At 44.7% G+C, this 118,700-nt stretch overlaps 2 protein-coding genes across 2 annotated transcripts; one reads left to right on the top strand and one right to left on the bottom strand.

The window, feature by feature from the left end:
- Nucleotides 1–28,019: 28,019 nt before the first annotated feature.
- TRAPPC3L (trafficking protein particle complex subunit 3L) lies at nucleotides 28,020–110,244 on the bottom strand. The gene is made up of 6 exons (XM_083174699.1): nucleotides 110,038–110,244; nucleotides 89,123–89,170; nucleotides 86,480–86,577; nucleotides 81,373–81,472; nucleotides 51,549–51,734; nucleotides 28,020–28,453 (listed from the first exon to the last, which is right to left on the bottom strand). The coding sequence occupies exons 1-6, from the start codon at nucleotides 110,077–110,079 to the stop codon at nucleotides 28,334–28,336; spliced, it is 594 nt and encodes a 197-aa protein (XP_083030825.1). The 5' UTR covers nucleotides 110,080–110,244; the 3' UTR covers nucleotides 28,020–28,333.
- On the top strand, nucleotides 53,785–57,419 carry CALHM5 (calcium homeostasis modulator family member 5). The gene is made up of 2 exons (XM_083174558.1): nucleotides 53,785–54,327; nucleotides 57,042–57,419. The coding sequence occupies exons 1-2, from the start codon at nucleotides 53,785–53,787 to the stop codon at nucleotides 57,417–57,419; spliced, it is 921 nt and encodes a 306-aa protein (XP_083030684.1).
- Nucleotides 110,245–118,700: the final 8,456 nt, after the last annotated feature.

Below are 118,700 nucleotides of genomic sequence, written 5' to 3'. Positions count from 1 at the left end.
AGTGTTCTAGGTGTCAGGGTTTGATTGTTCTGATCACCCAGTTCACCCGGGGGTTTGTTTAAATACTGTTTATTGAACAGGGTTCAGGTAATGCTCAGTACCCCAGAAGTCTGAGATTGGGCTCATTAACCCAGATGTCTGAGATTATCATCAAGGAAAATAATTATAGTGGTGCAGGACACGCCCCCTTGTGGTTAGTGGTGGGGGATGGTAAGATTAGTGTCAAAATTAAGACCTAAGGAAAAAGAGGAGACAGGATATAGAAATCAAGTATCGCTCCCACAGCGTGTTGGCTTCTGCTGTTATGATGTACTACAGCACCGGCTATTCCCTGTTAGTTCCCCAGACAGGTACTGGGCCGGCCCTTCACTGTTTAGCTTCTGGGTTCGGATGGTACCAGGCGGTTCATTGAGGTATGGCTGTAAATTGATAATGAGAGAGCACACGGTTGGTCCGAAATGAGCTAAAGTGTGCTTCTGCTGTTGGCCCAGCCACAAAGAATCCCTCCCTGTTACCACGTGGGCATAGCAAGGAGACAGATTGTGGCGGTGCCAATGAGAGAGTCACCGAAAATTCGATTGGAGGGAATAGTGAGGAGGGTGAATGTGATGTCTAGTCCCCACTTCTGCTGTCCGCAATCTTACGATGTATAGGATTGCGGATGAGAGAGAGGGGGCAAGGTGATCCTCCCTTGAATGAGGAAAAGAAAGTGATTATGGCACGTTGCCTGAATGTAAATGCGAATGTACCCTCAGTCCAATTTATGGCTAGTGTTCTAGGTGTCAGGGTTTGATTGTTCTGATCACCCAGTTCACCCGGGGGTTTGTTTAAATACTGTTTATTGAACAGGGTTCAGGTAATGCTCAGTACCCCAGAAGTCTGAGATTGGGCTCATTAACCCAGATGTCTGAGATTATCATCAAGGAAAATAATTATAGTGGTGCAGGACACGCCCCCTTGTGGTTAGTGGTGGGAGATGGTAAGATTAGTGTCAAAATTAAGACCTAAGGAAAAAGAGGAGACAGGATATAGAAATCAAGTATCGCTCCCACAGCGTGTTGGCTTCTGCTGTTATGATGTACTACAGCACCGGCTATTCCCTGTTAGTTCCCCAGACAGGTACTGGGCCGGCCCTTCACTGTTTAGCTTCTGGGTTCGGATGGTACCAGGCGGTTCATTGAGGTATGGCTGTAAATTGATAATGAGAGAGCACACGGTTGGTCCGAAATGAGCTAAAGTGTGCTTCTGCTGTTGGCCCAGCCACAAAGAATCCCTCCCTGTTACCACGTGGGCATAGCAAGGAGACAGATTGTGGCGGTGCCAATGAGAGAGTCACCGAAAATTCGATTGGAGGGAATAGTGAGGAGGGTGAATGTGATGTCTAGTCCCCACTTCTGCTGTCCGCAATCTTACGATGTATAGGATTGCGGATGAGAGAGAGGGGGCAAGGCGATCCTCCCTTGAATGAGGAAAAGAAAGTGATTATGGCACGTTGCCTGAATGTAAATGCGAATGTACCCTCAGTCCAATTTATGGCTAGTGTTCTAGGTGTCAGGGTTTGATTGTTCTGATCACCCAGTTCACCCGGGGGTTTGTTTAAATACTGTTTATTGAACAGGGTTCAGGTAATGCTCAGTACCCCAGATGTCTGAGATTGGGCTCATTAACCCAGATGTCTGAGATTAGACTCACAGGAGGGGGTGGGATTTTGGTTGGTAATTAGGTCTCTTAAATCATATAGCGATAATGATACATAAGCATGTTATTCACAGTAAAGGAAACACAGTTTATACTTCGCTCCTAATGTATATAACGGTCGGCGCCGTGGTCTATCCGCATGATCTTTTTAGAATCAGATATCAAGCTGGAACCATATACACCCAGCTAATCAAATACACTGTCAGGTTGTCACTGATAGTAATATAAATAGAGATAATGTAAATTATGGTCACAGGCAGGATGCAGATGTCCAGCTGGTACCCAAGATATCCGTCTAATCAAAGAAGCACTCAGTTTGTCACAGTGTGTGGTGCCATAAGGTGCAGCAACAGAGATAACCATTTCAGTATCTACAATCAACTTATATCCACAGCGCTGGTTTTTCCTAAAAATTCCACTTTTCTACAAATGTCAAAACATTATATATTTATCAAATACAATAAAATCGAAAAACAATGTGCAAAACCATTTACAGTAAGTCTTAACTGCAAAAGGCCAATCAAAAAGTGTTATTACATCATGACATAGCATACTGTATGCTGTACCTAGAGATGTAGTACTGTATTTGTGAGTAACTATGACCTTGAATAACCTTTGCAAAAACGTTTAGTTGTTAAAACCTTTCTCATTGATACATTTTATGAATGAAATTCATTGTGTCAAGTAACCAGTCAGAGCAGCCTTTTTACACTGTAGCCATTTAGAGCAAAGCCACCCTCAGTGGTTGCTTGTGGCCAGGCCCACAACCAGTGTCCTGGCTCCAGTTAAGGATTTTTACTTATATCCAGTTTGTTTATGTGGTTTTCTTCTAGGTGCTCATTTCTTCCCACAATCCAAAAATGTACGGTTAGATTAATGTAGTCTAAGTGTGTTTGTATGGTAGACAATTTAACCTATAAGCTCCACTGGAGCAGTGACTGATGTGTAAAACTAAAACATTCCCTGTAAAATGCTGTGTAATACAGTATAAGACAAATAACAAGTTAATAATAATAATAATAATATATAAAATAATAAAGAGATTAATCACGTAACAGAAAAAAGCAAAATTGTCCTTTGGCAACCCCCCAATGATGGAACCCCCCCCCCCCCCCCCCCACACACACACACGCAAAAGTGCGGGGCTGTAACGTGTACTCATATACTTTGTATACATTGTTTATAGAGATTATTTGGCTATTCACATATTAGTCGCTCCCTTGATAGAACTTGCAATGTATATTCGGTACCACATAGACTGCTGACAAAAAATGACCAATAGTGTTTGTGCCAATTTACATTCCAGCCTATATTTTGATTATGGGATGCGGCTCAAGTCTGGGGCATGCTGGAGAGATGGCTGGGGGTGCCAGAGAATGAGATGCTGGAGACACGGCTGTATGTGTCAGAGCGGAGTAATGGAGACATGGCTGTAGGTATCAGAGAATGGAGTTCTGGAGAGATGTCTGGGGGTGTCAGAATGTGGTGCTGGTGGTGCCAAAATGCGGTGCTAGGAGATGGCCATGAGTGTTCCGATGGGTTGGCACAAGAAATCATGTGAAAAGTGGCCAAATTGCATGTGTTTGACATCTGATTTAATCCGATGCATGGTCCTGTGCTTATCAGATATCATACCTGCTGCACATCCAATCTCCGATTTAGATAGCCTCCTGGCAGCGGGGAATGTGAACGCTTATTATATATCATATGCAAAAGGTCCGCATATGATATATCGTATGTGATCCTGCATAGTATGAGACTTCTACCCTCTGAGAAGTTGCATAATGGGGGCCTTAAGAGTTACAACACCAATTGTTCATTTAGATCAGGCATGTCTAACGTTGGCCCTCCAGATGTTGTGAAACTACACATCCCAGCATGCTTTGCCAGTTTTGCTATTAGAGAATGCTAAAACTATTGCAAAGGATGCTGGGATGTGTAGTTTCACAACATCTGGAGGGCCAATGTTGGACATGCCTGATATAGATCAAGGGTTTAAAAATTGAAATCATAATTTCTGCTTGGAGATGGTAACAGCAAATACATTCAAAATTGCAAATCTGCTGGGCTCATCAATGCGATCTTAAAGTCATCAAGGATTACGGTAACGTGATGTGCTAAGAACAAACATAAGTAGAAACATTCTCAAAAGAGAAAAGAGAACTGCAATGTGATAATATCAAGCAAACACTGCCATCTGCTTTGTTGTATATAAAATGCTGAATTTATATGAGAGGCAAGTCATGATTTATTACACTAGCTGACCCGCCCGGCGTTGCCCAGGAAAAACGTACATTTTTTTTTTGTACCGCGCAGCAGTCTCTGACATCTGGCGTCTCTACCAAACAGTGGGGGAGCAGGTCTGCGGGCCTGGCCATGTGATGTCATGACGCGATGCACGCTACCTGGACCGCTGGGAATGGGTGCAATGGGCCCAATTCTTCCTTAGAGTGTGTACACACGGTTCGATGTTCTGTGCGATCCGATGTACGATTCGATGTTTTGTCCGATTTTTACTTTTCCCTTTTTTTTTTTTTTTTTCTCTACTCCTTAAGATATGCCTTAAGATATGCTTAAGATTTTGACTTTTTACCATACAATTTGCTATGCGATTTCCTATTTGATTTACTATGCGATTTCCTATGTGCCTTAAGATTTGCTTAAGATTTTGACTAAGCGATTTTGACTTAACAACAGGATCACTGACAGGGCCCTGGAAATCGTATAGCACATCGCATCTTAAGCATATCGCAAGGCACATACGATGCATGCGATATGCTTGCGATTTGTGCTAGATAGAGTGGGCAGCACACTCTATCTCCCCTCCGATCTCTCCTTAAACGGGAGCGCGCATCGGGCTAGGAAGCCCTTACAATGCATACAATCAGTATGCGATATGTATACGATATGGCTTCCGATGTTGACGATATCGTCAACATCGGAAGCCATATCGAACCGTGTGTACACACTCTTACACCCACCGGACCGATCCAGCTATTGCAAGCATCAATGAGTGCATTGATAATGGTTGGTCGATGGTCATGAGTGCTGCCTGTATTTGTTTGAATGTTATGAGTGTAAGAAGTTGAAAAATAAGACTGAGAAGATTTGCCTAGTTAAAGTGTACAATTTAATCAATAAATCGTGAAAAAAAAATCAAGGTGTACTTAGAAATAAAATCAAGAAATGAAAGTAGGATTAAAAATAAGTTTTGATTCAAATTGATCATTTTTTGGATGGGGTGGGTTTGTGAAACAAATCTATAGATCCCCATCTATAGATTTGTTTCACAAACCCAATATTGTGGGCTTAATTGGTGTTTGGTACACCTACAGGGGGTCCCCAATTGATGGGAAATTTACACTACAGTGTCATCAATTAAGCCCACAATATCCATACCCCCTCATTTGTTTTGCAACCCACCGCCATCCAAAGAATAATAATTTTGAATCAGAACTTATTTTTTAATCCTACTTTCATTTCTTGATTGTATTTCTATGTACACCTACTATATATACTCAAGTATAAGTCGACCCGAATATAAGCCGAGGCACCTAATTTTACCCCCCAAAAAATAGGAAAACTTATTGACCCGAGTATAAGCCGAGGGTGGGAAATGCAGCAGCTACTAAATTCCCCTGTATAATAATACAAGGACACCACAGGCTGCTCCCCCTACATATTAACAGGACACCACAGGCTGCTCCACCTACATAATACAAGGACACCACAGGCTTCTCCCCCTGCATGGGACACCACAGGCTTCTCCCCCTGCATGGGACACCACAGCACAGGCTTCTCCCCCTGCATAGGACACCACAGGCTTCTCACCCTGCATAGGACACCACAGGCTTCTCACCCTGCATGGGACACCACAAGTTTTTCCCCCTGCATGGGACACCACATGCTTCTCCCCCTGCATGGGACACCACAGGCTTCTCCCCCTGCATGGGACACCACAGGCTTCTCCCCCTGCATGGGACACCACAGCAGAAGCATCTCCCCCTGCATGGGACACCACAGCACAGGCTTCTCCCCCTGCATGGGACACCACAGGCTGTACTGGGGGGGTAGCAGCTGCCGTGCTGTCTGGCTCCACAGGGAGGCGGGGGAGGAGGGTGCACAGCCGCCGTGGTCCTCCTGGTGTGTCCACCGCTGCCCTGCTCGACGGTGGCAAACTGCAGTGCTCAAGGGAGGTAGAGGGTGCCGCTGACGGGCTCCACGGGGGGAGGGGGGTGCGCGGCGGCAGCCGCTGACTTCCTTCTGTGGCGCCGATGCCCTGCTCCTCTCTGTAATGGCCAGGCCTCCTACACCATACATGTCCTCAATGCAGGAGGCCGGCGGCAATGTTTCTGTAGCCGCAGCCATCCTCCCTAAGCCGCGGCTACAATATTAAAGCCACTGACTCGAGTATATGCCGAGTAGGGCGTTTTCAGCAAATAAAAAGGGCTGAAAAACTCTGCTTATACTCGAGTATATACGGTATATTTTTTTCATGATTAATTGAGAAAATTGTACACTTTATTGTGAAAAATCTTTATCTCGTCTTATTATTGAAATTCTTACACTCATAACATTCAAACAAATACAGGCAGTGCTCATGCTCATCGACCAAACATTATCTATGAACCAAAAGGGTCTGGGACACCCTTAAGACAGAGCAGCACCTAACATTCAACTAACAGGGTGAGTGCAGTGTACCCACTTTTTATTGATCAATGGGTGCATTGGCCGGGACAAAGATTGCTCAGTGCCACCGGCCAGGGAGCGCAGTGACAGACTGGAGAGACGGATATGGGGAAAAAAAGAAAAAACTGTATATTCGGTACATTTTTTATTTGCCGTACAGACTGTAAAAAAAATGGCAAATTTTGGGATTTATGATGCAATTATTTTTTATGTGTTCTGTGTGTTGTACTGTTTTTGTGTGTGTGTTGTAGTGTGTATCTGTCCAATGCGTAAGTGTGTGAGGTGATCTACGTATATATACAGTATGTGTGTGTTGTGTCATTGTGTATCTGTGAAATGTTTAAGTGTGTGTTTTGTGTGTGTTGTACTGTTTTTGGGGGTGTAGTGAATGTGGGTGTGTGTTGTACTGTTAGAGGTATGTTTTGTGTGTGTGTTGTGTGTATCTGTCCAATGTGCGTAAGGTGTGCTACCTACAGATGCAGCGCCTGTCAGCTTTGCTCAGCACCCGCCAGAACCTCCCCTCTGGCAAGCACCGGTGGACAGGGACTACATTGAACCGGGATGCATGTGCGTCTCACGCGCACGCGCATCCCAATCCTTCGGCGGCAGGGCAGCGACATCCTGCCTGTCTCCACTTCAGGGAGACGGGCAGGGTTAGGGGGTGGGGGCAGTGAGGGGGACCGGCGGCAGCGGGGACCCGGGGAGCTCCGTTGCCATGGGGCGTGCTAGCGTCTCATGCACATGCGCCCCCTGCTGGGAGCTGGCGGCTGGCGAATATTTTGCCAGCCCCTGCCTGGATGAGCCCGGCTCCATCTGTATGTATGTGTGTGTAGTGTGCTGTGTGTATCTGTGCAATGTTTAAGTGTGTGTGTTCTGTGTGTTGTACTGTTTGTTTGTGTGTGTATGTTGTAGTGAATGTGGGTGTGTGTTATACTGTGAGTGGTGTGTCATGTGTGTGTGTTGTGTTGTGTGTATCTGTCCAATGTGTAAGTGTGTGAGTTGTGCTACGTATATATGTATATGTATGTAGTGTGCTGTGTATATCCTGGCTATGTTTAAGTGTGTGTTGTACTGTTTTTGGGTGTTTGTTGTAGAGTGCATGTGGGTTTGTGTTGTACTTCATGTGGTGTGTTATGTGTGTGTGTGTGTGTGTGTGTGTGTGTGTGTTTTGTTGTGTGTATCTGTCCAATGTGTAAGTGTGTGAGGTGCATTGCATATATATGTTGCGTGCTATGTGTGTGTGTGTGTGTGTGTGTGTACAATGTGTGTGTGATGTGTGGTATATGTATATCCTCAATTGTTCCTAATTGTTTAAAGCATCCACCATAATGTTAGAATGTGTCATTCATACTCAATGACAGCAATGAAATCAGGTGTGGAGTTGTTCCTTATTCATCTGTTTCCCTGATCGTCAATCTTTTTACAATATCATCAATGAAGGCAAATTAAACCTTTTTTTTACATTTTTGGTACTTGTTTCCTAGCACGGCCACCACGATTTCTATTGTGGTGGTCGTGTTGGAAAAAATCGTGTCGGTCGCGTCGGGTGCATACCAAAACGCACACGACGCGACCGACGCGATGTACCCGATTTCTCCATAGGCTTCAATGTTAAATTATTTTAACATTGAAGCCTATGGAGAAATCGGGTCCATCGTGTCCATAGGCTTCAATGTTAAATTTTTTTAACATTGAAACTGAGTCCATTTAACATATAAAAAAATGGTAAAAGGGCCAATATGGCCCATTTCTCATTGGGTACGGCCCCGTCATGTCTGCAAAAAATAATGGCCCCCCATTGTGTCCGCCACCCCCACGATTGACGCGAACCCGAAGCGTGGCGAGCGCAGCGAGCCCACGAGGGGCGGCGGTGTGCGTCCTCCGACCTTTTCATTCCCCTACTATCCACGTCGGCGTGGAGTTGAGAATAGATTAGTGTGGCGAGCCACCGAGCCCGAAGCGTGGCGAGCGCACGCTGATACTTTCACAGATCCCTGCGTCCCGTCGCGGGCTTCACAGGTATCAGCTCGCCACGCTTCGGGCTCGGTGGCTCGCTGCGCTCGCCACACTAATCTATTCTCAACTCCACGCCGACGTGGATAGTAGGGGAATGAAAAGGTCGGAGGACGCGCACCGCCGCCCCTCGCGGGCTCGCTGCACTCGCCACGCTTCGGGTTCGCGTTAATCGTGGGGGTGGCGGACACAATGGAGGGCCATTATTTTTTACACACATGACGGGGCCATAGCCAATGAGAAATGGCCCTTATTCGGCCTTTTCCCATTTTTTACTATGTTAAATGGACTCAGTTTCAATGTTAAAATAATTTTACATTGAAGCCTATGGAGAAATCGGGTCCATCGCATAGGCTTCAATGTTAAAATATTTTAACATTGAAGCCTATGGGGAAATCGTGGGCATCGTGGACATCGTGTGCCTTAACTTTAAGGCACACGATGCGACGCGTTGCTCACGATTTCCCCATAGGCTTCAATGTTAAAATATTTTAACATTGAAGCCTATGGGGAAATCGTGGCCATCGCGTCGCATCGTGTGCCTTAAAGTTAAGGCACACGATGCCCGCGATTGTGGCCGTAATAAGAAACAAGTACCACATTTTTAAATGAAATTTTCCAAAAACGGCTTTGAGGTGCACACCACCGGGTCAAGAGGCACCTTGTTGCTAAATTTGGTGGCTCTGAGTGCTACGGTGTGTCCCCAATGTGACAGACACGCACACACAAACACACACACACTCTTCAACTTATTTTATAGATGCTCAATTAATATTAATATGCTTTATAAGGTGTCACAAGGGTTATGTAGCACCTACCAAAGTACATAAACAATTGAGCAAAACAAAAACCAGTATAAGATAATACAGGTCAAGTACATGGTATATATGGGGTAATAAGGTTGGGGGACTGCGCATGGGCATGGTCTTTTATGCGCTTGTGCAGGTCTCCTTTCCAAACGGCTTCGGCAACTTGCATAGCCAATGAGCAGTTCACAGAGAGCGGGCGGACAGCGGCAGGGTCATGTGTCGCCCATGGGAATGCCCAGTGTTTCATGAACATCACCATGAAAATTCTGGACCTTTCCCATGGGAATGCAGATGGGATGAAGTGTACCAGGGGCAGGGGATGAAGTCATATGACGTCAGCTGCCCGACCTGTCTTCATCCTGGCAGCTGCAAATAAAAGTCTGTCTCCACTGACTTATTTGTGAAGGTAGGTGAAATCATTCCATGGTTGGAAACCATGGAATGATTTCTCCTGCAGCGGCAGCATGCTATGGGATGTGTCCTCCTTATAGATCCCCTCACATCAGGGATGGGCAACACCGTCCCTCCAGATGTTGATGAACTACACATCCCAGCATGCCTTGCATCAGTTTCAGCATGGCCACATCGCAAAACTAATGCAAAGCATCCTGGGATGTGTAGTTCATTAACATCTGGAGGGCCGGTGTTGCCAAGCCCTGCCTCACATGGAAGTGACGGGACTCGGTGGGTATCCGCCGGGGTGATGGGGTGGGCTCTCTGGCACTCAGTAAACTGAGATCCTCACAGCTTACTGAGCCAACCAGAATCAGCCCCATAAACATTGCTGCATCAGTAGTTCTAACACTAAAATAAACATCACGGTGGCAGAAACAAGGGTTAGGTGATGGGGTAGGGTGCATGGTGTAGATAATCTAAGTAAGAGAAGGAAAAGCACATGAGGGGAGACGGCCCTCCTTGTGAGAGCTTGCACTATATTCTAAAGGGGAGTCAAAAATAATGAGCACTATTAGTACAGCTATGTGGTAATGTTAATGAATAGATATTTGGTGGCACCTGTGGGGAAAAAAAGAGTTGGTTAAAATAATAGCTCCTTTATATGACTTCTTATGTGATTAAATCAGGTCCTATGGATGTCCAACAATGGGACCTGTGCACGTTGAATTTGAATGGATCCGCAAGCCTACATTCAGATAAGGATAGTAATTTGTTCCATTATACAAACAGACTTATAAAGAAATAAAGTGGCAAATAAACCTTCTACACCCAGCCACATAATAATTCCAATAAGAAGCTATAACATGTATGCCACCATACATCTATAATAATAATAATTCATATTATTTTTTTCTGCAGCGATTTCTTATGCAGGACCTTAATTCGCATTACATATATAAAAAGCATGGTACATAGTCAGTTTAAGACTGGGGCATGAAGGGAATGCAGTAGTAGGGGACCTCTCTATGGGGTGCGGCCAGAGCCGGATTAAGCCTTTGAGGAGCCCAGTGCAGTTTAGACAGGGGGGCCCCCTCCAACTTGTAATTACTGGCTGCAAACTCACTGAAGAATATTAAACTGTCAAAACATAGAGTAAAGGCAGTATAAACTTGGTCAATGGGTAACTGCAGGGGTGGGGGTGGTAATATAAACATAAATAAATATATATATATATATAGAGAGAGAGAGCGCTACCTACTTATCTCTTTCATCTCCCGCTAACAGGGGAGATCTATAGAGTAGCTGCTCTTTGGTGGCGCACTGGGGGTCATTTTTTCCTTATATATATATATATATATATATATATATATATATATATATATATATATATATATATATATAAAAGACAATTGTGGTATGGCGCCTAGAATTGATAAATAAAGTCCATATGCATGGTGATCACAAAAAGCAGTGAAGCAGACCAGAAGATTTCATCCAATTTCTTGTTTATTTACGTCGATTTTGTCATCGGCAAAACCGTGAGAAGTATCCCAACGCGTTTCGTCTAGAGCGACTTCATCAGGGGTAACATCATAAAATTCTCTTCATTCCAAAGATAGGAGAAAAGTGTTTTTACTCCTCCAGTAAAATCGGGGAGAAGGGGCTGTTCTTCCAGACCAATTATTGCTTTATCTCTATAGAGTGGAATATAAGCTGGTGATACGCTTAACAGTATGCGTGTGTGTGAGCACCACTAAAATTCTGGAAAAAATACTTTTCTTCCCTGTGTAGTGTACCTTTCTCTAAAGGATCTATCTCCAACAGGGAAGAACAGCAGACTCTGCTGTTCTTCCCTGTTGGAGATAGATCCTTTAGAGAAAGGTACACTACACAGGGAAGAAAAGTATTTTTTCCAGAATTTTATTGGTGCTCACACACACGCATACTGTTAAGCGTATCACCAGCTTATATTCCACTCTATAGAGATAAAGCGATAATTGGTCTGGAAGAACAGCCCCTTCTCCCCGATTTTACTGGAGGAGTAAAAACACTTTTCTCCTATCTTTGGAATGAGGAGAATTTTATGATGTTACCCCTGATGAAGTCGCTCTAGACGAAACGCGTTGGTATACTTCTCACGGTTTTGCCGATGACAAAATCGACGTAAATAAACAAGAAATTGGATGAAATCTTCTGGTCTGCTTCACTGCTTTTTGTGATCACCATACATATGGACTTTATTTATCAATTCTAGGCGCCATACCACAATTGTCTTTTCTGTTGTTTTCATTGTCCCTGAACCCTCTAGGGATTTTTGTGGTTAGGCAGCCATTTATTACAGTATCTGATTTGCATATATAGCGCGGAGAGGATTATTGGTACTATATATATATATATATATATATATATATATATACAATGCTTGCAGGGTCCGGCACTCCCAAGTAAATAGTCAGCAACCGCGGTGCCCTCCAGGGGATAATATAGAAGTAGTGTGCCAGTCGACACAAACGGGCGGCACTCACACGGGTTTGTTTTAAAGCAATTAATTCAGACCCACAACTGGATAGTCTGACGTTTCGGTTTTATTAACCTTTTTCAAAGACAATAAAAATACAAAAACGAACTTACTTTATAGCTGAGAGCACCCGTGCGTCCTCCCTTCATTCCCACGTCTGCGCCCCGACCGCGCTGGAGAGTGACGTCATTGGCATCACGTCCTCGGCCGCGTCCCACAGCCAGCCGGCGGCGTTACCGTGGCAACCAAGGAAGCTGAAGAAAAAAATGTGAAAGGAAGCCATTTAAGCCCAGCATACTGACAGGAACAAAACAATTATAATTAAAGCTAATATGGCGATATGCGCTACACAAGACAGACATACAGTTAAGGAAAAAGGATTAGGGCATGGGAATGAGAAACATGAAAAGTATATATAAAGGCATTTCATTAAAAAAGTTGGTGATACTATAAACGCTAGCACAACAAGTCTGGTTAAAGATGTTAAATAATGAAAAAGAGCAGGAAAATAATCATGGAAGATATGACACCCTCAGATGTCATCCTAGAAAGCAATTCAGAGAGGAATACTCATTAAGTCCCGAAGGTGTAACCACATTGAGTTTAAAAATCCATTTTGCTTCCAATTGAAGCAATTTTTTGTCCCGGTCACCTCCTCGCACACTTTGCGGGACCTGGTCAATCATTTTATATTTCAATGTGGGGAGACTGTGCCTAAATTCTCTGAAGTGCCTTGCCACCGGTTGCTCGGAGGATTCCCCTTCAAGCGCTTGCTTTATTGAATGCCGGTGCATGGCCATGCGCTCTTTGAAGGTTCTTGTTGTTTTGCCCACATACATGAGACCGCACGGGCACCGGATGATATATACCACGTAACGGCTCATGCATGTGAACACCTTCTTGATTTTGTACCGGTAACCAGTGTGCGGGTGTGTGAATGTGTCACCTTGCTCCAGGTAACCACACGTCACACATCCCGTACAACGGTAATTCCCTGGTTTTCTCACCAAGAAGTGGGCTTTCCTCGGTTTGCCCATATTGGTAACATCATTCTTCACCAATTTGTCACGAAGATTACTGCCCCGTTTGTAACAAGGCATTATTTCTTTATTATGCAGGGCCGGTAAATCAGGATCTTGTTTGACCAATGGCCAGACTTGTTTGGCTGTACTCACCAACACGGAGCTACCCGTCGAATACGTGTTAATGAATGGTAGTTTGTTAGATTCCACATTTTTATCCTTGCTGAGCAGAGTATCTGATCTGCTTATTGATAGAGCCCGTCTCTTAGCACACTCCAAATCTTCGAGCTTGTAGCCTCTGCAAGCAAACTTCTGGACCATCTCATCCATGTGTACAACCGCCATTGATTCATCGCTGCAGATTCTCCTTGCTCTCAACATCTGAGAGAAGGGGAGACCTCTCTTGGCCGCTGGGAGGTGAAAGCTGGAAGCCTTGAGGAGTGTGTTGCGGTCTGTATCTTTGTGATACAGGGAAGTTGTCAGCTGGTTACCACATATTGTGATTTGTACATCAAGGTAACTTATGGTGGATGGACTTTGGGTGGAGGTGAATTTGATGTTGCTATCAGCTGTGTTGGCATATGTTAAGACCATGTCTAGGTCCTCCTTTCCCCCTGTCCAGATCATCAAAATGTCGTCGATGAATCGAACATATAAAGCAATGTTACCTTGAGCTGCAGGATGAGAAAGTATCAGCTTGTTCTCCATCTGGAACATATATGCGTTTGCATACGTCGGGGCTACGCAAGATCCCATTGCGCAGCCCCGACGCTGCAGGTAATACGCCCCATCGAAGTAGAAATAATTTCGCTTTAATGTCAGTTCCAGTAAATGTAGATAAAAATCGATGGCTGGACCTTTATATTCTGGGCAGTCCTGAATAAGATTAGCGGTTGCAGAGAGTCCATCTTGATGCGGGATATTGGTGTAAAGACTCACCACATCAAGAGAGCATAGGATGACCGAATCAGATAGCTTACCCAGGGCTTCCAATCTCAGGATGAGGTCAGTGGTGTCTTTAAGAAAAGACTGTTGCACTTGCACGACGGGTTGGAGATATGCATCGAGATATTGTGAGACCACATAATAGAGTGATCCTCTGGCTGAAATTATCGGCCTTCCAGGTGGACATGATGCATTTTTATGCAGTTTGGGTATGGTATAGAGCAGAGGGGTTTTAGGAAATTTGGTAAGCAAAGCTTCAGCACATTTTTTTGTGATGACATGATTGTCCATAGCTGTCTTCAGGATGTTATCGAGCTCCACTTTGAATTTATTGGTGGGGTCACTCCCAAGCCGTTCATACACCACTGGATCAGATAATTGGCCGTAAATGTCAGCTTTGTAGAAGTCCACATCCAAGACTACAACTGCTCCGCCTTTGTCGGCTGACCGCACGACTATGTCATCGTATGATTGCAGTTGTTTCAGAGCTGTTTGCTGTTTTGCAGTCATGTGTTTACGTGTAGGATCTTTAGTCGGATGAGTTGAATTGGCATGATCCAACCTCCTGTTCAGATATTTGATACTGGGGTTTGTGGAGTGAGGGTCATAATTAGAACTGCTTTTGATCGGCAATAGTTCAGTGGGTGCACTAGTGCTGGATACTCCAAAATGTTCTTTTAATCTCAGGGATCTTGCAAATTTATAGTTTTCAACTTTGGTGTCAAAGGCATTGTAGTAATTAGTAGGGACAAATGACAGCCCCAAATTCAGTACTGATACTTCCTCCGAAGTCAGTGTCCTTTTTGACAAGTTGAATACTACTGATTCCCCTTTGGTTTTGCTTTTCTCGCCTCTCTGCCATTGATGCCCTCGACGAGTTCGATGCCCAGGGCGCCTACTTTGGCCCTGGTATGTACCCCTAAAGGGGGCCTCTGAGCTTGTGATGAGGTAGATGGTAACATCCGTTCCATGTCGCTCGCTGAGGAATCACCTGCACTGGAAGTGCCTCTTGAGGTATTACCTCTATTCCTTTGCTGGTAACGTCTACGACCCCGCTGTGTCTGTGGCCTGCCAGTCGGATTATTGGCCCATTCATACACCTTATTCTCAAGGTAGTCTCTGTTGACTGTCACAACTTTGTCCCGTTTAAATTGTATCAGTTCTTTCCGATATTTTTCAACCTGAACTTTCAGTTTCGCCGACCAGTCTTCCTCCTTATCCTCAATCAATGTCTGCCAATGTGTAGCCTCAAACGCTTTTATCTTCTCTTTGGCCAATTCATTCTCTCTGTTAGCTTCTTGGATTACTAAAAGCATCAGATCGAATGAAGCTTTATTTAATATCGCTGCCCAATTATGGCAGAAATCCACATTATATCTCCCTATGGTGGGGGCATTTTTAATACGAAATCCCCTCGGAATTTTTTTGTCCCTATAATAATCCGATAGGGAGATACTGTGCAACAGAAAGTCCACCTCACGTTTCTTTAGACGCAATAATTGGGAGTATAGACGATCCACCGATTCCTCACCTCCCGCAGCAGCCATACTTTGCTGGTTGAGAATCTGCTCAGCATCGGAATCGGAAAAGGACAACATCTTCCCACACTGGAACGTGATTCTGGTCGTGCAAGTGCAACAGTCTTTTCTTAAAGACACCACTGACCTCATCCTGAGATTGGAAGCCCTGGGTAAGCTATCTGATTCGGTCATCCTATGCTCTCTTGATGTGGTGAGTCTTTACACCAATATCCCGCATCAAGATGGACTCTCTGCAACCGCTAATCTTATTCAGGACTGCCCAGAATATAAAGGTCCAGCCATCGATTTTTATCTACATTTACTGGAACTGACATTAAAGCGAAATTATTTCTACTTCGATGGGGCGTATTACCTGCAGCGTCGGGGCTGCGCAATGGGATCTTGCGTAGCCCCGACGTATGCAAACGCATATATGTTCCAGATGGAGAACAAGCTGATACTTTCTCATCCTGCAGCTCAAGGTAACATTGCTTTATATGTTCGATTCATCGACGACATTTTGATGATCTGGACAGGGGGAAAGGAGGACCTAGACATGGTCTTAACATATGCCAACACAGCTGATAGCAACATCAAATTCACCTCCACCCAAAGTCCATCCACCATAAGTTACCTTGATGTACAAATCACAATATGTGGTAACCAGCTGACAACTTCCCTGTATCACAAAGATACAGACCGCAACACACTCCTCAAGGCTTCCAGCTTTCACCCCCCGGCGGCCAAGAGAGGTCTCCCCTTCTCTCAGATGTTGAGAGCAAGGAGAATCTGCAGCGATGAATCAATGGCGGTTGTACACATGGATGAGATGGTCCAGAAGTTTGCTTGCAGAGGCTACAAGCTCGAAGATTTGGAGTGTGCTAAGAGACGGGCTCTATCAATAAGCAGATCAGATACTCTGCTCAGCAAGGATAAAAATGTGGAATCTAACAAACTACCATTCATTAACACGTATTCGACGGGTAGCTCCGTGTTGGTGAGTACAGCCAAACAAGTCTGGCCATTGGTCAAACAAGATCCTGATTTACCGGCCCTGCATAATAAAGAAATAATGCCTTGTTACAAACGGGGCAGTAATCTTCGTGACAAATTGGTGAAGAATGATGTTACCAATATGGGCAAACCGAGGAAAGCCCACTTCTTGGTGAGAAAACCAGGGAATTACCGTTGTACGGGATGTGTGACGTGTGGTTACCTGGAGCAAGGTGACACATTCACACACCCGCACACTGGTTACCGGTACAAAATCAAGAAGGTGTTCACATGCATGAGCCGTTACGTGGTATATATCATCCGGTGCCCGTGCGGTCTCATGTATGTGGGCAAAACAACAAGAACCTTCAAAGAGCGCATGGCCATGCACCGGCATTCAATAATGCAAGCGCTTGAAGGGGAATCCTCCGAGCAACCGGTGGCAAGGCACTTCAGAGAATTTAGGCACAGTCTCCCCACATTGAAATATAAAATGATTGACCAGGTCCCGCAAAGTGTGCGAGGAGGTGACCGGGACAAAAAATTGCTTCAATTGGAAGCAAAATGGATTTTTAAACTCAATGTGGTTACACCTTCGGGACTTAATGAGTATTCCTCTCTGAATTGCTTTCTAGGATGACATCTGAGGGTGTCATATCTTCCATGATTATTTTCCTGCTCTTTTTCATTATTTAACATCTTTAACCAGACTTGTTGTGCTAGCGTTTATAGTATCACCAACTTTTTTAATGAAATGCCTTTATATATACTTTTCATGTTTCTCATTCCCATGCCCTAATCCTTTTTCCTTAACTGTATGTCTGTCTTGTGTAGCGCATATCGCCATATTAGCTTTAATTATAATTGTTTTGTTCCTGTCAGTATGCTGGGCTTAAATGGCTTCCTTTCACATTTTTTTCTTCAGCTTCCTTGGTTGCCACGGTAACGCCGCCGGCTGGCTGTGGGACGCGGCCGAGGACGTGATGCCAATGACGTCACTCTCCAGCGCGGTCGGGGCGCAGACGTGGGAATGAAGGGAGGACGCACGGGTGCTCTCAGCTATAAAGTAAGTTCGTTTTTGTATTTTTATTGTCTTTGAAAAAGGTTAATAAAACCGAAACGTCAGACTATCCAGTTGTGGGTCTGAATTAATTGCTTTAAAACAAACCCGTGTGAGTGCCGCCCGTTTGTGTCGACTGGCACACTACTTCTATATATATATATATATATATTACCACATGAAAAGTCTGTGTTTGTTCCTCTGTACCTTACTCTGTAGTCTGTAGGAGCCCTGACAGGCTCAGCACTGCCTCTGTTTAAAAACCCTCCCATGACAAGCTTGCTGCTGCTGCTGCTGCTACCCTCAATGGGCCTGAGAAGCATATGATGAGCTCCATTAAGCAGAGCTCAGCACAAGCCTCTCAGTCCCATGCAAAGTGTCATGGGACTTAGTCAACTCCCAGTAATGCACTGCACACTTGTGCAGTCATTGTGCCTTGGCTCCCAATGCTCAGCACTATTAATCATTGTCACATTGGCAGATAGGTGAAGCTGCAGCACTACCCCACTCCCATGCACAAAACCATAGGGGGCCCCTAGATAGAGGGGGGCCCAGGTGTACTGACCACCTGTGCCCCCTCCCCCTTTAACCCGGCCCTGGGTGTGGCCAGCCTCCACAGAGATTTGACTTACCGGTACTTCTTTACTTTCACGGCGCCAGCATGGCGCCGCGCGTCAGAGTCCCCTTGCGGGGCTCGCTTCGCTCGCCCACGCTGCGGGCTCGGTGGCTCGCTACGCTCGCCACGCTAATTAAAATCAACTCAATGCCAACATGGATAGTGGAGGTATGAACTATCCATGTTGGCATGGCGTTAACTTAGTTTATTTTACTTAATTAGTGGCGAGCGTAACCCGGAAGTACGCGCGGCGCCATGCTGGCGCCGTGAAAGTAAAGAAGTACCGACTTACCTTTAGAGAGTGCATGGTATAAATATATATAGAATACAGACAGTGCATTCATGATAATGTACCGGATTAATAGTAGCAGTACCCAGTTTATTAAATATACCCATATTCATTACACATTTAAATGAAGTGTAAAAATACTATACCCATATAAAACATTTCATGCTAAGCAGACCGCAGGGAGGCAGTTGTGTATGATATATGAAGCTGTGTAGCTGCTGCTGGCTGCATGTAGGTGGTGCTAAAGCTCCTCTCTGTGCTGACTCTACAAGTGGGTGTCACTTGTGGGGAATGAGGGGATGAGGGTGGGAAAATGTGTGAGTCTTTAATAAATTACTGTGTGCTGGCCAGGTGATGTATTGATGGCTGCAGTGGGGGTGACATCTAGGATTACCGGTGGTGGCTTATTTGCTTTTGTGTTTGTACAAGTATACCGCATATGGAGCAATTTTCATTCATCCTGACAATGCTGTGTATTCCCTTCTCGGCACGCCATACATCGAGAATGAAATACATTTCACATTGTTGGGATAAATGAAAATGGCTCCATACAGTATGTTTGTATGTATTCTATATGAATGTACTGTATGTATGTATGTATACTATGTGTGTGTATGTATGAATTCATGTATGTACTGTATACATACCCAGCGGTGTAGCTAGGTGCCATGTTGCCCGGAGCAAGGGCATATTTCGCTCCTCCCCCCCCCCCCTGCTTGGAGACTGACTGACATGTTGGTAAAATAGTGTTGTTTTAATTCAACATGGTTATAGCAGTCTCCAGGAGGAGTCACCATGCTGAATTAAAACAACACTATTTTTGCCATGTACTTGATGTCATCACACACCCATTACATATTATACCGCATGCCATAATGCCCATTACACATTATGCCACGCACCATAATACCTATTACACCACATGTCGTAATGCCCATTACACGCTATACCAAACACCATAATGCCCATTACATGTTATGCCAAACACCGTAATGCCCAATACACGCTATACCAAACCCCGTAATGCCCAATACACGCTATACCAAACCCCGTAATGCCCAATACACGCTATACCAAACCCCGTTATGCCCAATACACGCTATACCAAACCCCGTAATGCCCAATACACGCTATACCAAACCCCGTAAAATGCCCAATACACGCTATACCAAACCCCGTAAAATGCCCAATACACATTATACCAAACCCTGTAAAATGCCTAATACACATTATACCAAACCCCGTAATGCCCATTACACATTATACCAAACCCTGTAATGCCCATTACACATTATACCAAACCCCGTAATGCCCATTACACATTATACCAAACCCCGTAATGCCCATTACACATTATACCAAACCCCGTAATGCCCATTACACAGTATACCAAACCCCGTAATGCCCATTACACAGTATACCAAACCCCGTAATGCCCATTACACAGTATACCAAACACCATAATGCCCATTACATGTTATACCAAACACTGTAATGCCCATTACACGCTATACCAAACACAGTAATGCCCATTACACCAAACACCGTAATGCCCATTATATAATAACACACAACGTACTGCCTGTTACATATTATGCCACATAAGTGCCACTTACCTGCATGCTCGTTGCTAAGGGTTTCATGCTCAATGCCAGGGGTTTCATGCTTTGTCTGGGGTCTCTGTGACAGGCAGCCAGTGACACCTGTGTGGTGTCAGTGTCACTCAGCCTTCCCGGTGGACAACAGGCCAAATAGGAGGGCCCAGCTAGGGCAGCAGGGGCCATGGGGGCAATTTAGGGCTTCTCAGAGACAGCCACATAGTGGCTGCCACAGGACTCAAGAGGGTGGGCCCACAATCAATGGGCTGGAGCCTGGCCGGGCTTTGCTAGGGCAGCCTGAGCCCTTGGCAGCAGCAGAGGCCAGGGAGGAAAAAACTCCTCAAAGCCTACCAGTGCCACATGGTGGCTTTCAATAGTAAGGGAACATCGGGCAGTCACACTCACACTGACTGGCAGCCCCATCACCCAATTCTCCGGCAGCGGCGCAGCCCCAGCGTCCGTGTTGTCCTTCTGCGCATGCGTCGCGGCCAGCCTGTGCTTTACGCTGCTGCTGAGACACATCAGACTCGGCAGAGCGCTGTGTGCGTGCGCACCCTAGAGCTGTAAATCAGCCTGTGCTTTTAAGCACAGGCTGGCAGCGGCGCAGAAGGACATCACGGACGCTGGGGCTGCACACAGCACTGTGCCGCTGCCAGAGAATCGGGTGATGGGGCTGCGGGCTGACAGTCAGTGTGAGTGTGACTGCCCGATGTTCCCTATTAAACGCCACCCGTCGGAACATGCTGCCCGCCGTTAGTACTATTTAGTATAGTACATTTGCGGAGGGGGGGCGGGCCGGCGGTGCCAGTCGTCCAATCAGCGCCCGGAGCGTGAGCTCCGGTGGCTCCGCCCTCCCTACGCCTCTGTACATACCTCCCGGCTGTCCTGATTTTTGCCGGACCATCCCGTTTTTTTGGGGGGATGCTCCCGTTTCCCACCCGGCGCTGGCAGTGTGTTGTAGTGTGGGGGGGCAGTTGGAAGTCCTCTCTGCCCGACACTGCTCTGCGGTTAATAGATGGCATCTATTCCCAGAGACAGAGTGGCTGGGGGCATGACCGGTGGCTCACAGAGCCAATGGCCATGCCCGCACAGCAGCGAAAAATGTGGACTTGCGGGTGGGCTGCGAGTATAGGACATGCCCCTTGCCAATATGTCATACCTCAATATTTCTATGACGTGCGCAGGGTCCCACTTCCCATCTCTCACAAGTTGGTAGGTATACTGTGTATATGGATATATGGATGTACCGTATGTATACTCTGTGTGTGTGTATATATGTATTATTTATGTATGCTTTGAGTGTATATGTGTGTGTGTGTGTCTATTGTTTGTGTGTATTTATAAATATGTTGTGTGTAAGCACCGGTATGCTCTGCATGTGTTTTTAAGTGTGCGCATGTATGATATGTGTGTGTGTTCCCAGTGAGATACATACTGATGCCAGCATCCCGAAGGTCCTGACAGGATTTAGGTATGTATACTTACCCTCCCTTCTAGCAGCCTAACACCCCCCCTCCCCCAATGTGTCAACCTTTTGACTGTAGACCTAGACATTGTGGATCTTACAACTCGTACCCTGGCTGCAGTAAATGACAACCAGATTGCACCAAGGGCCTGATTCAGAACCATTTGGATGACTGCGAATTCTCAGCCTGTTTGATTGTTGAAAGACTTTGCATGCATGCGGTATGCTGTGCGTATTAGCGGGGTCCCAGAAAACCCAGTTGTTACCCAGCTGTTGGGTGGGAGGCCTGCTGATGTCAGCAGTCTAGACTTACTCAGTGCCGCCAGCAGGGGGAGAATCATTTGATGGTGAATGATTTTCCCCTGTGTCCATGGCTCCCACAGGGGTGGGGGGAGCTCGACGGGATGGCATTTACCTGCTCGCTGGGCCCCAAACACTCACAGCCCAGGGAGCAGGTCTGGATCATGCAGGATAGTAATCACAAATGTAGGATTATAGGCACAATGTATCAGTGTCCTGTCTCGCCAGAGTTGGAGAATGTTTGTAGTAAAAATGTTGGGAGCAGCTGTTGACCTTAAACTCTAAACAGGAAACCTACAGAAACAAAACAAAGCCGTAATAATCTGCAGCAAGTCTGAGAAACTAGGACATTGCATTATATACGCTATGGGCCTGATTCAGTTGCCCTCCAGGCCAGTACACTGTAACTGTTTGGGGCCAAAGGTGCACTGTGCTTGCACATTCGTGTGGCCGGGAGGCATTGCAGCATGTGCTTCTTGCTGCACTGAGATCTCTGCCAGCAGCTCAGGCCTGGTGCCGTCGGTTCAGGGTCACAGCACAGCCAGGAGCCTACACAGCTGCAGTACTTGATTACTGGGGCCAGCTGCTCCCTTGGGACCAGCCACCAATGAGCTGAGCTCCCATATAGGCTGGCCCCACCCCTCCTGTATCATGACATCATACTCTTCTCTCCTCCCGGGCAGCAAATATTCTGCTCCCTTCCTTCTCCACCCTGTACAGGAGCTGCCCCCCCCCCCCCCCTATTATCGTGTGTGGACTATGGGGGTTATTCTGGTTTGTGCGCTCACCCTGTGCACGGGGAGCTATGTTTGTTATGTTTATGCGCATGTGCAGACGCTTGGTGTGAGTGGGCGCGGTGAACTGCATGTTCGCCGTCCTGCTCGCACCTAGCCAGACAGGGGGCGGAGCCACAGCCCATGGGAATGCCCAGCGTTTCATGGGCATTCCCATGAAAACGCTGGGCATCCCCATGGTAATAGCCCGATGACCCCGGTACGGAGATTACATTTGAGTGAGTTATTTTATTTCTGTGCAGGAAAAATACTGGCTGCGTAATTTTTACACTGCGATTTAGATTTCAATTTGAACATCTGCCCCACCTGCAGAGCACATAGTTGTGTCCATTAAATCAGTAGTTTGCTTTTGGAAACCAACCAGAATCAGGCCCAATGTGCAGTGAGGTAAGAAGGCGTCCACAGCTGGAAAGCAGTTATACTAATTGTACATAATGTGCTTGCACTATGATCTGTTGAATGCACAATATCGCACAAATTAGTTTTAAATTATGAAATACAATTAAGTATCTTATAATTTACAGCCGAACTTTACTGGTCACATCTAGATATCAGCACAAAGAAACAATACTTTTACAAGCAGGAAAGTACTTGTGTACCTGACACTAGTAGTCACTCTTTAGGGCAGTAAAAGCTATCCTGTCTAGTGGCATCCCACAGAACAGCCACTGTATCACAAAGTGGGGGAAAAGAAGATGCTGGCTATGAGATAATAGTGTTAGAACACACAGGGCATCACAACTGGCTGTGTATGGTGCTGTGTAACCTCAGACCAAAAGGGGTGCCTATGCTTGCCCCTGTCCACTGCCAAAAGTGCCTACAAAGGGCATGTGAGTTTCAGAATTTGACCATTGTGCAATGGGAGAAGGTGGCCTAATCTGATAAATTATGTTTTCTTTTACATTATGGCCCTTATTCAGATCTGATTGCAGTACAAACTTGTTCTCAAAATTCTGCAATTTGGTTCTGTGATTTAGATTTCTATTTCAACACACACCACCCAAACTTAATTATGTCTGCGCATGTTACATCTGCCCATGGTTTTGCCCATTTTGAGAACAAATTTGAACTGCCATCAAATCTGAATAAGGGCCCATATGGACTGAAAGTGCATCATTTCCCTGGAGAAGAGATGGCACCGAGATGTACTAAGGGAAGAAGGCAAGCCAGACAGATGCAGTGTGATGCTCTGGGCAATGTTCTGATGGGAACCGTTGGGTCCTGGCTTTCATGTATATCCTACCTTTTGACGTCCATAAATACCCTGTTTGTTGTATAACTGTCTCCTTTTGTAAAGCGAAACGGAATATGCTGCTATATAAGAAACTGTTAATAAATAAATAAATATTACCATTATTATTAATCCTTTATGTGAAAGTAAAGGATTAATTTATAAACACAATGTCTAGCTGGAAATTATACAGCAATTTTGTAGCCACATCTCTTCTAATAAGAGACTGAATAAAGCATCCTACACTGAATGAACATTTTACAAAATTAACTCAATGTGTATATTCTGCTTTCACAATTCATGTAAAAATCACTGTCACGCAACAAGCTCCATTTTGCTAAGAGTTACTGCCTCCTTGTGGATGATTGAGGAAGTTCTGTTACAGTATATACACAAGAATGATAACAACTATAGTATATTTTTGGCACATTCTACACATTCTAAACATACAAATTAAGAGGAAATTAAAAAAAATTAAATAAAAAGTGGTACTTATTTCCTAGCACGGCGCCCGCGATTTTGATTGTATTGATCGGGTCGGAAAAATCGCGTCGATCCCATCGCATGCCAACCAAATCGCATGTGATGCGATCGACGCGATCGACCCAATTTTTACATTGGAATCAATGTAAAATGGTCCCTGAGACCCGATTTTACATTGATTTCAATGTAAAAAGCCCCCAAACCCCCCATTTTAATAGAAAACCCCCCTCATGTTTTAAATGCCCCCCCAATGTTAACGCCACCCCACTATTGACGCCAACCCGAAGCGTGGCGAGCCCACCCCACTATCCACGTCGGCGTGGAGTTGATTTTATAAAGTGTGGCGAGTGCAGCGAACCACCGAGCCCGAAGCGTGACGAGCGGACGCGCATAACTTCACAGGTATATGCGTCCCCTCGCGGGGCTCGCTACGCTCGCCACGCTTCGGGCTTGGTGGCTCACTGCGCTCGGCAGACTTTATAAAATCAACTCCACGCCGACGTGGATAGTAGGGGAATGAAAAGGTCGGAGGACGCGTACCGCCACCCCTCGCTGGCTCGCAGTGCTCGCCACGCTTCGGGTTGACGTCAATAGTGGGGTGGCGTTAACAATGGGGGGGCATTAACCATACTTTATAACCATACTCAATGAGAAATGGGCCATATTGGCCCATTTCCCATTGGCCCCTATGTAAAATCGCGCAATTTCTCTTTCACCGGCAAATTAGCAGGTGATTGACAGAAAATCGGGTCCATTGCGTTGATTGTATGCCTTAAGTACCTTACACTTAAGGCATACAATCAATGAGACCGGTGCCGTGCTAGGAAATAAGTACCTAAAAAGTTAAAATAAAAGCAAAAATGTAAATACTTTAACTTTTTGACATCAATAAAGATCATAAAATATTTTCCAAAATGAAAAGCTGACCAGAATTCACATCTGCATATCCAACCTGACCTCCAATACTTCCTCAATAATCATCACCAGATAATGTCAATACATGATTGTTAGCAATCTTTCAATTGAGCTCATCTTTGGAATAATTTGATTTTAACCGAAAAGTGATTGAACAATAACTCTCTCCTTCCATACAGATGTGGCTTTAGTCATGACAAATAGCAAATTTCTGTGTTATTTTATTTATTACCAGATATATATATATATATATATATATATATATATATATATATATATATATATATATATATATATATATAGCGGACACATATTCCATCCGCAACGATTTACAGAGTAAAGTTGAATGTTCACATCAGTCCCTGCCCCAGTGGAGCTTACAATCTATATTCCCTACCACATGTACACACACACAGACATTCTAGGTGTTTTTTGTTGGGAGACAATTACCCTACAAGTGTATTTTTGGATTGTAGGAGGAAACCAGAGTACCTGGAGTAAACCCACACAAACATGAGGAGAATAACCGCACAGTTAGGGCCATGATGGGAATCCAACCCATGACCTCAGCGCTGTGAGGCAGTAATGCTAACCATTACACTGCCCGCGCTGCCTGTTATTAGCTCTGTGGTACAATCAAAGTGTAGCGTGGTTCCATGGGAGCAGATTCAATTGGGAGCAAGGTATTAGATAGGTATGCCTGCTCCTGATACCCAATAATAAAAAAGTGGCTGCTGAAAAAAAAATAAAGTCCCATCTGGGGATCTGCCAATCACTGCTGGATGCAATGAGCTGGGCTGGGGAAGTATTAAATCCTCAGTAGGTCCTGTGTATGCACCTGCTTCTCTCTGCAGGCACTCAGGATTATTATAATAAAATCAGCATCAGCAGTCTCCTTTACATTTGCTGGAGAATGTCTGTTTGCAATGGTCCAATAATCAATGGTTTGATAACTCACACATCAATGTTTAAAACGATGTTCATTTAAATATTTTAATTTTTTTTTACATTTATTTTTATAGTTTTCAGAAATAATATTACCCAGCTTAGCAGCTAACAGAATTATTTGTTAGTATATACGCTGCCTAGCGAACAGGTAAATGCCGCTGCTAAGAAAGGCTGAGCCTCCAAGAACTTCCTTTAACCACTCAATATACTCTTCATACTTCTTAACACTGCTATGTAGCCGATAAGTGGCAGTATGTATTGCATCGAAAATGTGTCATCATGAATGCCCAGCAGCCTACCTAGAAACAAACATATGCAAGCTTGGGATCAACTTTATGGATCACAATTCCAATAAAATACCCTGACTGAACTTTATCTATGTGAGATTGCTTATTACAGCCCAGTTTTGCCCCTTTAGTGCAGACAGTGGCGGAACTTGCGAGTGGTTGGCCCAGGTGCAACCACTCACAATATGCCCCCCCTCCACCACCCCAACCCAAGTTCACAATATGCCACACAGCAATGGATGGCAGCAGTGGGCCCCTTAGTCCTCAGGGCCCCCGGTGCAATGCACCTGCTGCACCAATGGTAGTTCCGCCTCTGAGTGCAGATGCCCTTAGAATGCTTATGATTTTGCATCTCTTGTACATGTGTATGCATGGTTCATGCCCATTTTTCTTTTGCTGTGCACAGGTAGAAAAGTCAGGGCCACTTTCATGCAAATGCCCCCTAGGCTTAAAAGTTCCAGTTAACCCCAGTCTCCATTCCACTGAAACTGCCCTCCTCTATTTATCCCCTGCCCAGTGGCATTAGATGGGTTACCAAGGCTTTTGATGATTTCCTTTAGGAGAAGAAAAGTTGTTCTATGTCGTGGCTTGCTTGCTTTTTAGCAGTATGAAAGATTACACAGTTCTTCAGAATGGCTCTCATGTAGCCATGAACAGATAAACCGAAATATCCAATGTGTAGTAATATTTAATAACACCAAGGAAGAAATGCACTTTATCCATAAAACATCTTACCAATGACTGCAGCATACCCCAATCACATGAGTAACCGAAAGGATAAGACCATAATGGTATCTTTACAATCGGCTAGCGATACAAACATCAGATGTCAAAGTAAGCGTACCCAACTCACACTAGCAAAAGTGGATAAAAATATATAAAGGTATCTTTAAGCTGGTTTCTGGAAAATGTTTGCGTACCCCACACTCACAAGAACTGGGTGGTATGTAATCACATCAAGGTATCTTTATGGACCATGGATTTTTATAGCAGTGATATTCACATAAAGGAATCTTTAGTCGATGTAACCTTTCATATTCAATGTATGTATAACACCTTGCGATAATACAAGTACAGTTGTTGGAGTTGCTGTAAAGCAGAGGATCCCCTCTCTAGCTCTTTCTCTGTCGTTTGTTTTGCTCCCCAACCTTAGTAATTACTCCCTTTCCCTAATGAAAACTCCTCCTCTCTGCAATGTTTCAAACAGGCAGTTAAACCTGATTTATTATTGTTCAATTCTTCCATTCTTCTAAGCTCTAAAATATTTCAATATAATATTCATTTATTGTCCATTCATATGTAAGTAATCCTAAGTATATTTTCCTGAAGGCCTTCGTGGCTGTCAATGGCATCCAGGTGAAGCAATTACCTGCAATCAATGAGCACACATAATTGGATACTCCACATTGAAACAAAAGCATACAAGTACTAGTGGACAAGTCCGTTTTTGTTTTTGTTTTTAATGTGTACTGTATATTAACCTTTATCATTATATCAGTGTCATTTTATCATAATTGTTTACAAGCTTGAGCTAATGGATTTGATAACAAACAGCACAAATAAATGACAGACTTTGAACATTTAATTTAAAACAAGGTTTATATTAGAAAAGAATGGGAAAAATCTAATAATAATAAAGTAATAATAATAATAATAATAACAATAATAATAATTCCAGATATTTTGTACTGCTGATGCTATATACTTTACAGATTAGATCTTCTGGTGTCAAAAAAGTCCTTGTTTACTTAAATTTCTTTGCTTTTTTCTCATCATTCTTTCTCAGAAACGTTATTCCTATTTCAGTAACATCATCCCCTTTTAGTCTGTCTTGGACAAAAGTGACATCAGCTGGTAAATGAATCTGAAAAGATACAATATGACAATAGGTAACTTTTTTCTAACAATACATTTAACAGTACTGCACAATCCAGAGGATGCTATCCAAACACATCAGTCTCTAAGTCCTTTACCAATCATATGTTCTTTACCAGTGGCGTAACGAAAACTTTCGCGCCCCCTCCCCCCCCCCCCCCCTGCCAGGACAATTTTGCCACACCTCCCCCCAGTTAAAAGACAAGACCCCCCCCCCGGGAGCTGGCAGGGGGGGCCGTGCAGTGCGGGTGTACCTGCGGTCAGGAAGAGCCTGGATGTCCCTGCGGCGCTGAGTATGATATTGCCACGGTCCCTGCAGTGAAGTGGAAATAATGCACTTCTAACTTTGAAAACACTGGCCGCACACTGATTGGCTGAGAATCAGCCAATCAGCATGCGCCCAGTGTTTTCAAAGTCAGAAGCGCTTCCCGCGCCGCCGCACGGCGGTAGCACGTTATTTCCACTTCACTGCAGGGACCGGGGCAACGTCATACTCTCAGAGCCGCATGGACCTCCAGAGTCCAGCCTCTTCCTGACCGCAGGTAGTGGTACCACCGCACCGCACGGACTCCCCTCTGCACCCACAAGGAGGGGGGAGCTGGGGCAGAAACAATAGTGCCCGCAGACCCCCGGCGTCTCTTTGGCCCTATAGTTATGCCACTGTTCTTTACCCACCATTCAAGTGACTGCAATAAAGTCATTGGTGGTTTTAATATAAAACTATGTAAAAAACCTGAGCTAACAAATGCCCTTGACTAGTATGCAAAGCAGTCTTTTACTACAAATAGTATACATAGGGGTACATTTACTCAGATGAGAGTTCTATTGAAGATGGGATGTTGCCCATAGCAACCAATCAGATTCCACTTCATATTTATGTAGCACCTTCTAGTAGATAATAGATAGGGTCTGATCGGTTGCTATGGGCAACATCTCATCTTCAATAGAACTCCCATCTTAGTAAATGTACCCCTTAGAATGAAATGACCTAGCTTAATATTGCTATATATCTTAATGCCACTAGATGGCCATGTGCATGATAATGTAAAGTTCATGTTGCTTACAAGGAATTTTTAGAATTCCTTCATAAATCGAATGACTTTAAAATGATTAGTCTATAATAAGATGCCGCACCATATGTATTGTTGTAATAATGATTTATTGTAAAAAGTGCTATAACATGTGGAGCATACGTCCTATTGTTTTTTGTAACCAGTTATCATACATGTACCTGTAGCTATAAAGACGTTTGGTCCTGGAGTGTCGGATTTTTGTATAATGGTATATTCTTGAGACATACAATACCAGAGATCGTTTTGGATGACAAGTGGGCATTGAGTGGCCTATTGCAGGTGGCTGGTGTACAAAGCATAGTTGCCTACCCTCCTGCATTCTGCAGGAGACTCCCTGAAATAGCAGCAATCTCCCTCTCTCCTGATTAGTCAAGCAATCTCCCTAATTTTACCTAGCCCACATTACACTGTTACATTTTGGGGGGAAAAAAGAATGTGAGATAGATACATTTACATTGAATCATCACTTTACCAAGTATAGTATCTCTTACTAACTGCTTTGGGGCTCATCTACATTTGGATATAAGTCATTTAAAATTACATACCCACACTTCTATGTGCAACGTTTACAATCTCTTTTCACAATATCTCCATATAGGAACTAGACATGCCCTTTGGGTGGAGCATGACACGCACCCTCAATGGGTGCTGTGCAAAATTTTATTATCAACTATAATCTCCCTGACACTAGTTTTCAAAGTAGGCAAGTATATGGTACAAAGCATATCCCAGTCTGATCTGTAATGTGTAATGCAAATCCTCAGACTAGTGACTACTGTACATACTGTAAGTATGGCTTTTATATAAAGCACACCTCCATTCCAGTCCAGTGGTGGCTAATCTATAGCAGTTCTTCAGTGGGCAATTTATAGTAGAACTGAAATGATTCTCTGGTGGCTAGTGTACAGAGTGGCGCCCAGAGAGGGGGTACAATGTACTAATTACATGTGCCCAGGACTGCTGTATGGGCACAGTGGGTCCCTCATTACTGGACATTACCAAATTTTTTTTAAAGGCCATTGCAGTCTGCAATGGCCTTTAAAAAAAACACACGGTAATCTGTCGCACACTGCAATTTGCAGGGCACTGCGCAGTGGGACAGATTACCGCATTTTTTTTTTTAGGCCATTGCAGAGTGCCCAGTAAACAGCAGGCAGGGTAAGGCATATGCAATGCACAGAAATCACAGTGAGACAGTCACTCACTGCACTGCACTTACCGCCCGGAGCCCAGAGGTCGTAGTCAGGAGCAGACAGAGACAGTCTCAGGACGGGACTGTCATTCCCTGCCACCGCCGTGTGACCTGGACTCTGCTGGCTGGCTGCTGCTGCTGCACACACACGCTAAGCCGCAGCATGTGGAGGAGGGAGGACAGAGAAGGACACGGAGGGTGCACTGCTCATGCTCTGCAAAGGACCATGGGAGGAGCTGCGTGCAGTCGGCATGCGCGCAGCCCTCCCTTGGCCATGTTTTTTGTGTAAAGAAAACGGGCTATGGCGTGATTAAATATCTAAAGGTACAGACGCCAGGCAGTCTAATGGGTGGTCCGGTGCACCCCCGGACCACCCCTTAGATTTGCCTATGTTACTGATGGCTCTCAGCATATCTCTGCCATAGCACCAAACAAGCACCAGAGCAGGAAAACAGTAGCAGTGCCCTCCTCCTACCCCTGCATGGGGACCAAATTGAGTTTTAGGCACATTAACAAATACACCAGGATAATTTAGTAATAAGTCTAGCACTATGGACAAAGGGCCTGATTCTGGTTGGCTTGGTAAGCAGTGAAAATCGCTGCTTACCGAGCGCTGAGACACTGCCTGGCGCCCAGGTGACCATCAAATGACTTCTCCTGACATTTGGAAAAGTCAGTCTATTACCTTAGCGATGCCACGAAATGGACATAATACCGGTAGCCTGGAAAAAAAGGGGGGTAGGTGGAGCGCTAAGAACAATAATTGGTTTACAATCAATTTATATCAACATGAAAAATGTATTTCTCGGATAAAATTATCAACTTGTGTGCAGCTGCACTGGGTAGGTATAAGATCAATGCATATATAGCACAATGTGTTGCACAAAATATATAATATTACAGAACATTAAAAATGTACATTATTGTATGAAAAAAACATTGTCAAAAAATGGGTCTGATACTTATGATCTGGAGTCCCGTTTCACCCAACGGTGGGAGACGTTACTGGAATTTGAACAATCCTTGGGTCAATCCTTGTGTAGCTGGAAAGGGAAAGGGTCCATTTACCTTGCTGGATTCTTTTTTCACGCTGGAGGATGATGTTAGAGCCCCTGTTGGAGTGCAGGGAGTACTCAACAATGGTGCGGAATTTGTAATCCTTATTATGCAGGTGGTGGTTCCCAAGGGGATATTGCAGCTGTTTGACCCAGGTGTTGCAAGGGGGGGGGATCTGTCTCCGATATTGTAGTACAGGTAGTGAGAGGTGGTGGGAGTCAGACCAAAGATGCCCAATTAAAATCAGCAGGTGCTCCCTGACATGTTTCGCCGTCCAACTGACAGCTTTTTCAAAGGTAGCCTGTCAATCAGGCTGGGGCTTTGTGGACACTGCATGCAAGGAAGCAGGTCCCAATGGCTTCTGTAAATGCTTAGTGTCCCCACCATTGGACTTTCCTAAATGAAGCCCGATATGCACGATGTTAACACCTGTGAAAACTTTTCATTTTTGTCTGCAATTTCATTTTCGCCTAAGCGTGTCTTGAGATCTGCCCCCATTCCAAAAAAAAACGCCATGATTCTGTGGTCCATGAAGAGGGGGCGGGGCTTAAATGCCACGAAATGCCACGATTTACGTAATTTTAACTCTGCCCCTCTCCCATACAGAGCAAATTCCAGCATTTGTAGTTGCAGGGAAGGGGGGTGACTGGGCTCCGAGATAATTGTGGTAAACTTGCACACGGGGGGGGGGGGGGGGGGGGGGCTATTTTTTGGGACATACAATCATATTATTGTATACCTAATGTCATGGCATCGCACACCCTATAAAATTGCATGCGACCGCATGCGATTTTGCGGGACATGCGATGCGATATTGTGGTGTAAAATGAAAAAAAAAATTACATGAAAAAATCACATCGCATGCCGCTATAATGGCCCATGCAATGCGATGCAATGCGATTTCCCTACGGTGCCGTATGTAGAAAATCTGGGTGCCGTGCTAGGATACAACTACTGATTCCCGTTCTCCTGCTTAGAGTGCCTTCCATAATGATAGATGTCTGTAATATGCGTTCACATTATTCTTAGTCTCCACCTTTAATTTTCTATTAATTCGTTTTTTAATGCTGATGTATAGGCGTCTATTGCCATCTTGTGGGAAATTCTTAATATTACACCTTCAAAGAAAGTATATAATTCAGAATCAGAATCAGAATCAATTTATTGGCCCAGTAGCGCATGCAAGGGGGGGGGGGGGGTTCTGAGTACCCAGAAACCCCCCCCCAGGAGTCTAAGGGGCCTAGGCTGAAAGCTGAGGGTCCCCTCTTTCCATGGGTAGAAGAATTTTTAAAATCGGCCCTTGGGAACCAGAGATATCTGACTTCAAAGTAGTGGTCCCCATCCAAGCTTGTTAATTGCTCTTCCCTGTCAGATATTTCAGGTTCTGTCTGACTTAGAGTTTTTCTGAGGGTATATTCCGAAAGCTGGGACTCCCCCCTTTGACCCTAGTAGCTTGTCTCTACTTTACCCAGAACCAGAGATATCAGCCTTCCAGCAGCTGGTTACTGCTCCAGCTCCACACACCTAGTATGTCATTTTATATACTCGTTGGCGGATTGCTCTGCCTCCTGAACTCTGATCCCCTAGTCCCCAGTACCATTTGGTAGGTGGGATTCTCTAGTTTTTAATTCCATTAAAATATAAGAAATCTATTTCTGGGAACTGGAGATATCTGCAGTCAAGCAAGCTGTCCTCCCACCAGAAAATTATGAATAATAAGCCCACTCCACTATACACCACTCCTCTGCATATTAAACATCCTCTACCACCCTGGAAGTCATGTATCAGGGCCCCTTCATTCAGCCCAATGCCCCCTTCTCCTACCATCTGTGCAGCAAAGGGGTAATTAGTGGAAATTACTGATCCAGGCCCTACATTCTGAGTGGTTGAAATAATACCCCCTACCACCTGGGGGACATCAAAGCTTCCCCCACCCCTACCGCTGGAGGATCGGTAGGTGCCCCAATACATTGCTATGCCCAGGGGTCTACACTGCTGTTGACGCCCCTGTATGTATGTATATATATATATATATATATATATATATATATATGTATGTATGTATATATATATATATATATATATATATATAATTATTATTTATATACATTTGGTCTATCTATAATACTTTAACTGACCCGGGATATACTGGGTCACCTAAGTGTCCATCTCCGTGCTTTGCTCCGCCCCTCTCTGGAAACCCCCTTCTGAAAATCCTGCGTTTGCCACTGTGGCCATGTATACTCTCGTATACTAGGATTTTTTTGTGGATACAGTGCAGCTTCAAGCATGGTACAAGAGGGATAACAGGACATACATACATTGCATCAGTTGCGCATACAAAAGACAATTCACATGTTAGGATATGCAAGGTTAGATAGAGCAGTTAGGTGTTTAGATTAGCAGTATCTTAGAGTACATTGTTCAATAGCTGAATAGCTATCGGGAAGAAACTTTTTGCGGTTCTTGACGACTTGGCAGGAATGGACCTGAAGTGTCTAACTGATGGGAGAATATCAAACAAGGGCGTGCGGAGGGCGTGCGGAGGGGGGGGGGGCGGCGAGGGTATTTAACAATAGCACCCGCAGACCCCCGGCACCCCCACACTTAGTCAGCACCTCCCCGCCATTGCAAGGTCTGCCGCGCTATAGTTACCCCACTGGAGAAGAGTATCTGTTATCCATATCATCCAAAGAGAAAGTGGAACAGAAAACAAAGAAATGTAACATATCGCGACCACATGCATGACTATAAAGATAAACCACAATATCGAAGAGAAACACCCAAAGATACTATGAACCTCAAAAGATGGAACAACTGAGGACAAATGAAAGAAATTCTAAACACATCACAGAACATAGGGGACAATATGATGATGAAGGAAGAAACACAGTAAGAAATAATTACGATAAAAGAAAGAGATATACACCAGATCGTGATAGAAGAAGAACTTTTGAAGAGGAAAATTTTAGGTTTTTTTTTTAGAGAGGAGACCATTCAAATACAGCCAAACATAAACATTAAATGGAAACATAAGAGAGGGAAAAGAGGAGGAAAGACTTAAAACAAAAATCAAAATCAAAACCAACAGTACTGAAGATCAGAGAGAGAGAGATAAGTAGGACCCAGGTTCTCAACTCGCTGAATTCGCTCTCCGCCTTCCCACTTACTATGGACCTATGGTCCTTTCTCTTGGCACGCCCCTTTCGGAATGTTGATCATCATATGAATAACTTTTCTCCCATATTATATCAGCCACTAAATTGCTAAACAATGGAAATCACCCCCCCCCCTACCCCTCAAGCTCTACGCAATTTCATCAGCGACATAGAAAACATGGAAAACATCACTCACTATCTCCATGACTGCCCCCATAAATTTGCCCAAATCTAGAATCCCTGGTTCCTGTTAAACCCTCCCTAACCTCATTACATAGGCAGAGCCGGATTTCTCACTAGGCCCGTGAGGCACGGGCCTAGGGGCGGCACCTATCACAGGGCGGCAGGCAGCCTGTGACCTGGCCGAGCGGGCAGCATTGACTTACAAAAAAGCCAATCAGGAGCGGGTTGCTACCGCCCTATCATAATTTGTGATCCTCCCGTGCGGCAGGAAGTGTGATCAGCCAGCAGCACTGAATGTGCCTGTGCTGCCTGTCTAACCAGGGGCAGATATGGGGGGGAGATTCTCTAAGAATCTCCGCCCCCCTTCGCCGCCCATCGCATACTTAATTATCGCATATGTTGTAACATATGCGATAATTAAGGCAAAGGACAGCTCTTGCGTTAAGAGCTGTCCTTTGCGGTGGGAGTCGCCGGGTCCCAGCAGGTCCTGGCGGCTCCCCCCTCCCTCACACACCCTGCTGCTGCTGCTGCGCCGGGCTCTCCTCCTCCCTGCACCCGGAAGAGGATCAGTGCAGGGAGGAGGTCACAGGTCCGGGCAGCACAACGCTGTGCTGCCCGTACACAGGTGAGGGGGGAGAGGGCGATGCGGGGCGGCGAGGGGTCGGCGCGGGGCGGCGGGGGGTTGCGGTAGAAGCCCATTGGCTTCTATGGGGCATCGCCAGATTTTTCTGGCGATGCCCCCCCGCCGCGTTAACCCGGCGGGGGATGCTTAGAGCATCCCAAAATGCGGTAAAAACCCAGATAACGGGGTTTTTACCGCATTCCTTGTTTAGAGAATCTCCCCCATGGGGAGGTGAAGGGGGCGATCGCCCTCCCTCTAGAAGAAGCTGATTCCTCCTCGTTAAGACAGGTCCACCAGGCGGGGACAACAGAGCGGCAGGGAGAGCAGAGCTGTGAGCCTGATAATGCCGGTCTGCGCTTGCCGGATCAGGCTGCAGGTGAGTGCGGGCTGGGCAGTGGAATCTCCTCCCCTGTACTCCTACTGTAGCAGGCAAGCAGGGAGACCAGAAAATTTCCAGTGCTGGGAGCTGTCCCATCCCTGGCTGTAGCGCAATCTTTGCTGGAAGGGGTTAATATGTCCTGCAGGAGGGGCACTTTATATGTCATGCGGGGGGGGGGGGGGGGTGTTTAATATGTTGTGCCTAGGGGCGGCCTGGCCCCTAAATCCGGCCCTGTACATAGGCATCACTATCTTTGAATACTTTATTACTCCCACTGGGCCCCTGCCTCGGGTCCTCCCTCTCCTTTTCCTCCTATGCTCCTTTATCTTAATGATTTTGTGTACCCCACTCTGTTTTACTGTAATTGAGTTTTACCCCACATACATCTGATTGTAGTGTTTTGTGACTTTTCTTGTGATGATAAATGTCATCATCTATTTGCCCTCCCTTATTTCTCTCTCATGCAATGACCCCACCCCACCCCACCCCACCCCATATCCCCCTTACTTTATTTTACTATTTTTACTTCAAAAAATGTTGAGCTATTTGCATATAGCTGTTTCACCCTTTATGTCAATGTATATGTTCTCTAATCCAGCTCTACTTACCTAAATAAAGAGTTGTTTTTTTAATGTCGGTAATAAATTACTAACAGAAACTGTGAAAAAACCTTTTAATGAAAGGGATGAAATTCTAACCTACCAAAGAAATTTACCAATTTCAAACACATATAAACCTTTTCAAAGTCGACCTTTTTAAAATATTGGAGCTCTAGATGCATGCCTTACTCTTATGTATATGTATATAGAGCAGGATAAGAATGTATTTTATAGAAATGGCAAATTTTACGGATGACCCGGTATTTAGATGGATAGGTGTTTAAACCAGGTCACCACACTATCTGTATCACTGCCTTAAAGGAGGGATCTGATCCCGAAACGCGTATCAGATACAGACTGTGGTACAGAAAAGGAATAGCCTCCACCCATACATTACTCTGCTGTTAATTTTGTTTGGGAATGTGGAGTTTTAAGCATTTATATATAAAAGTTGTGAATTTATTTTCTTCTCCCTTTTTTCAGTTTATATATATATATATATATATATATATATATATATATATATATATATATATATATATATATATATATATATATATCAATCAATCACAAAAAGCCTGTGAAAGGCAAAGAAGAACAGAAAAAGGGAAGTATTTTTCTTTATTTCGCATGCTTTTGGTCACAATACTGGTGTTTTGATTTATTTAAAATGTCACCTAAACTTACCCACTATTGGATACCTGTTCCATTGATATAAATATTAACTTTAGCCTTATAATTGACAGCATGCTTGCCAAACTACTCTTTTCATATCATGTCATGGAATTCTTTTCAAAATCTACTTATCTACCTACACACTACCCCTACAACTATCCCCTCTGTGCTCATTTCTGCTTCCATTATTTACTCCCCTCTTCTTAACACTCATGAGCTTTTTACTTACTTCTCTACATGCACTTTAACATCCAAAACTGGTCACTACACCAAATATTCACAAACCTCCAATAACATTTATTTAGCTCTGCTGCTTTTATTACCTGGTGATATATCCACAAATCCAGGCCCCAACCACCTGCCACACTCGCATTCAGCCAAAACAATATAGTAATCTAGCCAACCTCATAAATGTCATATGTATACCAGCACCCTCCAAGTCACTAAAATGTGCCTTACTAAGGGGGTTATTCTGGTTCACTCGGAAAGGCAAATTCCTTGTCAAATGGACAAAACCATATGCACTGCAGGGGGGGGGGGGGGAGATGTAACCTGTGCAGAGAGATTTAGATTTTTGTGTTATTTTGTTTCTGTGCAGGGAAAATACTGACTGCTTTATTGTCACACTGCAATTTAGATCTCACTTTGAGGTAAAACCCCGCCCAAATCTAATTCTCTCTGCACAATTTACATCTGCCCCACTTTGCAATAAACTAACATCATTCCACGACCTCTTCATCTCTGGCAACTTCAATCTGCTGGCTGTTACAGAGACTTGGCTCACACAATCAGGCACTGCTTCCCCTGCAGCGCTATCACATGGTGGTTTCCACTTTACACACACCTCCAGGCCTGGTAACAGTAAAGAAGATGAGGTAGGTATATTACTGTCCCAGTTGTGCACATACACAGTCCTACCACTGGTTCCTTCACTCACTTTCACATCATTTGAAGTTTACTCTATCAGGGTTTTCACCCCTTTCTCTCTGTCCGCAGCTATCTATCGCCCACCTGGGCTTAACAAACAGCAATTTCTAGAAAGATTTCTCTTCCTGGCTCCCACATTTCTTATCTTCTGACATCTCCACCATCATCATGGGTGATTTCAATATCGTTATTGACAGTCCACTTTCTCCTCATGCCTCTAAACTCCTCTGTCTAACCTCCTCTCTTGGAATCTCCCAATGGCCTGACTCCTCTACTCACAAGGAGGGACACTGCCTTGATCTTGTATTCACTAGGCTATGCTCTGTTTCTGAATTCACTAACGCCCCATTCCCTCTCTTGGAGCACAACCTTACCACCTTATCAGCCTCCTCCATTTCTCCAAACTCTATAATGCCTAAATCATGCAAGCCTCCTCTAACCCGCATAAATACTAATGTTATTGATTTTCAACAACTTTCTACATCTCTGAAACAACTGCTTTCACCCATTTCTACACTTGCCTTTCCTGAGACAGCTGTAACCCACCTGAACCAGACTATACAAACTGCCCTTGATGAAGTTTCTCCAGCTACTCCTCACAATCCACGTAGGCTTAAATGCCAACCATGGCACTCTAAATTAACAAGACACGGGAGCCGTGATAATCCACAAGTACCATCGCACCCCCACTATCAACGCGAACCCGAAGCGTGCGAGCGCAGCGAGCCCACGAGGGGTGGCGGTACGCGTCCTACGACCTTTTCATACCCCCACTATCCACGTCGGCGTGGAGTTTTGAATAGAAAGTGTGGCGAGCGTAACGAGCCACCGAGCCCGAAGCGTGGCGAGCGCAGTGAGCGCAGGGACGCGGACACCTGTGAAGCCCGTGAGGGGACACGTATACCTGTGAAGGTATCCGCGTCCCCTCGCGGGGCTCGCTGTGCTCGCCATGCTTCGGGCTTGGTGGCTCGCTGCGCTCGCCACACTTTCTATTCTCAACTCCACGCCGACGTGGATAGTGGGGGTATGAAAAGGTCGTAGGACGCGTACCGCCGCCCCTCGCGGGCTCGCCACGCTTCGGGTTTGTGTTGATAGTGGGGGTGGTACAGCCTCAAAAATGCCATTTGGGGGCTATTGAACATGTTTAATACTAATTCCAATGCATTTAGATACTTTTCAGTGAAAAATCAAATCAAATCGCATGCGATGCGATTTTTTCGCATACGATGGCCATCGTGGGAGCCGTGATAATCCACAAGTACCCAAGACACTTGCAAACACTATCACAAAGATTTGAACGTCAGTGGCGTAAATCTCAAAATCCAAGTGACTTTGTCACATTTAGGACTACCTACCACTCCTATAGTAATGCTCTGGACACTGCTAAACAAACTTATTTTCAATCTATCATCTCTTCTCATGCCATTAACCCCAAGTGACTTTTTAAATACATTTAAATCACTTCTTTACCTTTCTTTGCCCTCCCCACCTGCCAATATCAGTGCGCAAGAGCTTGCTTCCTTCTTCAAAGAAAAGGTTGCTAAAATCCAAGATGAAATGGCATGCTCTTGCTCAGCCAGTGACTTGCTTACTTCCTTTCCTCCTCCTTTGACCCCACAAGTGAGGATGAAGTATCCACACTCTTCTCATCTTCCTACTCCACTAACTCTCCTCTTGATCCTATACCCTTACAAGTCAGTAAAGCTCTGTCTCCTGTGCTTATCCCAAGCATAACTAAAATCGGAAGCGGTACATCCTGTCAGAACAGACTTAGGTCTACAGTCATTAGGTCGACCCCGGAAGGTCGACTGTCCCCAAGGTCGACAGGGTTAAAGGTCGACATGGCTCAAGGTCGACATGACTTAAGGTCGACATGGGCCAATGTCGACATGGTTTTAGGTCGACAGTCATTAGGTCGACATGAGTTTTTCACTGTTTTTTTTTACCCGAATGTCGACACAGTTGGAGTCGAACCGCAGCCCAATCGCATCGCTCGCTTCGCTCGCTATGCTTCGGGAACGGTGCCTCGCTGCACTTGGCACACTATTTTATTCTCCCACCATGCCCTAGTGGATGGTAGGGCATGAAATACCGCCTGTCGGCACATGTCGGCTCAAAAAACTGTGAAAAACTCATGTCGACCTAAAACCATGTCGACCTAAAACCATGTCGACCTTGGCCCATGTCGACCTTAAGTCATGTCGACCTTGAACCATGTCGACCTTTAACCCTGTTGACCTTGGGGGACAGTTGACCTTCCGGAGTCGACCTAATGACTGTTGACCTAAGTCTGGTCTGACAGATGACCGTTTCCCCTAAAATCTGTAACCTCTCTCTCTACTGGTATCTTTCCTGTTCAAGCATGCACTTATTACTCCCATTCTAAAAAACACAATTCTGATCCAAACTGTCTCTCTGACTACCGTCCTATCTCTGAGCTCCCATGCCTCTCCATGCTACTTGAGAGACTTGCCTACACTCGCCTCACACACTTTCTTAACTCCTAGAACTTACTGGACCCACTTCAGTCAGGCTTTCGCTCTCAACACTCCATACCTCCCAACATGTTCCTCTCCAGGAGGGTCACAATGCTCTGCTCCTGGACTTTCTTCTTATGCATGATTACTTTCATCTGTGTTGAACAGGTTAATTGATAAGAAAGGTACTGCAACACAGGTGATGGCAATTATAAATTAAGTGGAAAGTGCAGGAGCAGAGCAATGTGTCCCTCCTGGAGAGGGTCATGTTGGGAGGCTTATCTTCCTGGCTAGACGTTCATCATCTGCTGATCCGCTCTGTCAGTCTCTCCATTGGTTGCCTATATATTACCGCATTCAATATAAAATACTTCTACTTACATGCAAAGTCATGTAACCTATATCTACACCAACTTATATCTACACCAACTTATATCTCTTTGCTTATCTCAAAATATATTCCCACCCGACCTTTCCACTCTGCACAAGATCTGGGTCTCTCACCCACACTCATTACTTGCTCCCACTTACACTTGCAGCATATTTGTCGGGCAGCACCCACCCTATGGAATGACCTTCCACACACACTAAGGAGGTTATTCTGATCGGAGCGGCCAAACGTGCGTACGTTCGCCATTAACGTACGCTAGCCGTACGCGGCCGTTAGGGTCAGGTCCACCCACAAATCAGCCGCTTACGTACGGGCAGAAATACCGTAGAAGGGAGTGGCGTACAAATGAGCGTACGGGAACATACGCGGACGGCTCAGCCCTTGCACTCCGACAGGCGTACAACTGAGCGTACGGCGCCGTTTACGGCCGTCTTTCCTCCGTCTCCCCACCGACTTCTTGCGGAGATCTGAGCGTACGCCAGTTTGCACGGACGGGTCCCTATTGTTTTCAATGGAAAACCCAGCTTATGTCACCGCTCGTGAGAGTGAGCGTACGTCCGTGTACGCTGACATACCCTTCACATATATGGACCTGCAAATCTTGCCTCTCAACTACTAATCTGACAATTGATAAATTAATCTATTTGTTATTCAATTATTGTTTTCTATTAACTCAATTGTCTACCTTAATAAAGACCTAATAAAACTACATTTGAACCCTCATTACATGTATATTTGGTTATGTTCTAATGTGGCATTTTAATCACTATCTGTGTGTCCCCATATTGCTGTTACTTTTACATCAAGTTATGTTGGTGTTTCTGTATATGTACTAAATTATGTCCATAATTACTTTGTCCACAATGTGTAACATGTATACCTACCCTGATGTTATGTGTGATGTTTTAATCTAACAACAATAAACATGCATGCATTTTCACTATGTGTTATTTTACTCAAAAACACACACATTCACACATCAATCATTACCCTCACCTCAAATTACAAGTATAACGTACAGTACACATCTGTATGTACCTACCCTTACAAGCCCTCTAACATATTTATTAGTAAAAACACAGGCAATTTTGAACTGTACATAAACGTTTATTTTGGGCAAAAATAATAAGGGGGGGGGGGGGGGGGGATAAAAAAAAAATTAAATCCGGGCCTCCAACAGTCCAAACAGGATCTGGAGGTACAGGATGGTCAATAATATCTCCCTCATTAGGGCTGCCACCTCCTCCTGCTGCTGTTCAGTGTCTGTAGTGAAGGGATAAAAAAAAAAAATGAATATATAACATACACAAATGTTTGTTGTATTTGTACATAATAAAAAGTTCAGAGTTATGTGTGAAGGCCACATACATTTTTAAACTACATTGAAGATGGGTCTAGCTGTAAACACAGTACTAAAAAATAATATGTTAACACACATACTGTACATAGTAAATAACATTAATTCAATTACTCCTTCTTGAATGTATGTATGCTGAGACCCAATTGGTAGTTTGGTTTTGGGGGACTGTCCTCTAACCTCACAATTAGGCTGTGCTATTTAAGGGTTATGACATTGTTGTGGCTTAAGCCAGGGGTTCCCAATCTTTTTTGATTCACGGCACCCTAGAAAATCAGACTTTTTTTCATGGCACCCCTAGGTCAATTTTTTTTAATTTTGATTGGGTTTATATGCGATTCTTAGTGGCAGTTATGTGGTAAAGGGCAGGATTTGCTTCTGTTGGTACACATTCTATGATTGCCAACTACCAGCACTGGTTTTGCTCATAAATAATTAACCACTAATAATTTGAGTTGGTCCTAGACCACCAAGCCGTGGCACCCCTACATGTGTCCTGAGGCACCCCAGGGAGCCACGGCACACAGTTTGGGAACCACTGGCTTAAGCACTCCTTACTATTTAAAATTTAGGACATTGCTGTACAAATTATAGGCCTCCAGCTATGTTTGTAAAGCATGCATCCGCATGGCCTCACACACTATTAACAAAACAATCTCTACATTTATGTTGCACCATCATGCTGGGAACTGGAGTTACCCAACACCTGGAGCCACATTACTACCACACCACTAATGTCGGATATCTCATTGGATGTACTGTTATGTCAATTATTCAAGGGGTGAGGCATGGCCACACTCAAAAAAACCACCAAGGGGACCCTTGTTCCTGGAGAAGGACAGGACACACCCAGGGGCGTAACTAGGTTTTCAGCGCCCCCCCGCCGGATGTTTTTTCGGCGCCCCCCCCCGCCGCCCGCCCGCCACCCGCCACCCGCCACCCCCCACCTAACCTGACCCCCCTTCTCACACTTACCTGTCCCCGCAGTCTGCATCTCGCCCGGCTCTCTGCCGGGACCTGCCTGACGTCACGGTCCCGGCCGGCTCCTGCAATGAAAACTGACTCTTAGAAAATGGCTGCCCCCATACTGCAGACAGAAAACTGTCTGCAGTATGGGGGCAGCCATTTTATAATAGTCATTTTCATTGCAGCAGGAGCCGGCCGGGACCGTGACGTCAGGCAGGTCCCGGCAGAGAGCCGGGCGAGACGAAGACCACAGGTAACTATACCTCCGCAGCCCCCCCGGCGGCGCCCCCAATTTCTCTGCGCCCCCCGCCACCGCGGGGGCTGCGGAGGTATAGTTACGCCACTGGACACACCTCATGGTCGCCCTGCAGTGATATGTTGCAACTAATGTTGATGTTGGATACACATATGTGGTTGTTGTGATTGTTTATGTGTAGAAATGTGTAGGTAAACATTAGACACATTATTTACTTACGGCTACTTGAGCCATCCTGGTCGCCGCTGGTTGGCTGTGCGTTGGTTGGGGGGATCAGGAGCAAGGGGATGGGATGGGAATTTGGATAGAGGTAGTGGGTGTGAGTGGGGATTGGAGAGGTTTGGGGGTGGGTGGTGGAGAGGTGTAGGGGGGTAGGAAATGGGGTGGGGAGGGGGTGGGGGTGGGGGTTGGGGAGGGGGTGGGGGTTGGGGAGGGGGTTGGGGAGGGGGTGGGGGTTGGGGAGGGGGTTGGGGAGGGGGTGGGGGTTGGGGAGGGGGTGGGGGTTGGGGTGGGGGTGGGGGTTGGGGAGGGGGTGGGGGAAGGGGATGGGGAAATTGTGTGGGACCAAGCATGAGCCATTGTCTCGGCCTCCTCTTCTCCTCCTCTTCCTCCTCCTCTTCCTCCTTCTCCTCTTCCTCCTCCTCTTCTTCCTCCTCCTCCTCTTCCTCCTCCTCTTCCTCCTTCTCCTCTTCCTCCTCCTCTTCTTCCTCCTCCTCCTCTTCCTCCTCCAGGGCTGCCTGGTCCAGGGCTGCCTGGTCCCGGGCTGCCTGCTCCCGGGCTTCCATGCGTGCCCTTGCCCGTGCTGAAATGTTCATGTTGATGGCATAGAAATCGAAGATTGGGTTTCATAAAAAAGGGGGAAAGAAAAATTCACATTAGTCATGCTCATAACCTTCAAAATTATCATTGCTGTGATATTTCAGACATTTATCATGCAAACTAATTGATATCCTACACCCAAAAACTGAGCAACTACTTAAACCCCCCCTATACACCCCCTATACACCCATATACACCCCATATACCCCCCATATACACCCCATATACCCCCCCTATACACCCCATATACACCCATATACACCCCCTATACCCCCCATATACACCCATATACACCCCATATACCCCCCATATACACCCCAAATCCCCCCCATATACACCCCATATACACCCCCTATACACCCCATATCCCCCCCATATACCCCCCCTATACACCCCATATACACCCATATACACCCCATATCCCCCCCATATACACCCCCTATACACCCCATATACCCCCCCTATACACCCCATATACACCCATATACACCCACATACTCAGGAACATATTTATAAAAAGTACAGAAAACATTAGCTAAAAAACGCAGACATACTAGTAATCAAAACTTATATCGGGCAATATGGCGGCGAAGGCTGCAGAGCAAAACTGGCTGCCGCCGGCGCAGGTCGGACCAGCGCCGCTCAACTTGCCCCAGGCTCCTGCGGACGCCGGTCGTCGAGTATATTAGGCGGCGGGCTGCAGTATACGCCCGCCGCTTGTCCATGTTGCTGACATATGGGCCCCTGGGCCCCAGGTGACGGTCCATTACATCAACCAGGGCCAACAGCTCCTGGGTCGTAAACGGCCTAGCCCTGGTAGTAGTCATAGTGCCAATGGCGCAGTTAATAATTGCAGGTACATATATCACTTTTGGTGCTTGCTGATTGGTGTAAAAAATTGTTTGTTTGGTATTAACTTTATTAATCCCTCTTACATTAACAAACTGGATGCGAATAGAAACTTAAGCGGACCGTTCCGATATACACACACCATAACCACCAGCATGCATTCAATGTATAGAGAGGAACTGTATATACCGTGTGCGGAAAATAATACACGCAACCCTCTACTGTAACTACGTTGCTTAAAAGGGGGCGCGATACACCGATTTCCATGGAGAGGAGTACTGTATTTACAGTGTGCGGAAAATAATACACGCAACCCTCTAGTCATAACTACGCTGCTTAAAGGGCCACAATGCGACATGTTGCTGTATGACAATTTCATACACATTACATATGTAAGGAAAGCATTGTAACGTGATGTTTTGAAATGTGACTCACAAGGCATACACGAACTCCAACAGATACCAGCTGACAACACTCATCATTGGAATGACAGGTGCACACATTTCACGATGTAGCCCACAATGCTCCACAACCTGTGTATGTGCATATACAGGTGATTGATCAGGTGCGTTGAGACCTGCGTAATTTAAGCGGGAATTATCGGCGGGAAATATCGGCGTAAATTTGCATCTACATTGCGGGAAAAAATATACGCCCCCTTGTTCATGGCGGGAGATTAACATATAAATATTCAGTCAGATGCAGCCCACAATTGCTGCAAACATGTCTGACTCAGACGATTCCGCAGCTGAGGACGCTCTGCAGAGAGCTACAGCACAATCCCTGCTTGATGCACTGAACAAGAGGGAACAGGAGCGGAGAAGGAGGGCCCAAGAGAGGAGTAGCCTGCAAGATCAAGCGGGCCCCTCAGTAACAGGCCCTGGTGAACCTCCACCAGCTCCACAAGGGCCAAGCAACCAGCCAGAACAAGAGGTTGCATCTCTCCAAACAGGTGTGACCCAGCAGGTGCATGGTGAGAGAACTGGGGCCACCAGAAAACGAGCTGCAACATCTGGGGTGAGGACTGAGCAGGATACCACCACCAGAAAGAGAAACCCTGCATTTGTAGAGGCCGAAATGTGAATTCTAGTGCCCAGGGCACGCGAATGGATTGAATTGGCAACCAGGAAGCCGGGTGCCAGTGCAAGGAGAAAGCTTTGGGACAAGATCACAGAGGAAGTGAACCAGGTGTCACCAGTGGTCAGAAATTGGGACGCGGTGAAGAAAAGGTTAGTGTGTTTGTCAGGGCTATTTTTCAGCAGTCTCCAGCAGGAACTGAGGCCCTTATTCTAGTTCACTCTTTCTGGCCAAATATTTCTTAGATGGACAAAACCATGTGCACTGCAGGTGAGGCAGGTGTTACTTGTGCAGAGATAATCAGATTTGGGTGGGGTTTTACACCTGCCTCACCTGCAGTGCACATGGTTTTGTCCATCAAAGAAATATTTGGGCAGAAAGAGTGAACTAGAATAAGGGCCTCAGTTCCTGCTGGAGACTGCTGAAAAATTGCCCTGGTCTTTGTCCCCCTGATGTCATATGTGTGTACATATGTTACATGTATGTTTTGAGACTAATAGAAAGGTGTGTTTGTAGATAGTGCTACACTTCAATGTCACATGTGAACACAACCATGTCTAATAACCCACATTGATATATGAAACATGCACCATTGGTGTGATGTGAGGTTATGGGCACAGTTCTGCTCATGTTAAGTATGTGATGGGACAAGAGAAAGTGTGTTTTTGAAAGAGTTGTTGTAACATGTTCCATATGATGCTACTGAAACAAGAATGAGCAAACTGTGCACATGTAGCTGGTGAGAAACTACACATCCCAGTATGCCATTCCATAGTTAAATTACTCCATAATAACCACATTGTCAAGCTATGGTGGAATGTGTAGTTTCACACCAGGTGGAGGTGCCTAATTTGGCCATGGATGATGTCATTTCTGCATAGTGATGTATGTATGTGCATTTAGTGGCCTAATGAATGAGATGAGACACTGAAATGCCTCCTAATTTAGACATGAATGTGTGTGTGGGACACATATGGCAAAAAAACATAAGAGCACCCACACTAGGAAATGTCACGTAGCTAGGGGTACCACATAGTCCCTTTAATTCCGGACACATATTAATTACACAGGTTCTGTGGCTGGCTGACTTCAAGACTCCACTTCACCTAATTTTAAACTGCCACAGAACCTGTGTAATTAACATGTGTCCGGAATTGAAGGGACTAGGTGGTAACCCTACACGTAGCACAGTGGTGCACATATCTCATGGTGATATTTGTATTTTTAAACTTGTAGGTGGACTGACTTCAAAAGTACACTGAAGAGGAAGATGACTGACAGGTACAACCACAGCATGTCCACCGGGAGCGGTCCTATGCCTGACCATTTGGAGTATACCCCCCTGGAGCAGGACTCCTTGGGCGTGATTGATGTGGGGGAGATCAGGGGGATCTCCAATATGGACAGTGAGCTCCCGGCGGAGGTCTTTGATGCTGCTTTTGATGGTAAGTCACAGTAATGCATTGTATTTAGAAAGATATTTTTTTATTGCGTATGTGATGGTGACATTGTTTTCAATTCTTATCCTAGCAGAAGCAGAAAGCCAGGATGTACCGGCAGCATCTTCCTCTGCAGAGCCACAGGTGGAGCAAGTGGTCCAGCCTCCACCAAGACGTCGCCCCCAGCCCCAGCCACAGGAGACATGGGATGAGAGCCTGTTGGTGACGCTGGAGAGGATCGAGCAGCAAGGGGTGGATGCTGCGATCCGTCAGCAGCAGGTGGCGGATTTTCTGGCGGAGTGGAAGGCCACAAACAAGCTGCAGGTTGAGGCCTTGAACCGCATTAATGAAACTCTGGCGGCTGGCATAGTAAGCATTGGCCAACACCTCAGCCGCCAGAATGAACTTCTTGCGGAGCAGCTGTCCACCGCCAGGTCCCTAAGGGACAATCCCCCATCTGCTGCAACACCCCAAGCAGCTCCCCAACCTTCCACCTCGGCTGACCCTCCTGTGTCGACTAGGGGAAGACGCCGAAAGCCAGCTGAGCCAAAGGCCCCTGTCCCCAAGGCCCCATCTAAAAGGGGCAAAAAAGGGCCCAAATGAGACCTGGTTCACTTCCTCTGTGGTTGGAGCCCAAAGGTTTAAATTGCACTGGACATCCGCTTCATGATTTGGCCATCGATCCATTTGCGTGCCATGGGCATGAAAGTTCGTATTTTGACCTCTACAAATGCAGGATATTTTTTTTTGGTGGTGTGTATCTTGCTTAGTATTCACCCTGGTTGTTGCAGTACGTATTCTGGTGTCCCCATTTCTTTCACCATTGCATTTGCAGGGTAACACATGTTTGGAGATATGCAACCTCTTGTTCTGGCTGTTTTATTATTTGTGTGTCTATTTTATTTGTTTATTTGATTTCTCACATTAAAGTGTCAAGCTGTGATGCTGAACAGCAAATAAATTTATTTTACAAATTAAATCTAAATTGTGGTATGTGTCATTTCTTGTGTGAAACAAATACTAGATTTATGTGTACTTACTGACCAGGGTATTTTTGAACATTTGTTGAAGTGTGGTCGAAGTTTCCCATGTGTAACCCTCTCCATGGCCATTCCCATGTTCCTATCCAACTTTTCCCTGCTAATTAGTTTGTGTCAGCACATGTGCAGAGCAACTTAATAGGTGAGAAAGCAGTTTGTGTGCAGGTGAGGTAGCTCCTACAGTATTAGGTAAAAGCAGGTCCAGAACAATGCTTTCCTCATGGAGTGGGTGAGGCAGACAAACAAGGGTGAAAAGGTACATTTGTGTAGGAATGCATATGTGTCCTCCCTAAAAAAAGATGTGTGAATGGGCCAAACATGATAAATTAGCTTGTGAACAAACATGCATAACTTTTTAAATATATATGATTTTACAGTGTCATAAGCAGATGTAGGAATCCTTTGTTAGAGAGATGAGAGTGCAATAATGTGATTGGTGGCATCTTACATCCAGAGTGTAGTCAAATCCAAATCATAGCAGATGAGATAGTGGTACAGGTCATTATTTTGGGTACTATACAAAGATTGTGTGGAAAATAGTGGTCATGGGCTTCAAACATTGCTGAAACATCCTTTGTAGGTGTTAGATGTGGTTTATGTTATTGTATCCTAAATACAAAACCTATGTTAGTATTAGAGTGAACACGTTGACACATGTCGACTTGTGTAGATTGAGTGTGCTACTGCGTAAAGTCTATGAAAGCACGTAGTGAATGTGTCTAACTGTTTAGCAAATACCTACCTTAGCGTATAAAAAGATTCTTACCTTAAATTAAACAAACCTTTAAATGTGGAGAAGTATAGAAACATAAGCTTCCAATGTGTTTGCGTGCTGTGTGTGTGGCTTGCAGGCAGTGAAATCATGGTTTGGACTTAATAGACTGCAGCATTGCTTATTACATTCAGGTGTATGTGTTTGAGTAGTAATCAGCGTTAATTAGCCAACTCAGCCGCACGCTGGCATGCGGTATCTGTAGGGGTGGTTTGAGATGGCGGTTGGCGGACGCCTGTTTTGTGTCCGAAATGAACGGTGCCTTAGTCGATCGTGCGGTAGTAGCACCGCTCATTTTTTGTGCACACCCCCGTGTACGCCCATATTTACGCCCATTTTCCCTCATTATTTCGGCCGCTCCCATCAACACGCCCCTATGCCGCCCCCATTACCCGTACACTCGCGTACAGGTTTTTTCGCACGTTGAGACCCGGCCGTAAGCGTTGTGGAGTGTTCGCGCCGGCGCATTAGCGTATCTGCACATGCGCAGATCATGAAAAACACCGGGACGTACGCGTACGGCCCGGCCGCTCCAACCAGATTAAGGGCCTAAGACTCTCCTCTAGCCTCCAAACTTTCAAGTGTTCCCTGAAAACTCACCTCTTCAGGCATATCATATTCAGGAACACCCACACAACCTCCAGTAGCATTCATATCTAATTGCATCCCATTGGGACTGTCTTGTAATCTGATGGGACTGCCATGCTATGGAATTCTATCCTTTTGTATCCCTACTATTATGCCTATAGATTTTAAGCTTGCGAGCAGGTCCCTCCTACCTCCATGTCGGTTTGTATCTACTCTGTTTATTTAATCACTGTTGTTTCCAATTGTAAAGTGTAACATAATATGCTGCGCTATATACGAAACTGTAAATAAATAAATAAATTATACTTACCCAGCCCTGTCATGATTCTGTTCAGAGGGATGCACCTGTAAGTCTGCCGGTCAGGCATACTTAACCTGAAAACACTATTATCTGCTGCTGTAGTGAGCCCAGTGGAGTTTGATAAGGGGCCCACAAAAATACATTAGAGTCCATTGGGATTTTTGGGCAAGGTAATCAGTCATTACTGATGACTCCATGTCACTGAATTCTACAGTGCTGGGAAAGTTCTCCTTAGAAGATACAGTAATACCGCTTTCACAATGCAAAATGCAGGGTCGCACCAGGACTTTTAAATGGTTCAGTCCCAAAGCAACCCTCCATTTTGCTCAATCTGTCCCTTTCAGCGACCTGGCAATATTTCCGGTTCGCTGATGTCATGCAGGGGCGGGGGTGAAGCAACTGAGTGTCATCGGGGGCAGGGGAGGAAGCCGTGCTAGGAGCTGGCACTGCTCCAAGCACTGCCTCTGCAATCAGTGTGAGCGGGAAATGGGTCGATTGACAACGAACCAGTGAGAATCCTGCTTTTTAACCGGCTCGTAATGCCGGGTTGCTAGACCCTGTAAGCCCTTTTAGATGACCGGGTCGAACCAGCAACAAACCGGCATGAACCTGGTAATTAGGTGTTATCTGAAAGGGATATTTGTGACTTGCTATGTGATGATGACAGATATGGGGGGTATATTTACTAAGTGTCAGTACTTCCAATTGTGTTTATCCCCGAAAAGGACAATGCTCGTACTAGCTGTGCTTAGTAAATGAATCCAATGATATACAAAAAAGCACTGACTTCATTGTTTAGTGAGAGGCAATGGATGAATAGGGGTTAATATAGAATGCAGTGACAATCCACATATAATAATTTATGGAAATGAGTCATAAAAACTGTACCATTTCTAGAGCTCCTCTTATGACTCCAGAGAGGAGATTACAGTAATTCAATGATGATCTCCCAGTGGGAAGCTCTTCCACAAACTCAGCAAGAGGATTTTTATCCAGTATAAGGGAAAATCCATTTCCACCGGCATTGCCACCAATCGTGGAAGGGGTGATACCAAGGTACATTTTGAAGGCCACCTATAGTTAAAAACAATAATAATAATTTGTGATAGCTAGCATCTGAAATTAATGGCAGTAACTATCACATCAAAAAGAAATTGAACACATAGAAAAATAAACATTTATTTCAGAAAACACAGTAAAGACAGTAAAATACAATATAAGAAAAAAGTGCAAAGGTGCAGATGCACTAAGACTTGGATAATGATAAAATGGAGAGAGATAGAGGGGTAGATGTATGAATTGCTGTTATGGGGTGATGTGGTATCAGCGCATACATTCTAATATCAAAAGTCAGTGTTTTGGGCTTTGTTTTTAAAGTAAATCTGTATTTCTGTACTGTACCCATACATTCATATGCAGACTCAGTAATGTGGTGGAATAGGCATGGGAAGGGCATATGGTCACTAGGTCGACCCTATTCAGATCGACATGCATTGGGTCAACCACTGAAGGTTGATTAGGTTGAAGGTTCACACAAGCATAAGTTCGACAATGGGAGGTCGATAGTCAAAAGATCGACATGAGTTTTTTCACTTTTTATTTGCAGTTGACATGTGCCGACAGGCGGTATTTCATGCCCTACCATCCACTACAGCGTGGTGGGAGAATAAAATAGTGTGTCTGGAGCAATGGCGAGCTATACGAGGGGACGCGGTACACTTTGACGGTGTCCAGGTGGACTATGTTGACATTCAAGACAAAACGTTAAAACCTCATGTCGACCGAATGCTTCTGTTGACCTTGCAACCCTGTCGACCTTAGCCATGTCAACCTATATCAGGTGTCGATCTAAGCCCTGTCTACCTAAATAGAGTCGATCCAATGACCCATACCCATAGGAAATGGGAGCAGATGTAAGCTAAGAATAATTAAGGGATGATTTACCTGGACACAGACACATATACTGATGAGTATAATAATAAGCAGTCATCTCTGATTGGCCAATGGCATCTGCACACACACACACACACACACACACATTTTCTTTGAGAATTACTGTGCAGGGCAAATGTGGAAGTTAAAATGTTCCACCTCACCATTAGAGGTGGTGGATCTCAGTTCCACCCAATACCCCCTCACTTTAACCCCTGGGTAGGTACTGTATGTCCAATTCACTCATAGTAACTGCCCAATGCTGGGGTGCTGCTGTAGATGCCTAAATAGGCTTTGTATATAGAATCCAGAGACACGGCGCTCACCAGTCTTATTTTGTAATAAAGGTGGTTATTATACCTAATATGACTGCATGTCAACCAGGGCTTCATTCCACACAAGGACCTTAGTCATGGCACAGTCCATCATAAGAATCTCAATATATATATATATATATATATATATATATATATATATATATATATATATATATGTGCCAACCTCAATAGTCAGAGAGGAAATGCAGGTTGTAGCTAATGGGGAAGGGGCCACATTATCAATGACACATCATACTGACCTTGCCCCCTCTCCATGGACTGGTAAGTTATGTTATTTTTCCCCATCCTACCTACTTCATTAGGAAGTGGGCAGGATGCAGGAGGACCATCCACTCTTTTGTGAGTCTCCCAGAGGTTCTAAGAAGACTAGGCAAGTATCATCATTCATTACCACCATCCTGCTCCCAATGTACACCAGTAGAGGTCTGAAGATTATAGGTTTTGTCTATATAAAGTGAAGTTTTACCTTACATTCCAATGTCAGCCCATATCATTACATCATGGTATTAGCCCAGTTGCTCTTCTCATAAAAGGACATTTAGGACATATTTATGATGTGTTACATGAAGCTCATAACATTACTTACACTTACAGTACTTTACTAGTCCATTATTATATAATGAATTTATTAGCAGCATTCTTAGTAAGACCTCACAATACATCCAATTAAATAAAAGTCAATAAAACAATAGGCAAACGATGTTAGAATCACTTTAATGCTAGCTTTACTAGAAAGTGACATCAGACCTGTATACTATGCACTTGACAAACTGGTTTCCTGCTTTGCACAGACGCACAGGCATATATCTGTGGGAGGACAGCGACACCAGTTATACAATATTCATGTTTCTAACATGGAGGTCTTCCACAAATTCATAAAGTTATGTGCTGAGAAGAAATCTGCTATTGGCTATGGTATTTTGACACTGATGACTGCTGGCGGCCAGCAGGTGTTTTCACTAGTTGTTTTCCAGTGTCCATGCACTGAGCAGAACTTTGTCTATGGGTCTGTTTTTATCTTCACTCCAGCAGTTGTTCTGTTGATCATAGGTTATTTCATGAACAGTGGGACTTGGAAATGTTTTACAGGTTGCTGTCTAAACCCAAAGAAGATGTGTCCCGAAAGGAGTCGCTGTCAAGGTCTTCATGTTTTTCTACAGCTCTCAATGAATGCTCTCATAGTTCCTGTGATGTGGATTTCTATAGCATTGCTTCATGGATCCTTTTATGTATGTGCTATGAGTGGATGGGAGAACCCAGAGTATGTACAGTTTGTGTGTAAGAACAAGTCTGAAAACTGCCAGACGCAGCTCTACAAAGTAGCATGTTATGAGAAAGCATCAATGCCCTTCACCGATGCTCAGGAAGTCGTGCTGCTTCTGCAAGCCCAGTCTCAGGTGTGTAAATGGAAACAGTTCATATGTTTGATACAAACCCTTATTCAGATCTGATCGCAGTACAAATGTGTTCTTAAAATAGGCAAAACCATGTGCACTGCAGGTGGGGCAGATGTAACATGTATAGAGAGAGTTAGATTTGGGTGAGATATTTTGTTTCTGTGCAGGGTAAATACTGGCTGCATTATTTTTACACTGCAATTTAGATTTCAACACACCCCACCCAAATTTAACACTCTCTGCACATGTTACATCTGCCCCACCTGCAGTGCACATGGTTTTGCCCATTTTGAGAACAAATTTATACTGCAATCAGATCTGAATAAGGGCCAATATCTGAAAGAATTAAGTAGCATAAACTCTGCAGATAATATATTTTATTGTCAGCATTTCCAGATGTTACATATTGATTTAAAGTTACTTAAAGTAAATTTTGCAGCCAGAGAGATCCAGGGGAAAGGTTTGTCAGCTTCTGTCATTTTACAGGCTGTGTTTTAAAAATAACAGAAGCAAATTGGTTGGCACTCTCCACTTTATCGTTCTTCACACTTTGATAAGTCTCTTCCTTGATGTTGTAATTTTCATTACAATTGTCCTACACTAACATCTAAATTATATGGATGTTCCAAAACTAACAGTTAACAAAACTTTGTGTGCACATAGTATGTGCGTAATAGCAGAAATAGGGGTTTGTGTCTGTTTATGCACACACACACAATCTCATTAATGTAATGTACACAAGGTTTGATTTTGTCTATTTTTCTATTCGATCTTGCATATATAAGCAAAATTGAATCGTAATCGAATGGAAAGCAAACGCATTAGATCCCGTTTTGATCGCAAACTATAACTAAAACTGTATAGTACAGATCTGTACTACAGGCATATAGTCTAAATCAAATGTACAGTCTGACAGCCGGGCAGAAAGCGGTGGGCTGTCTAGCTGTCTTCAGATTGGTTCAGGGGCTATTTGAAATTTCACGCCAGGTTGCCAGATGTGCTAGCGGTCTGGCAGCCAATCAGAAGCCATTACTGCAGCTCCTGATTGGCTGCCGTGCCCTGGCTCCTGTGCAACATTTCAATGTTAAAATTGATTAGAAACTATTATTTTGTGAACACTGCTCATGTGTATGTGTTATATGTATTATACACACTGCAATCATTCTAAGCTCTAACAAGCAGGGTACTCCTCCCTGACCTACAATATCATCTCCTCATCATTACTGAAAGCAGCACCGGAACTTTGGGTTTGCCCAGTGTTGCTGTTGTAGGTATTTCCATCGATATCTATATAGATTTTCTTGAACCAAAATTTGTCACTGACATAAACTACATAAGATGGGGACATTTGGTAACAATAACTGGTACTTGTTTCCTAGCACGGCGCCCATCGCATTGTATTCTAGAAGAAATTGTATGCCATACAATGGCATACAATGCGATGGTATACGATTTTTTATTGTACAACCACCCAGATGGGTCCTTACAATGTTAAATGCCCCCCACTATCAATGCCAACCCAAAGCGCGGCGAGCGCAGCGGTACGCGTCCTCCGACCTTTTCATACCCCCACTATCCACGTCGGCGTGGAGTTGATTTTATATAATGTGGCGAGCATAGCGTGCCAACGAGCCCAAAGCTTGGCGAGCGCAGCGAGGGGACGCGGAATACATGTAAAGTAATATGCATGCGCTTGCCACGCTTCGGGCTCAGTGGCTCGTTGCACTTGCCACACTATCTAGTCAACTCCACGCCAACGTGGATAGTGGGGGTATGAAAAGGTCGGAGGACGCGTACCGCCGCCCCTCATGGGCTCGCTGCGCTCGCTTCGGGTTCGCGTTGATAGTGGGGGTGGCGTGGGGGTGCATTTAACATTGTAAGCACCCATTAGGGTGCTTATACAATAAAAAATCGCATTGGGGCTGCTTTTAACATTGTAAGAACCCATTAGGGTGCTTATACAATAAAAAATTGCATCGCATGCATCGTATGCGGCTATATGGCATGCAATGCGATGCGATGGCATTAGATGAAAAAATTGGGCGCCGTGCTAGGAAACAAGTACCCAATAACTTTACATAAATCTATTAAAGATTACAATGTGCCAATTACTTTACAGTCTTATAAGTGTGAATTTAAACTACAGTATTAGAGAATGTGAGTCTATGGATCATTATTTATGGTAAATTCTCAATTTTATCTACCTACACCAATGTGTATATTGATGTTGATTATTTATATTTTGTTGCTGTGTAACAAACTGGTCTAGCAGGGACAGTGCTTCCGGGAACACATTGTCCCTGTTAAGAAAAGATAAGGCCATTTAGGTGCAGTCGTATTTACAAAAGACCGTATTTTACACAGCATCATTCCCAGGTGTGTTACTGGAGCATAGACCATTACTCATACACATGTATATTTGGAAGGCAATCCCCTTCACAACCAATTGCCTCTTCCCATTATGGTTCAGTAGGCTAACATCCTAATTGCATAACAATCTATTAAGGAACTTTTGGAATAACTGGGCATTCGTGCAGTAGTTATGTGCATATATTTAACTTTTACTCATTCATACATGGGTAGAGTAAGAAACGTTATATTTGAGAAACAAGTGTGAACACCCATGAGACCTTTCATACTTAAACGCATATTAGCTATGAAGAATAATGTGTGTCTATGGCATTTTAAACTATGTTGTTCTTTGTAATTCTCAGGTCATAGGCTGGTGTCTGATAGCAGTGATGGCCATGGTATCTCTTCTATGCCACTGTTGGGCTAGTTGTTACTCAAAAGTAAATTCTGTACAATTGTCATTCTGGAGAATCTACATTGACAAAGAAAAGGCGAAGTTTGATGAACTGGCTCAGGAGTTTGCCACCAAACTTGCCGAAAGGAACCTGAGAAGCTTCTTTGAGAACAAAGAACCAACAGAGTTTGAATTGCCCAGTAGCAAGGCTTGGGAGAAGGCCTCCTCATTATACACTTTCAATACAGAACAACAGTTCTATAGCGCTCTTCACAGATTTGTGGAAAATGGAGATAATTTCAGTGGAAAAGAAGCTATGATGGACTTTGTGGAGGCACAAGTATGAAATACTGTTGCTATTGTTTTCATTATCAAGAGAGACGATGGAGATGTTATTATTGGATACAGTAGAGTTTAGGGATTATAGAAGTGCTTTTGGGCAAACATACGATATGACATACATTTTGTGCATGTCAATATAATATGAGACTCAGGTTTCCACCCACACCCCATTATACAAGCATAAGAATAATTGATCCTGAATCTCACGCATGAAAACAATTACTCCAACCTCCTTACTTACTAAAAAATAAATAAAAAGTTCTTAAAACTTTAAACAGTATACATGATTTTATAGAAGCATACAGAATTATTTATTATTTATCATCTGATATGATGAGTTATTAGAAGGCGTTAGCTTTGGATGAACACAAAAAAGGAAAATACTTTGATAGGTACAGTACAAATCTCATTGGAAAGTGGGAATCAATACCTGTGTAGGTGCTGGGGTAGTGTGTAATAAATTGAAAACCAATATACATTTGTTGGTTGTGGCTTATGTTGTCTTGAATATACATTGGACTAAAGAAACCCAGATACAGGAGTACCACTGTGTTTTTCATAACATGTGTTTTGCTAACTTTTAATCATTATTGCACATGAAGAGATGTCTTTATGGGTTTTTCACTACTTCTGGAACAAAAGACAGAAATGATGGCGCTGAGGCGAAAACAAGTTCATCGCCATAATTTCCATCTTTTGTTCCGGTGTACTTTCTAGTGAGGACTGTGTTGTGGTCCTCCATCGGATTTGCGGCTGCAAGGACTGGTAGCGCCTTGAGACTTTTCTCACTGTTGTTTATTGTACTGTTTAAAGTAAGTGAGCTCCCATTGTGCTATATGGTGAAGGTTTCATGTATTAACACAGTGGTTCCCAAACTGTGTGCCGTGGCTCCCTGGGGTGCCTCGGGACACATGCAGGGGTGCCCTGGGTTGGTGGTCCAGGACCAACTCAAATTATTAATGGTTCATTATTTATTAGCAAAACCAGTGCTGGTGGCTGCCAATCATAAAATGTGTACAAACAGAAGCAAATCTAGTCCTTTACCACATAACTGACCTTAAGAATTGCATATAAACCCAGTCTAATTATTTTATTTTTGGCTTAGGGGTGCCGTGAAAAAATTCAGTACTTGTTTCCTAGCACGGCCACAATCTTGTGGATCGTGTACCTTTAAGTTAAGGTACACGATCCACACGATGGACCCGATTTCCTTTGAAATCAGGTCCATTTTGCCGGCAAAGGTACAATATCGGGGGCATCGTGTCGGTCGGGACCATTAACATTGGTCCCGACGCGACCGACGCGATGCCCCCGATTTCCCCATAGGCTTCAATGTTAAAATATTTTTTAACATTGAAATCGTGAGGATCGCGTCGGTCTTGTGCCATTATAATGGCACAAGATGAGATGGACTTGATTAAGTCCATCTCACCTTTAAAAAAATGTGAAATGGGCCAATATGACCCATTTCACATTATAGATGTCCCCGTCGTCACCCCACGATAGACGCCAACCCGAAGCGTGGCGAGCGCAGCGAGCCCGCGAGGGGCGGCGGTGCGCGTCCTCCGACCTTTTCATTCCCCTACTATCCACGTCGGCGTGGAGTTGAGAATAGAATAGTGTGGCGAGCGCAGCGAGCCACCGAGCCCGAAGCGTGGCGAGCGCAGCGAGCCCCGCGAGGGGACGCGTATAACTTCACAGATATACGCGTGCGCTCGCCACGCTTCGGGCTCGGTGGCTCGCTGCGCTCGCCACACTATTCTATTCTCAACTCCACGCCGACGTGGATAGTAGGGGAATGAAAAGGTCGGAGGAAGCGCACCGCCGCCCCTCGCGGGCTCGCTGCGCTCGCCACGCTTCGGGTTGGCGTCTATCGTGGGGTGGGGTTTACGTCGTTAAATTTGGGGGTGTAGGGAATATTTTACATTGAATCCAATGTAAAATCGGGTCCCAGGGACCCGATTTACATTTCATTCAATCAAAAAATCGGGTCGAAAATCGGGTCGGTCGCGTCGATCGCATTGCATGCGACCAAATCGCATGCGATCGACCCGATTTTTCCGACACGACCACCCCGATGTAAATCGGTGTGGCCGTGCTAGGAAACAAGTACCAAAAATTCTGATACTCTAGGGTGCCGTGATTCAAAAAAGATTGGGAACCCCTGTATTAACAGAAGACTAAAGAAACCTTTATAGACACTTTTATTGAGATTTAACTGTGAGTTGGTACACTCCTTCATTTAACATCCATGCAATAACTTAATCTTTGTTTGGATTAGGGTTCATGTCAGATCTCCCATTTTTAAGACTATTATCATTATACTACTTTACTTCACATTGTTTGTTTTGTTTTTGCACATCACATTTTTAATGTTATTATTTAAATATCATCTTTACCCTGCCTCCATATGGGTGTAGATTTAAACTTTCCAATTAGCATCTAACTTATTGGGTGTGGTGTGACCCTTTTATGGGAATTAAACATTGCTATTACTACTGTGCGCACATTTTGGGATACTACATACTGTAATTTTGTATTATTATTATTATTATTATTTTGTATTATTAAAGCTCTTTAATAAAAAGTTCCTCACATTTAAAGATTGTATGAGCGTTTAATCCCCTTGTAAAATGGATTTTCCATCACTGAACACTTTCAAATTATGAAATAGAAATAGATCAATATCTGATTTAAAAAATATATGTCTATGTTTAAATCAGTGTACTTATAAATCATTGTGTTTCTTGGCATGTTTCTTTGATTTGACATCTGAAGCAAAATCTAGTCAACATGAAAGGAGAACATACACTGATTTGTCATGCTGTGGGCTAATAAAACACGCCTTGCATTAAGGACACCTACACTATGTTCAATTTTAAATATTAGTTGAAAGATATCAAAGTAATTCTTAGATTATTATAAAAGATAAAACATATAAAGACAGCTCATCAGCTAATTGCTAATTGTGTGCTTGAAGATTAGTTTTACAGGCTAAGGTGTAACTGAGGCTCCAACTAAAATAATCTTTAATTACAAGTATTTTTTTTGTAAACTCGTTTAGATAAACCTGCTGTAAGCATTTTTAGATCAGTGGTTCTCAAAGTCAGTCCTCAGGAACGCACACAGTTCACGTTTTCCAGGTCGCCCAACAGGTGCACTCATTACTGACCGGCACATTTTAAAAGATCCACATGTGGAGCTAATTATTTCACCTGATTCTGAGAGGAGACCTGCAAAACATGCACTGTTGGGTCCTGTGGACTGACTTTGAGAACCTGTGCTTTAGGTGAAAAGTAGTATTCAGTAATATAAAGTAGAGTTGTGGGGGAATCTGAACATCCACAATCCAAACTCGCACACTGAGCCTGTTCAGGTATTCCAGCCCAGACTCGGAGCGTGGGTCTCCTGACCTCGCGAGATCCTGCCGCTGGATCTTGAGATCCGGACCCTATAAAAGGGCAGGCAGCTGGACACCATCTTCACTCCATTCTAGGAGAGTGAAGAGACAGCATGTGGCCTGGCCACCTGCCCACCCGCCTCTCGCCCACTATCCCACTTATACTAGTAGTTTTTACTGCTAGTATATAATATATACAGTGATACTGCTGTTGTCCAGTCCAGTGATAGACAACACTCAGGGCTGTAGTGTGTGGCCAGTCCAGTTACGGTGCTGTGCTGTATAGGCCAGTTCAGTGATATTGCTGCATAGGCCAGCCCAGTGAAAGTGCTGTATAGTCCAGTTCAGTGGCACCGATGTTAAAGTCCATTGGTACTGCTGCATAAGTCCAGTAATACTGCAGTTAAAGTCCAGTGACACTGCTACATATGTCCAGTCCAGTGATATTGCTGCATAAGTCTAGTCCAGTGGCACTGACATTTAAAGTCCATCCAAACTGCTGCTTAAGTCCAGTAATACCAGGGAAAAGCGCAGGATTTGCAAGGGGGGTTTTCCAGAGAGGAACGGACAGATGCATGGGGAGTAGACTAAGGGGAATCGGCATATACAGTACCTGGTCCATTAAACAAGTGTAAATAGATATTATATACAGTACATAATATCTGTGTGTGGTATGACTGGCCGACGGTCATGATCTCGAGGTACTTGTTTCCTAGCACGGAGCCCATTGCATCGCATACCATAAGCCATACAATGGTATGCAATGCGATGTTACGCAATGTCAGCCGATGCTATACAATTTTAAATCATATAGCATTGCATTGTATGCCATTGTATGCCATATTTACAATTGTATAAGCACCCTAATGGGTGTTTTCAATGTTAAATGGGCCCCCTATAAGATTATTAATTGTATAAGCACCGTAAGGGGTGCTTATAATGTTAAAAACACCCCCACTATCAACGCCAACCCGAAGCATGGCGAGCGCAGCGAGCCCGCGAGGGGCGGCGGTACGCGTCCTCCGACCTTTTCATACCCCCACTATCCACGTCGGCATGGAGTTGATTTTAGATAGTGTGCGCAGTGCGCCCCGCGAGGGGATGCGGAATACATGTAAAGTAATACGCGTCCCGTCGCGGGGCTCACTGCGCTCGCCACGCTTCGGGCTCGGCGAACACTTTATAAAATCAACTCCATGCCGACGTGGATAGTGGCAGTATGAAAAGGTCGGAGGACGCGTACCGCCGCCCCTCACCGGCTCACTGCGCTCGCCGCGCTTCGGGTTGCGTTGATAGTGGGGGTGCATTTAACATGGTAAGCGCCCATTAGGGTACTTAAATCGCATCGCATGCGGCTATATGGCATGCGATGCAATACAATGCATAAGATGCCATACGGCTGAAAATCGTGAGCGCCGTGCTAGGAAACAAGTACCGATCTCGACTGTCAGTATACCAGTATGCCACCAGTTCTGCCTCTTTGAGAGTCGTGGATCCAATGAGGGAGAATAGCCATGTTGGTTGGCATCCTGACTGTCAGGCATCCCAAACATTGGCCAGTCATTCGGCACCACAATATCTATCTATTGACTGAGATAGTCTATATATAATACATAGATAGATAGATTAATACATTTAAAGCAGCATTATGTTATCAATGTTTCAGTACTGTTATTTAGAGTGCCAAACTAGAGTGTGTGTGTATATACAGGAGGGATTCTGGTTGGCTCAGTAAGCTTTACCGAGCACCAGAGACGCTCCCTGCTGCCCACACTGCTAACAATTTCCCTCTAACATGTGGGGTGATGTGTAACAAACACATCCCCTTGCATGTTTCCGCAGCAGGAGAAATCAATTGATGGTCGCTGACAATTGAAGGATTTCTTCTGCCTTCGCAAATAAAAGTCAGTGGGAACTGACTTTTATTTGTGGCCACCTGGGCGAAGACGGGGCGCCGCGTACCCATGGCCCAGCATTTTCATGGAGATGCCTGTAAACCGCTGGGCAATCACATGGGTGACTGCAGTACCCGCTGCCGTCCATCCCCTATCCTTGCGAATGTCTCAACGACTATGCAAGTTGTTTAAGCCGTTCACAAAGGGGACCTGCACATGCGAATAATGTACCATGCGCACGCACAGAGCCCCAAGCATTGGCCCCATCTGTTAAATCATAATTAGGGCCACTGTGTATATATATATATATACTCATAAACCCACCCTGCATGTGCCACTGGTGTGACATCAGCCTCGATCACTGTTTCTATCGCAGCCACCATGTAAGCCCTTGGCTACATACATACTACACACACTGCAAATTTGATGTGAGCTGCGTGGGGACGGATTTACAGCTAATTGCTATCCAGCTAATTTTCACGAGCCCTGCTAAGCAATTTGCAGGCTTTCACAGGGTGGGATTTCACTCTGGCGGGGTGGCATATACCTGATTGCAGGACTCCAAAAATGATCAGCCCAGCAATCAGGTCTGAATTAGGCCCTTAGTTATGGGCAAGTAATCCACTAATTCACATTTGATGTGAAGGGTACACTAAAGTTACTGTATGATAAATCATTTTTTTATATTTTTCCCTGTAAAAAAAGTTAAAAGTACAAAGAATTCTCTCGTTTCATACAGATAGCAAATCCTGTTGAAGTTGCCATCATTGTTATCAGTGCACACGTGCACCAACCACATGCCTGATAAAGGAGATCTATCCAAAATCATACGGATCTCAACAAGCACCAATCTGCATATCACGCACTTAGGGCCTTATTCTAGTTCACTCTTTCTGACAAAATCCTTCTTAGATGGACAAAACCATGTGCACTGCAGGTGGGGCAGATGCTACTTGTGCAGAGAATTATATTTGGGTGGGGTTTTACTTCAAAGTGAGATCTATATTGCAGTGTAAAAATAAAGCAGCCAGTATTTACCCTGCACAGAAACAAAATAACTCACCCAAATCTAATTCTCTCTGCACATTTTACATCTGCCCCCTGCAGTGCACATGGTTTTGTCCATCTAAGAAGGATTTTGTCAGAAACAGTAAACTAGAATAAGGCCCTTAGTGCTCAAAACAATAAGCTTTTCTGAATGCCCTAATTACATCAGGTTACACACATTGAAACTCCAGTGGAGATGATAGGAATGACGTTTGCAACTTTGAATTGCTGTGTTTGCATAGACAAATACAGGACAATAAGGATGGATTTGCAAGCAGTACATCACCCAGGCAGAGCCGGCCCTAGGCATAGGCAAACTAGGCAATTGCCTAGGGCATTTGCCTATGCCCAGGGGCGACCTCCATGGAGGTGATCAGTGGGGGGGCAGCCACTGAGCTGAGCTGCTTACCTGCTCGCAGACGCCCGCCCGGTGCTGGCTTACAGATACAGGTGATGCCGCCAGGAGGGGGGGGGGGGGTGGGCGGGAGCGTGTAGAGCTTACCCAGGCACACTTAAAATATATATATGTTTAGCTGGCAGCGGCGGTTGCACTGGGCAGGCTGCCAGCAGAGTGAGCTGTGCTTTGTGTGCAGTCAGCCGTGCACCACTGTGGAGCTTTGCAGTCACTCAAGTCAGTGTCTGCAGTAGCAACCAGCTCCCGCCGGGGGATGGGAATCGGACCGGGTCCCGCAGACCCCGCGGTGGGAGCCACCGCCAGCGGGGTCTGCAGGGAAGCACCAGGATGCTTCTGTCAGCTGCTTCTGTCACATAATTGACTGGCAGCGGCGCTGACAGACAGCTGTGGGGAACCAGGACTGCCCCCCCCCCCCCCAAATACATAGTAGAGGGTTTTTTTGGGGTGACTGGTCGCACAGAAATTATCGAGGAGTATTTAAAGCGGCCCCCTAAATAAGCATTGACGGTTAATCAGACATATGTCAATTAGGGGGGTGCTACCACTGGACACAGCAGAGTTGCAAAACAAGGGGGGAAAGGAGGAGTGTCTCGGTGTTGTGCACCTACAAAGTTTTAATAAAATATAACCTTTAATTGTTATTTTCTAAAAGCTGCGAAATATACAACACAAATACGAATACAAATATGACACGCACAGTGAGATTAACCCCTTCCCGACAATTGACGTACATTTACGTCATGGTCGGGAAGTACTTCCCGACACATGGCGTAAATGTACGTCATGGCATTTAACTGTCACCGCGTCTATAGACGCGGTGACAGTTTCAACATGTCTGCTGTCCCTGACAGCAGACATGTCCGTGCATGCCCAGGGGGGGCTGCGATGCCGCCCCCCCGTCGGCGATCGCTGTGATTGGCTGTTCAGTGTGAACAGCCAATTACAGCGTTTTCTGTGTCACCGGCGAATAACGTTCGCCGGTGACACGCGATCGGAGGTGATTGGTGCTGTAAAGTACAGCACCAATCACCGCGGGGTGTAAGGGTGACACTGGTGTCACCCCACCTCACCCCGCCCGCCCCCAAAGGCCGTGATTGGTCCGTCGGACCGACGGACCAATCACAGCCATGGAGGGGGGTTTAAACTAACGGTGACTGCACTGCAGACGCCATTCCGGTCTGGAATTGCGTGCAGTGCGGTCACCGTGCCAATCTGCCGCGATATACTGACCAGAACCTTGCAAAATACTTACCTGATCCTTGCAAATATCTTGGCTGCTTCATCTGTGCTTGTAGTGTGCTGGATGCTTCCTGGATCCTGTTACTTGTGACTTCCTGTGAACTTGTGCTGCTGCAGTGTAATAGCGTTAGTTAGATAGAGAGAGATAGAGAGAGATAGTGTCAGATAGTGTCAGAGAGTGCTGTATTTTGTGCTGCAGTGTGATATAGTTAGAGAGAGAGATAGAGAGAGATAGAGAGAGATAGAGAGATATAGAGAGAGATAGAGAGAGATAGAGAGAGAGAGATAGAGAGGCCTAGTGACAGAGAGTGCTATATTTTGTGCTGCTGCAGTGTGATAGTTATAGATAGATAGAGAGAGATAGAGAGAGATAGAGAGAGAGAGATAGAGATAGTGACAGATTGTGCTATATATTTTTTATATAACTGACTGCTGCCCCCCCTTTTGTGCTGATCAGTATAAATTAACTGATCAGCAACTTTTTGGGGGCGCAGGGTATTTTTATATATATATATATATATATATATACCTGTCACTGCTGCTGCTGCAGTGTCATAGAGTGTTAGATAGAGAGATAGAGAGAGATAGCGACAGAGAGTGATAGAGTGCTAAATTTTGTGTCTGCTGCCCCCGCCTTTTGTGCTGATCACTATATCTGAGGTGATCAGCAACTTTTTAGGGGTGCAGAGGTTTTTTTTTTTTTTATATATACCTGCCAGTTGCACTGTCAGTTGCACCTGCTGCCCCTCACTGGTAATCAGTGTCGCATCACTGATCACCTTTTTTTTTTTTTGTGTGTGCTGTGGGGTCTTTTTTTAATTTTTTTTTTTACACACACTGTGATTTTGTGGGTGTCCTGTGGCCGCTGTGCGCGGATCAGTGACGTACATCACTGATCATCTTTTTCGGCACAGGGTTGATCTATTTTTTTTTTTTTTTTTTATCAAATTCCTGTTGCCTTTCAGCGCTGTTCAGTGACGGACGTTACTGACCAACATCTGTGCTCAATTTTTGACGCAGGACCTTTTTTTTTTTTTTTTTAACCCCTTCAATTTTTTTTTTTTAACCCCTTCAATTTTTTTTTTTAACCCCTCCATTTTTTTTTTGTATAAAGTATTTTTTTTTCTGCACACTACATACACACTACACACTACATACCCCCTGGGTTGAAATAAAGTTTGTACCCCCCCCTACACTATACACGTGTTGAAACATTTCACTACCAGTAACACAAAAATAAAAATGGCATCCCAAATGTCATCCCAAATGTCATCCCAGTCATCCAGAAGAATGTATTCAGCGGAGGAGGCATATGCCCTGCTTGCTTCTGACTCTGACACAGCCAGTGATGCAAGCGGGGAATTTGAAGGATTCGCCTTAAGCTCCTCTTCCTCCTCTGGTGATGAGGGACCCCCTCAAAGACGCCCCCGTAGAGCAGCTGAGACCCCCCCCCCCAATAATTGATCTCGTATGGACCCCACCACCAGACAATTTTGAGCCCCAGGTTCCTGAGTTTTTGGCCATGCCAGGAATCCAATTTGATTCCACAGGTCTCAGAGAAATTGACTTTTTCAAATTATTTTTCTCTGATGATTTTATAAATTTAATGGTGGACCAAACTAATTTATATGCCCAGCAGTTTATTGCTCAAAACCCCACGTCATCATTTGCTAGGTGGACCCCTGTAGATGCAGTAGAGATGATGACGTTTTGGGGTCTGGTGTTTCATATGGGCATAGTAAAAAAGCCAGAAATTAGGCAATATTGGAGTACAGATGTTCTGTACAGCACCCCATTTTACCGTATGGCCATGCCCCGGGCTCGATTTGAGACGATCCTTAAATTTTTGCATTACAACGATAATGCACAGTGCCCACCCAGAGATGATCCCACCTTTGACCGGCTATTCAAAGTCAGGCCGGTCATTGATCATTTCAGTGCCAAATTTGAAGACATGTACATCCCAGATAAATTCATTTGCATAGACGAGTCCCTTATACATTTTAAAGGAAGGGTTAAATTCCGCCAGTACCTTCCCAGTAAGAGGGCAAGGTATGGCATAAAAATGTATAAGTTGTGTGAAAGCACCTCAGGGTACACCCACAGGTTTAGGGTATATGAAGGGAAGGATTCAAGAATTGAACCGCCAGAATGCCCCCCCTCCCTCGTAGGTGTTAGTGGAAAAATTGTCTGGGATTTAGTGTACCCCTTCCTGGATAAAGGTTATCACCTCTATGTGGATAACTTTTACACCAGCATCCCCCTGTTTAAGGCCCTTGGTTCAAGAGGTACAGCAGCTTGCGGTACTGTGCGCAAGAACCAAAGAGGCCTCCCAAAAACGCACATTGCCCAAGTAATGAGAAGGGGTGAAAGCAGGGGAATATGCACCGAAAATATGTTGTTGGTCAAATATAAGGACAAGAGGGATGTCCTTATACTGACAACAATTCACGGAGACAGTACCACCTCCGTCCCTGTACGAGGTACCAGTACCCACACCTCAAAACCTAATTGTATCCTGGATTACAATAGGTACATGGGCGGAGTGGATCTTTCAGATCAGGTACTGAAGCCGTACAGTGCCCTGCGGAAAACAAAAATCTGGTACAAGAAGCTGGCCGTGTATATCATCCAGATGGCACTGTATAACGCTTACGTGCTATTCCGTTCTACCGGCCAGAGGGGGACATTTATGCACTTTCAAGAGGAAGTCATAAAGGGCCTAATATTTGGGAACCAGCAGGCTGAGGGCCCCAGTACTTCTAGTACTGGCCCCCGTATTGTACCAGGGCAGCATTTTCCTGATGAAATCCCCTCCACTGGAAAAAAGGGCAGGACACAAAAAAGGTGCAAAGTTTGCTATAAAAAGGGAATAAGAAAGCAAACTATTTTCCAGTGTGACACTTGCCCCGACAAACCCGGCCTATGTATAAAGGAGTGTTTTAAAATATACCACACATCTATGGATTATTAGGTTCATAATTTCACCGTGCTTCGGGGGTCTTGCTAATGCCACATACCACCCACCATTCATTCCACCATAATCTGAGCCGCAAAATCCAAAAATCACTCCTTCCCTTCTGAGTCCTGCCATGCACCCAACTGGTATTTTTTGGTCACATGTGAGGCATTGCCGTACTCGGGAGAAATTGGGGCACAGATTTTGGGGTGCTTTTTCTCCTTCATACCTTCTGAAAATGAAAAATTTTGAGCCAGAACTGCATTTTTGTGTAAAAAAATGTAATTTTTCATTTTCACTGCCCACTTGTATCAAAATTGGTGAAACCCCTGGGGGTTTGAAATGTACACTATACCCCTAGATGAATTCCCTGAGGGGTGTAGTTTGCAAAATGGGGTCACTTGTGGGGGGGTTCCACTGTATTGGTGCTTTGGGGGTCTTGCTAATGCGACATAGCACCCACCATCATTCCACCAGAATTTGTGCTGCAAAATCCAAATATCACTCCTTCCCTTCTGAGTCCTGCAACTTTTTGGTCACACATGAGGCATTGCCGTACTCGGGAGAAATTGGGGCACAGATTTTGGGGTGCTTTTTCTCCTTCATACCTTCTGAAAATGAAAAATTTTGAGCCAGAACTGCATTTTTGTGTAAAAAAATTTAATTTTTCATTTTCACTGCCCACTTGTATCAAAATTGGTGAAACCCCTGGGGGTTTGAAATGTACACTATACCCCTAGATGAATTCCCTGAGGTGTGTAGTTTGCAAAATGGGGTCACTTGTGGGGGGGTTCCACTGTATTGGTGCAACATAGCACCCACCATTCATTCCACCAGAATCTGTGCTGCAAAATCCAAAAATCACTCCTTCCCTTCTGAGTCCTGCCATGCACCCAACTGGTATTTTTTGGTCACATGTGAGGCATTGCCGTACTCGGGAGAAATTGGGGCACAGATTTTGGGGTGCTTTTTCTCCTTCATACCTTCTGAAAATGAAAAATTTTGAGCCAGAACTGCATTTTTGTGTAAAAAATGTAATTTTTCATTTTCACTGCCCACTTCTATCAAAATTGGTGAAACCCCTGGGGGTTTGAAATGTACACTATACCCCTAGATGAATTCCCTGAGGGGTGTAGTTTGCAAAATGGGGTCACTTGTGGGGGGGTTCCACTGTATTGGTGCTTGGGGGGTCTTGCTAATGCGACATAGCACCCACCAAAATTCCACCAGAATCTGAGCTGCAAAATCCAAAAATCACTCCTTCCCTTCTGAGTCCTGCCATGCACCCAACTGGTATTTTTTGGTCACATGTGAGGCATTGCCGTACTCGGGAGAAATTGGGGCACAGATTTTGGGGTGCTTTTTCTCCTTCATACCTTCTGAAAATGAAAAATTTTGAGCCAGAACTGCATTTTTGTGTAAAAAATGTAATTTTTCATTTTCACTGCCCACTTGTATCAAAATTGGTGAAACCCCTGGGGGTTTGAAATGTACACTATACCCCTAGATGAATTCCCTGAGGGGTGTAGTTTGCAAAATGGGGTCACTTGTGGGGGGGTTCCACTGTATTGGTGCTTGGGGGGTCTTGCTAATGCGACATAGCACCCACCAAAATTCCACCAGAATCTGAGCCGCAAAATCCAAAAATCACTCCTTCCGTTCTGAGTCCTGCCATGCACCCAACTGGTATTTTTTGGTCACATGTGAGGCATTGCCGTACTCGGGAGAAATTGGGGCACATATTTTGGGGTGCTTTTTCTCCTTCATACCTTCTGAAAATGAAAAATTTTGAGCCAGAACTGCATTTTTGTGTAAAAAATTTAATTTTTCATTTTCACTGCCCACTTGTATCAAAATTGGTGAAACCCCTGGGGGTTTGAAATGTACACTATACCCCTAGATGAATTCCCTGAGGGGTGTAGTTTGCAAAATGGGGTCACTTGTGGGGGGGTTCCACTGTATTGGTGCTTGGGGGGTCTTGCTAATGCGACATAGCACCCACCAAAATTCCACCAGAATCTGAGCCGCAAAATCCAAAAATCACTCCTTCCGTTCTGAGTCCTGCCATGCACCCAACTGGTATTTTTTGGTCACATGTGAGGCATTGCCGTACTCGGGAGAAATTGGGGCACATATTTTGGGGTGCTTTTTCTCCTTCATACCTTCTGAAAATGAAAAATTTTGAGCCAGAACTGCATTTTTGTGTAAAAAAATGTAATTTTTCATTTTCACTGCCCACTTGTATCAAAATTGGTGAAACCCCTGTGGGTTTGAAATGTACACTATACCCCTAGATGAATTCCCTGAGGGGTGTACTTTGCAAAATGGGGTGACTTGTGGGGGGGTTCCACTGTATTGGTGCAACATAGCACCCACCATTCATTCCACCAGAATCTGAGCCGCAAAATCCAAAAATCACTCCTTCCCTTCTGAGTCCTGCCATGCACCCAACTGGTATTTTTTGGTCACATGTGAGGCATTGCCGTACTCGGGAGAAATTGGGGCACAGATTTTGGGGTGCTTTGTCTCCTTCATACCTTCTGAAAATGACAAATTTGGAGCCAGAACTGCATTTTTGTGTAAAAAAATGTAATTTTTCATTTTCACTGCCCACTTGTATCAAAATTGGTGAAACCCCTGTGGGTTTGAAATGTACACTATACCCCTAGATGAATTCCCTGAGGGGTGTAGTTTGCAAAATGGGGTCACTTGTGGGGGGGTTCCACTGTATTGGTGCTTTGGGGGTCTTGCTAATGCGACATAGCACCCACCAAAATTCCACCAGAATCTGAGCTGCAAAATCCAAAAATCACTCCTTCCCTTCTGAGTCCTGCCATGCACCCAACTGGTATTTTTTGGTCACATGTGAGGCATTGCCGTACTCGGGAGAAATTGGGGCACAGATTTTGGGGTGCTTTTTCTCCTTCATACCTTCTGAAAATGAAAAATTTTGAGCCAGAACTGCATTTTTGTGTAAAAAAATGTAATTTTTCATTTTCACTGCCCACTTGTATCAAAATTGGTGAAACCCCTGGGGGTTTGAAATGTACACTATACCCCTAGATGAATTCCCTGAGGGGTGTAGTTTGCAAAATGGGGTCACTTGTGGGGGGGTTCCACTGTATTGGTGCTTGGGGGGTCTTGCTAATGCGACATAGCACCCACCAAAATTCCACCAGAATCTGAGCCGCAAAATCCAAAAATCACTCCTTCCGTTCTGAGTCCTGCCATGCACCCAACTGGTATTTTTTGGTCACATGTGAGGCATTGCCGTACTCGGGAGAAATTGGGGCACATATTTTGGGGTGCTTTTTCTCCTTCATACCTTCTGAAAATGAAAAATTTTGAGCCAGAACTGCATTTTTGTGTAAAAAATTTAATTTTTCATTTTCACTGCCCACTTGTATCAAAATTGGTGAAACCCCTGGGGGTTTGAAATGTACACTATACCCCTAGATGAATTCCCTGAGGGGTGTAGTTTGCAAAATGGGGTCACTTGTGGGGGGGTTCCACTGTATTGGTGCTTGGGGGGTCTTGCTAATGCGACATAGCACCCACCAAAATTCCACCAGAATCTGAGCCGCAAAATCCAAAAATCACTCCTTCCGTTCTGAGTCCTGCCATGCACCCAACTGGTATTTTTTGGTCACATGTGAGGCATTGCCGTACTCGGGAGAAATTGGGGCACATATTTTGGGGTGCTTTTTCTCCTTCATACCTTCTGAAAATGAAAAATTTTGAGCCAGAACTGCATTTTTGTGTAAAAAAATGTAATTTTTCATTTTCACTGCCCACTTGTATCAAAATTGGTGAAACCCCTGTGGGTTTGAAATGTACACTATACCCCTAGATGAATTCCCTGAGGGGTGTACTTTGCAAAATGGGGTGACTTGTGGGGGGGTTCCACTGTATTGGTGCAACATAGCACCCACCATTCATTCCACCAGAATCTGAGCCGCAAAATCCAAAAATCACTCCTTCCCTTCTGAGTCCTGCCATGCACCCAACTGGTATTTTTTGGTCACATGTGAGGCATTGCCGTACTCGGGAGAAATTGTGGCACAGATTTTGGGGTGCTTTGTCTCCTTCATACCTTCTGAAAATGACAAATTTGGAGCCAGAACTGCATTTTTGTGTAAAAAAATGTAATTTTTCATTTTCACTGCCCACTTGTATCAAAATTGGTGAAACCCCTGTGGGTTTGAAATGTACACTATACCCCTAGATGAATTCCCTGAGGGGTGTAGTTTGCAAAATGGGGTCACTTGTGGGGGGGTTCCACTGTATTGGTGCTTTGGGGGTCTTGCTAATGCGACATAGCACCCACCAAAATTCCACCAGAATCTGAGCTGCAAAATCCAAAAATCACTCCTTCCCTTCTGAGTCCTGCCATGCACCCAACTGGTATTTTTTGGTCACATGTGAGGCATTGCCGTACTCGGGAGAAATTGGGGCACATATTTTGGGGTGCTTTTTCTCCTTCATACCTTCTGAAAATGAAAAATTTTGAGCCAGAACTGCATTTTTGTGTAAAAAATTTAATTTTTCATTTTCACTGCCCACTTGTATCAAAATTGGTGAAACCCCTGGGGGTTTGAAATGTACACTATACCCCTAGATGAATTCCCTGAGGGGTGTAGTTTGCAAAATGGGGTCACTTGTGGGGGGGTTCCACTGTATTGGTGCTTGGGGGGTCTTGCTAATGCGACATAGCACCCACCAAAATTCCACCAGAATCTGAGCCGCAAAATCCAAAAATCACTCCTTCCGTTCTGAGTCCTGCCATGCACCCAACTGGTATTTTTTGGTCACATGTGAGGCATTGCCGTACTCGGGAGAAATTGGGGCACATATTTTGGGGTGCTTTTTCTCCTTCATACCTTCTGAAAATGAAAAATTTTGAGCCAGAACTGCATTTTTGTGTAAAAAAATGTAATTTTTCATTTTCACTGCCCACTTGTATCAAAATTGGTGAAACCCCTGTGGGTTTGAAATGTACACTATACCCCTAGATGAATTCCCTGAGGGGTGTACTTTGCAAAATGGGGTGACTTGTGGGGGGGTTCCACTGTATTGGTGCAACATAGCACCCACCATTCATTCCACCAGAATCTGAGCCGCAAAATCCAAAAATCACTCCTTCCCTTCTGAGTCCTGCCATGCACCCAACTGGTATTTTTTGGTCACATGTGAGGCATTGCCGTACTCGGGAGAAATTGGGGCACAGATTTTGGGGTGCTTTGTCTCCTTCATACCTTCTGAAAATGACAAATTTGGAGCCAGAACTGCATTTTTGTGTAAAAAAATGTAATTTTTCATTTTCACTGCCCACTTGTATCAAAATTGGTGAAACCCCTGTGGGTTTGAAATGTACACTATACCCCTAGATGAATTCCCTGAGGGGTGTAGTTTGCAAAATGGGGTCACTTGTGGGGGGGTTCCACTGTATTGGTGCTTTGGGGGTCTTGCTAATGCGACATAGCACCCACCAAAATTCCACCAGAATCTGAGCTGCAAAATCCAAAAATCACTCCTTCCCTTCTGAGTCCTGCCATGCACCCAACTGGTATTTTTTGGTCACATGTGAGGCATTGCCGTACTCGGGAGAAATTGGGGCACAGATTTTGGGGTGCTTTTTCTCCTTCATACCTTCTGAAAATGAAAAATTTTGAGCCAGAACTGCATTTTTGTGTAAAAAAATGTAATTTTTCATTTTCACTGCCCACTTGTATCAAAATTGGTGAAACCCCTGGGGGTTTGAAATGTACACTATACCCCTAGATGAATTCCCTGAGGGGTGTAGTTTGCAAAATGGGGTCACTTGTGGGGGGGTTCCACTGTATTGGTGCTTGGGGGGTCTTGCTAATGCGACATAGCACCCACCAAAATTCCACCAGAATCTGAGCCGCAAAATCCAAAAATCACTCCTTCCGTTCTGAGTCCTGCCATGCACCCAACTGGTATTTTTTGGTCACATGTGAGGCATTGCCGTACTCGGGAGAAATTGGGGCACAGATTTTGGGGTGCTTTGTCTCCTTCATACCTTCTGAAAATGAAAAATTTTGAGCCAGAACTGCATTTTTGTGTAAAAAAATGTAATTTTTCATTTTCACTGCCCACTTGTATCAAAATTGGTGAAACCCCTGGGGGTTTGAAATGTACACTATACCCCTAGATGAATTCCCTGAGGGGTGTACTTTGCAAAATGGGGTGACTTGTGGGGGGGTTCCACTGTATTGGTGCAACATAGCACCCACCATTCATTCCACCAGAATCTGTGCTGCAAAATCCAAAAATCACTCCTTCCCTTCTGAGTCCTGCCATGCACCCAACTGGTATTTTTTGGTCACATGTGAGGCATTGCCGTACTCGGGAGAAATTGGGGCACAGATTTTGGGGTGCTTTGTCTCCTTCATACCTTCTGAAAATGACAAATTTGGAGCCAGAACTGCATTTTTGTGTAAAAAAATGTAATTTTTCATTTTCACTGCCCACTTGTATCAAAATTGGTGAAACCCCTGGGGGTTTGAAATGTACACTATACCCCTAGATGAATTCCCTGAGGGGTGTAGTTTGCAAAATGGGGTCACTTGTGGGGGGGTTCCTAACTTTTAGCATCTTATGGTGCCTAGAAACCTACATGGTGCCTAAAAAATAATCTCATAAAAAGGAGGCTCCAAAATCAAGTAGGTGCTCCTTCTATTATGAAGCCTGTGGTTTGGTCACCGTGCACACTAGGGCCACATATAGGATATTTATGAAAACAAAAGAATTGGGGGAATCAATTTTCAGTCACATTTCTCTAGTAAAATGTACTGTGTTCCTTAGAAAAATGTATTAAAATTGCAAATCTGCAAAAAAAAAAGAAATTTTGAAATTTCACCTACACTTTGTTTTAATTCCTGTGAAACACCTAAAGGGTTAACAAACTTCCAAAATGCTGTTTTGAATACTGTGAGGGGTGCAGTTTTTGAAATGGCATCATTTATGGGGGTGTCTCACATACAAGTCCCTCAAAGTCACATCAGAACTGAACTGGTCCCTAAAAAAATCAGTGTTTGAAATTTTCTTGAAAATTTGAGAATTTGCTATTCATATTGTAAGCCTCCTAGTGTCCCAAAAAATTAAAAGGAAGTTGAAATAATGATGTCAACATAAAGTAGACATATGGTCTTTGTTAGTTATTAACTATTTTGAGTGGTATGATTATTTGTCTCACAAGCAGAAAATTTAACATTTTGCAAATTGCTAAATTTTCCATTTTTTCACGACATTTTGGTATTTTTCACAAAAAAACACAGACTGCATCGACCCAAATTTACCACTAACTTGAAGTACAATGTGTCACGAGAAAACAATCTCAAAATCACTGGGATAAGTAAAAGCAAAAAAAAGTTATCCCCACTTAAGTGAGACATGTCAGATTTGAAAAAAAGGGCTCTGTCAGGAACGCAAAAACTGGCTCTGTCAGGAAGGGGTTAAAAGGAATAATCCTCACACCGTGGGGCCCCCAGGATCTGTATCCCTTCTTTTTATCTGGGTTTGTCTGTAGTGGTGCTTGTGAACATTGGTACCATTAAGGCTTGGTTTTAGCTGCACTGTGACAGTTGAAACAGGGATGGTAATAATCACAACAGTATCCAAATGCCAATTAATAAAGGGAGAGGTCTCCTGTCAATTAGTGAGGGCAATGAATCTTGCTAGTAATATTGGTTACTGTTGGAGCAATCTAACAGATCTATGTCTGTTGTCCCGGTGCCAGGCAGCCCCTGTATATAATAAACAGTGAGGTACCTGTCTATCATAAGCCCAGCAGCGGCAGTTATCTGCCCTGTCCTCCCTGTGGCTACAAAGACAGCCAGTTGGGTAGTGACGGTAGTAGGCAGCAGCCGCGGCTAGTCGGCTTGGAGTGACAGCGGTAAAGTACACCCGCTTCACTCCCGATAAGCCGCCTGCCTGCTTGTCAGCACTGAGCGGTGTTCAGTATTACACACCGTGTCTCAGGCTGGAGGCAGGTGGGAGAGCCGGCAGCGGGACCGCACCATTTAAACTAAACAGATCAAAATTAAATTTCAGAGGGAGGGGAAGACTGGGAGCACACACTAAGTGTGTCAGGTCTGCGAACGCTTCACAGAGAGCTTCAAAGGACCAACCTGGCTGCCATCCGGAGGCTCCTTAAGTACCCATGATTCATGGTATGTTAATTGTAGGGGAGGTGGCTATAGTAATCCACCTGTGTGTACCTGGATTTCCTGCATGATACTATCAATCATTTGTAACAGCTGTGTCGAATTAAAGGTTTATATCCAAAACTGCCAGATGGGATGGTGTGGATTCGAAATAGATTAATAAAGTTTATTAATCCTGGTATTAGTGATTCATTTGCAGTGCGGTGACTGGACATTTGTCTGTGTCGATTGTTCATGTCGACTGTCCCAATAGGGGAGGGGAGGAAAGCATATTATTCCCATATTGTGATGCCCCATTATTATAGTTCTCTTAATGATTTAGGGCCGCAGTGCGGTGACTGGATAATTGTGTATATCTACCCGTGTCGATTACTGGTGTCGACTTATTCTAGAAATCGGAACTTATTAGTCCCATACTGTAATATTTTATTATCATGGGTTCCTAAATGAAGTGTAGTGATGAAGTATGAATGAATTCCTGAGTAGACCTACTTGTGTAGATCACTTGTGTTGACACTAATTCAGATAGTCCTTAAAAATTGGTGGGGCTTCTAATCTATAGGATTGTGTGTGCGAATTTTCCTGTTTTCATATATGAAGTATGAAGCCTTCAATCAGTTCGATAATAAACACGATCATTGATTGTTGTATGATTTATGTTGTGTCGGTGGATTGCAAAATAGATGGCTAGGTGTATGTTTAGATATATAAAATGAAATGGCGATTAGTCATGTATAGTGGAGGGTGAAGAGATCTCTGTGATAATTACTATACGTGTGTGGATGTGTCGAGGGATGAGGTGGTCAGTGACGACATGGGTGATAATCTGTAATTGGGTGTTTGAGGAGGTGTTAAAACGTGCTCACAACAAAACAGTGATGGGTGTAAACCACAAATAACTGGGAAGGGAAAGGGGGAATGGTGAGAGGGCCAGTCCTGGCATGTCAACAGTAGGGCTGGTTGGTTGTGACAGTGTAATGTGTGCCCAGGTGACAAAAATAATTTTTTGATAACTTATTTTCAGACCATATCTGATGGATAACTAAAATGGGGTATATATTCATATGTTGAACCAGTGGTCAAGGAACAAGAGAATTTCTACAGAAATACTGTGTAATTATTCTCTTCATTTAGACCTCTTGGGGACATGGTTCCCATCAGGAATATCAAACGAGTTTCTTGTTTAAGAAGCTCTTTGTCCCAGTCACCCCTGCGAATACCCATCTCCACTTTTACCATCCCAAAGGCCTTCAGACCATTCGGAATACCTCCATGATGTTTCAGAAAATGTTTGGCAACAGGGGTAAGGGTTTTCATTTTCTCACGGTCTCTGGTGGAATTTTTGATACTGAGAAGGTGTTCTGACAGCCTCTTTTTGAGTGGTCTGCGTGTTTTGCCCACATATTGTTTTCCGCAGGGGCATTCCAGGTTGTATATCACCCCTGCGGTGTCACAGGAGATATAATTAGTGATTTTCCATGTCTTCCCGAACTTGTCCGTATAAGAATTTTGTGGAATCATGTGAGGGCATATCCTACAAGGGGATGCGGTTAATTTCCCGGCGGTCGGGATCCCGGCGGTCGGAATCCCGACACTGGAATCCCGACCGCCGAAATCCCGAAACTTTCTCCCTCCGTGGGTGTCCACGACACCCATAGAGGGAAAATATAATAGCGTGCCGAGCGTAGCGAGGCACCGGGCCCGCTGCGTGGCGAGCGCAGCGAGCCCGCAAGGGGGGGGCGATCCACGTCCCCCCCTTGTCGGGATTTCGGCGGTCGGGATTCCAGTGTCGGGATTCCGACCGCCGGGATCCCGACCGCCGGGATATCATATCGGATCCCCTACAAGTACCACATCTCAAGGAACCCTTTTTTGTAGTCCACGTAAGTCGTGTAATCCACGATTGATTGCAGCAAGCTCTGCCCCCTTAGGCTGCAGGAATCAGCAAGTAAGGATTCTCCTATACACAGCCTCAGGTGAGGACATTCAAACAAGCCACAGGTCGTGAGACCATCCACAGAAAAGAGGGTACATTTCTTGGGGGGAGATTTAAAAAAGAGGGGGTTCTGGGGAAAGAGCTGTGAGACGTGGTCATTAAAAGGGCTGGGGTGGGGAGGGGTGTTGTGATTAGACCTCTGCCACACATTCTATCCTGTCACCTGCCCCGCAGACACGACCCTGTCACCCACTACATATGCCTGGCAGACACTGGGTGGGATGCCCCTTGTGTGACACACTTTCTGTGTTCTGTACCAAATGTTGTCACTCCCCCTCAGTGTTCTGTCCCACCCATTGTGTCACCCCCTTCTGTGTTCTGTCCCAAATGCCACCCCTCTGTGTGACCCCCCCCCTTTGTGTTCTATCGCATATATTGTCACCCCCTGCGTGAACACGGCTGTGTTCTTTCAATGTGTGACACCCCCTTTGTCTTTTATTCCAAATGTTGTCACACCCTCTCTCTGTTCTGTCCCAGCCATTGTGTCACACCCCCCCTCTCTGTCTTCTGTCACTGTTTTGCACCCCCTCTGTCTTCTGTCATAGTGTGGCACCCCCTCTCTTCTTTCACTGTGTGACAACCCCTTTGTCTTCTGCCACAGCCATTGTGTCACCCTCCTCTGTGTTCCATCCCAAATGTCACCCTCCTGTTTTCTGTCACTATTTGCATTATGATAAGGTAAGAGGCATTACAGTGTGTGGAATAATGCATCATGGGTATTACAATGTGTGGCATAATGCATAAGGGGCCTTAACGTATGTGGAATAATGTGTAATGGGCATTACAGTATCTACTATAATGTTGCCCTGAAGAAGACCTGCGAAGCGTACGCCGGCTGACCTGGCGGCGCGGACGTTCTCTCATTATTACCTATATTGTGTGTGACTGTATTTCTAGTCCTTTTCAGGACTCTAATGTACCAAGTAGCTATATTGCCGACAACCCAAGCCAACCACTGTGTTTAATACCAGCGGCGCTGGGTGTGACGGCGGATGCACGCTAGCCGGCATCACAAGAACTCGTCCCTGACAGAGAGAGTCTGTGGTTAGCGGCAGCAGCGGCACCGTTATAGCGATGCTATAATTATACTTTATATGCCCACATGTATGCTGTACACTACAGTTGCACCAGTAAGGCGCATAGCAACATTGCAACTTATCTCCATGATACACGGTACTTGCGGTGCATGAAAGTCCTGCAGTTATCTACTCCATGTGTATACATACCTATTTTCTCCACACTGTAATATACTAAATGACCATAAGAGTATTACCTTAATAATTGCACAGAGTGTGGCATAATAGAGGAGTTACAATTGGAGCTGCAGGGCTCTGTATACAGTCCACAAGCATTATTTCAATAAGACACATGTCTCCCATAAACTTGATATAATCATAAAGAGGAATTACTCAAATTGTGTCAGAATTGTATCATTAGTAAGGTAACTGATTGTAGAACCCGCACGAGCCATTTTAATTCACACTTGTTCTCACTTGTGTTTATGTTGTATGTTGTTCGTTATATTTCGCAGATTTTAAACCAATAAATATTAAAAGGTATATTTTATGTCTCGTTATTATAAATGGTGCACCACCATATGACAAACTTTCTTCTTTCCTCCATGTTAAAGTCTATACTCCTTTGTCCGTGGTAGCACACCCCTAAAAGCCTATCAATTATATACAACTGTATTTAACCAGTAAATAAAGAGGGGGCCTAATTCAGTAAAATAATATCAATACTCAACTCCCAGTCTTGTGCAATAGATCACCCCCGTTTGATCTACTATAATGTGTAAGGGGCATTACAGTGTGTGGCTTTTTGTGCAGTGGACATTACAGTGTGGCATAATGTGTAAAGGGCATTATGGTGTGTGGAATAACGTGTAATGGACACATGTGTTGTATGATGTGTAATCGGCAATAACCATGTTTAGCATATTGTATAATGGGCAGTATGGTGTTTGGTATAATGTGTAATGGGCATTACTAAAATATGTATACAGTACATGCTGTATAATATTAATATGGGTCAATATGTGCTGTGTAATGTGAATATGGGTCACTAAGTGCTGTGTATTGTGACTATTGGTCACTCACTATGACCTGTGTAATGTGAATATGGATCATTACGGGCTGTGTAATGTGACTATGGGTCACTACGTGCTGTGTAATGTGACAATGGGTCACTTAGTGCAAAGTGGCCCATAGTCACATTGCACAGCACAAAGTGACCCATTGTCACATTACACAGCACGTAGTGACCCATAGTCACATTACTCAGTGCAAAGTGGCCCATAGTCACATTGCACAGCACAGAGTAATGTGACTATGGGTCTCTACGTTCTGTGTAATGTGACTATGGGTTACTACGCGCTGTGTAATGTGACTATGGGTCACTATGCACTGTGTAATATAAATATGGGTCACTACGCGCTGTGTAATGTGAATATGGGTCACAGAGTGTAGTGACCCATAATGATATTACACAGCTGGGTGATGGATGCTAGGTCAGAGATAGAACTAGCAGCAGTGCTGGGGGGCACCAGCCAAAATTTTGCCTAGGGCATCAAATTGGCTAGGGCCGGCTCTGCACCCAGGTGCTAGGTTCTGGAGGCGAATTATGTCCCATGGTCCCTACATCTAGTTAGCAGGAGTCTGGATTTGACATGGGTTTGAGGATGGGCCCATCACAGGACTTCTCTGGGAAAATAACATGCAATCTTGACTAATATACTGTACCTACATTACCAAAAAAACACATTTTCCAGTAACAAGAATTTCTTTTATACCAGACATCAGTGCTTATTTACATTACCTTTGCTATTATATCCACAGTCTCACTAAAACTACGACACTTCTTTATACCAGAATTCGCCAAAAAGTCTTCAATTAGCCGAATTCCAATGTTGTATCCCCTGAAAATGGCAAATAAATTCATTTTTGTATCATACGTAAATATGAAAACCATTGTTTACAATATAGTAGGTGCTGTCAATATGAATATTCGTACCATACATTATATACATTTAAAAGGAATATGTGGTAACATTATATGCATTTAAAAGGAATATGTGGTAAAAATATATATTATACGTTTTCTACAAATCTAATATTAATATAACTAGCGTATATAGGGGATTCCGAGGTATTGTCTTTCCAAATGTTTATATTTCTGGAAAAAGAGGTCTAGTTCAGGGGGTACAAGCCCTCTTTAGAACCTGTTGGCATTGCTTCCCAATATACTGTATGGAACTTCTGAAGAAGACCTATCATGTTTTTTTTTATTGTGATTTGTTATTTATTATGTAACTACTCATGGTTTCCAAAATAAACAAGGTAGTAGCCCTTTTCTATTGTCAAAATTATCTGGTTAATATCCGGGTTGCTAACATGTCGACCCAGGTCAAGGTGTTGTGTTAAAGCACCAAAGCATATAACCCAGGATGACCAACCCGGCAATTTGACCCGATTTATAAGTAGGGTTAAACCCCGATTGCCCCCTGTATAATGGGCAAAATGAGTTTAATGTGAAATTGCTGTAACCTGGTTGGAGCCAGGTCAGAGTCGGGATCGAGATGTGAAAGGGGTATAAGTTGTATAAATAAAATGTAGTTAACTTGTGTACAATTTATTTTTTTATTAAAAAAATATAATTTTATTTATAAAGTGTTCAAAGTTGCTATACAGATATCAAAAACATAGTATAAAGAGTGAGGAAAACATATACATACTGTACTGTACAGGCATTGGCGAATCTAGAATTATGGTAATGGGTGGTCCCAGATCTAGACATAATAGCAGGGGGACCTTTGCGCGGCGTAGCCGCGCGGCAAAAAGGGGGCGTGGACTCATGGGAAGGAGGCGTGGCATCACAAAAAGGGGTGTGGTATTACACTTTAGACCATACACAGTAATGCCCATTACACATTTTAGCAAACTCCGTAATACCCATTACACATAAAGCCACACGCCATAATGCCAATTACACATAAGGCCACACACCATAATGCCCATTACACATTGTGCCACATATCATGATGCCCATTACATACTATATAACAAACCGTAATGCCCATTACATATTTGCCACATAAGTGCTGCTTACCTATATGCTCATTGCTAGGGGGTTCTTGCTTGATGGCACCTTAGTACCCATTACACATGATGCCGCACACCATAGTACCCATTACACATGATGTCGCACACCATAGTACCCATTACACATGATGCCGCACACCATAGTACCCATTACACATGATGCCGTGCACCATAGTACCCATTACACATGATGCTGCACACATAATGTCCCTTACACATGATGCTGCACACATAATGCCCCTTACACATGATTCTTTCACAACAGAAAATGCAGGGATTTACCCGGGAATATGGTCCCAGGATCATGCAGGGACATTCCCAGGCTGACCCTTTATACACCAGCCTAGTCCCATTTGCATTTAGTCCCTAGTGCATTTTCTGGTGTGAGGGGGAGAGACAACCACTCTCCTCTCCCTACCCCTCTTTAACAAACCAGCTATATCTTTGGAACCAACTGACCCATTTACATGAGACCAGTATCATATTGAAGAACTTTTGAGTTGGCTTCGAATGATTTTGGTCCCGTGAAACTGGGCTGTTTGGTTCCAGAGAAATCTGCCCTCAAAGAACATAAACAGTCATGAAATTACATTTAAGAAATGAAAAAAAAAAACGGTTTAACCTCAATATCGCTGGAACCAATTAACCCATATAGATCCAGCCTGGTATCAGATTGAAGGCCCAGCGATTTGGGTTCGAATGTGATCAACCTTGAGCTTCAGTGATGCCGAAGGGGGAACTGGCAGCCGTTGAACTGGGTGGGGGTCCCATGTTATCCTATAGGGAAAACGTTCCAGCTTTGCCTGGCCGTATCTCCGGTTCCCAGAGGGCTAGAGACACGGGGCTGGGCTCGTTGGAAAGCCCCATCCCTCAGCTACAAAATGGGCTAATGGGTGGTCCTGTGCACCCCCGGACCACCCCCTAGATTCGCCTATGTGTACAGGTAGTAAAGGCACAGACCTGAATGTATGACTGTGTATATTATATATAGAGCATATACAGTACTGTGCAAAAGTTTTTGGCAGCTGTCGAAAAATGCTGCAAAGTAAGAATGCTTTAAAAATAGAAGTATCAACTAACAAAATGCAAAGTTAATGAACAGAAAAGAAATCTAAATCAAATCAATTTTTGGTGTGACCACCCTTTGCCTTCACCATCATTTCTTCTTTGAAGGATCTCGGCGGAGAGGTTGTTCCAAACATCTTGGAAAACTAAACATAGATTTTCACTTTATGTAGGCTTGCGTAAATCCTTCTGTCTCTGCAGGTAATCACAGATAGGTTTAATGATGTTGAGATCATAAATCTGTGGGGACAATATCATCACTTCCAGGACTCCTTGTTTTTCTTTATGCTAAAATTAGTTCTTAATTACATTGGCTGTATGTTTGGGGTTGTTTTCGTGGTGCAGAATAAATTTTGAGCCAGTCAGTTAATCCTGATCAAATCCCCAACTCCATTTGCTGAAATGCTGCCGCAAACCTGCAAGGAACCTCCACCATGCTTTACTGTTGCCTGCAGACACTCGGTATTGTACTGCTTTCCAGTCCTTCAAAGAACAAAATGCCTTTTGTTATAGACAAATATTTAAACTTTTGACTCAGTAGTCCAGAACACCTGCTGCCAATTTTCTGCATCCCAGTTCCAAAGTTTTCATGCATAGTTGGTTGCTTGGCTGTGTTTCCCCATCTAAGGTATGGCCTTTTTGGTTTCAGCCAGTTCTGAGCTGATCATTGCTGGACATCTTCCGATGTCAAGGGGAAGTAAGCATGATGTGTCTTTTATCTGATGCACTATGTTTCCATGGCTGACCACTGCATTTACAGACTTCAGCATTGCCCATTTATTTGTACTTTTCAAAAAAGCTTGAACTGCACATGTTGAAACCACAGTCTGCTTTGAAATATTTGCCGGGAAGAGACCTTCCTTATGAAGTATAACTACCTTTTGTCTTGTTGCTGTGCTCAGTCTTTTCATATTTAAATCAATAGTTTTTATTATTGACAGAGTTTTATAAATGCATATAAAAAAAACATAAAAAGCATCTCATGGGTCATTATAACGGCATGCGATGCGATTTTTTTCATGTCATTTTTTTTACACCACAATATCGCATCTCATGTCCCGCAAAATCGCATGCGTTCGCATGCGTTTTTATAGGGTGTGCAATGCCATGACATTAGGAATACAATAATATGATTGTATGTCTGAAAAATAGATGTAACACACCCTCCCCCCACTATCCACGCCACCCCGAAGCATGGCGAGCGGAGGTGGAACGCGTCCTCCGACTTTTTCATAACCCCACTGTCCACCTTGGTGTGGAGTTGACTTTATATAGTGTGGCGAGCGCAGCGAGCCACCGAGCCCGAAGCGTGGTGAGCGCAGCGAGCTCTGCAAGGGTACACGGATTACTTTACATGTATTCCGCTGCGCTCGCCACGTTTCGGGCTCGGTGGCTCGCTCCGCTCGCCACACTATATAAAATCAACTCCACACCGACGTGAATAGTGGGGTAATGAAAAAGTCGAAGGGCGCGTTCCGCCACCGCTCGCCACACTTCGGGTTGCGTGGATAGTGGGGGGGTGCGTTAAACCTATTTTTGGGGACATACAACCATATAATTGCATACCTAATGTTATGGCATCAAACACCCTATAATATTACATATGATTTTGCAGTAGATGCGATGCGATGGCCCCGGGCTGAGAGAGCAGTGAATAAATGACATAGGAAAATCGCATTGCATTGCATCGCACATCGCATGGCCCTAAAATGGCCCATGCGATGCGATTTCACTACGCAGAATAGCCCACTAAGCAAACTGCGTAGTGGGCGCCATTCTAGGAAACAAGTACCAAACAATCACATTAGAAAGTCATGCATAAGTTCAGTCAATCTATTACCAAAGCTGTGCTCAGTCTTACCATGGTGTATGACCTAAAACATGAAACAGTCTTCAACAATATCACCTTTGTAGCAGTTTGGCTCTTCCTCACCCAGACTCATTAAACCTTCTACTCACCTGTTTCAGTTACTAACTGTGTTTCAACCTACATATGAAAATGGTGATCATTATGATCTGGTTTGTATGAGTGGTTATCATACACATGACTACAATCCTTGACTTTGTGCAAGTGTACCAGAATAATGTATGTCTTTTCGAAGGCAAAGTGATCACACCAACTATTGATTATATGTATATTCCTCTTCTGTTCATTCACATTGCTTTTTGTTAATTGATAAAAATAAATGGTTAACACATTTTGAAAGCCTTTTTTATGTTGTAGCATTTTTTCCCCACCTGCCTAAAATATTTTTTCACAATATTTTATATCCTATTAAGGGTATTTTGTGTTCACTCTAGGGTGTACTGCCATGGCGAATCGGGCCAAAATCGCATAGTGTATCTACTGCCCTAAATGTTTTAACCCATTTAATTAATATAAGGGTTGATGTTTCAAACAGGGAGAAGTGGAGAAGTGGAGTTGAGGAGTTGCCCATATCAACCAATTAGCTTTGAGGCATTTATACAGTACATGCTATAAAATGATAGATAAATGCTGATGTATTGCTATGGGCAAGTTCTCTCCTGACCCACTTTACCACTCTTCTAAATGCTTGATTCATCAATCCCATACTGTATGTTCTTTCCTCAGCATTTTTATGTGATTTACTCTGCATTTAATAAAAGTTACCATCAAATAAAAACTGTTCCGTTTTAGTGCAAGAATACATGAGTATAATAATTGTTACGTATTAAATTGGATCTGTTGCATAAAGCAAAAACAGAAATGTGAATCTAGATTATCAGTATATACTCACATTGTATCCAAGTATTTGTTCACTTCTTCATCGCTGTCATAATCTTTACACAACTGTGCTACTAATGCCCCATGTGTGAGAACAAAGAGATCTCTACTCTGAAATGAAAAATACATTAGTTTACATTTTTTTTAACACTTTTTCTGTTATCATATAACCTAGTGTTTTTATTTCTGCTCCCATACATGTAGGACATCAGTCCATAGTTAACAGAAGTCTTCTAACAACAATTAAACATATTATCATACGTTGGGGCAGATGTATTAAGCCTTAATAAGAGATAAATGCAAGGGTGATTGAGGGGGTTATTCTAGTCCATTCTTTCTGACAAAATCCTTCTTAGATGGACAAAACCATGTGCACTGCGGGTGGGGCAGATGTAACTTGTGCAGAGAGAATTAGATTTGGGTGGGGTTTTTCTTCAAAGTGAGATCTATATTGAAGTGTAAAATCATGCAGTCAGTATTTTCCCTGCACAGAAACAAAATAACTCACCCAAATCTAATTCTCTCTGCACAAGTTACATCTGCCCCACCCGCAGTGCACATGGTTTTGTCCATCTAAGAAGGATTTTGTCAGAAAGAATGAACTAGAATAAACCCCTAAGAGAGATAAGCGTCCAGCCAATCAGCTCCTTACTGACTTTTTTCAAACACAGCCTGTAACATGGCAGTTAGCAGGTGATTGGCTGGATGTTTATCTCTCTTTATCACTGTGGCATTTATCTCTTGTTAAGGCTTAATACATCTGCCCCATTGGGCAGATGTATTAAGCCTTAACCAGCAAACTTATTTTATTCTACGGGTGAAATCTATTGTTACGAGGCTGGCAGCCAGCAGAGGGTGTCCAAAGGAGCGATGCAATTGTTGCTCCATTGGAGCAAAATTGGTTCCCAGCGCCTGCATTTCAGATTGCCGCCCTGGGCTGAAATGTGTAAAAGTTAAAAGTTTGAGCAGTCAAATGGGACTGATTGTGCTTCGCCCATTCACTTGGTTTGGGGTTATCCACTATGTGCGGCTAAACATTATTCCCATGTAATAATCTGCTTGTATTATAAAATGGACACATCTATGCAGCATACTACCCCCAGTCATTTGCTTGTGAGAGAACCCTTCATTTCTATCTTCTGCAGATCTTAATGTATTCGGATAAATCTCTGTATAAGCTCACGTGAGAATCGCTCACAATTCTGGCTCCACACTCGCAATACATTTTTTTCTATGCACAAAGTGACCTGTTGCCACCCAGTAACATTAATTTAGCCTTATATGAGATGCACTGAAACTAGAGGGAGGAAGATTCAGGGGAAATTTGAGGAAGAATTACTTCACAGAAAGAGTAGTAGATAAGTGGAATAGCCTCCCATCAGAGGTGGTAGAGGCAAATACAGTAGTACAATTTAAACATGCTTGGGATAGGCATATTGATATCCTTACAAAGAAATAAGGATCAATTATGGTTTGAGGTAACATGTTTAAAAAAGGGGCAGACTAGATGGGCCAAGTGGTTCTTATCTGCCGTCAAATTCTATGTTTCTATGATACTCAGAGATTATTGTAATTGCTCTAAAGCTGGGTACACACTATACAATTCAATAATGATATTGGCAGCCCCCCCCCCAGCCTGAAGAGAATAGAGGTGGGTGTGTGACCTTAGAAAGTATCATGTGAGGCCACGCCCTTTTCCATAGGCCACTCTCCATTGTGGGGGCGCACAGCTCCACCGCACGAGTATCCCCTTTGACAGAGGCAAGAAGTTGGGCGGTATGGAGCCATAGATTCTGTGTTGGGCTGGAGAGATCCACATGAAAAAGAAAAAGGTCACACCTCATTGCTGCCGAGTAATGACAATACAGGGGGGACAGAGGCAGATAACAGTGGCTGTTGCCATGTGAAGACAGTCTAGGAAAAACTGTGGAAGTCAAGAGAGGCTGCCCTAAGTGCAGCACCCCAGTAGGACAGTGGCATCCAGGAGCCACATGCCAATCTAGGCCAGGCTAGCTGTACAGTGCTGGAAGACATACCTGTGAGAGAAGGACTGCAGACCTCCCAACTTTACATTAGGTGGGAGATGGACACACCTGCACAAATGTAGGCATTAAAATTAGGGGGGGCGGTCTTGTGGTTAAGGGTGTGGCGTATGATTCTACAAGTCCCTCTCTCTGCCCACAAGTATATTCACTGCTGCATGCAGGTGGAACAGTCACAGCATGTGAGTTATTGCATGTTAACTCCCAGGAAGCTGCAGCAGTGGTGGATAGCCGGGCACCTGCCGCTACCAACTGCCTGCCACTGCCTGTACCACACCTCTGTCTGCCCCATGGCACCCGCCATTGTCTGCCTTTGCACATAGGTGTGTAATAGCAGTGCTTCACTGCTGGCATGAACCTACAGATCAGACCCAACACATCATGGGTGCTAAAAAGCACCGTGATGTGCCGCTGATGGGTCTGATCCGATAGATTGAACCTGCAGCAGGTTCAATCTGTATGGTCCAACTCTATGCACATCAGAGGGGAAGTCAAACACATCCAATTTGGACCAATTTATTGGCCTGATCCATCGGGATAAGGTGAAATCGGCCCAAATTTAACTAGTGTATGGGGGTCTTAAGTCTGTTATTGCCTGCAGGTGCTGTACTTACAATGTGATGTGCTGAGGCAGAAGATGAGACAGCTGGTAAGTTCCAATCCTGAAACATTAAACATATAACAATTTAGTTTTTTCGGTACTTGTTTCCTAGCACGGTGCCCGTCGGGTCCCATCGCATACCTTAACTTAAAGTATGCAATGGGACCCGACCAACCCGATTTTCGGGCTTTAAAGACGTTTTTAATACAATTAAAAAATCGGTCGCATCGCATGCCATTATAATGTCAAATGCCGCCCCATTGTTAATGCAACGCCACGATCAATGTGAACACGAAGAGTGGCGGGCGCAGCGAGCCCGCGAGGGGCGGCGGTACGCGTCCTCTGACCTTTTCATACCCCCACTATCCACGTCGGCGTGGAGTTGATTTTAGATAGCGAGCGCAGTGAGCCCCGTCAGGGTACGTGCATTACTTCACACGTATTACGCGTCCCCTCGCGGGGCTCCACGCCGACGTGGATAGTGGGGGGGATGAAACGGTCGGAGGACGCATACCGCCATTCCTAATCGGTGGCGCCGTGCTAGGAAACAAGTACCATTTTTTCTTATTTACAAGAACTACAGTATAAAAAGGTACATAGTCATATAAACCTGTACACAAAGCTTATAAAGAGTCACAGGGTCTAAACAGGTCCATCAGCTCTAAAACAACCAGTGTCTGATTAACCAATAGGCTGAATAGGCTGTAGCCTAAGGCACCAGGACTATGAGTGCCTTGCAGGTGACAGCCGAGGAATAAAATTAAGGCCTGATGTACTGTGAGGGGTAAAGGTCTTAAGGCTAGATAGCAATGTAACTTGCTGATGGAACAATTACTTTATTTACATTGTGCTACAGTATCATCTGGGCAGCCTAATGCGAAAGACTCGTTCACACGTCTCAAGCATTAGATCATACATGCAAGTTGTTACATGCCATGGGCAGTATGAATGGTGAGTACCTGAGCGCCCAGACACATGTGTTTAGCAGCATTACAAGGGTAGCTACATGTGTATTAGCCTAGGCACCTGGAACCTTTATCAGTTGGTCACCAGCAAGTTGTTAGACAGTCATTAGGTCGACACCATTATGTCGAAATGCACTTTGGTCGACATGTGTCTAGGTCGACATGCAGGAAGGTTAGGGCGACAGGGTCATTAGGTCGACATGGTTAGGTCAACAGTTTTTCACAAATTTTTTACCCAAATGTCGACACAGTCGACATGGACACAGGTTAAATTGCACCATGTCCCCCATGCTTTGGGCCTGGTGCCCCGCAACACTCGGCACACTATTTTTTTCTTCCACCATGCCCTAGTGCAGGCTTGTCCAACCTGCGGACCTCCAGATGTTGTGAAACTACACATCCCAGAAGGCCTTACCACAGTTTTGATATTAGGGAATGCTAAAACTATGGCAAGGCATGCTGGTATGTGTAGTTTCACAACAGCTGGAGGGCCGCAGGTTGGACATGCCTGCCCTAGTGGATGGTAGGGCATGAAATACTGCCCGTCGGTACATGTTGGCTCGAAAAACAGCGAAAAAACCCATTTCGACCTTTTAACTGTAGACCTAACCAATGTCGACCTAATGAACCTGTCGACCTAATGGCCCTTTCTACCTAACCCATGTCGACCTAGACTCATGTCGACCTTCATGCATGTCAACCTACACACATGTCGTCCTAAATGCCTGTTGACCTAATGATTGTCTAACAACTTGCTGGTGACCCAATGACCGTAAACCCTTTATTTAGGCCTTGAAAAAAACAATGAAAGATGGGCACTATCCTTGCTCACACGCAGTGGCATAGATAGCGTAAGGCAGCCCCTGCTGCTGCTTGGGGGAGCAGGGGCTGCGTGGGCGCCGGATGCTGGCACCGGCCACTGCCCTCCACCCCTCTCCTTACTGTGCCCCGGCCCCTGCCTCCCCCGCTGTGTCTGTATTCCGCCGGGAGTCAGGACCGCATATCTATTAATCTGCATTCCGGCGCCTGGCTCCTTATTAGTCAAATGTCCATCACAAAATGGCCGCCTCCTTAGAGCAGAGCATTTTTTAAGATGCTAGAGGAGGCAGCGATGGCCTCCTCTAGCATCCTTACAAACGTTCTGCTGTAAGGAGGCGGCCATTTTGTAATGGACATTTGACTCAAGGAGCCAGGCGCCGGGATGCAGATTATTAGATATGCGGTCCCGACTCCCGGCGGAATACAGGCGGGGAAGGCATGATAAGAACAAGGAGGCAGCACTAGATTTAGGGATGGGGCGCCGAAATTATCCAGCGGGGGGGGGGGGGGGGGGGCGCAACAATAGGCGCTACGCCCCTGCTCACACGGTTAGAGCCAGTTGAACCGTGTTCTGTTTGCCAATCACACTCTCACGTTTTGAAGGCCAGATGTATCAAGCTTAAAAAATTAATAAAGTAGAGAGTGATAAACAGCCAGCCAATCAGCTCCTACCCGTCATGTTACAGTCTGGGTTTGAAAATGACAGGTAGGAGCTGACTGGTTGGTTGGTTATCACTCTCCACTTTATCACTTTTTGAAGCTTGATACATCTGGCCCTTAGGGCCTTATTCTAGTTCACTCTTTCTGCCAAAATCCTTCTTAGATGGACAAAACTATGTGCACTGCAGGTGGGGCAGATGTTACTTGTGCAAAGAGAATTAGATTTGAGTGGGGTTTTACTTCAAAGTGAGATCTATATTGCAGTGTAAAAATAAAGCAGCCAGAATTTTCCCTGCACAGAAACAAAATAACTCACCCAAATCTAATTATCTCTGCACATTTTAAATTTGCCCCCCCCCCCCCAACCCGCAGTGCACATGGTTTTGTCTGTCCATCTAAGAAGGATTTTGTCAGAAAGAGTGAACTAGAATAAGGCCCTATGTTCTGCTATCACAAACAGGACCACATTGTCACAATTCGGATGGCATTTAGAGGGTATATCTCATTCTTTGTGTGTGATTACAGGAGTGGTAGAAATGGCAGCCTTTAGAGCACTGCCCTGGGGTATGTGGCCACAATCAGTAAGACATTAACATGCCCCCCCCCCCCCCCAGGGGGCCTCATTCTTTGATTTGACCACACGTACCTGTCCTGATCTAGGACTGCATAATGTTAGAGATTAGGGTACATGTCCATGTTAACGACTGTACATGTTTAGTAAAGTTGAGTTTAAAAAAAGACCTCCTATAAGCAAAGCCTTATTTACATAATAAGAGGTGCCATTGTTAGGTGGAAACGCAGAGCACACAGATCTGCACTCCCAGCAATCCGATACCTTGTAAACAAGATGGATGAGCTGTCTCTGCTAATAAAAGACGCAAAGTCGGGCACTGCAAGGTCCTCCATCCTATGCTTCACTGAAACCTGGCTGGATAACCACATTGCTGACTTCTCTGTGACTCTGCCAGGCTACGACCTCTTCTTGGCTGACCGTGACAAGGAGCTCTCCGGCAAATTCAATGGTGGAGGTATCTGCTTCTTCATAAACAAAGACTCTCACCATCAAATGCAAACCATTTTACTCCCCCCAGGAATTTGCCTATACTATCCTAGTAGGAGTGTGCATCATCCCCCAATCAAGCGCAAAAGAAGCCTAACATCAACTGGCCACCCAGATAACGGACACCTAGCTCAGACACCTGAAAATGCTCATAGTGCTTGATGACTTCAACACGCCAACCTGAGCCAGGAGCTACCAAAATACATGCAGCAGGTCACATGTTACACTAGGGACCACTGCTACACTGCTATAAAGTCTGCCTACCGATCCATCCCACATGCTGCCCTGGGACTTTTTGACCACTGCATAGTCCACCTTCTTCCGATGTACACTCAGAAGCAGGGGCGTAACTATAGCACCGCAGCCCCCGCCACCGCGGGGGGGCGCTGTGCATGTGGGGGTGCCGGGGGCTGCGGTGCTATAGTTACCCCCCCCCCAATCCCCCGCAGACTTACGTTTCATGCTGGTCCCGGCGGCTCTGTTCTGCTGATGAGGACCACAACAAAATGGCCGCCCCCATATAGCAAACAGTTCTCTGAAACTGTCTGCTGTACGGGGGAGGCCATTTTGTGGTGGTCCTCAGCAGATGAACGGACGGAGCCACCGGGACCAGCACGATAGGTAAGACTGCGGGGGAGGGGGTTAGCATAGGCGGCGGGGCGACGGGGGGGGGGGTGCTCGACGGGGCGGCGGCAGGGGGTGGGTATGGGCGCCCTCCCCCCTAACGGCGGGGGGGCGCCCAAAACGTAGCTACGCCACTGCTCAGAAGCTAAAGTTTGCAAAGCCTGTAGTCAGGTCTGTCAAAAGCTGGACAAGTGAGAAAAAATTTAAGCTCCAGACCTGCTTTGACTGCACAGACTGGAAGGTCTGTGCAGTCAAAGCAGTGGCAAAACCTCTGCTACTGACCTAGAAAAACTAGCGGATGTAGTTACATCCTACATCAGCTTCTGTGAGGACTTGTGTGTACCATCCAAAAGAGTCTCATCCTACAACAACAAGTCATGGTTTGGCAATCAGATTAGAAAGCCTCACTGGGCAAAGGAGGAGCAGAGGGAATGGGGCCCTGTATAAAAAAGGCAGAAACTCCCTGACACGAGGAATGAGGCTTGATAAAAAGGGACAAGCTGAAAAATAACTTCTCAGCCAATGACCCCGCAGCAGTCTGGAAAGGCATGCAAGCCATTACCAACTATAAGAAAGACCAACTGAAATGCACCAGTTACTGGCAGAGGAGCTGAACAAATTCTACTGTCGATTCGAGAAGGGTGCTCAGCGCAACAGCCCTCCTCCTGATCAAGGCTGCTCCACCCCCCACATCACCCTGGCCACCCCTTCACATGGACCAAGTTGAGGTAGAAGATCAGATGGAGTCTCGCCATCTACCCTAATGACCTGTGCTGCACAGCTTGCCCCTATCTTCACAGAGATCTGCAGGGTCCCCACCTGCTTCAAATGTTCAATTAGTGCCCCCGTCACCAAGAACTCAACAGAGAAGGACCTAATTGACTACAGGACAATTGCACCAACCTCAGTGGCCATAAAAGCATTCAATAGACTGGTTCTGAACCATCAGATTGAAACAACCAACACACATCTTGACCCCCTGAAATTCACCTACGAGTGAACAGAAGTGTAGAGGATGCAGTCAACCTAAGGCTGCACTATATCCTACAACACCTAGACCACCCAGGCACCTACACAAGAGTCCTATTCGTCGACTTCAGCTCTGCAGTTAGCACAATCGCCCCCTGCATCCTGCAGCACAAACTTGTTGAGATGGTGGTGGACTACAGAAAGTGGTCTACACAGTGTTCTTCCTGAGGCAACTAAGGAAATTTGACATTCTACAGGAGCTGCTATGTGTCTTTTACACTGCAATTGTGAAGTCCTATGCTCCTCCATTACAATCTGATACGGTGAAGCAAACAACAGTGACAAATGAAGACTACAAAGGGTGGTGAGTGCAGCGGAGAAGATCATTGGGACTGACAAGGGATCTGTACTTAGCCAGAGTCAAGAAACGTGCGGGGAAGATCACGACAGACAAGCTACATCCTGAACATAACCTGTTCGACATCCTCCCATCAGGAAGACGCTTCAGGTCCATCCCTGCCAAGATGTCCAGAAACGCAAGAAGCTTCTTTCCGTTAGCTATCCACCAATTGAACAATGTAGTCCAAGCTAAACAAATCCCAACACAAATTGTAAAAAATGCTAATTGAAAGGGCGTAGCCTCATGGGTAACCTATCTCCTTCACTCTGAGAGTGTTTTAAACATCACTGGAGATGGGGCTGTCTGCAGTGTCACATCATTATCTGTGACAGGAGCCGAGTTCTGCAGGCAACAATCACATTGCAGCACCTGGCTCCTCTCACTGCGGAAGAGTCAGTACAGGTTGAGTATCCCGTATCCGAATATCCGTTATCCGAATTATTCCGAAATACGGACATTCCAGAAAGTGAAGACATTTTTTTTTTGTTGCTAAAAACTCACTGGGGACATTTGTAACAGCATCACTGGGGACATGATATGTAACTGGCACTATATATGTGCAAGACAATGATTGCTTGGCATTCAAATTCAGTGCTGAGATAGTACACACATTTTGTTTCACGTTTTGAAACCTTGTTTTTTGAACAATTAAAATATATTTGTGTGTATTTTATGTGGTATTAAAATATATTTGTGTGTATATTATGTGTTTATACAGCATAAATGCAAGATACTTCAAAATACATCATTGAAATATTAAAATATTCCGAAATACGGAATAATCCGTTATCCAAAATTCTCCTGGTCCCGAGCATTTTGGATACGGGATACTCAACCTGTACTTTGGTGTCATCCCTTTTGAGTGTGATACCCTAGTACCGGCTGAATTCAGGCTTTGAACATACAGTAAATGATCCTTGACTCTTGTTTTGGTATATGTGAGAGGAAACTACAGTACATGGATTAAAGTGCTGGGTCTCTTTAGCAGAGTCAGGTTGAGACACAGAAATTTGTCATCTTGATAAACCTGGCAATTTACCGGGAATATATGTGAAAGGGGAGTAAGCAGCCTCTCATGATAATTGCTTAATTGTTTGGCATCCTTTTGGCTAAATGTATTGACATGTATGCACTATTTTCAATACCCCTGAAGAAAACTGAGTGCAGTTGCAACTGCTGCCGTTCAGCACCTGCTGCCGTTGAGCACCTGCTGTGCCGATTTGATCTTTATGTACTCTTCTATAAGAATTCCTCAAGCTACTAAAGAGTGCTGGTTCTGTACTTCATCTTGTTGTGATGAGGTAAGTGGGATATAAAACAATTGGCTTGAATCCATGGCTCTGAACTTACTGCGGTGCCTGTGGTATGTGGGCACACCATTTAAATACAAAAATCATACATACTTAACACTCAACTATTTAAATTCAAAACTGTATTTAATCTAAAATAAAGGAATTTATACAACAGTAAGATGAGTGCTGTGGATTAATATCAATGGTTCTTGAACCTCTATTTCCCTTATGTACGTAAGTCATTTTTTTTTACCTTATTCCCCGGATGTAGAGTAATTGATATATTTGGTGTAGTTGTGTCTCTTTAACTCAGTGAGCCAGAATCTAAACCCATTGAAAAAGCATAAATTGTGTTTAAAATCTGTGTGATGTGCACAGCGTCTATTCATGCCCCACAGCGGCGAAAATGGGGCATGGCCTTGTGGGAGAGCCTCAAATACAGGCCACGCCTCCTTTTGCAAGGCCACACCCCAATTTTTTTTAGCATCCCTCCTGCTGCTTGGTGAAGTTTGGGAGGTATGGTATGTGGTCACTGGTTAAGTCTTTCTGGTGTGTACCAGCAATATGTCATGGTGCGGGGCAAGGGATATTGCCCCTGCCCTTTGGTCTGGTTGCCAGTCTTTCTGGTTGGCTGGTACTTAAGGCATACATAAAATATCAATATTGAAACAGAAGTGAAACAAAAAGCAACATCTGGTTTAACAGCAAATTGGGAGCATGCAGAATAAATCGAGATAGATCACCTAGCGGAGGGTATTTATTTTTTAAGCTTAAGTTAGCACATAGCATTATGTGTGTATGGGCGATCTAGACACCATGAAGTTTAAGGGAAATTGCCTAGCCTAAATCACTAAGCACACATCTCAATGTGTGTATTCCCCTTTAGTTAAATGAAAAACTACACACAGATGAATGATTTGAGAATATGTTGTCTAGTGTAAAACCTGCACAACTGAAATGCTAGGTTTAGGTTAACCCTTTGTATGCCAAGGTTGCTGTGAGAGATCCACAAAATATCCACTAAAAAATGCCAGCATCGGTCACAGTGACTCAGGGCCGGCGCTACCCACTCAGCAGCTCCTGCAAAGCAGGGAGGCGCCATGCTGAAAAGGCGCTGTCTCCCTCCCTGCTCTGCTAAAGCTGCCTCAGCCCCCACTGTCACTGCCTCCTGCATGCCGCCCGCAGCACCTGTCTGACAGCGGGCGGGAGGCAGTATAAAGAGCTGCTCTCTGCACCACGAGTGCACACAGCCTGCACACCACCCGCAGTGACTGTCTGACAGCGGGCCACAGTATGGAGAGGCTGAGCAGCTCCCTGCACCGCGCACACACTGTCCTTGTCCTGCGACCTGCCCCCTCTTCCTCACGGACACTTGCGCTGAGGCATGTAGCGCTGTCTGTGAATGCCTGGATGACATGTCATATCCGGATATGCCCCCTACCCATTGCTCCCTGTGCCTAGCCCATAACGTATGCGATTCTCGCAGCGTGTATGGGCACCTTTAGTGCCTGCAACATTTTGCGGACACAGCACTGAGATGGTGTATGCATACATGTACATGCACCCGAGATCCTCCATAGGATCGCATGTTGCATACACTCCCACAATCGGGCTGCAGCTTGTTGCAATGGCAATGTGAAAGGGCGCAAAATTTATGGTTTGCAGGAGGGCGCCGGACACCCTAGCACCGGCCCTGCAGTGACTGTTATTTTAGTATAAATACATACAAGTACAGCCAAGTCAAGTACAGTCAATTCCTTGAAGTTTCGTTAAATATTGTGTCCAAATAAAGAACAGTCACTGTGAGCAGCGCTGGAATTTTTAGTGGATATGGGGCAGATGTATTAAGCCTGGTAAAGAGATAAACTGGAGATAAAGTGGAAGGAGATAACGCACCAGCCAATCAGCTCCCAACTGTCATATTTCAAACACAGCTGATTGGCTTGTGCGTTAACTCTTCCAAGTTATCTCCACTTTATCTCCAGTTTATCTCTTCTCCAGGCTTAATACATCTGCCCCAGTGTGAGGATCCCTCACAGCAATGTTGGCAATCAAAGGTTTAACAAGAAATCATAATACTTTAAATATGTTTTTTTTTTTTTAAAGTCATCTTTACTTTAAACAATAGTGAAGAACACAACTACAGTACTGGGCAGTACGGATGGTGTAATGGTTAGCATTACTGCCTCCCCCGGAGTTTGTATATTCTCCCCCTACTTGCGTGGGTTTCCTCCGGGCACTGCGGTTTCCTCCCACATTACAAAAATTTACTGGTAGGTTATTTGGCTCATAATAAAGATTAACCCTAGAATGGATGAGTGTGCATGTACATGTGGTAGGGAATATAGATTGTAAGCTCCACTGGGGCAGGGACTGATGTGAATGATCAAATATTATCTCTGTAAAGTGCTGCGGAATATGTTTGCGCTATATAACAAACTGTGGTACTTGTTTCCTAGCACGGCGCCCACCATTTTGATCTTACAGCATCTTAAACATCTCATCGCATCGCATACAATATACCAGATGGGTGCATACAATGTTAAATGCACCCTAATTGTGAACGCCACGCCCACTATCAATGCCAACCCGAAGCGTGGTGAGCGTAGCGAGCCCGCGAGGGGCGGCGGTACGCGTCCTCCGACCTTTTCATCACCCCACTATCCACGTCGGCGTGGAGTTGATTTTAGATAGTGTGGTGAGCGCAGCGAGCCACCGAGCCCGAAGCGTGGCGAGGGTTTAACATGTGTTCCGCGTCCGCTCGCCACACTATTTAAAATCAACTCCACGCAGACTTGAATAGTGGGGGTATGAAATGCTGTGCGATATTTAATTGTCCAATCCGGCTCATTTTCCCGATTATCGCATCGCATATCATATGTAATGGTATGCGATGTGCCTAGTTCTTTATTCCAGTTTATTGTGCGAGTAGTAGATGCATGTCTAATGTGCAAGCATGAGTTTAGAGTAAGAGGTCAAAGGAAGCTTTCACATGACTGGTGAGAGTCCCCTATGCCCATCAGTGTTAAACAATGTATGCTTTGAAATACTACACAAGTGTCAGTGTGTACATAATTAGTCCATGTCGGGTCTCTCAATAACCTCCTTTGTCTGACATCCATTACAGTAAATAGTATACATATGTTTACAATTTTATAGTTACACAAAAATGTGACATTTATTTATACTCATTATGCTTGCTGCAATTTCCACTACAATAGGCATTTTGCCCAAAAACATAGAGGTTTGTTTAACATAGTAACTTATGTGGTGTAGATCTGGTGCAAAATTACTTATGAAATTTATCTCAAGTCAATCAGAGCAGCAACACGTTAAAATGTAGACACAGTCAAAATGTCGACAAAGAATAAATTAATGTTGACAATGAAATTGTCCATGTCTAAATTACGACAATTTGACTGTCTACTGCAGTGGTTTACAAACTTTCTTAAATCACGGTGCCCTAGAGCAGTGGTTTTCAACCTCGGTCCCCAACAGTTCACAGGTGCACTCATTATTCAATGACACATTTTAAAAGATCCAGAGGTGGGGCTAATTACTTCACTCAAGATCTGTGTGGAGACCTGGAAACGTGAACTGCTGAGGGGTCGAGGTTGAGAACTACTGTCCTAGAGTATCTGAATGACTATTTGTCTGCTTTCCATAATGGTTGACTGTCATCTTCTCCCATACATTACCAGATTTTTGTTCCCACCAGACATATTGGACAGATAAATCTTTAGGCGTGAACTAGGGTGACCAACTCATCCCTTTAATCCAGGACACATATTAATTACACAGGTTCTGTGGCTGGCTTTCACCTGGTTTTAAACTGCCACAGAACCTGTGTAATTAATATGTGTCCCGGATTAAAGGGATGAGTTGGTAACACTAGCGTGAACCCAGTTTTAGTCAAATTACAAACTTAGCACACTCATAGGACAGGTGTACACTGGATACATTTAGCATCATACGGATTTGTACTGGGCTGCGAATTCGCAGCCTGGACGATTAACGATTGATTATATATGCATGCGCATTGCCGTGTGCATGCACAAGACAATTCTGCAAATAAATCCAGCATTTTTAAGTTGGTTGACACAGGAAGATGGCGTTTGGGGGTGATAACCAACCATTTTCTAGGAGGGGCAAGGGAAAACACAGGTGTGTCCAGGCATATTCAGGAAGGGTCAGTGTCATGTCAGCTCCGGCCTCGATCAACCTGTTTCTATTGTACGTTCTGGGTTATGCACAGACTGCCCACAATGGAAAAATTCCATTTTCGACAGAATACCATCAATTTAACCTGTATAATAATGTTTAATGGCAATCTAACATTGCAGGTCCTGTGAAATCTTCGGTCTGTCCTTTTATTCTCTCCTCCTGCACTTTATCGCTGGCAGCATTTTGATGCAAGAATACGCAGCACAAAAATGTCAGGATAGCAGTGACCAAGTGGTCTCTTTGAGCCCAACTTTACTGCCAACCCACTGTATTTTATTCAAACAATCAGTCAGCATCAATCAGCATGTTGTCTATCAGTGCAAAATATACAGGAATAGGAGGAGAGGCAGGTGTGCTAAGGGTGTCATACAACCAGCTGCATGTACTACAAAACAAACCCTTGTTAGCAACAATCATTTAGGTCTGGGTTGTAAATCATTCAGTCCTGAGCATTTTGCGAATGGATTTGCAGGGAATCGGCGATCCAGCTAATCTTCACAAGCTGTGCTAAGCAATTTGCAGGCTTGCATGGGGTGAGATTTCACTCAGGCTGGGCAGCAGCTATCTAATAGCAGGATGATCATAGGGCGCTGCTAAATCACACCGCAGCGATCAGGTCTGAATTAACCCCCCCATGTTGCAATGCAAGGTGACCAAATACATTTTTGTTCTGTGCAGGGTAATTTCCCTCATGGTCATGGTTTCGTTGTGCTGAGACAACTTTATCAAAGGTACCTTTGAAAAAGTTGTCCCAGCACAACGAAACGCATCAGACCAAACCACTACCAATTGGACTCTGGACCCCATCCCAAACATCCCCTCGAACCAGCTACTCCTCCCGTCCCCTCACGGACTACCCCTTTCCACTCCATCCAGAACCCCCCAACTGGATTTACAAATTTGGGTCACCACCTGCCCAATCTTTGGAGACTTATCTGAGAAGTGAGGTATTCCATCTTTGCCCACCAGTGGATCAGAATCAAGGTCTCCAGCAGGATACACGGACACCCCAACCACCAGTTCAATCCGGAATATCCCAATTCCCCTTGTCAACTGTGGGAACCACCATTTTCCCTCGGGAGGAGAGTACAATTTTGGAACAAGCGGGACTCACTTAAGTATCCATTGTCCTTTCTAAGTGGTTTACTGTATGTTACTGTGTACAACACATTAGTGCAATATCAATTTTTTATTTATTATTTTTATCTTTTAACATTGTATTATTATATTACTTGAACAATTAAATGAATTTGTATTTTCATGTAATACCCACTTGATCATTTTAAATCATTTCATATTACTAATCCTTTTGAGCGCTCCACAAACCCTTTTCTTTTTTTGCTTATCCTGTTGTTAGGGGACTGAACTGAGGGGACTCTGTGTGAGCAGCCCACCCAAAATAGCCTACCCCACAAGCGCCTTTATCACCTGGGGTGATTCTCGTGTCCTTTTTTTTCTTTTCAGCAACTCTGCCTCATACGCTTCTATCATAATGATATATTAGATAAACATTACAACAAACTGTAATGTCCTAGCTGAAATGATTGAATTGTGGCCTACGCAGCCAGGGTAGAAACATCTGCAATGTGAAATAATTAGAAGACAATATATAGAACGCAGTTTCTTCAGCTACTGTATATCCAGTATGTTGTTGTAAAAAAGAAGATATGACAATGATTACAGTTACGCTAGGCATATTGATGAACCTACATAATGCCATGTATCAGGAACTATAAATAAATGTACTTGAGGTCTGCCACCTTATTAATAATTCAGATCAACTCTAGATTGAAAAACACAGCTATTTTATATGGTGTCCTGGCCTGCGCTCCCAAACACAATCACTCATAGTCTATACAGAGGTGGGGACGGTGGCAAGCAATTACAATTACAGATATGCTGTAAATAGAAGTCAGAGCACATAGCAGTAATCAGTATATCTTAGTATATATATCTTGTACATGAATGCTCTCCAAGTAAGATGTATTTATAGAACAGAGGCCAAATGTTAACTAAATGTAATGCCATATAGTGAAAATATATAGTTTGTCATATATCTTAACCAGTTTATTCCCAAGTAATTTACACTTAATTCATATTTTTACATTTAATTAAGATCTCTACAATTAGGACCTTATTCTGGTTCTTTCGCTTCCCTGAACATTCGATGCCCAGCATTCCCATGGTGATTTCCCAATAACGCGGGTGCGGGCAGCTGACATCAGCGGATGTCAGCTGCCCGATAGCTTCCTGCACAGGGCGCTTGCAGATGTAGGACACCAGAGAGGTGTCTTATATCTGCGAGCGCTGAAGAAGTCATTCGATGGTCAGTGAAGGATATCCTCACCACAGACGTTTAAATGATGCACAAAGCTGCCTGTCAACTAGAATAAGGTCCTTAGTTCAGTGGTTCCCAAACTTTTTGGAATCACGGCACCCTAGAGTATCAAAATATTTTCAAGGCACCCCTAGGCAAAATGCTTCTTATCGAGAAATTCAGAAAAAAAATATTAAATGAAGTGCATTGTGTTTATATGTCACAGTTATCTGCTGAGGGACAAGTATTGCTTCTGTTTGTCCACATATACAGTGGCGTAACAATTGTGGGTGCAGGGGGTGCAGTTGCTATGGGGCCCGGCGGGTCAGGGGGCCCGAGGCCAAGGTAGCAATCCCCTCTACAATTTTAACTTTTTAAAATAATGTTGCTAGCAGTGGTAGGATGGCAGCGCCGCTGTCCTGTGTCCCAGAGCGCAGCACTGACTGCAGAATGTGGTGGTCCGTCCAGCTCTTCCTGCCTCAGTCTCTCCTCCCCCTCTCTCCTGAGGCTCAGTGTCACTCTGTGACCAGCCCCGGCGCGAAATATAAAAGCGCTTGCATTCTGCAGCTTCCGGCGCTGATGACAGGAGGTGGAGCGGCGGGGACTCAGGAGATCCAACGGAGAACTGTGAAGACCCGGCGCGGCAGAGAACGGGCGGTGCGGGGCGGACTGGACATCCACAAGAGGTACACAGCGGCACCTTTACTGGCAGAGGGGTTGTATACAGAGGCACCTTTACTGGTGTGTGTGTGGAGTGGGGTGTTTGTACACAGCGGTACCTTTATTGGAGGGGGGAATGTACCTAAAAGGTACATGTATTGCTGACACTCTCCCCCTTGCTCCCATTTTTCTTACTTCATTACAATCTTTCACTCCTACTGTACTTCTCTTGATCCCTCTCTCTCCCTCTTTTTCTTTCTCCCTGCCTCCCTCTGTCTCTCACTCTTCTGTCTCTCCCCCCATGAGAATTATAGTGACAATGGGGGGGGGGGATGGGGGCCCCCTCCAAAATTTTTGCTATGGGGCCCTCATCGTTCTAGTTACGCCCCTGCACATATATTATGATTGGCAGCCACAAGCACTGGTTTTGTCTGGTACATTGACCATAAATAATATGAATTGATCTTGGACCACCAACCCAAGGCTCCCCTGCAAGTGTCCTGAGGCACCCCTAGCCACACAGTTTGGGAACCACTGCCTTTGTTATATTGTTTTTAAATCATTATTTAGGTGTATATATATATCAATTTATGGTCTCAATATAAAGTGTATATAAAATTGTTTAAAGAAAAAAAAAAACAATCAGAGTATACAGGACAGCAACCCTGTATATTTCTATGGCACACACAGGACAGCACCTCTCTACAACAACAGCACACAGGACAGCAATCCTGTATTAATTTTTCTACGGCACACACAGAACAGCAACCTTATCCCTTTAGTCTTGCTCCAGAACTACAGACCGTAACTTCAGTTGACACGGTTATCCCACAGTAGTCCGGATTGTACTCAAGTCTGTCTTCAACCACCCAAATAGTTAGTGCACAGCAGACAGGCAGCACTACCTCAGGACTGATAGGGCAGACGATGAAAAGAGGTGCAAGAGGGAACTGTACTCAGGCACTCCCACCCTCCCTTATGTTGTAAAAACAGGACATGCACACTTTAATAAACCCATCATTCCAGAACAGACTGTTCGCTGGGCGCATGCACCCAATACTGCGAGTGGATAGTCGGATAGTCGCGCCCATGAGCATGCCCAGCGTTGTGAAGTAAGTTACTGAGGAAACACAGTGACTTAGGGGGTGTTCAATCCCTATTCCTATGTTTCATTTAACATATTAAATATGGAGTCTGTTCTTCTGATTGGCATAATACAGTTGTCAGGGAACTCGGTCCTCATTACCCCACACAGTGCATGTTTTGCTGGTAACCCAGCAGGTGCACAGGTGTACTAATTACTCACAGACACATTTTATAAGGTACGCGGGTGGAGTTAATTATTTCACTTGTGATTCTGTGAGGAGACCTGCAAAACATGCACTGCGTGGGGTAATGAGGACTGAGTTCCCTGACCACTGGCATAATACATTCCGACAGTCAGAAAGTCCCAACATCGACTAACACGGGCGGCGACGGTCGTAAACAGCCATGTATTTGACAATTCAGCGTCCATTTCAAACAACACAGATTCACCATCATAGGGAGGCGAACCTTCTGCAGGCGAGTCTTTGCCGGGATTGAATACTGTCGGGCACTACTTCCGCCAGGGGGAAATAATGCCCGGTATTAAATACCCCTCTTAATCTTGTTGTGTGGATCTAGGATTCTGGGGAGGGGGTTTGGGGGCCCCCCAGAAATATACATGTACCGGGCCCAAAGATTGCTGTAGTCGGCCATGCATACAACCTCCATTTTTTATGACTTTTATGACTTTTCAAGTTATGAGAAGAGGCAAGAGGAAGAAGAACAAGTTGCATATGACACCAAGTGGCATGAAAAAGTTTATGCAAAGTCCTCCAAATTGCCTTTTTTTCCTGCCAATATACATACAGACGGTCCGACACTACTTGGATGCTGTCACCAATATAATCTTCCACCATTCTTTCTAAAGATGTGCAGACTCGGATTCCAGAGATCCGAGCCCCATGGACGTCATCATTCCGATCCCGGTTCCGAGCAGCGCTCGGAGATTCCCGCCTGTCTCAGGTCCGTCCGCGTGGTCAGAACGTCATCTCCCAGCGCCGGATTTCGCAAGGCTTTAAATAGCGGCTGCTGCGCCCGCCATCTTCACTCCAGTCTAGTAGTGGGTTGGGAGAAGGTGTGTTGGTGCTGCTGCTGGGGTTTAAACTTGAGCTTGACCTTGAACGCAATATTTTTTTATTCGCTGGGGCTGTCTCTCAGTGCTGCTGTGTAGTCTAACTGTGTACTTGTAGTACTACTGTCTCCTCTGTGCGGTCTACCTCTGGTGTGTTGTGCTGTAATTATTTTATTCGCTGGGGCTGTCTCAGTGCTGCTGTGTACTCTGTTCTCCTCTTTGTTTAGGGTGGGCTCTCCCTAGCAAGGAGGACAGTCTAACTGTGTACTTGTAGTACTACTGTCTCCTCTGTGCTGGTGCCTACCTCTGGTGCTGTGCTGTAATATTTAATTATATATTATGTTAATAATTAATTATATTATATATATAGTCCACTGGTGCTGCCTGCACTGAATCTGCCAGTATTATTTAGTTACTCAGTCCACTGTTGCAACTGGCAGTGCTACTGCCTAAGTGTACCTACCTAGTAGTACAACTACATACTAGGCTGCTATATCTAATTTAATTAAAAAATAATACTTGTGCTGCGTGGCACTGTAAAAAATAATTCCATGCTGCTGGTGCACTGACGTGTGCCACTGAGTGCCACTGCCAAGCAGTACCTAATAATAAAATTAATTATTATAAATTCTGCTGGTGCACATACTAGTATTGCTGACGTATCTACCTGTCTTGTGCCTAGTACTATCTTATCTACCTGTCTGGGGCCTAGTACTGCCGTATCTACCTGTCTGGTGCCTAGTACTGCCGTATCTACCACTGCAGTGCCACTCTTACATGAGCCACGTGTTTGTGCCGCTCACTTGTGTGGCTTAGCATAGTTATCCAGCTACCTCGGTGCAACCTTTTGCCCTAAAAACAATATTGTGAGGTGTTCAGAATAGACTGGAAATGAGTGGAAATGAATGTTATTGAGGTTACTATAGCGTAGGAGCAAAAAAAAAAAATTCTGCGATTTTAGCAGTTTTTATGCTTTTTTAACAAAAAAATCTGAACCCAAAAAATCCAAACACAAAACACTTAGGAGGTGTTTTGCCAAAACCCATTAGAGCCCAAAACCTCAAGGTAATCATAACCCAAAACCCGAAAAGTGGCCGGTGCACATCCCTAATTCTTTCATTAATGACCGCATCATATGCAGTGACAGTAGACATGTCAGTAATTGTTGGCAGATCCTTCAGTCCGGACTAGATGTCAAAAGTTGTTCCTGACTGCCCTGCATCACTGTGGGTTGTTTAGGAAATGGAAGGTTTTTCCTTACAGCCCTAGTTGCAGGAGAACATGGAGGAGTACCTGTTGCTGTGTCACGATGTGTCACGATGCACTGACAATTTTCTCACCAGCAGGTCTCTGCATCTCTGCAGACTTATGTCCACCGGAAACAGAAATGCAATGTAAGCTTTAAACCTAGGATCGGGCATGGTGGCCAAAATGTAGTGCTCTGACTTCAACAAATTGACTACCCATGAATCCTGGTAAAAAGAATCAACTTGTTGAAATTCTCCATTTTAGCTCCGCCTTCAATTTCTCCAGCTGCATCTGCAAAAGTCTGATGAGGTGAATGACATGACTCAAGCTCTCAGTGGGGGAGATTCTCTAAGAATCTCCGCCCCCCTTACCCGCCCATCGCATACTTAATTATCGCATATGTTGTAACATATGCGATAATTAAGGCAAAGGACAGCTCTTGCGTTAAGAGCTGTCCTTTGCGGTGGGAGTCGCCGGGTCCTAGCAGGTCCCGGCGGCTCCCCCCTCCCTCACACACCCGGCGCTGCTGCTGCTGCGCCGGGCTCTCCTCCTCCCTGCACCCGGAAGAGGATCAGTGCAGGGAGGAGGTCACAGGTCCGGGCAGCACTGTGCTGTGCTGCCCAGACACAGGTGAGGAGGGAGGGGGCGATGCGGCGGGGGTCGGCGCGGGGCGGCGGAGGGATGCGGTAGAAGCCCATTGGCTTCTATGGGGCATCGCCAGATTTTTCTGGCGATGCCCCCCGCCGCGTTAACCCGGCGGGGGATGCTAACAGCATCCCAAAATGCGGTAAAAACCCCGATAACAGGGTTTTTACCGCATTTCTTGTTTAGGTGCAATCCCCCTCCTTTGCCTATGTCATAGGTGGATGAAGCATATAGAGGGTTGAATTCCACTTCCTTACACCTTTCGCTTCAGGAGATGGCAGGGCAGGTTCAGGAGTGTTTGCTGGCGGCCTAGTCTTTGGCACGCAGTGGCTGAATGTCAAAAGTGAATGAATGTCAAAAGTGAATGTCAATTTTTCGGGGGGCCACCAAAAGCATCTCCTGCACACCCCTGTAATTTCTTATATTTTGCACCACCAAATAATTGTGTCAGCAAAACATGGGGTGTGTCGGAATTTGCCCAGATGTAATGCTCGCACAATATTTCTGATGTCAGATATCACAAATCCCCTGGAGAATCTAAGTTATTTCTAATCTATCCTTACCCCCTAACCAGTGGCAGATTAAGCCTTTGGGGGGCCCGGGGTACTTTAGAGCGGGGGGCCCCCTTGCACTTGTCATTACTGGCCGCACACTGCATGGGCGAATATTATACTGTCAAAACATAGAGTAAAGGCAGATTAAACTTGGTCAATGGTTACCTGCAGGGGATATATATATATATATATATATATATATATATATATATATATATATATATATATATATATATAGACAGGGGGTTGGCGGCACTCGGAATAATAATAGACACCATATATATATATACACACACCATATGAAAAGCCTGTGTTTGTCCCTCTGCCCCTTACTCTGGAGGTCTCCTAGTGCTGCCTCTGATTAAAAACCCTCCTATGACTAAGCTGCTGCTGCTGTTCTCCATGGACCTGAGAAGCATGTAATGAGCTCCACCAATCAGAGCTCAGCACAAACTTCTCAGCCTCTGTCCTCTGGTGCAAAGTGTCATGGGACTTAGTCAACTCCCAGAAATGCACTGCACACTTGTGCAATCAGTGTGCCTTGCCTCCCGATGCTCAGCACCATATATCATTGTCACATTGGCAGATAGGTGAAGCTGCAGCACTACCCCACCCATGCACAAAACATTTAGCTAAAAAAGAAAAAAAACAACTTACACATTTTTTTGGTCAAAAATACATGACAACCACAGGGGGCCCCTAGCTAGAGGGGGGCCCAGGGGCACTGACCCCTTGTGCCTCCATTATAATCCGGCCCTGCCCCTAACCCTCCCTCAAACTGTGGCTCTCCAGCTGTTATGAAACTACATGTCCCAGCATGCCTTGCCATAGTTTTAGCATGCCCTAATAGCAAAACTGTAGCAAGGCATGATGGGACTTTCACAACAGCTGGAGGGCCATAGTTTGGACATGTCTGCTCTAGTGCCTAACCCACCCACAGCTTCTCCCTAACATCTTCTTGCATGTTGTCAAAATGCTCATTGCCAGGGTCACTACTGGTCACAGCTTCCAGTAGTAGGTACAGTTGCAGCATCTATTGTGCCAGCACGTGCTCTCCCAGGGACCCAGCACTCCGGACTGCAGCCTGATCAGCCTATTGGTTGATCAGGCCCTGCTCGAGTGCTTAACCCTAACTCCCCACCCCAAAGCCTAACCCTAAACCTGGGCAAACATTGGGCCAGATGCACTAAGCTTCAAAAGTGATAAAATGGAGAGTGATAAACAGCCAGGCAATCAGCTCCTACGTCCCATGTCACAGACTGTGGTTGAAAAATGTCAGGCAGGAGCTCATTGGTTGGTTGAATATCACTCTCCCTTTTATCATTTTTGAAGCTTAGTGCATCTGGTCCATGGTCTGATATATAGGCCGTGCAATTGAACAGCTATTATATGGTGTGTGTGCTGGCAAGTAATTACCAGGAATTACTTCATTCACAGATATATCAAGTCAGCCATGCAGCAAATTTGATGACTGATATATCCACATATTTGGGGTAATTCTGGTTGACCCACAAAGCTGCGAAATTCACAGCGTTACGGGTCCTCTAAACACCACCCGGTTCCCGCACAAGATTTGAGCACTCTCACCCAATCACCAACCTCCCTTCTGAGCCAATCAGAGGTTGGCTATTTGACAGGTTATTTTAAAATTCTAATACCCGCCGCTGCACATCCTGCTGAACACCCGCTAGAGCTCAGCACCCACCACTCGCCCCCTTTTGCCCCTCACCACCCATTACAAAGGTCAACAATGTTATTGTTGACCTTTGTATACATCCTCCAACACAATATTTAAGAATTTAGCATTAACTAATCTCCCTCACCTAGTAGAATGATGGGGTTCCAAGTTACCTCATGGACTATTTACCAAAATATGGGATGAGTGATAAAGCATTTGACCCCCACAGCTTTGGTAAGATTGGGGTATTGGCCAAATACATTTTTGGGAATACATTTATTCTTTAGATAATATTATATCAACTTGTCATGTAGTTTGCAATGTAAAAGGTCACAATGCTAAAGTACAATAATAATTATTATTATTTTTATAGATCATCTAGCAGCTGAGCCTAGTTTGTGTTTAATTTACAATATCCATTAGCAATCCTACAGCAGCAATCTGTTATAAACAGCTTCCATTACTATCAAAAGGTGTCTTCATTTCATGTAAGCAGAATGCTGTCACTATCTTTATCTGTCAGTAGCATGTCCCGGATATGTACCATTAGTAATAAAAGAAGCTTTTCTCCATCCTCCCAGTACACAATGTATTTCTAGTATACGTAAAGTAGTCATATATTCAGTACCAAATTCTTAGCAGTAAATGATCTTACTATTTTGAAGATTTCTTGTTTTCGGTTTGATGACCTTGCCATGTCAATGATCTTGGTATCAGAGAGACAAACGGTGCTAGTTCCTCTCAGCTGTGTTTTGTTTGTCTGTGTCCTTAGCTTGTTCGTAGTTCAATCCATTGATCCTCTCTTTCGTCTTGTCTCTGCGATGTTGCACACTTTGCTGCTCCTCCTACAATTGTGCATGCATTTAGCATTGGAAAGCAAATTGATTGCCAGCAGCACTGTTTGAAAGCACAATAACCTGACTCAGATTAAATAATGTGGTTGTTCCATTTAGCCAAATGGAAAGAAAACAAAGGCTAAATTACCGCTGTGCATCCAGTTTCCTGTAGTTATTTTATGATATATTGTTGTAAATGCAAAAGGAGCCTAATGGATCCTGAAATAAATAAAAATGGTCTCAATATTTTTATGTGCTCCAAAATGTTGTTCCAGAGGACGTTTTTTTCAACTGCACTTAATAAACTAGCACTTTTAAAATTATAAGTTATATTATATATATAGAGAGAATAATATCACAAATAGTACCAATGCCTATGAGGAATTCATGCATTTACTTATAGTGTAACACTCTGCCAGCTCAGAGCTACAGTATAATCAGGCTTGCCTACCCTCCCGGAATGGCCGGGAACCTCCTGGCCTCCCGGGAAGGTGGGCAAGTCCCCCACATTCTGGTAATTGACCCCGCACCCCCCCTTGCCCACTGGTTTAATTACCTGAAATCGCGGGTCCATGGAGAGGGGCGGGGCTAAAATGACCCTATCGCAGCATTTAAGCCCCGGTGGTGGGGCCAAGTGATGTCAGCCTTGCTCCCGCCCCCCTGAGGTGTTGCCTCTCCGGGCTTCTCCCGGAGAGGTGAAATTGAAAGTAGGCAAGTATGAGTATAATACCCCTATTACATCGCAAATGCAGGGTCGCACCCGGGATTTCGACATTTGCAATGATTAGCCCCTGCAAAGTCCTGGCAATAAACTGGGTCGCTGTTGTCAGAAAGGGGGTGGGGCAGCAGTGCATCATTGGGGGGGCAGGTGAGGAGGCAGCGCTGGGAGCTGACGCTGCCACCTCCATATAGCGTGAAACCCTGGACGCTCGTTTTTGGGTTACCTGTTTACACTGCCCAGCCACCCGGGTCCAACCCGGGATTAACCCTTCTTTTTAACCTGAGTCAGAGTGCTGGGTTTCTGGACCTGGGTTTTTTCAAATGGCCCATTCACACAGCACAGAGACCCAGGTTGACCTGGGTTATATTTTTGCAGTGTGCAAGGGGTATAAGTAATGTATGCAGTTTAGTGTTGTATAAATATATTTTGTTCTGGGAGATAAAGCCTGCTGAGTAGCATTCTGCAAGGCCCAACCTGTGACCCAATAATGAGGGTATAAGATTGGTAGGATGACAGTGTCTAGGTTGACATAGACAAAAGATCAACATGAAAAGGTTGACATGCGTTTTGGGGAAATATTTTTACTTTTCATAATTTATCATCCACGTGGACTCCATGCAAGGGTACGCTGTACACAAATTTGGGGTCCACATGATGAAATCATTCAGGGGACTTAAAGGCAGGTAGGCAATGTAACAAAGCAATGAAGAAGGCAAGTCAGATGCTTGGTTGCATAGGGAGAGGTATCAGCAGTAGAAAGAAAGAAGTAATAATGCCACTGTATAGGTCATTGGTACGACATCATCTAGAGTACTGTGGTGAGTTCTGGATGCCATATCTACAGAAGGATATAAATACATTAGAGACTGTAAACCATGGGTCTTCAAACTGCAGCCCTCCAGATGTTGTGAAACTACAAATCCCAGCATGCCTTACCACCGTTTTGCTATAAGGGAGTGTTAAAACTGTGGCAAGGCATGCTGGGATTTGTAGTTTCACAACATCTGGAGGGCCACAGTTTGAAGACCCATGCTGTAAACTTTCAAAAATATTATGGGTTTTAACAAGGTACAAGTGGGAGACATTCTTCACTGAAACTAGAGTGAGGAAGATTAAGGGGAAATTTGAGGAAGAATTACTTCACAGAATGAGTAGTAGATAAGTGGAATAGCCTCCCATCAGAGGTGGTAGATACAAATACACTAGAGCAATTTAAACATGCGTGGGATAGGAATATTGATATCCTTACTACAGATGCATCCACATACATCTTGGCTTTTTTTCTCAATTTGTCACAACATGTAAAACACGGCTTACAGTAGCTGTTTTTCCAAATGTAGCAAGTAGATAGAGTCTAAAAAATTTCTGAAGCAGTAGAACTTGTATAAAGTAATAGATTAGAGAAGCAAATTTTTAAAAAAATCACAAAGGGTGACTTTTGCAGAGTCCAAGGTGTGCCATATTGTGCCATACATGGTGCAGTAAAACCAAGATGTACGTGGACCTATCTGTATGTTTAAAAAAGGGGCAGACTAGATTGGCCAAGGGGTTTATATCTGCCGTCAAATTCTATGTTACTAAGAAAACTCATGTTGACCTTTTTATGTCTACCATTTCCATGTCAACATTTTGTTGTGTCAACATTTTGTCTATGTCAATCCTGTGCATGTCAACATTTTGGTGTCGACCTACACCTTGTCAATCCATCATACCGTAACCATAATGAGCTGGTCTCATTCTAACACAGGGTCACCGAGTACAGAGGCTGAAAAAAAAAGGTAGTTGTGAGAGTAAAGAGGGCTCACAATGATAAGCTGATATACCATTATAGCAGCATATGAGTGTTTGGTTATGCCAACCCACCAACCCAACAAGTTGAAAAAATACCAGAAATTTCTCAAATAAAGTTTAAAGCTTGCATCTGTCCTCCAGTGGTTCTTTACCTTATACTTTACTTATGCTGGTCCAGTCTACACAAGCGTGGGATGCTAGTACTGGTTAAGACTCAACCAGTCACCATCCATACCCATACTGTAACTTTCTAACCACCCAGATCCCACAGGATAGGTCAATATTAAGCTCTTTTCTCCCACTGCTCTCCATTTAAATCAAATCTCGTCATTCTTTACTGCAGCCATGGGACCACCAAGGATTTCAGGGCATTAACTGTAGACTCCATGACATCTTTCTGGCTTCATCAGCATCTGCTATTGACTTTTAGCAAATTTCAGCAAATCCTTGTGGGACCCTTAGCAGGACTGAGCACATCTTGCCTGACCTGTGATCTGTGTCTTCTTTTCGTCTGTCAGCGTCTGCATCTGATGCTATTGTGCTAGCTGTGGAATGGTTTATTAGTACACAAAAAAGATAATACAACAAGAATATATAGGGAGATAGCAACAACGGCATGAAGTCACTGTTGCTATTTAAGAGGCGCAGCTGTGTTCAGTTAGGGGCCGTACACACCAGGACGATTTGGCATAAAAACCTCCGATTTCGATGGGTCGTACGAGCGTTTTCTATGAATTGGTGCAAAATCGTTTGTTTTAAGCCCACAATTCCGATCCGATGCGCGTACCCGCCGGTCGTAGGTCGGATTGAAGATCCTACCTACTGCAGTAAAGATCTGTCAATCCGACCTCAGATTGGGGGCTGATTGTATGCAGATTGCGAGATGATCGTGTGCACTTGCCTCGTCAGATCCTGCTTGTTTATACTCATTTCCTGGTCACTCCCTCCGCAGCCATTTTGTGAGACTCGTGGATGGTACAGGATAGCAGTGACGGAGGATCCTGGAGCACAGCCAAATTGAAGACAGGTATTTGGACCTTCCCTACCCACCAATGCATTAGCTGCCCACCAATGCATTAGCTGCCCACCGCTGGCCACCAATGCATTAGCTGCCCACCGCTGCCCACCAATGCATTAGCTGCCCACCGCTGCCCACCAATGCATTAGCTGCCCACCGCTGGCCACCAATGCATTAGCTGCCCACCGCTGGCCAACAATGCATTAGCTGCCCACCGCTGCCCACCAATGCATTAGCTGCCCACCGCTGGCCACCAATGCATTAGCTGCCCACCGCTGCCCACCAATGCATTAGCTGCCCACCGCTGGCCACCAATGCATTAGCTGCCCACCAATGCATTAGCTGCGCACCAATTACCCCCCAGTGCATTTGATGCCCACCAATGCAGTGCAGTGATATATCTGTGTGTGTAAATGGTAAATAGCAAAACCACAGCAGGTCATGCTGGAATGTGTAGTTCAACTAAAGCAGGAGTGTCAAGGTTGGCCAACACTGGAATAGATGAAGCTGTGTACACTATCACCTTGTTTACAATAAAAAGGAAACTGGTTGGTGAAACTTTAAACTTTATTGTGATATTAACAAAAGTGAACCTGAAATAAAAGAAGTGTCTTAACAATATATAAACTATAATCATAGGATTTTGAAAAAAATAATTTTTTTTATCTATTTTCTTATAGACATGTCTCAGGCTCTGGCAAAGGAGCGTGACTTCGTCGAAGCATTTATCGACAAATACAGGAAGTACGAATGTCTTTGGAAGACGAAGTCCAAAGACTACAGTAACAAAATTAAAAGAGCAAATGCCCTGGATGAGTTGGCCAATTTCAGCCGTTCATATCACCCTGAAGCCAATGCGGAGTGGGTGCGGAAAAAAATCCAAAATCTCCGCACTGTGTTCCTAAAAGAGCATAAGAAAATGCAGACCACCAAGAGATCTGGTGCCGGAGCCGGCGACGTGTATGAGACCTCCTTGTGGTACTACAATCTCTTAACCTTCACCCTGAGTCAGGAGGCACAGAGGACCGGACTGTACCTCATGGTGGAGAGTGAGGGGGATGAGGTGTTGCAGACTGTGAATGAAAGTTCCCAACCATTGTCGGTAAGTACAGACCCGGTATTGACACATGTCCTTCCTCATTATTTTTTTGGGCCCGGAGAATAGGTTCAGTCCACACATGTCTTAAATGTGGTTCTCCTGCCAATGGACAGCACCCACTCCATTAAAATAGTCCTTGTACTGGTCTCTAACCTGCATGGCGCGTGTAGTCCCCCTATACTGTTGCGCCGGCGTTTCCACAGAGGATATCTGCACTACCTCCTTTGGCTCCTCTGGGACCTCTGGTGGTGCTGGTCCTGTAGGCCTTTGTGGTCTTTCCTTGCGGCGCAGTAAATTGTGCAGGACACAGCACGCCATGACGACCCAGTCTATTTTGTCCACCCTCAGGTTGATGGCAGTATGGAAAATGCGGAAACGGCTTGCCAGGATACCAAACGCACTCTCCACAAGCCGCCGTGCCCTGGAAAGCCTGTAGTTGAAAATTCTTTTGTCGTGGTCCAGGCCCCTTTTGGCATATGGCTTCATGATGTGCTCATGAAGGGCAAATGCCTCGTCTGCCACGAACACAAAATTGAGCCCATGTTTGGTTTCCTGGACCGACGGCAAGTGAAGAGTGTTGGAGGTGAGCCTCTGGTAGAACTTGGTATCCTTCAAAGTTCCACCATCCGAAGCACGCCCATTCCTGCCAACATCCAGGAAGATGAACTCGTAGTTCGCATTAACCACAGCCATTAGAACGATACTAAAGTATCCCTTGTAATTGAAGTAGTAGGAACCACTCTGTGCAGGCTGGTTGATGCGGACGTGTTTGCCATCAATGGCTCCTCCACAATTTGGGAAATTCCATGTCTCTTCAAACTCTGCAGCGATGTTTTGCCAATCCTTCACGCTGGTAGGGAACTGTAGAAATAATAAATAAACTTGATTAATAAATTGAACTTTGTATTTGTTTCCACAGCAACACAGTGCAGAGACAGAACATTCACCGACCCTGGACCTGTCTGGATTGTCGGAGTCTCCAGGAACATCGCAAGGAATATCCACTACACCCACACCGCCACAACAGGCCTGTAAAAAATCGCGCCGCAAGGAAAAGAAAATAGACAACCCAGAGGAGGAATTACTGATACGGGCCGAACAGGTTCTACGTAGGCCTCCCGACCGATTTGATGCTTTCGGGAAATATTTGTCTGACGGCTTACGCCAGCTGAGTCCTACCCAGCAAATGGCCTTTGAACGCATAAGCAGCGAGCTATTGTTTTTTGGCCGTTTAGACCGCCTTACATTTGAATGCAACATAGCTGGCCTTCTTCCTTGCCAACAACCACCAGGGCCTACTCCCCCAGCACCCTTACCAGTCCCTTCCACTTTGCCAAATCAATCTCCACCTGTCCAAGCATCCTCCGCACAACCTTCAACTCCAGCCCGCTATACCCACCTGTACACCTCATTATTGCCTGAGTTCACAGGAGAGCAGGACCCTCCGGTTTTACGCGAATTGTAAAACCAATTCTTGCCCTGTTGGTATGGAGCAGTATGACACATGATGCATGAGGCGCAGATAAAGCTCATGCACACGTGGCGCATGGTGCGGAGCAATGGGGCCGGGACCACTGCTTCTGCACTATGCACCGCGTGTACATGAAGGTACTTTGATTATCTGCGCCACAAGCACTGTGTGTTCTACTGCTCTGTACCTCAAGTGAGTGCGGCAGTAGGTTTTAAAGTTCAGTTTGTTACAAATTTTTTGACTTGTTATAGCACTTTGGTCTATTTTTATATTATGCGTACCTAATGTTTCTAAAATGACACTCAGGGCCGGCGCTACCCACTCAGCAGCTCCTGCAAAGCAGGGAGGCGCCATGCAGAAAAGGCGCTGTCTCCCTCCCTGCTCTACTAAAGCTGCCTCAGCCCTCACTGTCACTGACTCCTGCACGCCGCTCCCAGCGCCTGTCTGACAGCGGCCGGCAGTATGGAGAGGCTGAGCAGCTCCCTGCACCGGGAACACACTGTCCTCCTCATGCGACCTGCCCCCTCTTCCTCACGGACACTTGCGCTGATGCATGTAGCGCTGTCTGTGAATGCCTGGATGACATGTCATGTCTGGATCCGCCCCCTACCCATTGCTCCCTGCGCCTGTCAGCTGTCAATCAAATGACGAACAGGCAGCAGCGCCGCCTCCCCTTCCTTCCCTCTTCTCAGTGTGCTGTGCCAGTGCCACTGCCAGTCCTCATCACTCCGCCCCCTCTATCTCCTCCCCTCTTCTTCCATCTCCTCCTTCTCTCCCCTCCTTTCCCCCTCAGTCACGAGTGCTGCACATACTTTTTGTACTGCTTTCGGATCGCATCGCACACACACACTGGATGCATGCCGTGCGATGCGATTTAGCCCATTTAGTGCCTGCAACATTTTGCGGACACAGCACTAAGATGATGTATGCATACGTGTACATGCACCAGGATCGAATGTTGCATACACTCCCACAATTGGGTTGCAGCTTGTTGCAATGGCAATGTGAAAGGGCGCAAAATGTATGGTTTGCAGGAGGGCGCCGGACACCCTAGCACCGGCCCTGATGACACTTTTGCCATTTGCACATGCATGGAGCAGTATGACACATGATGCTTGTGGCACAGATAAAGCCCATGCTCACGTGGCGCATGGTGCGGAGCAATGGGGCCGGGACCACTGCTTCTGCACTATGCACCGCGTGTGCATGAAGGTACTTTGATTATCTGCGCCACAAGCACTGTGTGTTCTACTGCTCTGTACCTCAAGTGAGTGCGGCAGTAGGTTTTAAAGTTCAGTTTGTTACAAATTTTTTGACTTGTTATAGCACTTTGGTCTATTTTTATATTATGCGTACCTAATGTTTCTAAAATGACACTTTTGCCATTTGCACATGCATGGAGCAGTATGACACATGATGCTTGTGGCACAGATAAAGCCCATGCTCACGTGGCGCATGGTGCGGAGCAATGGGGCCGGGACCACTGCTTCTGCACTATGCACCGCGTGTGCATGAAGGTACTTTGATTATCTGCGCCACAAGCACTGTGTGTTCTACTGCTCTGTACCTCAAGTGAGTGCCGCAGTAGGTTTTAAAGTTCAGTTTGTTACAAATTTTTTGACTTTTTATAGCACTTTGGTCTATTTTTATATTATGCGTACCTAATGTTTCTAAAATGACACTTTTGCCATTTGCACATGCATGGAGCAGTATGACACATGATGCTTGTGGCACAGATAAAGCCCATGCTCACGTGGCGCATGGTGCGGAGCAATGGGGCCGGGACCACTGCTTCTGCACTATGCACCGCGTGTGCATGAAGGTACTTTGATTATCTGCGCCACAAGCACTGTGTGTTCTACTGCTCTGTACCTCAAGTGAGTGCGGCAGTAGGTTTTAAAGTTCAGTTTGTTACAAATTTTTTGACTTGTTATAGCACTTTGGTCTATTTTTATATTATGCGTACCTAATGTTTCTAAAATGACACTTTTGCCATTTGCACATGCATGGAGCAGTATGACACATGATGCTTGTGGCACAGATAAAGCCCATGCTCACGTGGCGCATGGTGCGGAGCAATGGGGCCGGGACCACTGCTTCTGCACTATGCACCGCGTGTGCATGAAGGTACTTTGATTATCTGCGCCACAAGCACTGTGTGTTCTACTGCTCTGTACCTCAAGTGAGTGCCGCAGTAGGTTTTAAAGTTCAGTTTGTTACAAATTTTTTGACTTTTTATAGCACTTTGGTCTATTTTTATATTATGCGTACCTAATGTTTCTAAAATGACACTTTTGCCATTTGCACATGCATGGAGCAGTATGACACATGATGCTTGTGGCACAGATAAAGCCCTTGCTCACGTGGCGCATGGTGCGGAGC

Source organism: Crinia signifera, chromosome 3 (genome assembly GCF_055691185.1).
Source record: "Crinia signifera chromosome 3, ASM5569118v1, whole genome shotgun sequence".
NCBI classification, from domain to species: Eukaryota; Metazoa; Chordata; class Amphibia; order Anura; family Myobatrachidae; genus Crinia; species Crinia signifera.
This window is presented reverse-complemented; position numbering and strand designations above follow the sequence as displayed.

Excerpts from the sequence above, each read along its gene's own strand:
- TRAPPC3L (XM_083174699.1), bottom strand. The coding sequence starts at position 110,079 with ATGGCAAGGTCATCAAACCGAAAACAAGAAATCTTCAAAATA. Across the intron at positions 51,735-81,372 it reads CTGTGGATATAATAGCAAAG|GTGGCCTTCAAAATGTACCT; the intron begins GTAATGTAAATA and ends TTTTAACTATAG. Across the intron at positions 28,454-51,548 it reads TAAGAGGAGCTCTAGAAATG|ATTCATTTACCAGCTGATGT; the intron begins GTACAGTTTTTA and ends GTATCTTTTCAG.
- CALHM5 (XM_083174558.1), top strand. The coding sequence starts at position 53,785 with ATGGAGGTCTTCCACAAATTCATAAAGTTATGTGCTGAGAAGAAATCT. Across the intron at positions 54,328-57,041 it reads TTCTGCAAGCCCAGTCTCAG|GTCATAGGCTGGTGTCTGAT; the intron begins GTGTGTAAATGG and ends TGTAATTCTCAG.